Here is a 144,179-nt window from a genome sequence, read left to right as displayed (position 1 = left end):
GGGGCGTGGCCTTGCGTGAATGGGGCGTGGTCGGGCACGGTCACGTGATAGATGGAAGATGGGAGAGAGATAGAGAGAGGGGGGAGAGATAGAGAGAAGGGAGAGAGATAGCGAGGGGGGAGAAAGACAGCAAAAGAGAGGGGGGAGAGAGACAGCAAAAGAGAGGGGGGAGAGAGACAGCAAAAGAGAGAGGGGGAGAGAGACAGCAAAAGAGAGGGGGGAGAGACAGCAAAAGAGAGAGGTGGAGAGAGACAGCAACAGAGAGGGGGGATAGAGACAGCAAAAGAGAGAGGGGGAGAGAGACAGCAAAAGAGAGGGAGAGAGAGACAGTAAAAGAGAGGGGGAGAGAGTGCAAAAGAGAGGGGGGAAGAGCACAAAATAGAGGGGGGAGAGAGAGCGCAAAAGAGAGAGGGGAAGAGCGCAAAAGAGATGGGGAAGAGAGAGCGCAAAAGAGGGGGGAGAGAGAGAGCGCAAAAGAGAGGGGGAAGAGCGCAAAAGAGAGGGGGGAGAGAGCGCAAAAGAGAGGGGGGGGGAGAGACAGCAAAAGAGAGGGGGGAGAGACAGCAAAAGAGAGTGGGGGAGAGAGACAGCAAAAGAGAGGGGGAGAGAGACAGCAAAAGAGAGGGGGAGAGTGCAAAAGAGAGGGGGGAGAGAGAGCGCAAAAAGAGAGGGGGGGAGTGAGAGAGCGCAAAAGAGAGGGGGGAAGAGCGCAAAAGAGAGGGGGGGAAGAGCACAAAAGAGAGGGGGGAGAGAGAGTGCAAAAGAGAGGGTGGAGAGAATGCAAAAGAGAGGGTGGAGAGAGTGCAAAAGAGAGGGGGTAAGAGAGTGCAAAAGAGAGGGGGAGAGAGAGCGCAAAAGAAAGGGTGGAGAGAGAGCGCAAAAGAGAGGGGAGAGAGAGCACAAAAGAGAGGGGGGAGAGAGAGCGCAAAAGAGAGGGGAGAGAGGGGGGAGAAAGCGCAAAAGAGATGGGGGAGAGAGAGAGCACAAAAGAGATGGGGGAGAGAGATAGCGCAAAAGAGAGGGAGAGAGAGAGCGCGCAAAAGAGAGGGGGAGAGAGAGAGAGCGCAAAAGAGAGGGGGAGAGAGAGAGAGCGCAAAAGAGAGGGGGGGAGAGAGAGAGCACAAAAGAGAGGGGGAGAGAGAGAGCGCAAAAGAGAGGCAGAGAGAGAGCGCAAAAGAGAGGGGGAGAGAGCTTAAAAGAGGAGAGGGGGAGAGAGAAAGCAAAAGAGAGGGGGAGAGAGACAGCAAAAGAGAGGGAGAGAGAGCACAAAAGAGAGGGGGGAAGAGAGAGCGCAAAAGAGAGGGGGGAAGAGAGAGCGCAAAATAGGGGGGAGAGAGAGAGCGCAAAAGAGAGGGGGGAATAGCGCAAAAGAGAGGGGGAAGAGCGCAAAAGAGAGGGGGGAGAGAGAGCGTAAAAGAGAGGGTGGAGAGAACGCAAAAGAGAGGGTGGAGAGAGCGCAAAAGAGAGGGGGTGAGAGAGCACAAAAGAGAGGGGGAGAGAGAGCACAAAAGAAAGGGTGGGAGAGAGAGCGCAAAAGAGAGGGGAGAGAGAGCACAAAAGAGAGGGGGGAGAGAGAGCGCAAAAGAGAGGGGAGAGAGAGAGGGGGGAGAAAGCGCAAAAGAGATGGGGGAGAGAGAGAGCACAAAAGAGATGGGGGAGAGAGATAGCGCAAAATAGAGTGGGAGAGAGAGAGCGCAAAAAAAGGGGGAGAGAGAGAGCGCAAAAGAGAGGGGGAGAGAGAGCGCAAAAGAGAGGGGGGAGAGAGCGCAAAAGAGAGGGGGGAGAGAGCGCAAAAGAGAGGGGTAGAGAGAGAGCGCAAAAGAGAGGGGGAGAGAGAGAGCGCAAAAGAGAGGGGGAGAGAGCGCAAAAGAGAGGGGGAGAGAGAGCACAAAAGAGAGGGGGAGAGAGAGAGCGCAAAAGAGAGGGGGAGAGAGAGCGCAAAAGAGAGGAGGGAGAGAGATAGCTCAAAAGAGATGGGGAGAGAGCTCAAAAGAGAGGGGGGAGAGAGAACGCAAAAGAGAGGGGGAGAGAGAGAGCGCAAATGAGAGAGGGAGAGAGAGAGAGCGCAAAAGAGAGGGGGATAGAGAGCGCTTAAAAGAGAGGGGGGAGAGAGAGCGCAAATGAGAGAGGGAGAGAGAGAGAGCGCAAAAGAGAGGGGGATAGAGAGAGCTTAAAAGAGAGGGGGGAGAGAGAAAGCTCAAAAGAGCAAAAGAGAGGGGGAGGGAGAGAGCGCAAGAGGTAGGACCGCTGTACTGCAAAAAATGTCCCGTGTGAACGGGCTTTAGGACTAGTGTGTTAATAATGTGTTTTCAATATAGTACAGGGTGAATTTAATTTTCAAATGACTCTTTTTGTTTGTTTTTTTGCATTTTCCATACTGTCCCAACTTTTTCGGATATTGGGGTTGTAGTATATTAGTTTGTATTAAAAAAATGTTTTATAGTTATATAGGCACATTCTAACCCAATTGCATCCATTAATCCCCCTTGGTATCCTGGTAGGCCAATCCAGCTTTGATTCCAGCATTTATCTCTTGAGAATGTCTCACTGTGCTCAGCTCAACCATGTAAGGTTTATCTAATACAAGATCTTAACTGTTGCTACCAAACATGCAAATTACAGCACAACTGCATGTTTAACATAACTGCTACATAGGCAAAATAGTGTGCACATACACAATACTGACACTTGTTACACATTCACAGCCATATAAAGAGAGAGACTGCTTCACAGTGCACACTGGCCTGTCTCATAAGATCTGTGCTTTCAGATTTTATTACAAGACCAGAGACTCCTATTTTTGCATTCTCTCTTTTTACTACTCAATGCAGCTTTTAAAAGTAACAGAATGACATAAACATATTAAAACAGCATAGAAAACAGATAACCACAATAAGTAGCTAGAGATAGAGCTAACTTATAACTCCAAGAAAAAAGTGACCAATCAGAGAAAGAATAGTGACCATAAACTGTCCAATGAGCATCCAAACTTCCTCTTTCTTTTTGCTGCTCAGCAAGATAAGTATAATAAATTTTATCTCCAATAAAGTTTATAGTTTTATTCAATATATATATATTTTTTCGTTTAGTTATTTAATCCTAACACTCATAGTTTGCATAACCTTGCTCAATTCATTGTTTAGCTTATGCTATATTTAAGAAACGTTTTAATGTCTTTTAAATTTGCCTCCGTTTTTTCGGCTATTTGTTTTTTATATATGTAAATTCATTCCATTTTCCCTCCGGTTTTATCTCTCAGTTAAATAGTACCTCCATTACCTCCGGTTTCTGTTTATCAGTCAGTCTCTCTCCTCCATTTCCCCTCTGTCACTAAATGTTCCGGTCGCCATTTTGTGGGCCGGACTTTACTTCCCGCCCCCTCAGTCTGACGTGTCTTGCCTTTTCCAGTCAGTCTGAGTTAGCTTCACCTCACGACCGGCAACATTTGTTGCCATCTTCCTCACAAACTAAAGCAAATTATTTCTCTAACCATTTCTTTGCCTACATTGCCATCTTGTGGTAATACTTGTATTCACAAGTTACTTTTGCATTATTAAGCGGTTTTTTATATTTGTTAAACATTCTAGTATTATTAATATATAAATTAATGGTAATTAGATATTTTGTTCAAAATATTTCCTAATATATTTAAAATTTTGTGCTTTTTAATTTATTAAGGAACTTTTTAAGTTGTATTTAAATTATAAATTAAAAAATTTTCAGTTTATAAAATGTCTGAAAACCCAGAAAATACTCCTCCTTTAACAGCACAGACTGTTCAAATTATGATTGATTCTTCAATGAACAATCTTTTCAATAAAATGTCTTCATTAATGGGCATTAAAGAAACTAAAAAATCTTTAAAGAGAAAAAATCCCTCAATTTCTGTAATTGCCAGCAAAAAGCTTATAACAAAATCTCGTCAGCTTTTGTCTGACACCACAATTCCTCGCAGCAAGGGAACAAAAACTGCTGCTAAAAGAACCCTAAATCCCAGGGGTGTCCAAATGGGAGATGCTAACACAAGTACAATATTTAAAGAAAATGTAAATAATGTTGAAAAATAATCCTCTGAGGATAACAACTCTGAGGATGGTAGTTATACAGATTTAAACTCAGATTCTTTAGATGTAGAATCTGAAAATTCAGATTATACCCCTGCTACTAAAAGGCATAAGAAAATGCATAAAAAATTAAAAGAATATATTGAGGAGGAGACAGAATTCACAGATTGTCTGGGTATACCAAGATTTAATCTTGATGAACTTCACCATCCCCGCTCTGCGGAATGGTGCCCCAATATAGAGGTGGCAAAATTTATCGACTTTCAGCTCAGGAAACCTTTAAAGAAACAGTCTCGCAATAAGATGAGAGTGGAATGTCCTCGCCCCTTACTCCCAAAAAATGCTTCAATTACCCCTGAGGTTGACCCTAAAATCCTTAAGTTCATTGGTGCCCCAGGTTACAAAGTTAAAAAGGGAATTGATAGATCCTGGAGGATTTGTCAGGACAAATTGTTAGACTCCATAGGCCCCCTGACCAAGTTATTCGAACTTTCAGAACAGGGTGTTGCAGAGAATGCCCCTTTGGACCCATATGTTGTCAGAGAATGGGTCCAACGGCTCCTATGCTTTATAGGCAATACAAATGCTGCCATGACCCTAGAGAGACGACAAAATATATTGCGAAAAATCGATCCAAAAATATCGGATTTCGCTTCCAATGAAATATCCCCGGATGACAATGGGTTGTTATTTGGTGACTCTTATTTGAAAGAGCTCAATCAATATGTGAACACCTTTTCAAATCTCAATAAGGTTAAAACTTCTGTTAAAAAGATTTTTTACCCTAATCAGAGTTTCTCTGACAGGGCCGGGAGAGGCAGAGGCCGCTTTCCCGGCCGTCAACCATTCCTATCCAGGTCTCATTATAACCAGTCCCATCAACCCTATTATTCTACCCAACATCAATATCAATTCAACAGAAGTTTCCAAGAGCCTACAACCTCAACAACTTTCTTCCCAGCAAGGATCCGCCCTTGGAACCAAAGAGGCTTCAGGGGTAGATCAAGAGCAAGACAAGCTCCAGGTAAGATTATTGGTTCCCTCTCAAATTCCTTCTTCCCGAAACAGAATTGGTGGCAGAATCGCTTTGTTTGCCCAAAACTGGGCTTCAATCACTTCCGACCCTTGGGTTCTTCAAGCGGTGTCAGGAATTTTCATAGAATTTATTTCCCTTCCCATTCAAATAAAATTTCCACAACCAATTCATTTTTCCCAAATAGACAAAATTCTGGTTCAAAAAGAAATTGTTTCCCTTTCTTCCAAAAAAGCTATTCTTCCGGTCCATCATCCTCAAGATTGTTATTTAAGCAATCTTTTTCTTGTCAAAAAGAAAAACAACCAATTCAGACCAGTTATAAATCTAAAATCTTTAAATGCTTACGTTGTTTACCATCATTTCAAGATGGAAGGCATTCATTTATTAAGAGAATGCCTAAGGGAAAACGATTGGTTAGTTCGTTTAGATCTCACAGACGCCTATTTAACCGTACCAATCGCGCAAGAGCACTGGAAATTTTTAACCTTCCGTTGGGAAGATCAGTTTTGGAATTTCACCTGTCTTCCTTTCGGCCTATCCTCTGCTCCTTGGATTTTCACAAAATTACTCAAACCTGTAATAGCTTGCTTGAGACTTCGAGGTGTCCGTCTAATTATTTATTTGGACGACATACTTATTATGGACCAGAATTTTCTCTCACTCCAAAACCATCTGTTTTCAACAGTTTCCCTTTTGGAATCTCTAGGTTTCATAGTAAACAAACAGAAATCAGTTCTGATTCCTACCAAATCCTTAATCTTTTTAGGTTTCAAGATAGATACAATCCTTTCCACTTTGAGTCTCCCATTAGACAAAGTGAAGAATATAAAGAAAGAGATTTCCAAAACTTTATCCAAAGATTCAGTCCCCATCAGAACTATAGCCAGGATAGTAGGGTTACTTTCATCCTCTATTCAGGCTATTTTTCCTGCCCCTCTTCATTATCGCGAACTTCAAAGATTGAAAATCCTTCATTTGAGAAAAGGTTTTTCCTACTCTCATTTGATTCCCATATCTCCAGAAGCGAAAGAAGAACTTTCTTGGTGGCTTTCACATTTAGAGGCCTGGAACGGCAGAGCCATTTTTGGCAAAACTCCGGATTTCATCATCGAATCCGATGCCAGCCTTTCAGGCTGGGGAGCTCGTTGCGGTCCTTCCATCACAGGTGGCAAATGGACTCTGGAAGAAAAACGCTTTCATATAAATTGTTTAGAATTATTGGCTGGCTCGTTTGCAGTCAAGAGTTTTGCAAAGTCTTCTTCTCCAGTTTCTATTTTACTGCGCATGGACAATATATCTGCGGTGCAGTATCTCAATCGTTTGGGAGGCACCAAGTCCAGGGATCTGTCCAATATCACCAAAGATTTTATACATCTTTGTTTGGACAGGAACATTTCAGTCAGAGCAGAATATATTCCAGGACAATCGAATACAATGGCGGACTGGGGATCTCGTCATTTGACGGATTTCAGCGATTGGAAATTGGACAGGAGTCTTTTTCTCTCTCTCCAATCTCTCAGGGGTCCCTTTTGTTTGGATCTTTTCGCATCCAGGACCAATTTTCAAATCCTTCCTTATTTCAGCTGGCGCCCAGATCCGGAAGCAGCTGCCATAGATGCTTTTCTCCATCCATGGCCGCGTCTGGGGGTCTACGCGTTTCCTCCATTCTCGATGATTCCGAGGACAATTTCAATTGTCCGCAGGGATCTCCTTCGTCTAATGATTGTTACCCCTCTTTGGCCGACACAGTCATGGTATCCATCCCTTCTGGAAATGTCCATCGATCTCCCGATCCTTCTTCCTTGTCTTCCCCATCTTCTTACGGATCCAGAGGGCAATTATCACGATCTAGTCCTTCAAGGTTCTCTTCTCCTGGTAGCATGGACGATCTCAGGGGACCCTGGGCTCTCCGAGGCCTTTCGGCTGGAGCAAGATCCCTCTTTCAGGAATCTTGGGCCCCGGGCACTCGTAAATGCTACTTTGCCGCTTGGTCTAAATGGTCTAGCTGGTGCTTGCAAAGGAATCTGGATCCCATTTCTTCAGATTTAGCTGACATTATTAATTATTTATCACATCTTTTTGATTTAGGTTTAGCATATAGAACCATCAATGTCCATCGCTCAGCTATCTCTGCTAGACATATTTTGGTTAATAATGTTCTTGTAGGTAAACATCCTTTAGTTTGTAGAATCCTAAAGCGACCTCCAGTTCCTAAACATGAATTTTTCTGGGATGTGGACTTAATTTTTTCCCTTTTTAAGTCCTGGCCACATAATGCCTCATTATCTTTTAAACAACTCACAGCTAAACTCGCCACTCTTCTTTGCCTAATTTCTTTCAGAAGAGTTTCTGATGTTAAAGCCCTAGATTGGAATGCTAAACGCTTCTCTCCGGAGGGTGTTACCTTCTTCATTTCTCGAAGAACAAAAACCCTTTCCACATCTATCTTTTACCCTTACCTTCCTTCTGAACCTTCCCTTTGTGTGGTTGAATGTTTGAAATCTTATGAATCCAGAACTTTACCTTTTAGAAAACCTTCTAATAACCAACTTTTAATTTCCTTTATTCCCCCTCATGCTGCTGTATCCTCTACTTCCATAGCGAGATGGGTTAAATGGGTCATGAAAGAAGCTGGGATCGATATTTCTTTCTCAGCCCATTCAGTTAGAGGTTCTGCTGCTTCTAAAGCCTTTTTGAAGTCTGCTCCGCTTCGGCGGATTTTGGATGCGGCAGATTGGTCTTCAGACTCTACTTTTAAACAGTTCTATTTCAGACCCATTCAACATGCCTCACTTAACTTATTTTCTTAAATGGTTTATGATAGGATTGATGTGCTTTAAACTTGCAAAAATAGGAGTCTCTGGTCTTGTAATAAAATTCAGATTATCCTAATATTTTGAAGGTATAATCTAGATTTTATTAAAGACACAGAGACAAGTATTTTCCCACCTCAATTGTGTTTGATACCCTCCCTTAAGGATTGTTATATTGTTATTATTACTTATTTTTTCTTATTTTGACAGTTTCCATCTGAAAGAAATCCTTTCCTTAAATCGGGATTTGTACCTTCTGTTCAAGAGGATTTTCACCTTGCAAGTACCATTAAATCCAAGTCATCTTCTGCAATCAAGTTCTTATCCCACAAGTTTTTCTTCAATCAAACTTTCAACTGTTATACATATGTTTTGTTCTGTTTAGGACTTTTTGGACTGTTACTAGTTCTAAACATTTTTCCATTGGTGAGCATCAGTCAAGAAAGAGGAAGTTTGGATGCTCATTGGACAGTTTATGGTCACTATTCTTTCTCTGATTGGTCACTTTTTTCTTGGAGTTATAAGTTAGCTCTATCTCTAGCTACTTATTGTGGTTATCTGTTTTCTATGCTGTTTTAATATGTTTATGTCATTCTGTTACTTTTAAAAGCTGCATTGAGTAGTAAAAAGAGAGAATGCAAAAATACTCGTCTCTGTGTCTTTAATAAAATCTAGATTATACCTTCAAAATATTAGGATAATCGGAATTTTACATTAGCTATGGGACTGCTCTGAATATCAACCTGAATCTTTTTTCCAGCTATGGAAGCTTGAGCTGCATGGCAGGGGCAAGGGGGCGTGCATTTTTTGTGATAATAATTTTAAAGGGGAGATATTTAGCACAGGGGGTATAAATATGTAGGAGTCAGACCCAGGTGCAAGTGCTGTGAATGCAAGTTAAAGGGACATAATACTCATATGCTAAATCACTTGAAACTGATGCAGTATAACTGTAAAAAGCTGACAGGAAAATATCACCTGAGCATCTCTATGTAAAAAAGGAAGATATTTTACCTCACAATCTCCTCAGCTCAGCAGAGTAAGTTCTGTGTAAAAAGTTATACTCAACTGCTGCTCAGCTGCAGGTAAAAAAAAAATAAAAAAATGAAGAAATGAACAGCAGCCAATCAGCATCAACAGTGCTGAGGTCATGAACTCTTTTACTGTGATCTCATGAGATTTCACTTAACTCTCATGAGATTTCATTGTAAACTTCCATAGGCTGAATAGGCAAATAAGATGAGTTTGCACGTAAGCTCGCTCCTTCTGCTGTCCCAGGACAGACATACTGATTTGCTGCTTATAAGTCCTTTACAATTGGATGTGGCTACTGAGAAACTTTTGAGGTAAAATATCTTTCTTTTTTACATAGAGATGTTCAGGTGATATTTGCTAGTCAGCTTTTTATAGCTATACTGCTTCACTTTCAAGTGTTTAAATATTTGGGTATTTTGGCCCTTTAAGCAAAAAGCTTGCAGCCATCAGCTTTGCTCCTCTCAGATTTGAAGCAGCAGGACTGTGGACACATTATTTTCGAGTATTGGAAGCTGCTGCTTCCTTGCATTTCACAGAGCTGTACTCCAAATGGCTCAACTTCCTGCAATAAATAAATAAGTTCTACATTCTGCTGGACCAGCCCCAATAAGAAAAAAATAAATAAATACATACATATATAAATAGCTATACAAAATAAAAACCACAATCCAATTCCTGTGCACACTTATAAAAGGCATGTGAACTGAGTTGAAAAGGCACTTACACGCGCACACCTTAGAGAGAACAGTGACTGACATTGAAGGGGTTAATCAGTTAGCTTGTAAGGTTAATGTTTACTGTAGAGCAGAGATTACCCTCTCACCTGGCACCTCCCACCCCCTGATCCCTACCTGATCCCTCCCAAACAGCTTCTTTCCTCCACCCCCCTCCACTGGTCACCACCATCTTATGTACTGGTAGAGAGTCTGCCAGTATGCAGTTTAGGAGGGTTAAAAATAATATTTGTTTCTGCAGTGTAGGGGGTCCTTATTCACCCTTCCCCCTCCCTGATCTCCCCAACACCTCTCTTACCCCTCCCACTATCCACAGCCATGTTTGTTACTGGCAGCCAGCCAGCATGCCGGATTGATGTCCACAGCGCAGCCTCAGAGGCAGTGGACGAGTTAAGGAGATTTAACTCCTGTTTCCGGCAAGCCTGAAGGCTCGCATGGAAACAGTTACATTAGGGACAATACGAGCCTTGTTAAATCGGCCCCCTAATCTCATTAATTATATATTTTGTTCCTAAGTGCAATAATATTACACATTTCAGCCAAAATAATATATGAATTGTAGCTTTAAATGTATAAACTTTTTGAATCTGGGCAATAGGGGACCTACAAAACAGAGGGCCCTGGTGCTAAATTTGTTGGGGCCCAAGAGGTAACTCAGTAGTAAGCAAAAGTAATAATATACATGCGGCTCTGTATAATAATTTTGTGTATACGCTGAGAATAAGATGCACTAATAAAAGTTTCCATTGCATAAGGATTGTTCACATTCTGCACACGTCTATGTATAGACTGGCTGCTATGGGCCCCTCCAGTACTTAGGCCCTGTGCCAATGCACCAGCTGCACCAATGGTAGTTCCGCCCCTGAATCTGAGCAGTAGGTTATGCTACCATCCAATCTCTCCAGCTTGATGGTTTAATTGTATCAGAACGAGTGGTGAGGATGCTTTGCCTTGAGGTGTAACTGGCTCGTGGTATACCGGGTCAAATCCCATTGTAGGTGACTCTTCTCCAAACTAAACTCCCAACATGGCAGACCAGACAAATGTACAACAAAGGTCCTAACACTCTCTGCAGTTAATACACTGAGGGGTTGGTAATTCTTATTTAGAATAATAATATTTATCAGCTTTCACAATATAATCAATCCCATAGTTAGAGTTGCATAATGTTCCAGTTCAGAATAAATCCAAACTCATGAAACCCAAAGGTTGCTTGTTGCCACTTGCTGTCCTCACTCGGTGTGGAACTACACAGCTAGCACATAATGCATATGTCAGAAGCAATATATAGTGCAAACGTCTGGGAATTTTATTGGTAAATTCAAGAATATATAGAATTTAAAACCTAGATATTGACATATTGTTTAAAAGCATAATCATACACATGGGTATCTGCAGTGAGGTCAAATGCCTCCTGTCGCTCCCAGACACTGTGCTCATTATATAAAAGCATAATCGTCCACTTAATCATTACTCTATTAGTAATGAGCCACACTTTGTTTAATGCTTGTGCACAACAAGACACTTTTGTCTGCTGCAGAAAAAGTGAAAATGAAAATTAAAGTGGAAAATTAACCTATCATGATTCGAAAAGAACATGCAATTTTAAACAACTTTCCAATTTACTCTGTTAACAAATTTGCTTCAGTTTCTTGGTATCTTTTGTTTAAGAATAAACCTAGGTTGGCTTATGATCAGCAATGCACTACTGGGAGCTAGCTGACCACATCAAGTGAGCCAGTTGCAAGAGGTATATATGTGCAGTCAACAATCACCAGATAGCTCCCAATAGTACCTGGGTGCTCCTGAGCCTACTTAAGTATGCATTTCAACAAAGGATACCAAGAGAATAAAGCAACTTTGATAATAAATTGGAAAGTTGTTTAAAATTCCATGTTCTGTCTGAATCATACTAGTATAATTTTGACTTTACCATCCCTATAAGCTCAGACAAACCTGCAGTCACATTCATACAACATCCTAGAGCTTTTGCTGTTTTTTTTAAATAAAAATTCCCCATACATTTTGAATATATTTATAGAAACAGACAGCTATAAAATAGCAATAACCCCATACAAAAGAAATGTGTTTTTTTACAGAAACGTTATACAGATATAGTTGAAAAGTAAATGTAAAGTTGAGGAGGGTTAGTTGTTTTCCTATTACTAGCTTTAGGTCTATACAGTTATCTATTAGTTTTATTAACCTACACTTGTTTGCTTAATATTAACACTACCAGCATGAAGCTTATAGTATGCACTGCTTGGTTTGCATGGAACACTTTATATAGACAACTCTGTGAAGCACAATTTCTCTATATACAACTGTTTAAGGCCCTTTTATTACCCATTCATATAAATATTTACATGAAATTGGCTGACACCCTTGTTTGCATTGCAGGTTGTTTGGTTGTGGAGTGGTTCCTCAGTTTATCACTATTTGGCCAAATTCTGTAATTCAGTGTTTCTCAACCCTAGTCCTAAAGTACACCGAGCTGTAACAGGCCAGATTTCATGATTTTATCTTGAGCACAGGTGGAATAATCAGTTGATCATTAACCATGGTTATTAACCTGCTCTCATCCGTCAGCTGATTATTACACATGTGCGCTAGTTAATGTATGATGAAAATCTGGGGAGCTTTAGGACTGGAGTTGAGAAATGCTGCTGTAATTAACTCTCATGTTATGCTTTTAGCCTAGCTGTTTGCATCTGTGTGAGTGCTGGCCATTCTATGCATTGTGATTGTTGCTTGAGTAATTTCTTCTATTAGGCTTTGCCTGAGATTAACAGCTTGTCTGAGATTTACCCCTTAATGACCAGCGACGTACCCTGTACAATGCTTGTCTTTATTTATTTTCCCTAAAGTTACTTTATTTTTTCATTCTTTTTTTTAAGCCGGAACATTTCAACATCTTCTTTGAGATACAATTCATACCCTTATATAATACAGGACATTAGATTTTATATTATTGATAACATCTTATAAAACTCTTAAATAGCAGTGTTGCTTATATCAGTTATATATAGTTTACTTATATAATGTAAGAGGATAATAGCAGATGTTTAAAATAATGTTGTTTGTGTTAAAGATTTCACAACATCATGTATGATATTGATAAATAAACTAACGGCTAGATTACGGGTTTTGCGGTAAGCTGAAAAAGCAGCGTTAACAGGTCCTAACGCTGCTTTTTCACTACCGCTGGTATTACGAGTCTTGCAGGTTCAGGGGCACCGCACACTTTTTTGGTCTTACCGCAAACCGACTTACATAAACTTTGTAAAGTCTTTTTTCGATGGGACTTCCATACCGCCGGTATTACGAGTCTGTCTTGGGAGGCCAAAAAGTGAGCGGTACACTCTCTACTTCCAAGATCCCTAACGCATTTTACAGTCAGTAGTTATGATTTTTGCGCTACAACGCTGTAGCATAAAACTCATAACTAAAGTGCTAAAAAGTACACTAACACCCATAAACTACCAATTAACCCCTAAACTGAGGCCCTCCCGCAAACACTAAAATACAAATTTAAACCCTAATCTCCCACTCCGGACATCGCCGCCACTATAATAAACATATGAACGCCTAAACCGCCGCATTCCTCGCAAACACTAGTTAAATAATATTAACCCCTAATCTGTGGCCCCTAACATCGCCGCCACCTACATTATACTTATTAAACCCTAATCTTCCACTCCGGACATCGCCGCAACCTACATTATATTTATTAACCCCTAATCTGCTGCCCCAACATCGCCACAACCTACCTACATTTATTAACCCCTAATCTGCTGTCCCCAACGTCGCTGCCACTATATTAAATGTATTAACCCCTAAATCTAAGTCTAAACCTAACCCTAACACCCCCTAACTTAAATATAATTTAAATAAATCTAAATAAATATTACTATCATTAACTACATTATTCCTATTTAAAACTAAATACTTACCTGTAAAATAAACCCTAAGCTAGCTACAATATAGCTAATAGTTACATTGTATCTATCTTAGGTTTTATTTTTATTTTACAGGCAAGTTTGTATTTATTTTAACTAGGTAGAATAGTTAGTAAATAGTTATTAACTATTTACTAACTACCTGGCTAAAATAAATACAAATTTACCTGTAAAATAAAACCTAACCTAAGTTACAATAACACCTAACACTACACTATAATTAAATAAATTCCCTACATTAAATACAATTAAATAAATTAAATAAAATTAGCTAAATCACAAAAAAAACCCACTAAATTACAGAAAATAAAAAACAAATTACAAGATATTTAAACTAATTACACCTAATCTAATAGCCCTATCAAAATAAAAAAGCCCCCCCAAAATTAAAAAAAACCCCTAGCCTAACCTAAACTACCAATAGCCCTTAAAAGGGCCTTTTGCGGGGTATTGCCCCAAAGAAATCAGCTCTTTTTCCAGTAAAAACAAAATACAATCACACCCCCAACAGTAAAACCCACCACCCACACAACCAACCCCCCAAATAAAATACTAACTAAAAAAACTAAGCTCCCCATTGCCCTGAAAAGGGCATTTGTATGGGCATTGCCCTTAAAATGGCATTTAGCTCTATTGCAGCCCAAAGTCCCTAATCTAAAAAAATAAACCCACCCAATACACCCTTAAAAAAATCGTAACACTAACCCCCGAAGATTCACTTACCGGGAGAAGTCTTCATTCAAGCGGCAAGATGTCCTCAATGAAGCTGGCAGAAGTGGTCCTCCAGACGGGCAGAAGTCTTCATCCAGACGGCATCTTCTATCTTCATCCTTCCGGTGCGGAGTGGGTCCATCTTCAAGACATCTGACGCGGAGCATCCTCTTTTTCAGATGGCTTCTTCATAAGGAATATCACTTTAAGTGACGTCATCCAAGATGGCGTCCCTTAGATTCCGATTGGCTGATAGAATTCTATCAGCCAATTGGAACTAAGGTAGAAAAAATCCTATTGGCTGATGCAATCAGCCAATAGGATTGAACTTCAATCCTATTGGCTGATCCAATCAGCCAATAGGATTGAACTTCAATTCTATTGGCTGATCCAATCAGCCAATAGGATTGAGCTTGCATTCTATTGGCTGTTTGGAACAGCCAATAGAATGTCAGCTCAATCCTATTGACTGATTGCATCAGCCAATAGGATTTTTTCTACCTTAATTCTGATTGGCTGATAGAATTCTAAGGGACGCCATAAGAGCATGTGAAGCATACTTAATATCTTCCTGTATATGGTACAGTACACAAAAGCCATTAACTCTGTCTCAACTGCTGACAGAGCGCGTTTTTGAGTTAGTATGTCTTGCTCAGGAATATCTATAGAAAGCAAACCTATGTGTATATATGCATGGGCAAACTAGACAACCAAGATCCGCCAACCAAATGTAAGATAATAGAAAGGAAGTCAAGCCGTGTTATGACAGGTAGGAGAGAGAAATCTGTCATGTGTAAGCTTCTACCAGAGGCTTAGACCAAACAGTAGTTATGAATGCTGATCTCCTATTAAATCTGACGTGCAGCATTGTCCATTTTTGGAGTGATTTAAAGGCACAGACATAATAAGTATGGATGATTATGAAACTTGTTAATCATTTCTGCCTATATATATTTACATTCTCACTTTTAATAGGGAGCTAGCCTTGTTGCAGTATTTATCCAACATTCACAGTCATTACATGAGATAAACTGAGCATCGGTAGATAAATAATATATACTGAATATGCAGGAATATGAAGAAGAAGAAAAAAAAAAAAACGTAAATTGCAAGTAGCACATAAATACAAACTAGAGCGATCAGGATGGCAACTCTAGTTGTCTAGAAAGAGGCCCAGATGTCTAAATCACGTACCTAAATTTAACTGCATAAAACAATAGTCAACCGTAGTCTGTTAAGAAAGTGTAACTGGGGTTGTCAGTTTGGACCTAGCTGTCTGAAATTACACAATTTGAATAAGGATGTAAATCTGCAAGAATTTCGCTAAACTATTTACAGAGCTAATACAGTTAATTACATCACAATACTATGACCAGAAGTTTAGATGTTCAATGTTGGTATGACGGGGGGGTTAATAATATAAAACAGTAGTAAGTCTGGGTATAGCTGAGGCAAAGGTCTGGTAAAATAATCAGCCGCCTCTCAGTTGACACAGATAGTTAACCTACCCCGATCTTAATGACCCGAGAGGGGTAGAGTCTAAATTCCAATCGTTTGGAGAAGAGTGTAATGTGAGTTGTAGACACCAAAGGCGAGGAATATGTAAGGTCCCAGCTTCGGTTCTTTTCCTCATTGGACTCCCATAATGGCTTCAGTGTGTACAGGCCCCAATGCAGATCAGCGTGTCTGAAAAGCAGACATTCACAAACCTGCACAACGGAGCGCTGCAAAGAAAACCATCTGGTACAAAATATATGTTGTAACGGCTCTGTTGGAGAGTGGGCGGGATTCGACAATCCCTGGTTCAGTGAAGGACTGCGGCAGCTGATTCCAGCGTGTCTGTTCCACGCGCTATAAGCCAATAAATCCACATAGAGGAAAAAGAAGCGCTCAAAGTCCTTATAGTAAACCTTGAAAAATGTTTATTAGGACAAAATTTAAAAACAAACAATTCGTCCTAAATAGGACATGTTAAAATCCTGGTTGTGATGCAGGTGCACAGAGCAGACATGTTTCGTGCTCAAACAGCACTTGTTCACTGCTTACCTGTGCACCTGCAAAGACCGGCCTTTTAATCAGTAAATCCCTTAAAGAGGTATTACACTCATTTAACAACTAGGAAAAAACACTGTGTTCAACAAATTAAATGTCTTGACTTTATAGTGATCCTATTATTATATCCTAAACATATAAAAAGCACTCTATAATGAAGCAATATAGGTATGTTTAAACTATTAGCAATACTTTAATTACAAATCTATCTGATAATATATTATTGTTACTAATATAGTAGCGTTGAAAGAAAGAATTCCTATCCAAAGAGAACTAGCTTAGATGACATGTATAAACATACTGAATATATTAGTTGTATTTAGATTTTCTAATTGACACTTTACTTGGATATTAATACCTGCATACAGAAAAATTAAACAAATAGATCTAGATCTCACCTTTTATTTATTCCCAAAGGGTAACTGGTTTGTAGGGTAAATATCCAAAAAAAACTTCTCTCTTATCTAGACTCATTTCTCTATTGCCCCTTCTTCTCCATAAAGGGACAAAGTCTATACCTTGCACTGTAAGTGCACTAACATCTGAATTATCCTTGAAGTGCCTTGCTACAGGAGTGTCTGACTCCTCATCCTCAATACTCCGTAAATGTTCTAAAAATCTTTCTTTGAGTTGCCGTTTAGTTTTGCCTGTATACTGCTTAAAGCAAAGTTTACAGGTAAGGAGATATATTACATGAGTAGTTGAACAGTTGACTGAGAAATTGATCTTATGTTGTTTATGTGTTACAGATGAAGTTATTACATCTCATTCCGTCACAAAGTTACATGTTCTACATATTGGTCTTCTACACTTGAAGAAACCTTTCCTTTGCTGTAAGCAACTTTTGTTAGTCATGGGTTTTATGTCTGAGGGCGATAAGTAATTAGAAAGTGTCTTTCCCTTTTTAGATATAAAGTTACATCCTTCCTTCATAATTTCCTTGAGAACAGGATCTGAATACAAAACGGGAATAGAGTCTCGTACTGTATTACAAATTTTATTGTACTCTAAACTATAATTCGTAATGAATTTTAGTTTTTTTACCCCCATTGCTGGTCTTTTTATGGTGTGTGTTTTTCAATAGAAAAACATTGCTGGTCTTTCTATGGGGGTGTGGTTTTCAATAGCGAGGTCTCGCCACAAGCAAGTCTGCAGGAGGGAGGGAGGGTCTAATAGTGCTATTACAGCCAGATAATCCCTTAACGACCAGCGACGTACAGAATACGTTGCAGTCGTTAAGGGGTTAACTGCTTAAATCACTTACAACAAATGCAGCTGCCTGTAAGTGCTAACAGCCAAAGCTGTAAGTTTTTGCCAGGGACCTGGGGTGTGTACCCATATCTTTGTGTTTTGCACTTTAACACATATATCGGGTGCCAAAAATAGCTGCTACCCACTATTTTATTTTGAATTCATTTTGACATACTAATAATCTAATAATGAATTTTGCACATACCTAGAAAATGTTCTACATTAAACATCCTTGATTAGTGATAGGGTTGACTCCATTATTTTCCCAGAAAAAAATATCTTGCCGCTGTGGTTTTGTAATCTTGGACAACAAGTAACATGCGCTCCCTATCGTTCTCCCATGAGAAAAGCTCAATTGGTATAAAATTTGAAATTCTTCTATGATGATAAAATAAAATTGAGATGAAGGAAAACAAAATACATTTAACACCTGATGCTACATATGTGAATATTATAAAGTATAAATGAATATTTATAAAAGAGCATTCATGTTATATTTTTATTTCATTTTAATATTTAATTCTATATATTTTATTCTATATATACTCTAGGAACATTAGAAAGTGGCTGTCACCCTTGTTTGCACTACAGCTAGTTTGGTTGAGAGCTGGCATGCCTGGCTGAATTTTAGGGACACTGTAGAGTGACTTCTGGGCTTATCCTTGTTGCTGGCCATTGTGCGTGTGTATATATATATATATATATATATATATATATATATATATATATATAAATACATATGTATGTATGTATAAATAGTGGATATAAAAAGTCTACACACCCCTGTTAAAATGTCAGGTTTCTGTGATGTAAAAAAATGAGACAAAGATAAATAATTTCAGAACTTTTTCCACCTTTAATGTTACCTATAAACAACTGTACAACTCAATTGAAAAACAAACTGAAATCTTTTAGGTAAAGGGAAATAAAAATAAAAAAATAAAAACATAGTTGCCAACATTTAAAAAAAAAAATCCAGGGACACTTTGCAGCAGAGCAAGCAAGCGGGTTACTGGAGTATTGACGACCTCCTGTTCAACTGCTCCGCCCACTCAGTTCTGCAATCAAAACACACCCATTTGAAAGTAATAGTATAATTTAGACTTATCCATAGTTTATTATACAGATTACAGCACAAAGCTCTTACACCTACCCAGTCTCTGGAAAACATTCTGGGCATATGGTTATTTTTACAACACAGCATCAAAATTAGAAAGACAAATAATATGTGAACCCATTCAATAATAATAACAATATTCCATTAGGAATTAATTATATTGAAATAATACATTATATCTATTTATCATCTATCTATCTGTCCCTGGAAATCAGGGACTGTTGGCAACTATGAAAATAATATGGTTGCATAAGTGTGAATACCCTTAAACTAATACTTTATTGAAGCACCTTTTGATTTTATTACAGCACTCAGTCTTTTTGGGTATGATTTTTTCAGCATGGCACATCTTGGCTTGGCAAGATTTGCCCACTCTGTATATATATATATATATATATATATATATATATATATATATATATATATATGTATGTATGTATGTATAAATAGAAAACAAAACATAAATTACAAGTATATAATAGGAGCCCCTACATGCACATTGAATTTACATAACTATACCCAAAAAACATAATTTATATGAGGATAAGACCTTCTTGTTTTGACTTTAAAGTTTAAAAAACACATAAACACATACACAGACACAATTTTGTTTAAACTTTGTTTATTAATATGTTGACGTTTATTTTTTTTAATGAATGGGGTCTATAGGCCATCAGAAGACCCTTGTTTTAAACCCCAAAAGTCCCTCTTTTAAATAAATTTCCTATATAGCTTTTAGTAGCTAGCTGATCACCATGGTTATAGTGATCACTTGATGTGAATAAATGTGCATTGATTTGAGTAGAGGCTCATGGGAGTCCCCATGTCCACATCAAAGTTATATAACTACACCCAAAGGCCCTTATTTATAACCCCTTCTCACACACACAACTGTTGCCAACCTTGTTTATTTAAGTTAGAATTAAAAAATATATTTTATTTTACACATTTTGTTGTACAGTTTTCGCAAGTCATGATATATACATAAAATAACAGTATAGTTAGCATCTGTTGGGTCTGATGAAAAAAAGCAATATATAATATGTGTTGGTTTTTCACTGAAAAATGGCCTAGTGTAGGACCTAAATGTAAGTAATATCTAAGAATTAACAGCTCAGTACAAAAGAAAAATGGTTAAAGGGATAGCTAAGTCAATATTAATCTTTCATGATTCAGCTAGGGCATGTAATTTTAAACTACTTTCCAATTTACTTTTATCATAAAATTTGCTTTGTTCTCTTGGTATTCTTTGTGGAAAGCTAAACCTAGGTAGGCTCATATGCTAATTTATAAGTCCTTATAAGTCACCTCTTATCTCAGTGCATTTGGATAGTTTTTCACAGCTAAACAGCGCTAGTTCATGTGTGCCATATATATAACGTTGTGCTCACTTCTGTGGATTTACCTAGGAGTCAGCACTGATTGGCTAAAATGCAAGTTTGTCAAAATAACTGGAAAAAAATAATTTATGCTTATCAGATAAATTCCTTTCCTTCCTGGCAGGGAGAGTCCACGACTTCATTCCTTACTGTTGGGAATACAACACCTGGCCACTAGGAGGAGGCAAAGACACCCCAGCCAAAGGCTTAAAATATTCCTTCCACTTCCCCTATCCCCCAGTCATTCTGCCAAGGAAACAAGGAAAAGTAGGAGAAACATCAGGGTATAAACGTGCCAGAAGAAATAATATAAAAAGGGAACCGCCCAACAAAAATAAATTACGGGCAGGGTCGTGGACTCTCCCTGCCAGGAAGGAAAGGAATTTATCTGGTAAGCATAAATTATGTTTTCCTTCCATAAGGCAGGGAGAGTCCACGACTTCATTCCTTACTATTGGGAAAACTATACTGAAGATTCAGAGGACACTGAAGGAATAACGGGAGGGAACAAAAAGGAGGCGGACAACAGCCTGCAAAACTTTTCTCCCAAAAGCTGCTTCAGACAAAGCAAACACATCAAACTTGTAAAATTTAGAAAAAGTGTGTAAGGAGGACCAGGTAGCCGCCTTACAAATCTCATCAATAGAGGCTTCGTTCTTAATAGCCCAGGAGGAAGCCACTGCTCTAGTGGAATGAGCTGTAATCCTCTCAGGAGGCTGTCGTCCCGCTGTCTGATAAGCTAAGTGGATGACACTCCTTAACAAGAAAGATAGGGAAGTTGTAGTAGCCTTCTGCCCCTTACGCTTCCCCGTGTAGATGACAAACAAAGAGTTAGATTGTCTGAATTTCTTAGTAGCCTGAAGATAGAACTTCAAGGCACGAACCACATCTAGGTTATGAAGCAAGCGTTCCTTCGCTGAAGAAGGATTAGGACACAAAGAAGGAACAACAATTTCTTGATTAATGTTATGATTCGACACCACTTTGGGGGGGAACCCTAATGTAGTACCTAAAACTGCCTTACCAGCATGGAAAACAAGATAATTGGGGACACATTGCAAAGCAGAAATCTCAGAAACTCTGCGTGAAGAGGCAATAGCCAACAAAAAAAGAACCTTCCAAGATAACAATTTAATGTCAAAAGTATGCATAGGCTCAAATGGAGCCTGCTGCAAAACACGAAGAACAAGATTGAGGCTTCAAGGCAGATCCCCAGATCTAAACACAGGTCTGATTCTGGTCAGAGCCTTAACAAAGGACTGCACATCCGGAAGCTCAGCCAATCTCTTGTGCAGTAACACCGACAGGGCCGATATCTGTCTCTTCAGGTAACTAGCAGATAGACCCTTCTCCAGTCCATCCTGGAGAAAAGATAAAATTCTGGCAACCTTTACCCTATGCTAGGAAAAGCCACGCTCTTCATACCAGTACAAGTTAATCCTCCACACTTTATGGTAGATACGAGTAACTGGTTTATGACCTTGAATCAGAGTGTCGATAACACTCTCAGAAACCCCTCTCTTGGCTAAGACTAAGCATTCAATGTCCACAAAGTCAGCCTCAGAGAATCTAGATTTTGATGTATGAAGGGACCCTGTATCAGCAGATCTCTGCGACAAGGCAACCTCCACTGAGGAGATGAGGACATCCCCACCAGATCCGCAAACCACATAGTTCGTGGCCACAATGGAGCAATCAGAATTACTGATGCTCGCTCCTGCTTGATGAGAGCCACCACATGAGGGAGAAGCAGTAATGTTGGAAAAAGATATATGAGTCTGAACCTCCATGCTACAGATAGGGCATTTATCAGTTCTGCCTGAGATTCATCTGTGAGTCTCTGCCCATTCAAGTATCTGAGATACTTCTCTCATTGCCAAGGAACTTCTTGTTCCCCCCTGATGGTTGATGTAGGCAACTGAAGTTATATTGTCTGATTGGAATCTGATAAACTGGGACAAACCCAGAAGGGGCCAAGCCTTCAAGGCATTGAAGATTGCCCGGAGTTCCAGTATATTGATCGGAAGGGAGGACTCCTCTTGAGTCCACAGCCCTTGTGCCTTCTTGGCACCCCAAATGGCTCCCCAGCCGGAAAGGCTTGCCTCCGTAGTCACAATCTCCCAGGATGGTCTCAAAAAGCATGTACCTTGGGACAGATGATCTGGACAGAGCCACCAAGAGAGCGAGTCTCTCGAAAGGTTGTCCAGCACAATCTGTTGAGACAGATCTGAATGGTCGCTGTTCCATTGTCTCAGCGTGCATAGTTGTAAGGGTCTGAGATGGAATCTGGCAAAGGGAATGATGTCCATATAGGACACCATGAGTCCAATCACCTCCATACATTGGGCCACTGAGGGTCTCAATAAGGCCTGGAGGGCAAGACATGCAGTAGATAGCTTGCAATGCCTCTGATCTGTGAGAAATATTCTCATGGATATGGAGTCTATTGTTGTCCCCAGGAAATTCATCCTGGTACTTGGAGTAAAAGGACTCTTTTCCAAATTTATCTTCCATCCATGTAATCGAAGAAGACTGAGAAGAGACTCTGAGTGTTCTTCCACTAGACAAAAAGGTCATCCAGGTAAGGCTCTACTGCAATACCTTGTGTTCTGACAATGGCTAGAAGAGCCCCCAGAACCTTTATAAATATCCTTGGACCAGTAGCTTGGCCAAATGGAAGAGCTATGAACTGACAGTGCTAGTCCAGAAAGGCAAACCTCTGGAACTGAAAATGCTCCCTGCGTATCGGAACGTGAAAGTATGCATCCTTCAGGTCTATGGTGGTCATAAACTGTCCTTCCTGAACCAGAGGAAGGATTGACCAATTATATCTCCATCTTGAAAGAGGGAACAATGAGAAACTTGTTTAGGCACTTTAAGTCCAGAATTGGATGAAAGGTTCCCTCCTTTTTTGGAACCACAAAAAGCTTTGAATAAAACCCCAAACCTCTTTCTGCTGTAGATACCGGGACACTTACTCCTAGAGAGAAGGCTCTCTAAAAGAAGAACTATCCTCCAGGGTGATAGTAGTACACTTAGCCAATAGTGATGTCCCGAACTGTTCGCCCGCGAACGGTTCACAGCGAACATAGGTTGTTCGCGTTCGCGTTTGTGGGCGAACACATGGCGATGTTCCATCCGCCCCTATGTGTCATCATTGTGGAAACTTTGACCCTTTATGTCACAGCCGCCTGACACATTAGAGCCAATCAACATCAGACACTCCCTCATAGACACTCCCAGCTACTCGGAATCCGCCATTTTAGACTCATAACGACCTTGCTTTTTTAATGAGAGGACGTGTTGTGTTTTTGCTCCTGACATTAATAGGAAAAACATAGCTAGGCTAGTGTATTTACAGTCCAGAAGGACTCCACTCATCTCTGCTGCAAGCACAGCACCCCAAAAAGCCCTTTTTAGGGCTATATTTCGTGCCGTTTTTTTTTTTTTTGTTCGTTTTTTTTTTATTAGCATTTGCCTGGATTTCAGCTGTGTGTTTAAGGCTCACAGCATATGCTGTGACTACTGTCACCACTGATATCTCCCTAACAACATTAGTTTAAATTTAACTAACCCAAAAATATAATTATTTTTCTAGTGTAATTTGTTTTCATTTTCTATCAGGCCAGTGTCACACAGCATATACTCTGGTTCATTGCTCTGTGCCAGCCAGCAGCCAGCAGTGTTAATATCCGTTTATTTTTTTTTTAATATATTTATTTTGAATCCAGAGCAGTGTACAATCAAATAAATCAAACCTTTTATGCCTCGCAGGGCAAGATAAGGCGCATTGTAAAGCAAAAAAACATAACAAAATACAGGATAAGTATACTTTATCATAGTTGATTAATCAAATCAATGAGGGCAATATTTGTACACATGAGCTGGGTTTTTTTCTATTTTCCTTACATCAAAAGACAGAAAACAACAAAAACAAAAACACAAAACAAGAACAAAAAACTGAGAGAAAAAAAAAAAAAAAAAAAAAAAAAACCCCAACGACCTCCGGGCCCGCAAGGCTCCCTCTTAGGGAAGATAGGTCATAAAGGAAGATAGGTCATAAAGGGAGATAGGTCATGACTTTATGGTATATCTCTGAAATTCCTCATCCATGAACCTGGGAATACTTGAAGCAGAACTAACTCAGCGAAACTAATGGAAGATACAAATGGAGACAAGATCAAATGTTGGATTTGCAATGAATAAGTTTTAATGATTGGTGCCCAATCTGTCAAGAATATCTTAATTTTTTTCTCTGTGGCTTGAGATAGATGAAAAGATTCGTATATAATTTGAGATTGGATCCCTTTAAGAATTATCCCTAAACTAGGGGGCTTCTTAGCAATCCAGGACTTAAAAATGTTATATCTAACAATTAGTATAATAATATTCAAGATCCGAGTTTTAGAATCTATTATGGGATCCCTTATCAAACATATAACCTCTTGCAGAGATAGCAAATAATCCCCATTATAGAGCCTATTAAACCAGTACTGGACTTTCTGCCATACTTGTTTTATTTTAGGGCATCTCCATATCATATGAACAATATCTGCGACACTATAAAAGCATCGCGGGCAATCCGCCTTCTTGAGAGGGTAGAATTTCGCTAGCCTGGCTGGGGGTAGATAAAATTTATTGATTAATTTGATGTGAGATTCTTTCCAGTTTACCGCTATAGGGTACTTAGCTACCAATTTACAACTACCTGTAATCATCTCTTGATCAATTGTGGGGATAAAATTAATCCATGAATTAACCCGTTTATCACTCAGCAAGGTGCCCTGTCTAGCAAGCATTATGTCATAAATTAATGAGATTGACGTATCACCAGCTATAAATTTTTGAATAAAGATTTTGACCTCGGACCACTCAACCCTAATTGAAGAATACCATCTTTGAGAGGTGATATAATGGCGGACCTGAAAATAGGCAAATCGGTTCCCTCTACCTAATGAATAATTTGAAACGATAGTTTCCCATGGGAGAATCTGACTTTGATCGTCCAATAACTGGACAATATCCTTCAGTCCTCTATCCTGCCATTCCAGAAATACTTTTTGATCTGTTCCTGGCAAAAAGCACGGGTTAGCTCTTATAGGTAAGAATTCAGAAAAAAAGGGATTCAGTGCCAAAATGGCACAAAACTTCTGCCATGCACTTATCGGGTTTTTAAAAGATTGTAATAAAGAGACTTCTCGTGGCAGTTCTTTTAGTGGACAATGTAAGAGAGCCTTCAAAGACCAAGGGTGGATCAATCTGGATTCCGGTTCGAATGCAGTAACCCTATTTGTTTGAGCTAACCAATCTATAGCTATTTTAGCCAGGGTTGCAATATTATAATATCTGATGTTCGGGAAGGCTAACCCTGCATTATCAAATTTTTGAGACAGTTTTTCCAATGATATACGTGGTTTTTTGGCTTTCCAAATAAATTTGGAAAGCCACGAATTCAATCTATTTAAGTCTTTATTTGTAAGGATTAATGGTAGATTTTGCAAAGGATATAGAATCCGCGGAAAAATTATAGTTTTGATCAAGTTAATAGAAGCAGAAATAGATAAAGGGAGAGCCCTCCATAACTCAAGATCTTCTTTGATCTTCCGGAGAAGTGGATCAATATTGGCGGAGTACCAGTATTTGGGATTTTTATGAATCTCCAAACCCAAGTATTTTATAGCAGACACTGTGCGAAACATTGGATTAGTTTGTCGATTCGCCTCCTTGCCTAGCCACATGAACTCACTTTTATCCAAATTAGACTTATATCCCGCGAAGGAGCTGAACTCCTCCAGTATGTTTACAACCTTGGGAATTGTGTCTCTGGTGTTCTGTAAACATATTAAAATGTCGTCCGCATAAAGTAGCACTTTTAAGCTTGGGTCTAAATCTGGTATACCCGGCAAGCTATCTCTCAGTCTGATTGCCAGCGGCTCCAGAGCAATGTTGAACAAAAGGGGCGAGAGAGGACAACCCTGTCTCGTCCCTCTTTCCAATATTATCCTAGGGGAGAGCATCCGATTGACCAGTAAGTAAGATTCTGGTTTCCAGTGGATTTTCTGAATGAAGTATAAGAACTTGTCTGCAAAGCCGAATTTCTCTAAGGTTTTAAATAGATGGGTCCAGGCTATACTATCAAAAGCCTTTACTGCGTCTAAAGTAAGGACTGCCTTATCATTTAATCTATTTCTGCCTTTAGACTGATCACAGTTCCAGCTAGAATCAACCAAGGTAATTAATCTCCTAATATTTTTGGTAGAATTTCGTTCGGACATAAATCCGACCTGATCGGGATGTATAAGTTTATCCAAACACCCTGTAAGTCTAGCGGCAACAATGGACATTAAGATCTTATAATCCGCATTAAGAACGGAAATTGGCCTATAAGAGGCTGGATCTTCTGGGTTCTTCCCTTTTTTCAAAATTAATGATATATTTGCCGCTGTAAACCGGGCAGAAATTGGTTGATTTGAAATATAATAACAGTTAAACAGTTTCTCTAAGACTGGAGTTACTTCAGCCACTAGACATCTGTAGTACTCCGCAGGAAACCCGTCAGGGCCTGCGGCTTTATTCAATTTCGATGTACTAATAGCTTTTACTATTTCTTCAGAAGTAATTGGGGCATTCAAAGATTCTAAGTCTTCTTGCTGGAGCTGGGGGAGGATGACCTTGTCCCAAAAATTAGTTTGAATAATGGAGTTACTTTCTTGTTTAGCATATAATCGTGTGTAGTACTTAAAAAAAACTTCGCATATCTCTTCTGTGTTAGTATATCTTTTGTCGTTTTCCCTGATATAAGGAATCAAATTCTTCTTTTTCCTTATTTTAACTAATCTAGCTAAATTTTTAGCAGAACTACCATGAGGGCTTCTAAAATATAAATTAGTTTTCGTCTCGTCTTCTAGAAGTTTTTGCGTAACAGATATATCCCTTTCCTTTCTTAACGCTGTATAATTATCCCAATTCTTGGTCGATCGATTTCCGTGGTATTTTTTATAGGCATTTTGGACCTGCTTAGTGATTAGTAAATCTCGAGCACGTTGCTTCTTGTTTTTGATGTCTAGAAATGACATAATTTCCCCCCGTAATACCGCTTTTGAAGCCTCCCAAAAGGTTTCAATCTTGTGCAAATAAGAGATATTGCGAGTACTATAGTCCTTCCAAGCCTGTTTTAACCAATGAGTATATCTAGGATTATTATAGAGATAACATGGATAGAAAAAAGCCCTAGGCATTTTATTTTTATTATTATCATGGGATTTCAAAGTTAAAGATATAATTGAGTGGTCCGAGGTCACAATCTCACCAATTCCAGCCTCCAATTTACAGATTGAAAGTGATTCAGAGATTAAAAAAAAATCTATCCTGGCAAATGTCCTATGTGCCTTAGATTCACATGTAAAACTTATTAAGTCCGGGTTGAGAGATCGCCAAATATCAGTAAGGTGTAATTTATAACAGAATTTGGTGAAGTATTTAGAGCTTCTCCTATTCTCCGGAAAATTTTTCCCTGAGAATCTATCAATTTCCGGACAGATAACCAAGTTAAAATCTCCGGCTATTATAAGGTTCTCCTTTATAAAAGGGAATAATTTAAGTTTAACACTCTCCCAGAAGTCTCTGCGAAATTTATTCGGGCCGTAGACATTACAGAGCACATATTTAGTTTTATCAATAATAATTTGAATTAGTATAAGCCTTGCAGCTGTATCTGTCTCCACCTGTATAACCTTATATTCCAGAGCTTTATTAATCAAAATGGCTACTCCACATTTTCTCCTGCTTGAAGAAGAAGCAAATACCTCTCCCACCCATTGTATCTTAAGTTTGGCAACTTCCTGCTCCGTGAGGTGAGTCTCCTGAATAAAAGCAATATCTGGTTTTTGTTTAGCCAATAATTTAATAATCAACTTGCGTTTCATAGGAGAGACAATCCCCCCTACATTCCATGATAAAAATTTAATATCCATTACCGAGCCTTAACTGCTCAACCGATAGAGATTCCCCCTGCGGGCCCGAAGGGGAAGAAAGAACAGAAGAAAAAGGGAGGGAGAGGAGAAAAAAAAAAAAAAGAAAAAAAAAAAAAAAAAAAAACCCCACGTCTAAAAATAAAAATCAAAAAAGCCTGATTTTTTTTCAATAATACATTCAAAAAAAGAAGATTGAGAACTTTAACCCCTAATAAACTCTCCATTTATAGGGGACCAGGTAACAGTATGAAATAAGTAAGTAGTATGTTATTGTTCATTTAAAAAAATTTTAATCTCTCCTTTCTCTCGAAAGATTTTCCTTGCACCATCCTGTTCAACAATTATACTGGCTGGATATACCATCCATGCATTAAAGCCTTTATCAATGAGTTGCGAGCAGAATGGTGCCATTATCTTTCTTTTTAGAGAGGTTTCTGCCGAGTAATCTTGAAATAATAGAATTTTGTTATTTCCAAATATAAGTGGTTCAGATCTTTTTTTAAATAATCTAAGGATTTCAACTTTGTCTTGATAGTTCAAGATTCTGAAAATACACATCCTATTAGAACGAGATCCCTCAAGCTGGGATTTTTTTATGCCTGTTCTATGGGCTCTTTCTATAATAATAGGAAGCCTCTGTTGTGGAATACCTAGAGCCTGAGGCAGCGTAAAAGATGTAAACTGATATAAATCTTGAAATTCTGGAATCTCAGGTAAGCCAATGATTCGAATATTATTTCGTCTGGAACGATCTTCCAGGTCGTCCATACGCGATTGTAAATTAGCAATTTTAGAGCTCTGTTTGGATATAGTATCGGTTTGGCCACTAGCTTGATCTTCTAGCTCAGACACTCTGTTCTCCATCTCTAACATTCTATTAGAAAATTGTTTCACTTCAGAGGATAGATTAGAAATATCTGATGAAATTGTACCTAACTCGGCCTTTATTATTTCAAATTGTGGAGAGAATAAGTCAGTTAAATGAGAGATTAACATCTGCGTATCATTTATGTTAGAAAGAGTCTCACTTGAGCTATTTAGACTCGGGTCGCCCTGTTTAGTTTTTTTATCTTTGACTTTGGGCGGCATCCTAGGCGAAGATGCTTTAACTTGGGTTACAAATTTTTCCATAAAAGAATGGAGAGAGGGGAAGGGGGGAGAAGGGAAGAAAAGGGAGAAAAAAAACAGTGAGAAAGTGAAAATGAACTACTTTGTATTGTGAAGAGTGAGGATATCGTAGGGGAGAAAGAGAAAAAAAAAAAAAAAAAAAAATATCCGTTTATAACATTATTTTTAATTTAAAAAAAAAACACAAAAAAATATTTTTCTAGTGTAATCTAATTACATTTACTATCATGCCTGTGTCTGTCAGGCTCACTCAGCATTAATATACCTCTTTTTTTTCAGTCTTTTGGTTAATTGGTCTGTGCCAGGCAGCCACTCAGCACTCATATCTATTTTTCTTTCACCTTAATTTTAATATAAAAAAAAAAAAGTTTAAATTTGTTTGCTAGTGTAATCAAATCTAATTTTCTATCCGGCCTGCGTGTTTTGCTGACATAGAGAGCCTACTTTGTTTACTTGCTGACCTCCCTAGTCTATGAGCCACGACTCATATGTGTTTAACCTTTTTTTTAATTTCCCCCCAAAAAAAATAATTTCAATCATTTTTCTAGTGTAATCTAATAGTATTTTCTATCAGGCGTGTGTGTATCCGACATACATAGCCTACTGTTTTTAATAGCTGCCCTTCCAAGGCTATCAGCCACGACTCATATGTATGTGCTTAACCTTTTTCTTAAAATTTCCAAAAAAAAGTCTTTAAATCATTATGCTAGTGTAATCTAATTGTATTTTCTATCAGGCCTGTGTCCAACTGTCTATCTGACTTACACAGCATACTGTTGTTATAATTGCTGCCCTACGTAGCAGCCAGCCAGTGCGACCACTCATAGAGTCATATGTGCATTGCACTTCTTAACATAATTTTAATATTAAAATCTAAAATTTTAAAATATTTTGCTAGTGTAATGTAACTTAATTTTCTATCAGTCCTGTGTTTTTGTCACTTACACAGCATACTGTGTTAAATTACTGCCCTACCTACCATCCACGACTCATATCTGCCAGCCTGTCTGCCAGGCCCAAGTAGCCAATTAGTGGCACCAATCACAATTCTTGTAACAGTAATAAAAAAATAAAAAAAACATAATTTTTTGGACTGCAAATATTCAGTCTCCTAGGGCCATTGAATTTCATTTACCTCCTGCCTGCCACTGCCAGCCTTTTGTGCCAGGCCGTCTAGCCAACTATTTACACCAATCATAATTGTTGTCACAGTCAGACAGTATAGTTATTAATTTAAATAAAAAATTTTTTTAGTGTTGATCTTAACCCTCAGTTTGCTCGTGCCTTTGAATTGCACTTTTCTACAGCCTTCCAAGCCTGTGTGCCAGGCCTACTTCAAAAATATTTACACCAATCATATTTGTTGTGACAGTATTCTAATAATTAAAAATTAAAATTTTTGGTAATAGTTGCTGTGATTTGAATCGTCAGTTTGCTGGTGCCATTGAAACGCACTTTCCTCCTGCCTTGCAGCCTGCTGTGAGCCAGGCCCCCACCTAGCCAATTGTTGTCAGCAATCATATTTCTGTTAACAGTATTGCAAAAATTGTCAATCATCACTGTTTAGACTGTCAGTAATCAGTCTCCTAGTGTCCTTGAATTGCATCTCCCTCCTGCCTGCCATCCTTTTGTGCCAGGCCGTCTTGCCAACTATTTACACCAATCCTAATTTTTTGTCACAGTATAGTTACTAATTAAAATTAAAAAAAATCTTTATTGTTGATGATCTTAACCCTCAGTTTGCTCGTGCCTTTGAATTGCACTTTTCTACAGCCTTCCAAGCCTGTGTGCCAGGCCTACTTCAAAAATATTTACACCAATCATATTTGTTGTGACAGTATTCTAATAATTAAAAATTAACATTTTTGGTAATAGTTGCTGTGATTTGAATCGTCAGTTTGCTGGTGTCATTGAAACGCACTTTCCTCCTGCCTTGCAGCCTGCTGTGAGCCAGGCCCCCACCTAGCCAATTGTTGTCAGCAATCATATTTCTGTTAACAATATTGCAAAAATTGTCAATCATCACTGTTTAGACTGTCAGTAATCAGTCTCCTAGTGTCCTTGAATTGCATCTCCCTCCTGCCTGCCATCCTTTTGTGCCAGGCCGTCTTGCCAACTATTTACACCAATCCTAATTTTTTGTCACAGTATAGTTACTAATTAAAATTAAAAAAAATCTTTATTGTTGATGATCTTAACCCTCAGTTTGCTCGTGCCTTTGAATTGCACTTTTCTACAGCCTTCCAAGCCTGTGTGCCAGGCCTACTTAAAAAATATTTACACCAATCATATTTTTTGTGACAGTATTCTAATAATTAAAAATTAATTTTTTTGTTAATAGTTGCTGTGATTTTAATCGTCAGTTTGCTGGTGCCATTGAAACGCACTTTCCTCCTGCCTTGCAGCCTGCTGTGAGCCAGGCCCCCACCTAGCCAATTGTTGTCAGCAATCATATTTCTGTTAACAGTATTGCAAAAATTGTCAATCATCACTGTTTGGACTGTCAGTAATCAGTCTCCTAGTGTCCTTGAATTGCATCTACCTCCTGCCTGCCATCCTTTTGTGCCAGGCCGTCTTGCCAACTATTTACACCAATCCTAATTTTTTGTCACAGTATAGTTACTAATTAAAATTAAAAAAATCTTTATTGTTGATGATCTTAACCCTCAGTTTGCTCGTGCCTTTGAATTGCAGTTTTCTACAGCCTTCCAAGCCTGTGTGCCAGGCCTACTTCAAAAATATTTACACCAATCATATTTGTTGTGACAGTATTCTAATAATTAAAAATTAAAATTTTTGGTAATAGTTGCTGTGATTTGAATCGTCAGTTTGCTGGTGCCATTGAAACGCACTTTCCTCCTGCCTTGCAGCCTGCTGTGAGCCAAGCCCCCACCTAGCCAATTGTTGTCAGCAATCATATTTCTGTTAACAGTATTGCAAAAATTGTCAATCATCACTGTTTAGACTGTCAGTAATCAGTCTCCTAGTGTCCTTGAATTGCATCTCCCTCCTGCCTGCCATCCTTTTGTGCCAGGCCATCTTGCCAACTATTTACACCAATCCTAATTTTTTGTCACAGTATAGTTACTAATTATAATTAAAAAAATCTTTATTGTTGATGATCTTAACCCTCAGTTTTCTCGTGCCTTTGAATTGCACTTTTCTACAGCCTTCCAAGCCTGTGTGCCAGGCCTACTTCAAAAATATTTACACCAATCATATTTGTTGTGACAGTATTCTAATAATTAAAAATTAAAATGTTTGGTAATAGTTGCTGTGATTTGAAACCTCGGTTTGCTGGTGCCATTGAAACGCACTTTCCTCCTGCCTTGCAGCCTGCTGTGAGCCAGGTCCACCTAGCCAATTGTTGTCAGCAATCATATTTCTTTTAACAGTATTGCAAAAATTGTCAATCATCACTGTTTTGACTGTCATTAATCAGTCTCCTAGTGTCCTTGAATTGCATCTCCCTCCTGCCTGCCATCCTTTTGTGCCAGGCCGTCTTGCCAACTATTTACACCAATCCTAATTGTTGTCACAGTATAGTTACTAATTTAAATAAAAAAAATCTTGATGGTTGATCTTAATCCTCATTTTGCTTGTGCCATTGAATTGCACTTTTCTACTGCCTGCCAGCCTGTGTGCCAGGCCCAACTATCCAATTAGTGCTAGCAATCATATTTCTTTTAACAGTATTGCAAAATTTGTCAATCAACACTGTTTTGACTGTCAATCTGCAGTCTACTCGTGCCCTTGAATTGCATTTTCCTCCTGCCTGCCTGACTGTGTGCCAGTCCCAACTAGCCAATTAGTGCCACCACTCATATTTATTGTAACAGGATTGGAATTTTTGTTAATCATAACTGTTTTGACTGTGATTCTTCAGTCTCCTAGTGCCATTGAATTGCAGTTTCCTTTCTCCCAGCGTGTGTGCCAGACAGGCTTATTTGCCAAATAGTGCCAAACAATCATATTTGTTGCCACAGTACTAGTAATATTTAAAAAAATTAACAATTTGTGATTTTTAAAACATCTGTCTTTTTTGTTGTTGTCAGTCTCACAGCGTATACTGTGCCCACTTTCACAGTGCCACCACTCAGTTGGTGTAATAGTATTGTTAGTGTCCATTTAAAAAAAAATGACAGGCAGAGGCAGGCCACCCCGCAGGTTCCGTGGTCGTGGTCGTGGTGCTGTGATTCCTTTAGACCCTACAAATATGCACATTGTTCAGACGCCGGGTGCCAGGGGGGTTGCAAAAACTTCTGAGGAGGACCTAGTTGAATGGCTAACACAGGAAACCCAATCTTCTTCAGCTTCCGCTGCTAGTCCTCCTAACCTTGACGCACCATCTAAGTCCAGCTGTGCTTTGGGCAGGTCTCAAGTGACCAGTGACACTCCGCCGCCTGTCGCCACCACCAACACTAGCACCACAGCCGCTTCACTTGATCTGTCACAGGAGTTATTGACACATCATTTTGAAGAAATGAGTGATGCGCAACCATCATTGACAGAGGATGTAGATAATAGTGATCAGTCTCAGTCAGGCAGCATTACCGACATGGAGGTACGGTGTGATGATGATGGTGATGTTGTACCCGCTGCTGCTTCCTTTCTTGATGTTTCAGATACAAGTGAAGCGGTTGATGATGATGTGTCGGTGGATGTCACGTGGGTGCCTGCTAGAAGAGAAGAAGAAGAGGGGGAAAGTTCAGATGGGGAGACAGAGAGGAGGAGGAGGAGGAGACAATTTGGAAGCACGGGGAGGTCGTCTCAAGGAGCTAGTGACACAGTCAGACAGCATGCATCGTCACCAGGGGTCAGCCAGACAGCCCGCCGACGCCCATCAACGCATGCTGTTGCCACCACCAGAATGCCGTCATCGCAGAGCTCAGCAGTGTGGCATTTTTTTTTGTGTGTCTGCCTCTGACAACAGCGATGCCATTTGCAACCTGTGCCAAAAGAAACTGAGTCGTGGGAAGTCCAACAGCCACCTAGGTACAACTGCTTTGCGAAGGCACATGGTCTCCCATCACAAAGGCCGATGGGAAGAACACATGAGTAGAAGCAGCACACAAAGTGAAAGCCACCCTCCTCCTCCTGCTCCAGCATCTTCAGCCACGTCAACCAGTGCTGTCCTCCTTGCCCCCTCTCAACCATCCTCCACTCAGTCTCTCTTACGTAGCAGTTCCTGGTCATCTGCCCACAGTCAGGTGTCTGTCAAGGACATGTTTGAGCGTAAGAAGCCAATTTCTCAAAGTCACCCCCTTGCCCGGGCGTCTGACAGCTGGCTTGTCTGAACTCTTAGCCCGCCAGCTTTTACCATACAAGCTGGTGGAGTCTGATGCTTTCAAAAAATTTGTATCTATTGGGACACCGCAGTGGAAGGTACCTGGCAGAAATTTCTTTTCACAAAAGGCAATCCCAAACCTGTACTCTGTTGTGAGAAAGGAAGTTATGGCATGTCTGGCACACAGCGTTGGGGCAAGGGTCCATATGACCACGGATAGCTGGTCTGCAAAGCATGGTCAGGGCAGGTATATCACCTACACTGCGCATTGGGTAAACCTGCTGACTTCTGACAAGCATGGAATGCGTGGCTCTGCAGAAGAGTTGGTGACACCGCCACGACTTGCAGGCAGGCCTGCTGCTTCCTCCTCTACTCCTCCTACTCCATCCTCTTCCATAACCTCTTCCTCGGCTGAGTCCTCTTCAACTTCTGCGTCTTGCTCCACATCTATGGCACCCCCCAGCTCCCCAGGTACTATGCTACATCCCGGGTACGGCAGTGTCACGCCGTCTTGGGGTTGACTTGCCTGAAAGCGGAGAGTCACACCGCACCAGCACTCCTGACCGCCCTGAACGCACAGGTGGATCAGTGGCTGACTTTGCACCAACTGGAGATTGGCAATGGAAGTAATTTAGTGGCGGCATTGAAATTGGGCAAGTTGACACATGTGCTGTGCATGGCACATGTGTGTAATCTGATTGTACAACGATTTGTCCATAAGTACCCAGGCTTACAGGACGTCCTGAAGCAGGCCAGGAAGGTGTGTGGCAATTTCAGGCGTTCCTACACGGCCATGGCGCACTTGTCTGATATCCAGCGTCGAAACAACCTGCCATTGAGGCGCTTGATTTGCGACAGCCCGACACGGTGGAATTCAACACTCCTAATGTTTGACCGCCTGCTGCAACAAGAAAAAGCTGTTAATGAGTATTTGTATGACCGGGGTGCTAGGACAGCCTCTGGGGAGCTGGGGATATTTTTGCCAAATTACTGGATGCTCATGCGCAATGCCTGTAGGCTCATGCGTCCTTTTGAGGAGGTGACAAACCTTGTCAGTCGCACCGAAGGCACCATCAGCGACATCATACCATTTGTTTTCTTCCTGGAGCGTGCCCTGCGAAGAGTGCTGGATCAGGCAGTAGATGAGCGTGAAGAGGAAGAGGAAGAGTTGTGGTGTCCATCACCCCCACAAACAGCCGAATCAGCATTGCTTGCTGGACCTGCGGCAACGCAGGAAGAGGATTGTGAGGAAGAGGAGTCAGAGGAGGAATGTGGCTTTGGGGAGGATGAGGAGGAGGAAGACCGAGCACAACAGTCATCCCAGGGTGCTAGTTTTTCTCACCTTTCTGGTACCCGTGGTGTTGTACGTGGCTGGGGGGAAGAAGATACCATCAGTGAGATCAGTGAGGAGGAGGAACGCGACATGATTAGCTCAGCATCCAACCTTGTTCAAATGGGTTCTTTCATGCTGTCGTGCCTGTTGAGGGACCCTCGTATAAAAAAGCTGAAGGAGAACGACCTGTACTGGGTGTCCACGCTCCTCGACCCCCGGTATAAGCATAAAGTGCCTGAAATGTTACCAAATTCCCGCAAGTCGGAAAGGATGGAGCATTTTCATAATAAATTAAAAACTATGCTATGAGCTATCCCAATTTGCAATGGAACTTCTGGCCTGCCCCGCTTCAAGTGTCCTGTCCGAAAGGACTTTTAGTGCAGCAGGAGGTTTTGTCACTGAGAAGAGAAGTCGCCTAGGTCAAAAAAGCCTTGACTATCTCACTTTTATAAAAATGAATGAGGGCTAGATCCCGAAGGGACTGACATTGGGCGATACATTTGAATAAAAAACTACTGATGATGATATGAGCTGCCTTGGGCTACAACTGGTACACAGGCTGGCCTTTTTTTTTTGGTTATAAAGACGGAGGACTTGCTTGACTTATCTGCCAACAACTAGTGTTCAAGCCACAAGCTTTTAGGGCACTTTATAAATGTTTTACAAACATCGATTTTTCTGGCCGCTGCTACAGCAGTTGCTCCAACAATACCCCAATGTTTCAGTCATTTGTGCATTCCTAATTTTTCTGGCCTCTGCTGCATCTCTGTGGGTACAAAACTCAAATAAAAAAAATAAGGCACATAACACTAGTGATTAAACTGTTACGAATTGTACAACTTTACACACCACTCATATCCGGTGGACCATTCAATTGAAAGCAAAATGCAACAAATTTGAAAGAGTAGGACCGACCAAGCATCTTTATCCGTCTCTTGGTTGATCTAAATTATCTCCGTGTTCCATCTATGACATACCTGTACTCTATTGTGCAAAAGGGTGGCATATGTTTTGTTTCATGCTGTTGTGCCTGTTGCGGGTCGTGGCCCATGATATAAAAAGGCTGAAGGAGAACGACCTGTAGTAATGGTTGCCCCATCCAGTTTTTATAAAAATGTTCCTGGTTCCTCTCAATTATCTTTGGGTTTCTAAAATGGATGTCATACCTGTACTCGCTTGTGCAAAAGGATGGCATATGTGGTGGTGTTTCCTGCAGTTGTTTCTGTTGAGGGTGCTGGACCCTCTTATAAAAAGCTGAAGGTGAACGACCTGGAGTGGGAGTCCAAGCATGGTTTTTGGTGCTATTTCACTTTTACAAACAATTATCTGTCGTTTTCACAAATCAATGCCGTACCAGTACTCTATTGTTCCAAAGTATGCCATATGTTCTCTTTCCTGCTGGTATTTTGTTTGAGGGTCCTGGACACTCTTATAAAAAGGCCTAAGGTGAAAGAGGTGTACTGGGTGTCCACTCATTTTTATTTTCTATTTCTCATTTGACCAAAATTATCTCTGGTTTTGTAAAATCAATGCCATACCTGTACTCTATTGTTCAAAAGGATGCCATACGTCCTCTTTCCTGCTGGTGTTTTTTTTGAGTGTCCAGGACCATCTTATAAAAAGGCCTAAGGAGAAAGAGGTGTACTGGTTGGCCACTCATTTTTATTTTTCTATTGAACAATTGACCAAAATGATCTCTGGGTTTGTAAAATCAATGCTGTACCTGTACTCTATTGTTCAAAAGAATGCCATACATCCTCTTTCCTGCTGGTTTTTTTTTGAGGGTCCAGGACCCTCTTATAAAAAGGCCTAAGGAGAAAGAGGTGTACTGGCTGTCCATCGAATCATTTTTTTTATTCAAATTTACATTTTAAAAAAAATTCTATGGGTTTCTAAAATCTATGCCTTTCCTGTACTCTATTGTTCAAAAGTATGCCATATGTCCTCTTTCCTGCTGGTTTTTTGTTTGAGGGTCCTGGACCCTCTTATAAAAAGGCATTATGGATAAAGAATTGTACCTGGTGTCCATCCAATCATTTTTTTTAATTCAAATTCACGGTTGCAACAAATTATCCCCGGGTTTCTAAAATCAATGCCTTTCCTATAATCTTTTTTTCACAAAGGATGCCATATGTCCTCTTTCCTACTGCTGGTTTTGTTGAGTGTCGTGGAGCCTCTGCTAAAAAGGCCAAAGGATAAAGAAGTGTACTGGGTGTCTATTCAATGTTTTTTTAGATTTCACAGTTGTAACTTAGCACAAGCTAGTTGGGTCCAAGAACGCATGTTTGATTATTAGAATTTATTAGGGTAATTATATATCTAACAAATATATCTATTTCTCTTCTATCGATTCTATCTAACTATCAATCTATGTATATCTATCTATCCTATCTATCACTATCAATCTATCTTCTGTCCGGGATGTTTTGAGACAGCCACTTTGGGAATGTTAGTTGATTTAGACCCATTATGGCTTAAAAGCAGACTCTGCATCAACTATGTAATTTTCCATGGGAGTTTTGCCATGGATCCCCCTCCAGCATGCAACAGTCCAGGTGTTAGGACCCTTGAAACAACTTTTCCATCACTATTGTGGCCAGAAAGAGTCCTTGTAGGTTTTAAAGTTCGCCTGCCTATTGAATTCAATAATACCGGAAGTTCGAGTCCGCGGTTCGCGAACCGAAAATTTTAGGTTCGCGACATCACTATTAGCCAATGTAGAAATAGCGCCATCCACCTTATGGATGGAGCCCCAAAAATCCAATTGAGAGTCAGGGACCGGTAATCATTTTTGGAAAGTAGACAAGAGGGGGAACAAGAAGTTCCCATTCTTTCCCATTCGTTACTAATAATGTTCGCCATCTTAACTGGCACAGGAAAAGTCAGAGGGACATTCCTGTCTTCATAAACCATGTCTAATTTATGGATCTTAGCCTTTGGAACCTCTAGCGTAGACAGAACCCCCTTTAATAAAAAATGCAGATGCTCAATTTTAAATCTAAAAGGAGGGTTCCTCCACTGAAGGAGGTTTAGAAACTGAAGTCTCCAACTCAGAAAGTTCACCCTCTGAAGCTACAGAGGTTAACTCATCCTCAGATAGCTGAGACATAGTAGCTAAATCCAACAAAGATTTAGATGACTCTAGGTCAGAAGAACTACAGTATGTTTAAATTTTCACTTACGTTTGCTAGAGGGAGGTAAGGCACTCAGGGCTGCAGACACCAACGATTGTAATTGTGTGGTAAAGTTGGCAGGAAAAAAGCCCCCTCCAGATGGAGGAACAGTTGAGTTGTGGGGAACTGCATGTGAAGCGGGTAGTGTAGAAAGGGTAGTAATCACTTGAGACACAGATTCCTGAGAGGTAGACGGCTCATAGGGTCTAATAGCACTAGGAGTATTAGCAGGCTTGTCTCCCTTCTTAGACGTTAGAAAAGTGCTTAGGCAAATGGAACAAAAAATGAGCAGGCGGGCAAATCATGGCCTTCTCACAATATAAACAGGAATTATTAATCAGTACAGAAGGAGCGGAACCTTCTAATGTAGTATCAGAGTCCTCCATAGCTAAGATATATCCACAAAAGGACAGACAAAAAAGAAAAGTCTTTTATTCAAAAAACCGCACCTTTATAATCCTAATGATTGGGCACTCACCACCTCCTAGACCCAGAAAGCTAACAGTGAAAATGCTCTCCTTAGGAGTGATATCAGTAGGATCGTAGGAAAATGAAAAGACCGCACTTGGTCACATGGTGCGTAGGGCAGGACTGTGCAACATTTAAAAACAAAAGTGAAACCTGTTTGTTCCAAGCCAAAAGCACACAGTCTATGAGCCCAAAAAACTCACATTAAAGCCGTTATAAATAACCCCTAGCTGTTCAAATAATCTCCCTGAAGGAGATATTAACTCTTGATCCTATTGAGGCATTAAAGAGCCACACTGTGACCCTATATAGCAAAAGTGTATATATAAAATGGTCTTACCCTCCAGGATCCATGCTGTGGAACAGGCACAGCCTCTTAAGTGTAACAGTCTTGCAGCGACGCTCCTGACATGGACTTGAGTGTGTAACAGCAAGCAGTGAAACTCATCAACACTGATTGCTCAGGAGCTGTTAGGCGACAGTCTGGATGGGTTTGCAGAAAAACTTTCCCTGCATCTCCAGACTCTAACTTTCATCAATACTCTCACTGACAGGTTGACATGATTACGTAAATCTCCAGTCCTTTCTTGAAGGGAACATACCCATTACAGGACTATCCAAATCTTCTGACACTTCTCTGCCACCTCTTATAGTGACGAAAGGCAAAGAATGACTGGGGGATAGGGGAAGTGGGAGGGATATTTAAGCCTTTGGCTGGGGTGTCTTTGCCTCCTCCTGGTGGCCAGGTGTTGTATTCCCAACAGTAAAGAATGAAGTCGTTGACTCTCCCTGTCTTATGGAAGGAAAAGGGGGCAGTCTGCAGAAGCTTAGATACAAGGTAATCAGAGGTAAAAAGTGTATTATTATAACTGTTGGTTATGCAAAACTGGGGAATAGTTAATAAGGGGAATAACAATTTGGGAGTAGAATGTCCTTTTAAAGCAACCGTTTATAGATTACATAAAGATAAAAAAATATCTGTCATGCTTACTTTGGCATTCATATATATATATTCATTGTGATTAAAATGCATGCACTGCAATACTTGGCACAAACAATGGTATAAAGTTCATTTGCTCTCTGCCCCCCCCCCCCCCTTCTTGTGCTCTTATAGAGTTCTGTGGATGCAGTAAAACAATCATTTGACCGTTCTTTCTCTTTTGTAGGTGACAAGACAAAATGGCAGAGGACAAAACATTTAAGCAAGAGTTACTGAATATATTTGAAAATGCTAAAGATACACCACCTGACAAACTAGTGTTCACTTACAATGGTGTGTTATATCCCACTGCAACTTGCAACATTGATACATTTCAAGCATTGGAAAGTTTTGAAGCCAGATATGATGACATCATGTTAGCTGCTTATCCAAAATGTGGTAAGTTTTTTTTTCCACACATTCAATAATGTTTACTAATATATGTCTAATGGTATTTCAGATATACTGTATATTGTCTACAAAGTTTAGAGGATATATAGAAGATGTTGCAAAAAAGGTGTGAGATTTTGATGGATAAACATTCCTTTAAAAGCTATTTTAAATATTTTTTTTTTTGCATGGTTTTAGTAAAAGTTATAAGATGTTCAGTGGCATACGCACATATAGTGTGTGGACCTGTGCACCAGTATTCCAAATGACTCTGAGAAGGTGTAGTAGTGTATGAATACTGGTGCACGGACACTCACAGCATATGTGTGTATGCCACTGAAAACCAGTAATCATTTTTGCTAATTGAAGAATAATAATAATAATTGAAGTATAATGCAAAAATGCTTCTATTTAAAATGGAATCCCTTTAAGGGCCAGATTACAAGTGGTGTGCTAACAGTTACGCTGTTCAAGTTTATCACGGCTGTTTATGCATGTCGGATGTAGCGATCATATTACAAGTTGAAAGTAAACATGATTGCTCTGGTTAACTACATCATTAAAAAAAGGGTCACAAAGCACATCAAAAATACATTACAAAGTACAGTGACACCATTTAATACAAATAAGTAAAAAAATAAAATAATATATAAATATTGCACAAAAAAGTTATTAAGGCTCAAAGATATGAGGTTTCAGGTATTAAAAAAAGGCAGGCAAAGGGCTTTAACACAGAGATAAATACCATAGTTGCCAACATTTAAAAAAATATTCCAGGGACACTTTGCAGCAGAGCAAGCAGGTTGCTGGAGTATTGATGATCTACTGTTCCACTGCTCCGCCCACTCAGTTATGTGATCAAAACACACCCATTTGATAGTCATAGTATAATTTAGAGTTATCCATAACTTGTTATACAGATTACAGCACCAAGCTCTTACACCTACCCCATAATATTGACAATGTCCGTCTCTGGAACACATTATGGGCATATGGTTATTGTTACAACACAGCATTAAAATTAGGCAGACAAATAATGTGTGAACTCATTCAATAATAAGAACAATATTCCAGTAAGAGTTAATTATTTTTAAATAGTACACCATCTATATGTATATAATAATGTACAAATTATATATATATATATATATATATATATATATATATATATATATATATGCAGGGCTTTTTTGTGGGTGTACTTACCTCTGCAAACTCATAACAGGTAATATTTGTAATTATCAATTAAATACTCTAGTTTTCATAAAAGGTGGCTGCAAAAAAATACATCTAACATTGTAAATAATGTTGTCCCTTTGCTTTTCTCAGAGTTTATCAATTAATGAGTACCGGCACATTTTCTTTTACAAAAAAAAGCACTGTTTATGTATAAATATATATTATTATCTAAAACATCAAGCGCACAAAAGCACATCTCATAGTGCAATAAATTTTAATACAATTAAATTCACAAAAGATAAATCTCCCATACAAATGGGTACTCACAAAAGAGCCCTCAATCAAATGAGGTAAGATGCAGGCACAGGTTTATAAGTTAAAGATGCATTCCTTCTGGCTTGTTATAATCCAAAGCTCTTTTCCCTCAGGCTTGCAACATATATTGTTGTCATTACTGATTAGTAGCAATTAAAATCGTCAATACCAATTTTGGTGGCAGAGAAATAAATGGTCAAATACCTAGGCTTGCCAGAGTCACCACACATGACGTAACGCAAGATGGCCGTGGCCTAAAGAAAAAGCCTCTGACGAAGCGGATCCTCGATGAAACGCGTTAGGCCATGCCCACCTTACGTCACGTCGATACTCGACATCTGCCAGTTTTTATAAACATTTGTTTGCTCAGCAATCTGGTAAATATACCGATTAGGCAAATCTGGAGACACATTAAATGATTAGTGAATGTGTGGTATTTGACCATTTATTTCTTTGCCACCAAAATTGGTATTGACGATTTTAATTGCTACTAATCAGTAGTGACAACAATATATGTTGCAAGCCTGAGGGAAAAGAGCTTTGGATTATAACAAGCCAGAAGGAATGCATCTGTAACTTATACACCTGTGCCTGCATCTTGCCTCATTTGATTGAGGGCTCTTTTGTGAGTACCCATTTGTATTGGAGATTTATCGTTTGTGAACTTTTAATTGTATTAAAATTGATTGCACTAAGAGAAGTGCTTTTGTGCCCTTGATTTTTTAGATAATAATTACTACTGGACTTGGATTCAAACCTGAGGGGTTCTCTGTCAAGCAGCCAGTACTTCTCGTGGATCACCAGTTTTAACAAGAGGAAGAGACTCTATGATATTTTTGATTATTACAGATAAGTTAATTATCTTATATAGATTTTTTAATTTTTCAATCATTATTTTGTGTGTGCGCAGCTATTATCAGTAAGGAGCTCAGTTCTTAAACTGTGTTATTTTTATATAGATAGATAGATAGATAGATAGATAGATAGATAGATAGATAGATAGATAATCCTTCAAAATAAATCACACTCTCTTGGTTTATGCACAGCAAACTGGTTTATTCCATGACGTTTTGGGGCATTCACCCCTTCCTCAGACAACTCCCTGAAACGTCATGGAATAAACCAGTTTGCTTTGCTTAAACCCAGAGAGTGTGATTTATTTTGAAGGATTATATGATTGTTTTCTGCACCCTGCTATTTTTGACTATTGCTTATGCACTAAAAGGTACTTTGCTATATATACGGGCAGCTATTGATAAAGGGAGGAGCGACCAACCCATTGCTAGACATTTCATGGAACAAGGACATACAGTGAAGGACCTTAGATTCATACTCATTGACCACGTACCCCTGCTAAGTAGGGGCGATGACAGACATAAACTTTTACTACAAAAGGAAGTTAAATGGATCTATAAACTGGACACCATTCACCCTAAAGGATTGAATATGGGCAATTACTGTCTCTTTTTTCTTTGAATGTGTTGGTCTTTATGTCTGCACACACACACCCATCTGGGGTACCAGAACTATACATTGATAGCGTTTAGAATGAGTTTCTTGTGCGTTGTATCTATTTCACACTAGTATGTTATTTGATCAGTATTTGTCATACTTTGCAAGGGAGCAGGTTCAGGAGTAAGGAGCTGTTGTGCAGAGGTGTCAGGTTTTGGGGTTAATGTTGTGTTTTGTCTGCGTGAGTCTTTCCTTTTAGGCATAATTAAACAGGTACAAGGTTTTAGGAAATAAAGGAGATGGTTTTATTTATAGGATAAAGCAATGTAGAGATATGCAATTAGATATGACAAAGTCTATAGGTTGTTGTATTAGGCAGGAATACAGTTCTTTGTAATAACAGGCAGGATACTTGCATATGCTATAGACTGGAACAGTGAAATAACAGGCAGGAATGCAGAGCTTTGTAATAACAAGCAGGATACTTGCATATGCTGTAGAACTGTATAATAACAGGCAGGAATGCAGAGCTTTGTGTAACAGACAGGATATTTGCATATGCTGAAGACTGGAACTGTGTAATAACACGCAGGAAAGCAGGGCTTTGTAATAACAAGCAGGATACTTGCATATGCTGTAGATCTGGAACTGTGTAGTATCAGGCAGGAAAGCAGTGCTTGTATAACAGACAGGATACTTGCATATGCTGAAGACTGGACACAGTTGTAACACACTGGAAACTTGCATAAACTGCAAATTGGTACTTTAAGGAAACTTGCATAAACTTCAAACTGGTACTTTGTAGAAACAAACAGGAAACTTGCATAAACTGCAAATTGGAACTTTGTAGAAACAAACAGGACAAAAAACTAATAAAATAACTTGCTCAAAAATGAGACAAGATATTTAAAACCTACAGCGCTGCATAAAAATGCTGCTAAAATCTGTGTTTAGAAAATTGGATAAAATGTGATATAACTTATGCTATATAAAAAAATTATTATCTTATAGACAATTTTTGAAAATCTTTGGTCTTAATTGTAACACATACACACGTATGTAAATTGTACAAAGAATAAATTTATTAGACATAAAAATGAAAAAAATAATAAATAAATAAAATTGCTGATCAGCAAATGCAAACAAATAAATACAAAACAAATTTGTGTAGTATCAATAAAATAAAATAAATTGAACCAAAACAAAAAGATGCACAATACAAATTGATCCAAGACAGTTCATAGGCCTTCAAGGGTTAATATTGTGAGTTTAGTCCAGAGCGGAATTAATTCGGAATCTCCTCCAACAGCTGAGATGTTAGACGCCAAATTGTAGCTGGAGAGGAGCTGATATGAGAATGAATCCAAATCAAAAGAAAAGCAGAGAACCAAAATTAAGGTGCTCACTTTTACTTACACCGTGTTTTTGTCTCTGCAGCAGCGCTAGATCCCTTTAGAGAACAGCAGTGGAACCGGGTATTTCTTCGATGCAGAAGCCGGTATCAAATAGCCACTTCACAACGTCAAAGCCGGTCTGTATCAGCTGTGTCACGTAACGTCAAAGTGGGCGGAAACAAACAGGATACTTGCATAAACTGCAAATTGAAACTTTGTAGAAACAAACAGGAAATTTGCATAAACTGCAATTTGGAACTTCGTAGAAACAAACAGGATACTTGCATAGACTGCAATTTGGAACTTTGTAGAAACAAACAGGATACTTGCATAGACTGCAAATTGGAAGTTTGTAGTATCTGGAAACAAGCAAGCAAAAGTACCTGAGTCAGTCCTTAGGAAAGAAAGTTTTAGGCAAGAGCAATTGCCAGGAAATCAGTCCAAAAATGAAACACAGTGCCAAGGGATTATCCAGAAGAGTAGTCAGTAATTGTAGCAGAAATCAGGAACCAGTAAATCCAACAAATCTGTATTTCACACAGGATACAGGAGCAGAGAGTGTTTCAGAGTATAACTCTCAATGTCAAGGCCCAAAATTTCAAACAAACATCCCAGATAAAGCAGGCTGCTGATTTGTTTCAGCTGGCAGGCAGGTGGAGCCAGAGAGCCAAAGTTGCAGCAAACAGAAAAACACAATATTCTTATCCTGTGATGAAGCCATCTGGTGGCATATTGGTAAAACAACAGGCTGGGAAAGAACAGCAGCAGAAATATAAACAGGTCTCAGGTTCAATTCCAGGCTGGATCCTGACAGTATTAGTATCTAAATGTATTTACTTGCTTATTTTATTTATTCTGTTTACAACTATGTAGTTGTTAGCTCTCTCCAGTGTTTGCAACTATGTGCTTAAACATGCACACTGACATAGAGCCTCTGTTTCGCTTTTTGCAACGTACCCCCTTGACGGACTCCCCTGGTCTGTAATTAGGGCCCCTTTGACAGTAGGTATTGGCCTGGTGCATACATTTATCGTACATTAGATAGCTTGGTGTATTATTCACCTCTGCAGTGTGTCCCTTCCCATTATCCAGGCACTCTATATAGTGCTCACATGCCCTATTTATCTATAGATTGGTCACATGCATTATTTTCTATGTTATACTTTTATATTTGACCGGGAGTATCCTATTAATGTGTCTACTCCTTTCAATACCGGTCATACTATACCTATTAGACATTTGGCACTGGTGGACTTGCCCCTTTTCCCCTGTGCCTGATTACTGTATTCCATGTAGTTCTGTTTACCCACCAGTGCACTCTGTTCATTCTGTGGGTACATTACCCCTAGTATTATGTCTACATAGAGGCGCGCCCCTCCCACCCTATCAGACGTCTTAGGAGCTGTGACTGACACTTTCTGACTTGCTGAGACTATGTGTACATAGAGGTGCGCCACCCCCCCCCCCCCCCTATCAGATGCTTTTTGCGCTGTGACTGACATTTTCTTACTGACTAGTTCTACCCCTCCCACTCTTGCGCTCTGGTTGGCTGCTCATGGGGTCTATGCTTGCACTGTTATAGGCACTCATGACTACTGATACGGATTTTGACACTGCACGGCACACTTACAACTAGTGAACCTGGTTTCAGTTGTTACTGGTAGGAGCAAGGTACATCTAGTACTGTGTTTATTTTGGCACTGACTTGTCTATGTATTTGGCAATGACTTGTGAGTTAGATGCAATATTTAATATATATAAGCGCATTGTATCACAGGTTGGGCCACTGCTACCGTATGCATTTAAGTTGATCATGCTGCATGTTTTGCATACTAGTATATACCTGACTGGTTGTTCCCTGATCCCTATTTTTGATTTTGCGATTTCACACTTCAAGTGGGCCTGTATACAGGGGTCATCATGCTGTGTATGCAATATATGTAACATATACATTACACCCTGTGCTTGCAGTCCTGTTGTCCTTTTTGTCCTGTTGTCTGTTTGTATTATTGCCTTTTATGTGTGTACCTATGAATTTTATACGTATATGTTCACCTTGATTGATCTGTGGTTTCACGTATGCTACTCTATACAGTATATAAGGCATTAACTAACTGGTATCTGTATTTGTATATACAGTACTTTGGTGTAACAGTAGATGGTTGCCTTGACAACCATTTTGGCGCAATTTCTGCTCACTGTGGGAGGGTCTTAGAGGGTATAAATGTTTGCTTGTCACATTACATTGTTGGTCTGATGAAGGGGAGCTGTCCCCGACACGTCACGTAAAATAAAAGCTACTATTGCTATTCTTTAAGTCCAGTGAGTGCTGTCTTCTATTATCTATATATATATGGTCTATGATTAAGGCAGGAAGCTGAAACGCGTAAGACAGAAGATCCGCCTGTAGTCTTACTGTTTACATTTTTTGGCTAGTAGTGCTGCTAAGCCTATAGGAGTATGAAGATGTGTTTTAAACTGTCACTATTTGTGAAATAATTAAAGCATTTGGACTTTGAGCCGCCTTGTTACCTTGGATTAATTTTACACACATATATATATATATATATATATATATATATATATATGTATTTACAGACATATATACACACAAATAAACACATAAATACATATGTATACATATATAGACATATACAAGTGCATTGGAGCCCTTTTCAGCCAAGTAAATGAAAACATGAAAAAACATATTTATGCAATATTCATACTTAAAGGGACAGTTAAGTCCAAAAAGTCCTTTCACAATTCAAATAGGGCATGTAATTTTAAACAACTTTCCAATTTACTTTTATCACCAATTTTGCTTTGTTCTCTTGGTATTCTTAGTTGAAAGCTAAACCTAGGAGGTTCATATGCTAATTTCTTAGACCTTGAAGGCTGCCTATAATCTAAATGCATTTTGATAGTTTTTCACCACTAGGGGGCATTAGTTTGTGTGTTTCATATAGATAACATTGAGCTCATGCACGTGAATTTACCATGGAGACAGCTCTGATTGGCTAAAATGCAAGTCTGTCAAAATAACTGAAATAAGGGGGCAGTCTGCTGAGGCTTAGATACAAGGTAATTACAGAGGTAAAACGTGTATAATTATAACTGTGCTGGTTATGCAAAACTGGGGAATTGGTAAATAATCTATCGTTTAAAACAACAAAAAGTCTGGTGTTAACTGTCCCTTTAATTAAGTGCTATAGTGTGTATTTAAATATTTCACATTTCAATGTTCTTCACATAGCAGAATATGTTCTAAGTAGTTTTAAATAGATATTCCTATATATATATATCTGTATATATCTATACCTGCGGTATATATAATCACACATATATATATATATATATATATTGTAGCAAAATACCACCAGATATATGGAGAAATATGTATTTAATAATAAATAAAACATATTCTGCTATGTGAAGAACCCTGGAATGTGAAATATTTATATTTTTATATTGGGTTAGTGCACTTGAGAATATGCGCTCGGGTTTGCGCGTGAGTAGGCTGCTCCATTGATCTCTATGGGGAATACGTTAATGCAGTCACAATATTCTAAGTTCAGCTTTTTGCGTGCATCAGGTTAACGCACAAGCAAAAACTTTTTACTTTCAACTTGTAATACAAGCGTTACCCGACGCGAGCAAAAAGCTTATTTCTAGCGGAGTTAGCATGCGAGCGGGAGCATTAAATACCATTCCGATCGTAATCTGGCCCTTAATTGGTTATTTGTAGGCTTTAACCAGCTCCAGTTATACAGAAGATAAGCCAGGACATAGTATAGGAAAAGCATCACTGTGGTCCCAATTTAGGACTGTCCCGTAGAATATGAAACAATTTGGGGAATTTATAAAAGTCTGTAATGTTTCTCAAAGTTTTCAAATTTTCTAGAAATCTTCATTAGTATCTGAGCAGCATTATTTTAAGAAATACATCTAATTTAGTAACGCTCCCTTCACATGATGCTATACGGTATAAATATACATGCTGGTGTTTCACATTAACCCTCTGCTACTAGTGCACCACCCACAATAACTTATTAACACCTTACTGCAGGAACCCATCCAATGAAATAGCTTGCTAAGTTTTCTAGCTCCCCACTCACACAACTGTTCCTAAAAAAGGAAACCCTGCAACCCATTATTCAGTTTGGACATTGCTTTCCCCAAGGTCCCTGCACCCACCACAAGAAAATCTCTATCCTTAAAGGAACATGAAACCCAAAATGTGTCTTTCATGAATCATACAATTTTAAACAACTCTCTACTTCTAATTACTACTATCTAATTTGCTTCATTTTCTTGGTATCCTTTGTTGAAGGAGCAGCAATTCACTAATGAGAGCTACCTGAGCACCTCTGGTGAGCTAATAACAGGAGGCATATATATGCAGCCACCAATCAGAAGCTAACTCCCGGTAGTACATTGCTGCTACTGAGTCTACCTAGGTATGCTTTTCAACAAAGGATACCAAAAGAACAAAGCAAATTGCAAAATAGAAGTACTTTGGAAAGTTGTTGAAATTGCATGCTCTATGTAAATCACTGAGGGGGGAAGATGTGTTTTATGAAAAATTGTCACACAAGACTCATCCTACCATAACCTCTCTCTACATTAAAGTACAATTGCACATCATACAATATATCTTCATTCTAAGCGACCCTCACCCAAATCTATTTTCCACTCAGTAGCCCACCATCCTAGGGTTACCCCTAACTTAAAGTGTTACCCCTAACCACAAAGTATCACACAGCACTTGCAATAATAAATTAGAAACCACAACTTATTCTACGCATAACTAAAGTAACACTTCCCCTTTACACTGAAATAGGAGTACCTTGGTGGAAGGTTACTCTATGTCCCTTTTGGTAAGTGAGGTGTTTGAAGGGGGTTTGTTAGCAGTCTTAAGGCAACAACTGCAGTTGGGAAAATTTAACACATAGAAACATAGATATTGACGGCAGATAAGAGCCATTGGGGCCCATTTATCAAGCTCCGAATGGAGCTTGAGGGTCCTTGTTTCTGGCGAGCCTGCAGACCGCTGCTCCATAACCTGTCCGCCTGCTCTGAGCAGGCGGACAGACATCGTCGCAATTCAACCCGATCGAGTACGATCGGGTTGATTGACTCCCCCTGCTGGCGGCAGATTGGCCGCAAATCGGAAGGGGGCGGTGGTGAAGTGCTGAATATGGAGAGCGTATTGCTCTCCGCATTCAGCCAGGTCTGTCGGACCTGATCCGTACTGTCGGATCAGGTCCGACAGACCTTTGTTAAATAGGGGCCATAGGCTCAGCAAGTCTGCCCAATATTTCCTAAAAATATAAACTTATCTAGTTTGTAGGATAGCCCTATGCTTGCCCCAGGCATTCTTAAAGCCCCCAACAGTGTTTGTCATTACCACCTCTTGTGCAAGTTTATTCCATGAATCAATCACCCTTTCTGTAAGAAGTGCTTCCTCAAATTACTTCTGAATCTACTACCCTTCAGCTTGAGATCATGACCCCTTGTTCTTGAATTTTCCTTTTTATGTAAAATACTCACTGGCTCAGTTTTACTAAGCCCTTTAATATACTATCATATCACCTCTTTCCCTTCTCTCCTCTAAGCTTTATATTTAGGTCATTGAGCCTCTTCTAGTAGGTTATATTTTTTAGACCATGTACCATTTTAGTAGCCCTCCTTTGCACAGATTCCTATTTGTTTATATCCTTCTGGAGATATGGCCTCCAGAACTGCACACAATACCCAAGATGAGGCCTAACTAATGATTTGTAAAGTGGCATAAGAACCTTACTATTTCTGCTGCAAATACCTCTACCAATACATCCAAGCATTCTGCTGGCCTTACTCGCTGCAGTACTGCATTGTTTACTAAATTTAAAATTATGTGAAATAATAATCTTATATGTTAATATTAAAATAAGATTAATTTTCCTTTTTTTTTTTTTTGTATATTCTAGGAAGTAACTGGACTATGCGATTACTCAGTGACATGATAAAAGTTGCCTATTCTAGAAATGCACTAGCAAACATTCCAATTCTAGAATTTGCTGCTCCTGATAAATTTGAGGTTTGTATACAATAATGAAACACAAATAAAAGCAACTCTAAAAATACTAGATAAAAAAAAGTTTCTTTTATATTTTAAATATTTGCTCCAACAGTTCTGTATATTAATATAGTAGATTAGGTTGAAAGAAGACAGAAGAACATCGAGTTTACCCTATCAGGGCCGGTGCTAGGATTTTTGGCAACACAGGCAAAAACACATGTTCAGTCACTGCGCATGCGCTCCACCACGTCAACATATTTCAATCGCTGCAGGTCACTGTGTTGTTAATCAGACATATATACACTGCACTGCAATTCCCCCATCTTCACTATCTTTTTTGCCTCTGAGGATCGACAAGGTGGCCTCCTTTCCCCAGATGGAGGCAAAAAAGATAGTGAACCTGGGGTAATTATAGTGCAGAGTTTATATGCCTGATTAACAATGAATACAATGGAAGCAGCAGATCAGTTCCGTTGTCAAGATTTGCTACCTGCCGGGGGAGCGTATGCGCATTGAGTGAATTTGTGGTGAGACAGCTGATTCCATGTCACCGGAAGTGATTGGCTAATCTGATGAATTGGCTGATTTGACAGAACACAAGCACTGGCCATACACAGCACAGTGGTGTTCCAAGCTGTTTGACGACTACCCTGCCCTTCTCTCTCTACAGAAGCCTGCATGCAGCATATAGTTACAGCCTGCATGCAGGTAATAAAATTTTGAAATAAACACACATGTTTAGTTTTAAAAAGTAAAAAATAAAACACTTGTTGCACTATGCTGCTGCAACACCTGCCTCCTCTAAGTTTGCGCCCCCCTGCTGGTGCGCCGCTGTTCTATCAGAATTTGATCCTTTGTCAGAATCTGCTACCTCTGACTGTGCGTGCTCTGTATTACGTACATAAAGGGACAATAAAGGGACAATCAAGTCCAAATACAAATTTAATGATTCAAATACGGCATGTAATTTTAAACAACTTTCCAATTTACTTTTATCACCAATTTTGCTTTGTTCTCTTGGTATTCTTAGTTGAAAGCTAAACCTAGGAGGTTTATATGCTAATTTCTTAGACCTTGAAGGCCGCCTCTAATCTAAATGCATTTTGATAGTTTTTCACCGCTAGAGGGCAGTAGTTCAGGTGTTTCATATAGCTAACATTGAGCTCATGCACGTGAATTTACCATGGAGTCAGCTCTAATTGGCTAAAATGCAAGTCTGTCAAAAGAACTGAAATAAGGGGGCAGTCTGCAGAGGCTTAGACACACGGTAATTACAGAGGTAAAATGTGTATAATTATAACTGTGTTGGTTATGCAAAACTGGGGAATTGGTAATTAATGGATTATCTATCTTTAAAAACAACAAATTCTGGTGTTGACTGTCCCTTTAACCCCTTAATAACCACAGCACTTTTCCATTTTCTGTCCGTTTGGGACCAAGGATATTTTTACATTTTTGCAGTCTTTGTGTTTAGCTGTAATTTTCCTCTTACTCATTTACTGTACCCACACATATTATATACTGTTTTTCTCGCCATTAAATGGACTTTCTAAAGATACCATTATTTTCATCATATCTTAAAATTCACTATAAATTTTTTTTATAAAATATGAGGAAAAAATGGAAAAAAACACACTTTTTTTTAACTTTGACCCCCAAAATCTGTTACACATCTACAACCACCAAAAAAAAACATGCTAAATAGTTTCTAAATTTTGTCCTGAGTTTAGAAATACCCAATGTTTACATGTTCTTTGCTTTTTTTGCAAGTTATAGGGCAATAAATACAAGTAGCACTTTGCTATTTCCAAACCACTTTTTTTCAAAATTAGCGCTAGTTACATTGGAACACTAATATCTTTCAGGAATCCCTGAATATCCATTGACATGAATATATTTTTTTTTAGAAGACATCCCAAAGTATTGATCTAGGCCCATTTTGGTATATTTCATGAAACCATTTCACCGCCAAATGCGATCAAATAAAAAAAAATGTTCACTTTTTCACAAATTTTTTCCCAAACTTTAGGTTTCTCACTGAAATTATTTACAAACAACTTATGCAATTATATCATAAATGGTTGTAAATGCTTCTCTGGGATCTCCTTTGTTTAGAAATAGCAGACATATATGGCTTTGGCTTTGCTTTTTGGTAATTAGAAGGCTGCTAAATGCCACTGCGCACAACACGTGTATTATGCCCAGCAGTGAAGGGGTTAATTAGGGAGCATGTAGGGAGCTTCTAGGGTTAATTTTAGCTTTAGTGTAGTAGACAACCCCAAGTATTGATCTAGGCCCATTTTGGTATATTTCATGCCACCATTTCACCGCCAAATGCGATCAAATTAAAAAAAAATTAAAATTTTTCACAATTTTAGGTTTCTCACTGAAATTATTTACAAACAGCTTGTGCAATTATGGCACAAATGGTTGTAAATGCTTCTCTGGGATTCCCTTTGTTCAGAAATAGCAGACATATATGGCTTTGGCTTTGCTTTTTGGTAATTAGAAGGCTGCTAAATGCCACTGCGCACCACACGTGTATTATGCCCAGCAGTGAAGGGGTTAATTAGGAAGCATGTAGGGAGCTTCTAGGGTTAATTTTAGCTTTAGTGTAGTGTAGTAGACAACCCCAAGTATTGATCTAGGCCCATTTTGGTATATTTCATGCCACCATTTAACCGCCAAATGCGATCAAATTAAACAAAAAAGTTAAATTTTTCACAATTTTAGGTTTCTCACTGAAATTATTTACAAACAGCTTGTGCAATTATGGCACAAATGGTTGTAAATGCTTCTCTGGGATCCCCTTTCTTCAGAAATAGCAGACATATATGACTTTGGCGTTGCTTTTTGGTAATTAGAAAGTCGCTAAATGCTGCTGCACATCACACGTGTATTATGGCTAGCAGTGAAGGGGTTAATTAGGTAGTTTGTAGGGCGCTTGCAGGGTTAATTTTAGCTTTAGTGTAGAGATCAGCCACCCACCTGACACATCCCACCCCCTGATCCCTCCCAAACAGCTCCCTTCCCTTCCCCACAACACAATTGTCCCCGCCATCTTAAGTACTGGCAGAAAGTCTGCCAGTACTAAAATAAAAGGTTTTTTTAAAAATAAATAAATAAATAAAAAAAAAGCATATTTACATATGCTGCTGTGTAGGATCCCCCTTAGCCCCCAACCTCCCTGATCCCCCCAAAACAGCTCTCTAACCCTCCCCCTCTGCCTTATTGGGGGCCATCTTGGGTACTGGCAGCTGTCTGCCAGTACCCAGTTTGCAAAAAAAAAATATTTTTTTTTTAATTTTTTTTTCTGTAGTGTAGCTTCCCCCAGACCAACCCCCACCACCTAACAGATTGTTTTTTTAACATTTTTTGCCCCACTTTTATTTCATTTTGGGACACATTTTTTCTGTAGTGTATCGGTTCCCACCAGCTCCCTCCTCGTGCACGCGCCCGCCACGCGCCCGCCCCGCGCCCGCCCCGCGCCCCCGGACATCCCCGCCCACGATCCCGCCCCCCTCCACATGACCAGGGCCATCGATGGCCGCCACCCGCCTCTCACACAGGCTCCCACCCACCAACGAGGAAAGCCACCGATCTCCGGTGCAGAGAGGGCCACAGAGTGGCTCTCTCTGCACCAGATGGCTACCAAAGGTTATTGCAGGATGCCTCCATATCGAGGCATCACTGCAATAACCGGAAAGCAGTTGGAAGCCAGCAGGATCGCTTCCAGCTGCTTTCCACACCGAGGACGTGCAGGGTACGTCCTCACTCCTCAGGCGTTAACTGCCTTTTTTTTGAGGACGTACCCTGCACGTCCTCGGTCGTTAAGGGGTTAACATATGTTAAAAAGGAATGTGTGGAATGCAGTTATATAAATCAGCAGCATGCACACTGAGAGGTAGCAGATTCTGACAAGAAAGTTGTCCTGTCAGACTTTGCTATGGCCAGAACATTTGTATATGAATAAAAATTAAATATAAAAATTGTATATATATACACACACACACAGGACACGCTTTCATTGTCCCCTTTATCATCACCGTGATAAGTGATTGAACTTGATATATATATATATATATATAAAAGTTTTATTTCTTGAATTTCAACTGCGCATGCGGCCGTAGCAAAATCCGACAGGACAGGGTCGGCTCCAAGGGGGGACTTTGGGGGGCAATGCCCACCCAAATGGAATACTGTGCCCCCTCAAAACACAGGATTTTTTAAAATTATTATTTAAAAAAAATTTTACTTAAATTTTTTTATTTTTTTGCCCCGCAACTTTTCTGGGGGCGGGGCCCTTGTGCGCGCTTAAATGTGCACTCAGTGCAGTGGAAGGCTGGGGTATGAGAGAGAGCATCTGCGTCAGTCAGGAAGTGGAAGGAAGAACTTGAAGGTAAGGTGCATTTACCTCTGCAGTAATTTGAGTTAGTGGAGGTTTGATGCGTGAGGGGATTTTCTTGGCACCAAACTATTCCCCGCTCAGCAGATTTGTGCTTAGCTCAGCAGATTTGTGCTTAGCTCAGCAAAAAGCAGGAAAACAAAGGATCACACCAGAAATGTGAGAGAGAGAAAAAAATAGTTTGGTGCCAAGAAAACCGCCTCACGTATCAAACTTCCACTAAATCTCTCAACATTTACACCGGTTTTTTTAATATATCTTAAATTTTGAAATAAATATAAAATATTGAAAACATTAAAACATAACTTTGGTGTGGTTTAGGGATAGGAGACTTTTGAATCGGACAAATCCTAAATGTTGCTGCTTTGTAATTAGTTCTACGGTGCTTTAAGTGTAAATTGGAGCAATAAGGCACTTCTTGTGGGTGGGTGAAGTTCTACAAAAGCTTTTGTTTTATTGGGTGTTGGTTTAAACAAAAGCACAGAGGAAGGTAGTTTATTCACTTGGGCGCTAGTACTGAAGCTCACAACTAAATTGTTGATTTAATTTAGTTATTTTTTGCACCTGAAATTGTTAGATGAGGGTTGTGAAGTTGCCATGTTGTTGGCTCAATATTACCCAAGTGTTGCTGAGCAACTTGTAGGGAGGAGGAAAAAAAGAAGGGAGAGGGACAGATAAGGAGGGAACAGAGCTGCCTTTCAAAGTTTGCAGTCTTTGTTTGGCTGCTTTGTGCTGTTCAGCACTGCCATGCTGGCTTTGCTCCCTCTCTCCCTTTTATTTATTTTATAGTACCAATGTGCAAATAAAGCAGGAAGCCCCCCCCCCCCACCTCTCTCTCTTACATTGTGTATTGTTGGCAGCAAACACATCTGTGGCGATTTAACTCCTTCAGTGTCAGTGGCGTCACTAGGGTTGGTGTCACCCGGTGCGGTAAGTCATGGTGTCACACCCCCCCCCCCCCCCCCAGAAAGCAGACACACACAAAAACACAGGCAAACACACATACAAACACTCAGACACACTTAAAAACATACTCAGATGCACACACAAACACTCGGAAACACACTCAGACACACACACAAAAACACACACACAAAAACACTGAGACACACAAAAACTCAGACACACACATACTAAATATGTAAACTGCACTGCATTAATTATGAAGCTCATGCCTAGAGCTGCTCCCTGGCTCAGCAGAACATCAAATGAAAGATAAACAGAGCACTCTAAAGTAAATCACTGAAGAAAAGTTTTAGGCGCACAAACTATGAAAATTCTGCTCTCTGACTCTGTTCCAAGTCTGTCAGTGCACAGCCCTGGGCCGCATGTCACTGAGCAGTGAGCACAGATAGGCAGGCAGGTTTAGGCTAGCAGCGCAACTTTGCAAGCCCCACGGCACACCCACAACATTCATAGTGAAATTGGGCAGGGGAGAAGCAAAGTACAAACAAGCAAAAGCAGCCGGGAAAACTATTTGTTGAAATTGCAGCACTGGCAAAAAAATTGTGTGTCTACAACTTCCCCAGTCCCACTAATGTTCACAAATGCCAGCCTCTAATAAAATAATCTATGCATCTCAACATTGTATTTCTTTGAATTTCAATAAATTAAAAAAAATAAAAAATAAAAAATAAAAAATTTTTTTATTTTTTTTGGGTGTCACCCCCTGGAGGGTGTCACCCGGGTGCGGCCCGCCCCCCCCCCCCCCCCCCTAGTGACGCCACTGTTCAGTGTTGTGTGTGTGTGTGTGTGTTTTTAAATCACTGCATCTGGGCCTGTGAATACTAGCTGCAAAGTGAGATTACTTTTTGGGCTATTTCTATAATCTGCAAAGTGAAGAGGAATCCAAATAAAGTTCACTTCATTTTACTATTAATTAAAATCAACAAAGAAAAAGTTGTAGATTGTCAATGTGTTACAAAAAATGTTGTGAAAATGTATCAATAAAATAAATTATTTAGATCATTCAGATGTGTGAATTTTCATGAAACATTTAAAAAATGGAGAAATACCATAAATTACATTGTGAAAGTTAAGTATTAGTAACAATTCAATTATTCTTATATTGAATGGATGAATTGAAATAATAATCATACTAAAAACTGAAGCTGTATTATGAATTGGAAATATGAGGAATTTATTTTATTTATTTAAGTGATATTTTGTGTGTGTGTGTATATATATGTGTGTATATATAAATATATATATATATATGTGTGTGTGTGTGTATGTGTATATATATATATATATATATATATATATATATATATATATATATATATATATATATATATATATATATATATAAAAAGTAAGAAAAGAGGCAGATGAGTTAATCCAGCACAAACTAAATTGCAAACCAAATCCAATGATAGAATAAGTCTATAAAGAATCACAGGAAGCTGCCAATTCAAACCAGATAGAGCAATTTTATTGGTTAATAACTACCTCTGTATATCACATCAATCAAATTATAATGTATATAGAACAAAATAAAATGTATTAAGAAATCCAAAGTCCCTAGGAAAAATCAGGCCTGATATAACCTAAATATACCGGTATATATACTAAAAGAGTAACTGTATTCAAGGCCTAGACCATAGTTCACCTCTATATAAAAGCTAGTATGCAGCAAAAATATATTATAGAGCAAGTTTACGACACGGTATCAAAACACAGTAACAAGGTATCTACAAGATCTCAAAATGCAACATATTGCAGCAACAGTAAATTGTAATCAAAAGCCCAGCAACATGTATATGCAGATATGACGTAACTAAGATGAGATGTTAAAGCACATAGTCACTGTAGCTTAATGGTTAGTGCTATAACAAGCCGTTTTGAAGTGCTGAAAAATTTGTGTGCCTAACATCTGCTTTTGCCATAATATACCGCTTTGATATTCTGCCGATATTCTGCTTAAATGACTATGCACCATTTGCTACCACTGTTATGACAAGCTGCCTTTGAAGTGAAGACAAGTTTTACTTTGGCTACAAACAAACTGCTTTAACTAACCATTAAGCTACAGTGACTATGTGCTTTAACATCTCATCTTAGTTACGTCATATCTGCATATACATGTTGCTGGGCTTTTGATTACAATTTACTGTTGCTGCAATATGTTGCATTTTGAGATCTTGTTGATACCTTGTTACTGTGTTTTGATACCGTGTCGTAAACTTGCTCTATAATATATTTTTACTGCATACTAGCTTTTATATAGAGGTGAACTATGGTCTACCGGTTATATCAGGCCTGATTTTTCCTAGGGACTTTGGATTTCTTAATACATTTTATTTTGTTCTATATACATTATAATTTGATTGATGTGATATACAGAGGTAGTTATTATCCAATAAAATTGCTCTATCTGGTTTGAATTGGCAGCTTCCTGTGATTCTTTATAGACTTATTCTATCATTGGATTTGGTTTGCAATTTAGTTTGTGCTGGATTAACTCATCTGCCTCTTTTCTTACTTTTTCTATATTATTAGCTTTATGAGTTCCGTGCACTGGTTCATCTGCAAATACTTTGTAAGTCAGGTGTCCCATTACTAATTACCAGAATATCCTTTTGAGCGGGTTCTATTTCTACATATATATATATATATATATATATATATATATATATTTATATATATATATATATATATATATATATATACACACACACACACACACAACATAATTTGTGGTGTGTACCATTATATTAAAAAATAAAAAATAAAAGCACAACTAAAGTACACTTATGTACAAGTGTGTGTGTGTGTGTATATATATATATATATATATATATATATATACACACACACTTTAAAAATAATAAATAAAATAATGAATTTTTATGTAATGCTGCATACTGGGGGCAGAGTTAGCTGCCGAACTGTGAGGTTGCATCACGCATCTGCAAGGAGCTCCGTGTCTTAACCTCTTATTTGGAATTGGAAATTAATTAGAGACTTTTTGGACTTGTCTTAACCCTATTAATTTTACCTATACATTGTGAGTTGCTAATTTTTTTTAAACAATAGTCCATGATAAGAATATGATTGTATCATATAAATATAAGTCTGTAAATGGCTACCGGCTTTTATCGACGCCTCAAAAGTGCACTGTGCCAGGCCTAAGATCACAGTGCACTTTTGAGGCATCGATAGAAGCCGGTAGATATTTATAGACTTGTTTTTAAGGAGCTATTGCACTGGGGGTCTCAAGTTAATGGCTCTGTTTTAGTGCACTGCATAGGATTTAGACTTAATAATTTTACCTAGTGATTTAGCACAAATTCTCCAAATGTTAATAGTGGGGGATAAGCCAGCCAGAAGCTACACTTTTTTCATGCAGAATATGTAGGTCTGCTCTTATTTTGACTCTCATACATGCTTTGTAAATGCGTGCCCCTCGTGAAAAAAAAATGCCCCCCCCATTTAATTTGTTCTGGAGCCAACCCTGCGACAGGACAACTTGATTGTCAGAATCTGCTACCTCTCAGTGCACATTCTGCTGATTTACATAATTGCATTCCGCACATTCCTTTTTAACATATGTGGAGTGCGATTACGTAATACAGAGCATGCGCAGGCAGAGGTAGCAGTTTCTGATAGACATGTGCACAGCAAAAAAAATTGTTTTGTTTCATTTTCATTAGTTAAATAAATAATTTTGTTTTGGCAAATTAGTTAACTTAAAAAAATAATTTTGTTTCGGCAAAATAGTTATGTTAAGTTAAATTGTTATAACCTCTAAACCGCCTTCCCCCTACATCGCCAACACAAAATAAACCTATTAACCTCTAAACCGCCATCTCCCCTCATCCTCAAAACTAACTAAACTTATTAACCTCTAAACCGCCATCTCCCCACATCGCCAACACTAACTAAACTTATTAATCTCTAAACCACCGTCTCCCCACATCGCCAACACTAAGAAAACCCAACTAAACTCATTCTATTGGCTGATTCATCATCCAATAGAATTAGAGCTGCTTAAATCCTATCTCCCCTCATCCTCAAAACTAACTAAACTTATTAACCTCTAAACCGCCATCTCCCCACATCGCCAACACTAACTAAACTTATTAATCTCTAAACCACCGTCTCCCCACATCGCCAACACTAAGAAAACCCAACTAAACTCATTCTATTGGCTGATTCATCATCCAATAGAATTAGAGCTGCTTAAATCCTATTGGCTGATTTGAACAGCCAATAGGATTTTAGCAGCTCTAATTCCTATTGGCTGATTCAAACCTTTCAGCCAATAGGAATGCAAGGGGCATCATTTTGAATTGTATACCTTGCATTGAAGATTCAGTATACGGCCGTATGAAGAGGATGCTCTGCGCCAGATGTCTTCAGCATGGACCCGCTCCGTGCCACCGGGATCAAGATAGAAGATGCCGCCTGGATGAAGATTGAAGAGGCCGCCTGGATGAAGACCTCTCGCTGCCTGGATGGGGACTTCTCTGCCGGGATGAAGATCATTCAAGCAGGACTTCAAAAACTGTAAGTGGATTGTCGGGGGTTAGTGTTAGGTTTTTAAGGGTTTTTTTGGTGGGTTTTATTTTTAGATTAGGGTTTGGGTAATAAAAGAGCTATATGCCCTTTTAAGGGCAATGCCCATACAAATGCCCTTTTCAGGGCAATGGATAGCTTAGGTTTTTTTAGATAGTTTTTTTTATTTTGTGGGTTTGGGGAGTGAGGGTTTATAATGTTAGTGGGTATTTGTATTTTGGATTTTTTACAACAAAAGAGCTGATATCTTTAGGGCAATGCCCTACAAATGTCCCTTTTAAGGGCCAATGGTAGTTTATTCTAGATTAGGATTTTATTTTGGGGTGGGTTTTTTTTAATGGGTATTAGAATAGGAATAATTTTTATTATTTTTGATAATTTGTTATTTTGTGAAATGTATCTTTTAAGGGGGGGTTTGTTTTTCTTTTTAGGAAAATAGCTATTATCTTTAGGGCAATGCCCTACAAAAGGCCCTTTTAAGGGCCCCCAAAAGGCCCTTTTAAGGGCCCTTGGTAGTTTGGGGGGTGGGTGTTTGTATACTGTTATGGGGTGTTTGTTTTTTGTAGCAAAAGAGCTGTTTAACTTAGGGCAATGCCCTACAAAAGGCCCTTTTAAGGGCCCCCATAAGGCCCTTTTAAGGGACCTCAGTAGTTTATTTTAGATTAGGGTTTTTTATTTTGGGGTGAGTTTTTTTTTTTTTTAAAGGGTATTAGAATAGAAATCATTTTTTATTTTTTGGGATAATTTCGTTTTTTTTGTAATGGTAGGTTTTTTTGTTGTAATTTTAGGTTTTAGTGTAAGGTAGCTTAGGTTTTATTTCACAGGTAACTTTGTATTTATTTTTAACTAGGTAGTTAATAAATAGTTAACTATTTACTAACTAGTCTACCTAGTTAAAATAAATACAAACTTACCTGTGAAAAAAAAATAAAACCTAAGATAGCTACAATATAACTATTAGTTATTTTGTAGATAGCTTAGGTTTTATTTTACAGGTAAGTATTTAGTTTTAAATAGGTATAATTTAGTTAATAAATTTAAGTTTAATTTAGCTCTGTTGTAATTATGTTAATGTTAGGGGGTGTTAAGGTTAGGGTTGCGTTAGGGTTATGTTACGATTAGGGTTAGGTTTACGGGTTAATATAGTTTAATTTAGGTTGTTGCGATGTGGGTGGCTGGCGGTTTAGGGGTTAATAGGTTTATTTAGTTAATAATTGTAAGTTTAATTTAGCTTTATTTTAATTATGTTAAAGTTAGGGGGTATTAGGGTTATGTTAAGGTTAGGGTTACGTTAGGGTTAGGGGTTAATAATTTAATTTAGGTTGTTGCGATGTGGGGGGCTGACGGTTTAGGGGTTAATAGGTTTATTTAGTGGTAGTGATGTGGGAGGCCAGAGGTTTAGGGGTTAATAGCTTTATTTAGTTGCAGCGATGTCGGGGAGTGGCGGAATAGGGGTTAATAGATTTATTATAGTGTGGGCGATGTTGGGATCCAGGGGAATAGGGGTTAATAACTTTAGTATAGTGGCAGCGATATCGGGAGCAGCAGATTAGGGGTTAATAGTTTTATTTAGGCGGCAGCAATATCGCGAGCGGCAGGTTAGGGGTTAATAACTATAGGCAGGCGACGGCGATGTTGAGGGCAGCAGATTAGGGGTGTTTAGACGTGGGGTTTATGTTAGGGTGTTAGGTTTAAACTGTATTTGCTTTTTCCCCATAGACATCAATGGGTCTGCGTTATGGAGCTTTTCTTTCCACGATCGCAGGTGTTAGACTTTTTTCTGACCTGCTCTCCCTATTGATGTCTATGGGGAAAGCGTGCACGAGCACGTCAAATCAGCGCTTGTTTTTGGTGTGGTATGGAGCTTAAAAGCACAATATTGCACGCACAAGCCTGGTTTTTTAAAACTTGTAATGGCAGCGCTATAGGGATTAAATAATGCTACTTTTGTTGCGTTAATTAATTTCCCTATAGCGCTCAAAACTCGTAATCAAGAGGTTAATAGGTTTATTTAGTGTTGGCAATGTGGGGGACGGCGGTTTAAGGGTTAATAGGTTTATTTAGTGTTGGCGATGTGAGGGGAAGGTGGTTAAGAGGTTAATAGGTTTATTTAGTGTTGGCAATGTGAGGGGACAGCGGTTTAGAGGTTAATAGGTTTAGTTAGTGTTGGAAATGTGAGGGGACAGCGGTTTAGAGGTTAATAGGTTTAGTTAGTGTTTGTGATGTGAGGGGAAGGTGGTTAAGAGGTTAATAGATTTAGTTAGTGTTGGTGATGTGAGGGGACGGCGGTTTAGCGCTTAATAGGTTTAGTTAGTGTTAGCGATGTGAGGGGACGGCGGTTTAGGGGTTAATAGCTTTATTTAGTGTTGGCATTGTGGGGGGAAGGCAGCTTAGGGGTTAATAGGTTTATTTAGTGTTTTATTTAGTGTTGGCAATATGGGGGGACGGTGGTTTAGGAGTTAATAGTTTTATTTAGTGTTGGCAAAGTGCGGCGGTTTAGATTAGAACAATGAAAAATTCTGAATATGAATAAAGAATGGATCCGAAAATTTGGAAAAAAATTTATTTGTTTTCGGAATTTTTAGTTATAGTGACGATTTGGAAATTCAGATTCATCCGAATCTCCGAATCGGCCAAAAACTAAATTCGGCCAAAACGAATTCCACATGTCTAGTTTCTGACAGGGTAGCAAATTCTGATAGAACACCAGCCCTGCACCATATACAGTTCCTGCTTGATTTACATTAAAGAAACTCCATTAAACAGCTGATCCATATTAATAAACATTGTTACACAGGTTTTTCACTAAAACGATTACGAAGATTTTTCCCCCCGCTGATTTAGAACTTTTTTAAAAACTCATTTTAGATTAGACTTTGTTAATAAGCATCACCAAAAGTTTTAATTACATTTTTGTTTTTTAATAGCAGCACTTTCTTGTTTTTCACATCTTGATAGCCAGGCCCTGGAGAAACCTCTAATTGAAGGGGATAAAAACGGAAGCCAGGAGAAAGCAAAAAATGCCTAAATTAATAGGAGAACCCGGGAAATATGGGATGGTTGGCAACTCTTAATATATACTGTGTATATATATATATATATATATATATATATATATATATATATATATATATATATATATATATATCTGCTTATCATTATATCATATTAGGAAAAGCAAGTAATGCTACACATTAAAAGTGTTCAAATTAAAAAAATCTTAATATACTTCCATTATCAAATCATGCCCACTTTCTGAGGCGCCAGCTCCTAATTAGCAAGTGCAAAAGTACACAGTATATAAGTATATTCATTTTGTGATTGGCTGATTGCTGTCACATGATACAAGGGGAGGGGAAATTGAATTAACTTTGAAATTTGACAGAAAATATACTACTGCTCATTTCAAATTCAAAGTAAGTTTTATAGCTTTGTCTTTTTATTATGTCAACTATTCAATTGTACTGTATTTAGTGGTCATTTAATGTGTAGAATAAAAACAGCTATTATATAATTCTACACAGAGACAAAATAAGAAAACATACTCCCTTAATAAACATGTGTGCATCTCATGAGCTTGCCAAACTTTTGCTAACCAGGAAAATAAATAGCAAGGAAGAAAAACACAGTTGCAAGTGAAAGAAAGCCAAGAAATACAGTTTGCATGGTAGTGATTTATGTATGGAAAATAAAAAAAAACTTGTGTATACAATGTCACGTTATTGCTTCATCAGGGTCTTATTCTAGGGTGGTTTTAGACTTTAAACTTTGGGGGTGCTACAAAGCTACATACCAAGGGTGGAGGAACGTCATCATTTTCTAATATGTTAATCAACTTTTTTATACACATACCATATAACAATATACCTCTCATTTTCCTGGGCGTAGGACATGAAAAAATGAGAATGACTCTGGTGAGGCTACAAGAATTACTGGGCAACCTCTTAGAAATACAACTATTCTTAGTGCAAAGCCATTGGTTGTTCTACAAAGGTGCCAAAGCCCCCCCCCCCCCCCCCATATTTTAGGCTGAACCTTATTAAAGGGCTAGTGGCAAAAAAAAATCCCTCTCCTTGCCACTTTACCTCCCTTCCTAACCATGCCATTGGCCTAATCACACCTCAAACTGTCTAGTCATGCACCAGGCAACCCATGACACACCTAGCTCCACCCACTGAACACCAGTGATATCCACACCCACAACTCTTCACCTAGGTCTTCCATAGCTTATGCTCTAGATCAGCCAATCACAGACTAGTATACGTCTACCCTGTGAGCTTGTGCACATGATCAGTAGGATCTTGTTCCCCAGAAAGTGTGAATATAAAAAGACTGTGCAAAATTTGATAATGGAAGTAAATTGGAAAGTGTCTTAAAACTGCTGCTCTTTCTGTATCATAAAAGTTTATTTTGACTTGAGTGTCCCTTTAAGCTATGGAATGCACTATTCCTATTTATTTCATTAGGTGCAGAAACAACTATAATTTTAAGCCCATGATGTTATTGTTACATTGAGAAAAATAGATAACAAAGAAAAAAAAAAAATAGAAAAATGTCCTCCAGAATTAACAACTAGAAGAGAAATTAAAGTTAGAAAAAAAGTAGTTTTAAAGAAAAATTAAGATATTTATAGCAAGAGGGCATATCTCTTGAGACATGATTATTGTATGGTATTGTATGTTATTTTGTTATTTGTATGTTTACAATTCCTATATATATATATATATATATATATATATATATATATATATATATATATATATATATATATATATATATATATATAAAATAAGATATTTAATTACATTATCAAAGTGAAATATACCACATTTCTTAATTGAATGTGGATAATGTTAACAATATTAAAATTGTGGATGAACGAATGTTTCTAAAAATTCTAAATTTAAAACTAATTTCCATACGTCCGTTCGAAACAAAAGTTTTGAACGTTTATATAACATTCTAACATAATTTTCGAATTTTCCTTTTTGAATATTTCAATAACATATTAACATTGAATAACATTCAATAACGAAAATATTCAATAAAAGAATGTTTCTCTATGAATTTTATATCACATTCAGTTTCGAAATATAATATTCAAATTCAATTTAAATTTCGAAATAGTATTTCTAATCTACAACTGTGTTTTATAAATCTAATATTCAAATTCGAAATAGTATTTCTATTCTACAACTGTTTTTATAAATGTAATATTCGAATTCAAATGTTCATAATATATTGAATCTACACATTTATCTTTGAATGTGTATATTCGATCTCTTATGAACATTCGAAAGTGACATTCGAAATCGAAAGTGACATTCAAAAACTGTAAATAACATTTGATTATATAATTTTTAAGAATATTCATTCTTATCAACATTTCATTAAGTAAATTGAATATCTACAATAACATTTGAATTTGAATATAAACACATTCGCCCATCCCTAATTAAAATACAGATAATTAATATTGTTTATTTGTATAGTGCTGCCAAATTCTGCAGTGCTGGGTACAATCAGTAGGGTTTTGCTATGATAATGATTATTAATAAAGGAGGAGGAGCTTCCTGCTATGAAGAGCTTACAGTCTACAGGTTGAGGGTGGGTAGCTCATCAGGGGGATTGTTGTCACAGTAGTGAGACAAGGTTGTTATAGATTTATTTCAGTATAACAGGAGAGATGGAAAGCATCCCTAAATAGGTTTTCATAGAACTTCTGAAACTTTATAATGTTATAGACAGTCTGATGGAGCAGGGTAAAGAGTTCCAGAGGAACAGCACATGGAAGGGGGATAGAAAGGGTAATAACAGGAGTGGAGAGACTTAGTTTAGAAGCTGATTGAAGAGGGTGGGTTGGGGAGTATTAGGAGATTAGTAAAAGAATTATCAGGTGTAAAGTGTCTGTGAGATGGGGTAATAAGAAGCAGCTCAGTTTCTGAGATTGAGTAGAACAAAATAAATGTCTGCAATTTTTACTTTCCATACACTTTAATACTTTGTCTTTATTTTCAGAAACTAAAACAAGAATACTCTCCCAGACTCCTGTCAACACATCTGCACTATGATGCTATTCCCAAAACTATTTTTGAGAAAGGAGTAAAGGTACTGATTAAAGTTTGATACAAAAAAATTATAACTTTTAATTTCCAGAAAGACATAAACATTACATGAGAACAGTGCTTCTATCATCATCACCAAATATACAATAAAGTAAGGATTTACAATAGTTTTTTCATTTTCCATGTCATGGGTACTGTATCCTTCCTTCCCCTCTCTCAGAGCCAACCAGCCTCCCAAAAGTACCAACTCTTTTTTATCCACTACAAACACACACACACACACACATTCCTGCACACACACATATACACACATACATTCCTGCACACACACACACACATACACACATTCCTATACACACATACATTCCTGCACACACACACACACACATACACACATTCCTGCACACACATACATTCCTGCACACACACATACACACACACACACACACACACACATTCCTATACACACACATTCCTATACACACACATTCCTGCACACACACACACATACATTCCTGCACACACACATATACACACACACACACCCGTGCGTAACTCATAGCTGTCCAGATTAACATGGCCGAAGTGGCTATTTAAGGCTCGATTAGAAGTGGGGCACAAACTTTTGCGTGCAAGCGATATTTTTTTTTTCCCCCTCACTTAATATTGTAACCCGTTGCAGTGTGTCAAAAAGCTGACACTAACTGTTCTGTGAATTGAACAGCACATGTTTCCATGTGGCATTTTAAATCTGCTCTTTAACTCCATTCAGCAGCCATCCTAATTCATTACTTCCTCCATTCTCTTCTTCTTCATCTGTTGCCCCCTCACATTTCCTACGCCCTGCCCTTTTCCATCCCCCACATATAGAACCTACCCCTCTATCCCCATTATCCACTCATCATCAGCTGCCTCCGTCAACCCCTCACACCTCTCTACATCACCCTCTCACATTCATGCTTGTATCATCTACATTCTTCCAGTCTCCATTACCCCTCACACCAACTTACACCTTTTCTTCCTCACTACATCAGCCCCTCACATCTTCTACATCCTCTAATCCTCCCTTAATTACTCCTCATATCTTCTACACCCTTCATTCTCCATTAGCCTGTTAGTATATACTATTTTACAATATAATTCACTATTGTCTCATCAGTAACCTCCCATATATTTGTATTATTTTACAGTAGTTCTGATCAGGGGTTATCTTTTTAAACAAAGCAAATAATAATTGTGGAGTAAAGAGGATTAAGTTTGGAGTCTTTTTGCTCAGATGTAGGGGTAGACTGTGTCTGGGTTGGCCCCTAAGCCAGCAGGCATCTCATTATTTAACATATGAGTGTGGCCCATAGGTTTGTAAATCTATTCACAATAATTTCTAGACAATGAGACTCCATATGTGTTTCTCTTTTGTGTTTACAAACAGCAGGCATTCTTCCTGGCAGAAGTCTTGTTACCTTCTCTTGGACAAATGTTTAACTTTCTCAAATCGTGTCTATAAGATAAAGTCTTAAAAACAAATGGTGTAGCTTGATTCAATTTAGAGACTGGATGCATCAAATGTTTTAACAATGGTGGGGGCTGAAGACGAAGTCTTTTGAAAACAGGTTTCACACCTCGAACAAACTTTTATAGGACAGTTTGCAATTTTAAAATATAGAGGCCCATTTATCAAGCTCTCGAATGGAGCTTGAAGGGTCGTGTTTCTGGCGAGTCTGGTGCAATGCTGAATACGGAGAGCATATTGCTCTCCGCATTCAGCAAGGTCTTGCGGACCTGATCCGCACTGTTGGATCAGGTTTGCAAGACCTTTGTTAAATTGGCCTCATAGTGTTTCTGTTATAAGTAATGCAATATTTTTCCCTGTGCCTATGATTATAAGAAATGCAATATTTTTCCCTGTGCCTATGACTCAACATATCCCCCTTTCCAATTTCTCTATATGTAGGATGTATATGGAGGGATTGGCCTGAATCCTTTGATAGTTTGTGCCGGGAAAATATAGTTGTTGTTGCAACAGATGATCTTAGGTTCTTGCTTTTAGATCCTTGAAAGCAAACATGCAGGCTCGGTATACTCGTCGTCTGGTATCTTCCGTCAGCAACCCCTCTCCAATTCCTGGCCGCCCTTCACCATCAGGGGAGAGGAATCTCCGGCTGAGATACTAGACAGGTTTGGAAATTTTTTAGTGGAGCTGACAGTAGGATGTAAAATAATAAGTGTGATCAACCTGTTATCGGATCCTGATAGAACAACACATTCAAAAACCCTTGTATTGAGTCTTTTCACTTCAACAGATCATGCGACGTATAGGTCAAATAACTGCCTGTCAAGCTGAGGATTTCAGTTCACCTCCAAGCTTGATGGTGGCACTCCATTGTGCATTTGGTGCAGGAAGTGTAATCCTATAATAACCCCCTTTGAGTTTGGTAAATTTTTATGCCATTCCAAGGCACTCCTTTAATCATTGTGTCCTTTGGAAGCATGTTGACTTTCTCTTGGGGTTTATCAGAATGCCTTAAAACATTGTGGCATTTGTCAATCTTCAGTCCTGTAGACTCTTTAGGGGGTGGTATCCCCTTCCTCCTGGAGTTCGGTCACTGGCAGGACCTCAATTGTCATCTGGTGTTCTTCTGGTCCTCTCTGGTGGGATCACTGCTGTCATCTGGTGGGATCACTGCTGTCATCTGGTGGGATCCTGCTGTCATCTGGTGGGATCCTGCTGTCATCTGGTGGGATTACTGCTGTCACCTGGGCTGTCTTCCTGTAGATTTCTTGATTGAAGCATAGTCCTCATCTGTGCTCACAAGGTAGCCATTTAATCTGGGCTCACAACGTCTGTTCCTCCTCAGCCGGCATCATTCTCATCATCATCAGGTCTGGATCGGATCATGTTCTTACTAGGAAGAGACAACTGAGGAATCCAGATAGGGAGGAGCTAAGCAGATCGTGCTAGCTCGGCTCTCATGGTTTGGGAGTATGCCGATTCCCTAACACTGATGTGTCAGACCCTTGGCTGAATAGCAGTATCCACAGCCGGGACACTGCCCCAAGCATCGGGCCCATTGTGCACAGCGGATCCAATCATTTGCCGACAGACCCAAATTGGCAGGGTCACATTTTCCCTGTGATGTTCAGGCAGATACCTGCAAGACACTATCAGCGTGCCTGGCAGATCTGGATTGGAGGGAGGTCAGGAGTCAGATGCCGCATGGAGTCAGCGCAGGAGAAGGAGATCTCGTAAGCGCTCCCAGAACCTTTACCGAGATTGGCAGTTGCAGAGTGTAACGGTCGGTAAGCAAGATCTTGAAGAAGGGTAGGGGTGGAATCAAAGAGGCAGGAGAGTGTGGTTCGTATGCTAAAAAGATAAGTAGCATGGTCAGTTACCCTGCTCAGTGGCTGTAAGGACTGTGTTACTCATAACCAATTGAAGGGGTTAATTGGTGAGATACGAAAGGAGGTTAACATCACGAAGCAGTAATGGCCAATTATAAGCGGCTGCATAGCTATAAGTTGCAGGGATCATACAAGGTATCGAGCTGCATTATATACTCTGCTATGCTGGGATAACTATAAATGTGCAGTACTAGGAATCTAGAGAGGAGGAAAGAAAAAATTCTATATTGACTCTAGGACTGCATTAAAGAAGCCCGAGCTGTGCTTTATAAAGCTGGGGAGGAAGAGACTTAATACTGGCAAGAAAGGGATTTCCCCGGTAGTAGGAGTTTTGCACACTATGGGGCAGTGAATACTGCTGTGCACGCTACTAATTAAAGAGAGGCCAATACTAGTAGCAATTCATGGGGAAAACTGCTGAAGGCCTGAATACAGCCTGACTGCTGTAAATATCATATGTCCGTTTTTTCTTGTGGTTAAAAATAAAGCCAAATATAGCCTGTTCCAAGGCAGATATAGTCGAGAGGTTGCTAGACATAACTTTATTGGGGGCGATGTGGCTAGAGGAATAGTACCTGATGATCTTGTGTTTTTGCATTGAAAGGAACATTGACTTTTAACAAATTTCCTGGGTGGTTATTGCACTGCACTATTTTGATGTACACAATTTGGTTTATAGCAGCATTATACTGTGTTGTTAGTTTTTTTTAGTTTTTAGTTTTGTTTTTGTTTCCTTTTTAGGGTTTTGTAATTGGACGAGTTACACGTTTTCATTTCACTTTTGTTTAAAATGGTTTACTCGTACACCACTGTGTCTTAGTCTTAGGCACTTACTTTACACAAAGATAAGGGAAAGGCAAAGGGGGAAAAAGGAAAGGGGGAAAAAAAAGGGGAGGATTTCTTTCCCTCACTTATCACATGAATGGTCAAATATATGCACCACACTCAAAACAAATCACCAGGGATGGCTTATAAAGCAAGGGACAGGAGAGGGGAAAATTCCGCACAACCCGAATTAGGAGAGACAGTATTTACACAATTAGCTAATCAAACAAGTGAGTCACAAACATTACTTAGTCAAATTACAGAGATAATAACTCCGCAATTTGAGGCACAGGAAAGAGATGGCCATTATCTCAACAGACATTAGACAGTTTACCGTTAGAGTTGAAGAAGCGGAAAACAGAATTTCAGATCTGGAGGATCTGACAAATACTCAGGAAAAAATAATTAAGGATCAAGGAGTTAAGATCAGGGCTGGCTAAAGACATTGTGCTGCCTGGGTCCGAGATCAAAATGACCCCCCCCCCCCCCCGCGCCACTTGGTTCCATGATTGAGCCGGCCCTGCCTATAAGTGGCAATCAAGGTGTCCCTTCCATTCGTCATCACATACTGGGACATAGTGCAGAGTATAAGCTTTAAAACAAACTATCTGCCAGGAAAATCCGAGCATTAAGCACAGATACACACTGCTGAATGTAAGGGTGAAAATTGAGTTATTTTAGGAGGTGGTGTAAAGTTCCAATACTTAAGTATAGGCTATAGAAATGATGTGTAAACACAGCCAGCAGAAGAAATTACACTCTCTGTGGGGGTTAGGAGAGCTAAGTAATAAACGGTTAATTTTCAATTGTTCTCTATAAGTATTGACTTTGGTTTACAGACAGAGATAATATAAAGAAGCAGTTGTGTGTACAGAAAGTGGTAAAATAAAGTGATCTGATTTCCCTGCAAGCTTAGCCCATTTTGATGAGTTATGGTTTCAAAGAACAAAACCAGCTATTTAACATACAAAAATAAACCTAATGAAGCAATATTTCATACATTTTATACTCTGCTGCTGGTATAACAAGTAATTGGAAACACATTAAAGGGCCATAATACCCAAATGTTTAAACACTTGAAAGTGATGCAGCATAGCTGTAAAAAGCTGACTAGAAAATATCTCCTGAACATCTCTATGTAAAAAAGAAAGATATTTTACCTCAAAAGTTCCTCAGTAGCCACATCCCATTGTAAATGATTTCTAAGCAGCATTTTAGTGTGTCTGTCCTGGGACATCTTAGGGGATGAGCATTGTGAACTCTCATATTATTTCACCAATCAGGTAAAGGAAGTTTACTATGAAATCTCATGAGAGATAAGTCAAATCTCATGAGATCACAGTAAGAGTTCATGACCTCAGCACTGCTGATGCTGATTGGCTGCTGTTCATTTCTTCATTTTTTTTAAATTTTTACCTGCAGCTGGGAGCAGGTGAAGTATAACTTTTTACACAGAACTTACTCTGCTGAGCTGAGGAGATTGTGAGGTAAAATATCTTCCTTTTTTACACAGAGATGCTCAGGTGATATTTTCCTGTCAGCTTTTTACAGTTATACTGCATCAGTTTCAAGTGATTTAGCATATGAGTATTATGTCCCTTTAAGTGAAAAAAAGCATGTTTACTGTACAGTGTCCCTTTAAGCAAATGTCAAAGGGGAAACAAACTGGTACTCACGTCTGTACTTTTGTGATAACTATTTTTTTTGCACATTTATAAATGTGGAATAATATTTTTTTTAATTTTTTTTTATTTTTATTTTTAGTATGCTTGCTTTTTGACATAGATGTTGACAGCTTTAACCAGCAGTATAAAAGCTGCCAATTAAAGCCATCAATGTTTTTGTTATAGATTTTCATTAAAAAAACACACAACAAACACAGACTCATACACACAGATATACACACACACACACACACTCATACACACAGATACACACACACACACACACTCTCATACACACAGATATACACACACACACACTCATACACACATATATACACACACACACACACACACACACACTCATACACACAGATATACACTGATACACACACACACAGATATACACTGATACACACACACACACACACAGATATACACTGATACACACACACTCCCACACACATTTTAATAAACACACAGATCTACACAGAAGATGGACAAAATGCAGATAATAACCTATTGTAAGAGGCAATGTGACTGCACTACAGAGTATAAACAGAAGGTGATGTAACACAACTTTATACACAAAGGCTTATCTTCTTTAGGAAACATTTGATTATATATATATATATATATATAATATGACCTTATATAAAGGTGTCAGGGATTGTGATTTTCAGAATATAGGCATAAAGTGAATATCGTCCACATGAAATATTTGCTGGAGAGTCAGCCACCCTACCTTGTTTTTGCTAGTGCTGCAAGGGACTAGCCTGAGTCTTCTCAATCTGTACGTAGTCACCATGGGGAGGGGAGGGGCGGAGCATGGAGCTAAACAAGCGTGGTGCTGTATACTATAATAAATTGCAGAACTCAGTTGCCAGAGCATGACCCCTTCCTCTCCTCAATGATCCACCTGACCGTAACTTGCAGTGATAAAAAACAGACACCAGAGGAGTAGAGGGAGGGGTTGATGGAATGTAAATTTGTCACAAACTCAGAGAATGCAAACAAACAGTAAAACAGCTGCAGCATTCTGCAGAGCTGCTATCTTCTTACAATGAATTGAAGTCAGGAGGACAGGAGCGGTCTGCCTAGTTCTCACAATAACATCTCAGGCACTGACATGCCGCCCCTGTCAATTGCCGCCTGGGTCCGTTGGACCCACTTTGTCCCATGATTGAGCCGGCCCTGGTTAAGATTAATGTTTTGCAAAAAAGGATGGAGGAGATTGAGGATAGAGCACGCAGGAGCAACATTAGGGTAATAGGATTACCTGAAGTAGTAGAATATCATGATTTAGTACAATTTGCGGCAGTAACTCTCCCCAGATTACTTGGCATACAGAATACGCCCATAACAGTTGAAAGAGCTCATAGGATCGGCCCAAGTAGGGAACAAGATACTACATATAAGAAAAATAGGACAGTGATAATTAAATATCTTACCGCTAGATTTAGAGTTCTGCGTTAGACGTCAAAACCAGCGTTAGGGGCTCCTAACGCTGGTTTTGGCCGCCCGCTGGTATTTACAGTCAGTCAGGAAAGGGTCTAACGCTCACTTTGCAGCCGCGACTTTTCCATACCGCAGATCGCCCTACGCCATTAGCGTATCCTATCTTTTCAATGGGATCTTTCTAACGCTGGTATTTAGAGTCTTGGCTGAAGTGAGCGTTAGAAATATATCTATTTTCCTACCTTAATTCCGATTGGCTGATAGAATCCTATCAGCCAATCGGAATTCGAGGGACGCCATCTTGGATGACGTCATTTAAAGGAACCGTCATTCGTCGGGAAGTCGTCAGCCAGGATGGATGTTCCGCGTCGGCGGGATGAAGATGGATCCGGAAGAAAGAAGATTGAAGATGCCGTTTGATAGAAGACTTCAGCCGGATGATGGACCTCTTCAGCCCGATGATGGACCTCTTCAGCCCGATGATGGACCTCTTCAGCCCGATGATGGACCTCTTCAGCCCCCGCTTGGGCTTGGATGAAGATTTCGGAGCCTCTTCTGGACGGATCGGTGATACCCGGCGGGGTGAAGACAAGGTAGGGAGATCTTCAGGGGCTTAGTGTTAGGTTTATTTAAGGGGGGTTTGGGTTAGATTAGGGGTATGTGGGTGGTGGGTTGTAATGTTGGGGGGGGTATTGTATGTTTTTTTTTACAGGCAAAAGAGCAGAATTCTTTGGGGCATGCCCTGCAAAAGGCCCTTTTAAGGGCTGGTAAGGTAAAAGAGCTTTTCTATTTTTATTTTAGAATAGGGTAGGGCATTTTTTTATTTTGGGGGGCTTTGAGTAGGTGTAATTAGCTTAAAATTGTTGTAATATTTTTATAATGTTTGTAAATGATTTTTTTATTTTTTGTAACTTAGCTTTTTTTATTTTTTGTACTTTAGTTAGTTTATTTAATTGTATTTATTTGTAGGTATTTGTATGTAATTAATTTATTGATAGTGTAGTGTTAGGTTTAATTGTAGATAATTGCAGGTATTTTATTTAATTAATTTATTGATAGTGTAGTGTTAGGTTTATTTGTAACTTAGGTTAGGATTTATTTTACAGGTAATTTTGTAATTATTTTAACTAGGTAACTATTAAATAGTTATTAACTATTTAATAGCTATTGTACCTGGTTAAAATAAATACAAAGTTGCCTGTAAAATAAATATAAATCCTAAAATAGCTACAATATAATTATAATTTATATTGTAGCTATATTAGGGTTTATTTTACAGGTAAGTATTTAGCTTTAAATAGGAATAATGTATTTAATAAGAAATCATTTATTTCGTTAGATAAAAATTATATTTAACTTAGGGGGGTGTTAGTGTTAGGGTTAGACTTAGCTTTAGGGGTTAATAAATTTATTAGAGTAGCGGCGAGGTCCGGTCGGCAGATTAGGGGTTAATACTTGACGTTAGGTGTCGGTGATGTTAGGGAGGGCAGATTAGGGGTTAATACTATTTATTATAGGGTTATTGAGGCGGAAGTGAGGCGGATTAGGGGTTAATAACTTTATTATAGTAGCGGTGAGGTCCGGTCGGCAGATTAGGGGTTAATAATTGTAGTTAGGTGGTGGCGACGTTGGGGGGGGGGGGCAGATTAGGGGTTAATAAATATTATGTAGGGGTCGGCGGTGTTAGGGGCAGCAGATTAGTGGTACATAGGGATAATGTAGGTTGCGGCGGTGTACGGAGCGGCAGATTAGGGGTTAATAGTATAATGCAGGTGTCAGCGATAGCGGGGGCGGCAGATTAGGGGTTAATAAGTGTAAGGTTAGGGGTGTTTAGACTCGGGGTTCATGTTAGGGTGTTAGGTGCAGACTTAGGAAGTGTTTCCCCATAGGAAACAATGGGGCTGCGTTAGGAGCTGAATGCTGCTTTTTTGCAGGTGTTAGACTTTTTTTCAGCTCAAACGGCCCCATTGTTTCCTATGGGGAAATCGTGCACAAGCACGTTTTTTAAGCTGGCCGCGTCCATAAGCACCGCTGGTATTTAGAGTTGCAGTGGCGGTAAATATGCCTCTACGCTCCCTTTTTGGAGCCTAACGCAGCCCTTCTGTGAACTTTAAATACCAGCGGTATTTAAAAGGTGCGGGGGGAAAAAAGCATGCGTAGCTAACGCACCACTTTGGCCGCAGAACTCTAAATCTAGCGATTAATTTTCAAGACAAAGTACACATCATGAGTCAGTACAAAAAAATATTCCCACTGAAGATAGATCAGAATCCTTTATTAATCTTTCAAGATTCCTCACTGGAGCCTTCCGAAATGAGAAGGGAAATTAAGCCCTTATGTACATCACTGATTAAAAAGGGAATTCAAGCTACTGTCCTCTATTCGGCGAAACTTAGAATATATTACAAAACAGAAGTTTTAACATTTGATAACAAAGTGGAGGCGAATAAATTAATTGAAAATATGGAGAAAGAATAGTGTGTGATATTATAGTATAGCACAGATTCAGTTCTGGGCAGGGGGAAATATGAGGTTTCCTGCTGTTAGGTAGAAAGTAAGAATTGGATAGATAGAAATTTCAAGAGCGCCATAGAGGTCAATGGAAATAGATATTATGGGCCAGAAAATGCAAGTGGGTAATGCTTTCGAGAGGTTTTGGTTTTACAATGAAGGATGAATACCTTTTATACTATGATGTATTTGTTATTTTTATTGCTTGTTTTATTTGGGAATCAGTTATGGTGGCCTATGCCTAGCCTGGGTTATGGTTTTTAAAAATTATTTGTAGTTTAAGATGTCTTTTGCCTTTTTTTTTTCCTTTCTTTTTTTGGTACGGTGTCACCGCTCCCCCCTTACCAGCTTCATATCAATATTTGGGTAAGGGGATTTAAAAAATGATCATGGCAATTGAGTTTAGCCTGAAATGACTAAAAAAACTTTAAATTTTATTTCCTGGAATGTAAGTGGAATTACCTCCCCCATTAAAAGGAATAGAATAATTTCTTATTTACAATGTTTCCAACCAGATATTGTTTTTATACAGGAGATTCACCTGAATGCACAGGAATTAAATAAACTAAAAGTTAAATGGGTGGGAGAAGTCTTCGTCACACCATGCGTGGGTAGAAAGAAAGAGGTGGCATTTCTAATTAATAAGAGGCTAGAATACAAGAATGTGTATCTAGAATTGGATAAAGAGGCTAGATTTATGATTTTAAAAATCCAAATAGATAAAGATATACAGTATATACGCTATGTAACGTATATGGACCCAATCAAACAGATAAAGAGTTTTGGAAAAAGTTACAGATTGGACTAATCCCACACTTAGACACTAAACTTATATTGGCCGGGGATCTTAATAAGATGATGCATCCAAAATTAGATTGATTAAGTACAAGGCCCTCAAGGGTATACACTATGGAAGCAAGGATGTTGTTTGAGTTTTGCAAAAATCTGAAACTCAAGGATATCTGGAGGTCGCAGCATCCGGATCAGAGAGCCTTCACTTACGAATCCAAAACATATAGGACCTTCTCATGGATAGACTTTTTTTTAATCCGTTAAAAATTTATGAATTTGGAGTTGAATTCAGAAATAAATGAAATATATTTATCAGATCATGCCAGTGTATCATTAAAAATACATTATAATATACAGGATCAGTATGGAAGGAATAATTTTTTCTTCCCTAAACATTTATTGCATAATACACAGTTTGAACACTGGTTAAGGGGGAAAAGGGGGGAGTTTGTGGCAAAAAATAAAGCATATACCAATAAGCCCGACATTTTCTGGGAATCGGCTAAAGCATTTTTAAAAGGTGAAATTAAAGCATGGTTACAACAATTATCTAACATCTTAAGGAATAGTTATAGGAGATATATCGATTATCCTGGGAGAAAAACATGGGATAATTATCAAAAAGCCAAATCAGACAGAGACCTGTTTATCAATAAAAAAACGTATGCAGAAAGATATTAAAAAATCTGCAGCATATTTGAATTTTAATGGTCGCACTTTGAGATGGCTGTCTATTTTACTTTCCGTGCGTAAAAGCTCTAATCAAATTGCACCCATTAGACGTACAAATATAAGATATACAAATAATAAGGATATTAAGGAAATAGTTTTTGGATATTTCCAAAAACTTTACTCAAAGGGTGAGATAGATCTGAATAAGAAACGAGAATTCTGGGAAGGCATACAAGTTCCAAATGTAGAGGCTGAGAAATTGGCAGAATTTAATGCTCCAATAACATTAGAAGAAGTAATTAAGGTTATTGATACATTGAAAATAAATAAAGCCCCAGGGCCAGATCAGTTGCCGGCTGAATTTTATATAATACTCAAAGATCAGATTGCGCCTGCTTTATTAGCATTGTTTAATTCTTATTACACTGACAGTCAAACAAAATCACCATATTTTTCTGCCTCTATTGTTAATTTAATTTTGAAAAAGGATAAAGATCCAGAGTTAGTAACGTCATATTGTAATATGCAACCTCTGCAGTTTGGCTGAATAATAAGACTAAAAGTACTAGTTCAAACAAACCCACTTCCTATGTAAATTTATAGTGTGACACGGAATATTTATATAACGAATACACTTTAAATGTTATCTTACAATTCAGTGTATTATTTATTTTAGTAGTTATGATTTGGGAGATGAGTATTTAAATACCTCTTTAAGATACTCTATTTCTTGTAGACAATCTATTTGTGCAGACATCAATGAGATTAGGGAAGTATAAAGCAAACTATTTGCAGAGCAACAATGCAGGAAATAAATCCAGGAAGAAGGTAATATAGCCTGACGTCTGGAGGACTAGAGTACACAGGTTTAGAATAAGGTCATATAACTTGCGCTAGCACAAAAGTACATTAGGCTCTTACTGAGTAGTTTGAAATAGAATAAGTCATTGCCAATATAACACCTTAGATGAAGCAACATAAAGTTGAAAACACTTAAAGACTTACTTGATTGAAGGGACAGAAGTCTGTGGCGAGGCTGCAGCTCCGGTGCTAACCCTCAGAGTGAAAGAACAGACAGAGCGTGCGGATGTCTCTGCTTGTAGCGTGTGACGTCAATCACAGCAGCGTTTGTTGAGAGATGCCGAAGAAATAGAAAACAGAAATATTTCAGCAGACAATTGTAAGTAGCTTAAATGAGAGTATTTTACCTCGGACCTCCTGAGGAGTGAAGTAGTTATTGAATACCAGTTCCAATACATAAGTTTGATGAGGCAGAAAGTAATCCTAAGTTGACGTCCAAATAGGTAGGAATTATACCACAACGTTAGCAATGAAGTAGTCCTTCTCTGCAAGCAGTACTCAGATAAATATGTAGGCAAAAGAGGTACAGGTTAAAGTTATATCCGTTGGACAATAGATAGAGGCTCAGAAATAGCTCCAATAGTGGAAACAAAATACTAAGCAATGATTGCTAGTGGATCAGATGTTTAAATAGGGTCAGCTGGTGTCTCATTGGAGGAATGGTAATTAGAGGCAGAACCTGCAGCACAACCCTGACACATATAGACCAATATCGCTACTTAATAGCGATTATAAAATACTTACCTCTTTACTGGCTAATAGATTAAAGGCGATATTGAATACACTTATACATGAGGACCAAGCAGGGTCAATGTATGGAAGAAATCCGTTAAGAAATATGCGTAGAGTAATAATGCTAATAGAACACTACAGGTTGAAGAACCAAAGTCATAAACAAAAAGATGAGGCTGCGCTAATCGCCATAGATGCAGAAATGGGACCATCTGTTTCAATCATTAGAGAAATTTGGCTTTATAGGCCATTTTCAGGACTTTATTAAATTGATATATAGAAACCCGAGCTCTTCGATTTTAGTCAATGGGGAATTATTGCCAAATGTATATCTGGCACAAGGAATGAGGCAAGGATGCTCAATTTCCCCATTCCTGTTCAATATCTCGCTAGAATCACTGGCAATAAGTTTACGTAAAGATCTGGAAGGTCTAACTTTAAGGAGAAGGAGAGTGGTGCTTTCATTGTATGCGGATGACTTATTGATTTTCATGGGCAATACAAAGAAAAATATTCTGATTTTGCTGAACATTATTAAGAAATACAGTTCATTCACCGGTTATAAAATAAATATTGCGAAATCAGATATTATGGCTATCTAAAAATAATGAAAGTTTTAGGGAAACGCCTTTCCGAGAAGCACCTTCTCAGATAAAATATTTGGGCATTAGTTTGTCTAGGAATCCCCGGGAATTGTATGATATTAACTACAAACATCTTTGGACGTCTCTATTTCAAAAAATAAAGAGGTGGGAACATTTTATGTTGTCGATTTCTGCAAAAATTCAATTAATTAAAATCATACTTTTACCTAAAGTTTTGTTTTTATGTCAGAACCTCCCTTTGTTTATTCCTGAGAAAGATCTTAAGAATTGGGGAAGAAAAAGGTTAGAATTGCAATTAAGAGATTAATGCTTTAAAAGGAAATGGGGGGATTGGGCTTCCCTAATTTAAAATATTATAACTGGGCAGCTATGGCAAAGATAGCAGCTGATTGGCTAACCGATGCCAATAGATTGGTACATACACAGTTAGAAGCAGGTTTAGTACATCCATTTTCCCTGTCAGGATTGCTGCATATGCAGAGTAAAGAAATCCGTTGTGCATTAAAAAAAGGAAGACAATTTTTAATATCATATTGGGCTGGCAGAAGTGTGCCAGAGTACTACAAATTGATATCTCTTGGTGGTAATGTGGGATTCACTCCGAGTGCTGTGACAAGTACTTTTAACTCCTGGAAGCATAAAGGTTTGATTTACTTATACCAATTAGAAGATATAGACTTGGGGACAATTAAAGCCTTTGCGGCTCTTAGAAGGGAATTTGAACTACCACGCTCGGATTTCTTTGCTTATCTGCAAATAAGACATTTTTACTTTAAGATGACAGCAGATAGTGACGGAGTCTGGTCATTAAAAGAGTTAGAGGCACAATAAGTGCTGGGTAAAGTATGTACTAGACACAATGTGCATATTACTTGTCTCTGGAATTAAATCTAATTTATAAGTATCACCCCTCCCCCCCCCCTTATTTCTAGAGCCCACACTAGGGTTCCACCTTGGTGAATTATTTTCACCACATATTCCTGCAATTTACTTATGATATATCAATGTTTGAACAGCTATTGCAATCGGACCTGCGTGTCCGATCCTTTTGTTTGTGGATGTTTGAACAGGGGTCCTGTGTCCCCCCAAGTGTTACCTTTCCCTGCAATTTATCTACGATATATCAATGTTTGAACAGCTATTGCAACCGGACCTGCGTGTCCGATCCTTTTGTTTGTGTATGTTAGATCAGGGGTCCTGCGTGTCCCCAAATGTTACCTCTTATTCTAAAACCGAATAAAAATTCATAAAAAAAAAAATAAAAAAAAAGTTAGAGGATGGGATAAGACTGTTCAAGGCAGGGATGACAGAAATCTCAGTTTGGTATAATATTTTACTTAAAAAACAGGGGTAACAGAATTTAAACAAATGTCAGGTATTCTGGGGAAAGTATTTTCCGGAGATTACAACGGAAGACATAAACAAGAATTATAAAATTTTAGTGAAAACTGTCAAGTCACAGGCTTGGAGAGAATCGCATATGCGACTTTTAAACAACACCTATATTACTCCTGCAGAATTATTGAAGTGGTCCCCAAGAGCAAATATATGCTGCTCTAGATGCTCCCTCCCAAAAGCAGATATAATACATTATATGTGGTCTTGTCCTAAGATTAGAGACTTCTGGAAAAAAAGGTCATTTTTGGTTAAAGAAATTTGTTCATACAGAATTAGTTCTGGAAGCCAAGTATATTATATTTCTAAGTTTTGATGGAAGGAGTAATATGGACTTAACAAACACAGCGATTTTATTGGGAAGGAATATGATTTTGAGATCCTGGAAAGATAGGGCCAGTATAAAAGAATTTACTAACAGAATACTTACTCAAATAAATATTGAATCATATGACTCGGCATTATCTCAGGAGAAGAGGATTAAAGGTTTTTTGACACAATGAGGTAGAGTCATTTTGACACTTCCAATAGGTAGTCAGAAACAGCTAGTTGCACAATTTCAAAAATCTGATTATCTGTCAATGGCGGTTTTAACAGGGATTTTCCTGAACTATTGGATTGAGTAGAAGGACAGAGAGGGGAAGTAGAGGGAAGGGAAGGAAAGGGAGAGGAGGAGAAAAGGAAGGAGAGGAAAAGAAAAAAAAAGAGATTTTTTTTGTTTTGTTTGTCTTCTTATATATATATATGTGTGGGGTCATGGCATGTGCAAAGAACCGAAAAGGTGGTTATGTTGCCAATCAAGTAAGGTATGAAGGTATGACATGGAAAATATTGTCATGGCTGTACAATGTAATTTATAGCTGCATGTAAATATAATTCTAATAAATAGATAAAAAAGGGACAACTGAGACGAGTATCTGGAATTCATCCTTCAAACATATTATCAAGAATTTAAATTCTTTACCCACTGAGCTAGATAATTTATTTCTACATGATCTTCTACACTTCACTACTGTGGTACAGGTATATCATTTAATTCCCCTTCTATGACTTGTAATTAGGACCTAGGATGGCACGCTCACAACTGATTAATATGGACCCATTTATCTATAAAACTATCAGTTTTGGAGATCCTTATTTTATAGGCAACTGGAGATATTTTCTCAGTAATGACAAAAGGACCCTTCCATGATGGAAGAAACTTCTTCTCCTTAACCTGATCTCTTCCAAAATTATTAAGGTAGACTTTATCATTCATTTCATATTCCTTTTTGGAAGTTTTAAGATCATAATAAGTTTTAGCAGCAGTTGCGGCCTTCTCTATGTTCCTTTGAGCAAATGCAAAAGCATATTGCAGCTGTTTTCTTAAGTTTTCTACATACTGATGCGTAGTGGCAGCATTTATTAAATTCTGGTCTGATGTACAGTACAGTAAATGCTGAGGTAGAATTATTCTTCTACCAGTCATCAATTCAAAAGGTAACATCTTAGTAGCACTACTTGGGGTTGCTCTCAATGCCATTAGGACCAGAGGCAATTTTACATCCCACTCCTTACCTGTTTCACTCAAAAACTTTTTGAGGATTTTCACAATGGGCTGGTTATAACGCTCTATACCACCACTAGAGGCTGCTCTATATGCTATGTGGAGCTTTCTTTTAACCCCTAGTATTTTCCACATCTTGGTCATTACTTTGATAGTGAAGTGGGTCCCCCGATCAGATTTGATTCGCTGGGGTAAACCAAATCTGGAGAACACGTGGTTGATGAGCAATGCTGTGCATGTTTCAGTACTATTATTAGGTGCACTGATGCACTCTACCCATTTAGTGAACAGGCATGTTACTGTCAACATGTATCTGTTACCTCTTGATGACCTAATTACTGGAACAATAAAATCAATTTGTATATCTGACCATGGCAGAATCCCCCTTTTCTGCAATGGTGCTCTATGCGTTGGCGCTTGTGGGTTGGAATTGTGGAGAGATTAAACAACCTTGACAGTAAGTTTGAGCATCCTTCAACATATGCGGCCAAAAGGCATAGTCACACAATATTTCATATGTTAATTTGGCATTACGATGGCCAGATGTGGGAGCATCATGGGCATGTTGAAGCATGAGACCTCTGAACTGGTTAGGTACCACCCATTGTTGGATACCTGCTTTGGAGGTTCTAATTAACAAACCATCCTGTAACTTGAATTGTGATTTTGATTTCATTAAGATTCTAAGATCTTCCTTACCAATACAATCATCTTTTGAGATGGGGTTGTTTTCAGGATTTTCTATGTGTTTATAGAAAATACCTATAATGGGGTCTTCTCTTCGACTAGTGATCAGATCATCACTAGGAAAATCCTGACTCCATTGTACCAGGTTAGGCTCATTTCGTTGTTTGGTCTGGTTTCTCGTAATGGCCTCTTCCTGAATTGCACCCATTAAGTGGTCAATATTAAGGAACTCTCCAGTTATGGCTCCTTGTTTGGCTAATGAATCTGCAAGATCATTGCCTTCCTTATCAGGACCTTGAATTCTAGAATGACCATTTGCCTTTTTCCAGTGTAAGGTTAACCCATTTGAAACCACTAGATTATCAATCTCGCAGAACAACTTGCCATGTTTGACTGGTTTGTTGTTAGTTTCTGCATGCATTTCTTTTCCAAGTTGGCAGGTATTCAACAAAACTGTCACGCACATAATTTGAGTCAGTAATGATCACAAATTCATGAATACTTTGTTCAATAGCTATCTCAATGGTTTTTAGAGTTCTGTAACTTGACTCGATCTTGGTCCAATGTTGAAACCTACAGAAAATTTGGGGAATCCATTTGCCCAAGTTATACCAATGTCAGCGACTAATCTGCGCTCATTTTCAATAGTGGCACGGTAATATTAACCATCAATATATACCCAAGGTAATGTTTGACAATGGTCCTCATTGAATATTTTATATGGGAAAGCAATTGTTCCTCCAGGAAATCATCTTCTAATATCTCTTCCCCATGATCCTTAGCAGTACAGTCATGGAGCTCAGCAAGCACCAGTGCGACTGAATTCTTTTATTTTGTTTATAGCGAATTTCTAAAGGCCAGCCTTGTAAGGAAAGAGTCCAAGCTGTTATGCGACTATTGGACAGGTTGCCATCTCTTATTCTCTCACTTTGCAGATATAGCAAAGGCTGGTAGGCCGTTTCTACAATAATTTTGTATATAGCTGCAGAAATTTTGAAGAGCCCATACAGTAGATAAGAGGGCTTTTTTGCAAAAACAAAATTGTTTTTCTACTGGGGAAAAAGTTTTGCTCGCATAACAATGACTTTGCTTAAATTATCATGCTTTTGGTATAAAACAGCACTCATTCTTATATGTGTGTAACCTGTCTCTAAGTAGAAAGGTTTACCACCTTTATGGTACGCTAGTGCTTGAGTGAGATTTCTCTTCAGCTCTCTTATGGCTGTCTCTTGAGCTTCACCTCAGAGCAATTTAACATCCTTCTTTAGAAGATGTAGCAGTGGTTTAGCTAATTCTGCATAATTATCAATACATTTCCTAGAATAATTTGTCATACCCAGGAATGATCTTAATTCCTTTAAGTTAGTTGGGTTCTTAGAATTTATTATAGCTTCCACCTTTTTCTTCTGAGGATTTAACCCTTCAGAAGTGACTTCATGTCCCAAGAAGTTCACATGGTTACGGCACCATTGAGATTTTTGTAGGGATAGTTTGACACCTGCCCTTTTAAGTTGGCTGAGGTGTTTAAGTTCTACAATGTGTTTTTCAAAGTCTGTGCTTTTGATTAACACATCATCAACATAAGACAAAGTCCCCCTTTCCAGTGCATCAGGCATAGCCTTATTCATGAATACAGCAAATTTGTGTCCTGAATTTATTTATCTAAACGGAAGTCTTTGGAATGCATATTGGACCTTTTGGAAGGAGAATGCAAGCTTATACTTGTCTTCCTCATGTACCTTTATGGTCCAGTATCCCTGCACGCAGTCAATGACAGTGAATATTTTAGATCGTGGAGACAGGAAAGAGAGAGCGCCTAATAGTGCAATATCGTACTAGCGAATCAGGAACAAAACAATGACAGTAACATTGGAAAGGTACTCACAAAAGAGTTGGCACTCACAAGTAGTGCATACGGGCCGCTGACCTTTGACAGCAGTCAGTACGCTGGGGGATCTATCCTATACAAGATCCACCTCAGATGGGTATCGTGAATGCTGAAGTGACGAGGATTTCTTTGCACACAGGATGTGTGTATTGTAGGTACGTCGGCGGTCCCAATCGAATGCTGCAGTAAAAGGAATTCCTCTGCACACAGAATGTGTGTGTTGAAGATACATCTGCAGTCCCAATTGGTCAGCTTGGTAGGTGTTACGAATCTTTAAACACACAGTGTGTGTGAAACGGTTCGGTGTTTTAACAACAAACAGTCTATGTGACTTTTTATGTTTATCTCCCTGGTTGAAATACTAAGGTAGGCTCAGGAGCGTGCAGGTGTCTTGAGTACTATTTGCACTGTTACTGTTTACAAATATACTAAAAAACAAATATATTTTAGATCCCTGCATCTGCGCTAGGCACTGGTCAATGTATGGTACAGGCCATTGTCCATTGGGCTTAAGAATACCTAGAATAGTATTATTATAAGAGCTATGCACCTGTCTGATGATACCCCTTTCTTCCAAGTTCCTTACGATTTCTGCAAGAGCATCATAGGAAGCTAAAGGTCTGTATTGTTTAACAAATACAGGTGATGCATTGGGATCAGTTTGGGTTCTTGCAATGTGCAGGTCTGTAGTCCCACAGTCTTAAGAATCCCTTGCAAAAATGTCCTGGTATTCCATCAGGAGTTGTCGTAGCTGTTGGCATTCTCCATCACTGGAACAGTCATTAGCTAAGGAGATTTGCTCTTCGACTATTTGCTGAAATCCTGGAAAGATTTCAGGCTGTCCTATCTCATAGGCTTCTTTCAACCTAGAGGTGAGATCCCCTTGATTATAATTTACATTGCCCCCATAATTCTGAGCATTGGGGTATTCTTGTTCTTTGATCAGCTGATCAAATACTAGGGAGGTTTCTTCAATTTTACAGATGCCTTCTTCTGAGCTAAAGGGATAAATAGACTGAATTGTAAACAATCCCTCTGGCATAGATGCAAAGAATTGTTCTATTAACTGTTCTTCAATTAAATATCCTTCAGGTATTACCCCAATTATATTATTCTGGAATCCAAAAGTGTAATAACTCGATTCCACCTCATATCCTATGGTAGTTCCATTGGATAAGGTGATATCCTGTGGGGTCATGTTATGCACAATAACATGTATTGGAATATTTCCAATATTTACCATGGGAGTATGGGTCATTGTGATATCCAGATTTTGCATTATATGGGAGATGCATATTAGCGTTTCAGAAGTTTTTTATTTCTGACCCCTTTTTACCTGTAAGGGTAAGATAGATTTATCAGCCCCAGCAGGGATTACAATATCATTAGACACCTGCATATTCACAGCATATGGCAATTGCTGATTTGATTTCAGGGCTGCATTTTCATCCAATATATATCTGACTACGGGGATTATTTAAAGCTAAAAACAGGTGCTTCACTGATTTATTAACTATGGAGATAGATAATAAACATTTAGCTGTGACATTATAGCTTTCAGACTTGTCATCCAGTTCATGGACCCAGTGATTTTGGGGAGAAAGATGTTTAATTACTTTAGGTTCAGCTATCTGTGCCAATAAGCCTTCACTTATATAGATAGCTTCCTGTTTTAAGCTTAATTTAGCATACTTGGTTTTTCCAAGGTCATGCACTTGCAAAGGGATAAATAGATCATCTCTGACTTTCTCAATTTCTGCGAGGAATTGCGAGTGATCTCCCGCTTTAGGGGACTTAGGGTCCCCTTTATGGAGAGATATGGTTAATACATTGCCATCTAGGGAAATATTGGATATCTTTCCAGGCGGAATTTTAAAGTATGATCATCAGAGCCACTTAGGGAAGTCTGATCATCTATCTGCAGGATAGTTACTTCAGATACAGAGTTATTCCTGAAATTAATCTGTACAGCATCTGGCTTCTCTTCCACCACGTGACAGTTATGTCTGGTGTGAGGTATGCTGGACCGCTCATAATTAATAGGTCTTTTGACTTGTGACCAGATTATATTATTTATGCAATCAATTATGGTACTTAGTCGCTTAAGAAGATCAATATCTATTGACAAACGATCAGTTGGCAGATCCACTATAATGACAGGGTGTCTTATTACCCTGTTCCCCTGCTTTAGCTTTAAACATGCAATACCCCAGACTTTGAGAGAGTCACCCCCAACACCTATAAGTGAACCATCAAATTCCCTGAGTTTAGGTTTGTGGGGCGTTAACTCTGTTAGCTTTCTATAGTACATTCAGCAGAGATTTGAGCTATCATTGTTACCAGATTACCATTTTCTGGGAGTTTAAATATTATATTCAAATTTGGATTTTGTTAAAAATAGAGTCACCTACTATTCAGGAATTATTCTGGCCGTGAGATTTTCATTTTTTCCAACTCATTTCCTTAAGCCATTCAAGTAGGCATATGCTAATTTTAATAATTACCTACGTACCCTCTGTTTTTAACTCATAAATTAAAATTTAAGTTTTATTTCTTTCATTCTTTACTTCAATATTAATTATTTTTCTACTAAACGTTGTGAGTGCTACATTTGTACTCTTTTTTTAAGTTCTTTACTGATTTGTTTTGAAATATTGATCAGTACAAGCACTATCCTCTGTGAGATAATTACTACTCAGTAGCCACATATACGGGAAAGTTTATTTAATCATAAGTAGTGCCAATGGTATTTCCTTGAAACTTTCTATAGTACCTGTAAGACAAAATAGTTGCTTGAGATCCAGTATCAATTAATCCCATTATACGGTTGCTGAATCCTGGATCTAAGTCACCACATAATACCTCCCTTCAGATTCAGACATAAAGTTATCATATTTAGACACTTGTGGACTTCGCCATGGTTTACTTTAATTTTTTACATCACCTGACGCGGCACAATCCTTATTGAGTGCCTCCTCTGTAATAGGGATAATGAGTTTCCTGCGTACTGCAGTTATGCAGTTACTGCAGTTACGGGATACTTCCTCCTGTAGGGATTGTTCTACGCGTCCATCTGTGGGAATAATACTTAGGGACAACTGAAAAATAGGAAAGTCATTAATACTTCCAGACTCGGTACACCTGTCATCACATTCAAGCCTTCTGTTGCTGGGCTGTAGGGAGAGAATTCGATTAGTATCATTTTTAACAATCATTATCCTATTCGGTATTTTTCTCCCCTTAGATAATATCTGAGTATTTATGACTGTGTATGTGGCCCACTGTTGACCACTGGCTGTACCCCTAAAAAAGTATTATTCGGTTGCTGAGCTGTAAACGCTTGACTCATATTAGCGAATTGTTCGCTCAACCTATTTAACTGGGTACTAAGCTGATCTACTTGATTGTACAAGTTACCTCCGCCACTGGGCCTATCTCTTGATGCCCCATAGTAGTGATTCCTGGACCATTGGGTCCCCTCAGAATCAGGGCCGCTGTTTCTATCCTGACGTGGTTGCCCCTGGGGCTCAGCTTGTCATGTGTTACTTTCTTGGGGTGCACTATTTAACTGGGGTGACTGGTTATAGCACTGCGGAATCTGTTGGCGCTCTACAAATAACCGATAATAATAATAATCCTGAGAATATCTGTGCCACTTATTGTATCTACCTCTATGGGGATACCTGTTACCTTGTGGGTATTCTTCTCTTTGGGGATACCTATTTATCTGGTCATGCCCCCCATTTTGGATATATTCCCTCTGCGCCTCAGCCCTTGGTGGGGGAGGGGCAGACTCAAAACTTTGTGGGCTAGGCCTGTTTTCTCTGGCCACTTCTGCATAAGTCTTCTTTTTGGACTCTAAATTGAGGGGGCTAGGTGACACCCTAGTTTTAGCCACTACTTTAGGGTTGGGCTTTTTCTCTCTTTTAACCCCATGGTCATTGGCTTGCTGTATGGCATATAATTTTGTACTTTCCCTAATCAGCCAATCTAATGAACAGTTTTCATCAAAGTCTCTAGCCAAATTTACTTTGATATGAGGGGGTAAGGCTTAATAAAATAAATTAACAAATTCTGAGCTCTCAAATTTGGGATAATTTTCAGCCATACTGTAAGCTCCTTTTAGTGCAGAAAGGAAATCGATTGGACTTTGATTTGCACCACATTTCAAATTGTATACAGCTGCCTTAGCAGCTGCTACAGTGCGATATGGCCCGAACTCCTTTTTGCACTGTTGCTTTATTTCACTCCAAGAATTAATATATTCATGTCTTTGAGTGAAGCAAAGTATTTATGGTGCTTAGACTCAAATACCTATGGCAGAAATTCAATTTTAGATTGCCCATCATTTTATATTTAATACAGCTAAAACATTTTCATAAGCCTCTAAATGATAAATTATGGAAGTGGTCCCCCTTTTGGAAAATGGGTATACTGCTTTACTTAGGAACTTAATTATTATAGGGGTGTCATACACTTTATTAAGTACATTACCGGATTTCATTGGGACCTTATTGTTTGGGTTAGAGCACCTTCTATCTGTCCTATCTTTACTATACTAGGCTATAATTTGTTTTGTTTTTTGTTTATCCTCCTGTCTTATATTTTAAAACTCACTTATGACCCAGTCTTAATTGAGTTAATAATTTCAGCGTTAGTGTTATTATTTGAAGGCTCCTTATTGCTGCTGATTTGTCTTTCTAATTCATTTATTTCCTGTTCATGTTCTTTTTCAGCCCTAAGATATCTTGTTATTAAGGTGCTAAAAATAAATACACAGAGCGCCTCCTAAAAGGCTAAGACACTAGTAGTGACAAGATTATTTAAATAAAATATGTTGAAATTCTATAGGGGTATATAAAATATTTTATAAGCTACTTATAGCTAAAATATACAAACAAGATACAAAAGTGGATCCACTTAAAATTAACAATAAAATATGCATATATCTATATAAAAAATAATACAATTGTGGTTAAAAACCACAACAAAACTTAATCACAAAATAAATTACAATAAAACAGCTGTTAACTGATAAGCTGGTTGATGGTTGGATAAAAAATCTAAATATATAAAAACATCAATTTACTGAGTGGGTGTCCATAAATATGTAGGTCCCAAACTTTAAATTCTTTCCATAGAGTGAATGTCCAATATGAAGATTCTATTTTAAAACAATTATCCTTATATATCCCTCGATAAACGGTGAAATGATGAAGTGAGTAAAAAAAGAAAAAACGTAGTGGTTTTCAAATCAAATTTCAAAAATTATTGTGAGTATCCAAAAAATCCTGAAAAGATGATGTGATGAAGTGGACGTGAATAATCAAAAATGTGTGTACACAAAAAAGAAAAAAGAAAAAATCTGAAGAAATAATCCAAATGAATATTTAGGATGTTTTAAAGTGAATAACACACTTATAAAGTGACCCTTATGTGAATACAAGATATGAAGAGATGCTCCTAAAAAGTTATTCCTGTGTGTAAACGATGAAAAAATACAGAAATGGATCCTATGTCTCAGGGATCAATTCATTCAAAGATATACCATATATGTCAACGCGTTTCGGCCCTAAGAACTGGGCTTTTATCAAGACTAAGTTTTATTTTCGTTTTGGCCCTTTTCATAATCTTCTTCTAAAGCATTTAATTTAGGCACTAATTTCTGATTATATTCATTTAGGGTAGAAATCTTTTTATTAACTTCTAGACTCTCTAACTTTCTGTCAATAAAGTCTTCTTCAAATTCTCGCAATGAATAATTTTCACCCCTCAGCTGTTCCAATTGTACGTTCTGTCCTGCAATTTGGCTTGACATCTCACGGCTCAAATACATTAGGATCGGCCAAGTTTTGAAAATTATTTACTCACGCCCTTTTAATTCTTTGCATTTACTAAGCTTCAGTAAAACTTGGTATCATTTTTCCTTCTTCAACCCACATATCTTTAACTAAACCTTTGGCCTTATCCTTAAACCCCTTGATATAAGTGTATATATCATCCCCAATATCAAGCCTGTTCCTGAGGTGGTCATGGCCTCTATTTTAAGAGTCCCTGCCTGAACCATTTCATGAACAGAGGATCTTGGGGAGGGCACATTTTCATCATGTACAGATGCGCTAGAGTTGCTTTTTGTTGAAGACATAGCTACTTTAGTATGGTATTTAATAAGATAAAACTGGTTGTACTTTTACTAACTGGCCACAAGATGGCGATTGTGAGTTGTGCCATAGAAGTGAACTATTTCTTACATTTTATCTTTCTTAGAATTTTATATATATATATATATATTCATTTATCTAATCTGTGAGCTATACTTCATAAATTGAATATTAATGTTGTATCTCACAGCGCTCAAATAATGTTCCTACTGGCTCCTGGGTAAAAATGGTACCTAGCTAGCCCTTAGATTGGAGTAATATTTATGTTAGAAGACCTAGGAGCGCCTATCAGAGGCCGAGGAAATAAAATCAACAATATATAGCTAAGTATAAACCCTGTTGGTCATAAATATCTGATAAAAATATATAAAAAAATCGCTCTGTGACGGATCGAAAAACTCTATTGGCTTAACCAAGGTTAATACAAATTTAATAAATGACAGATTGTGTTAAAATCATGGATCCATGGTACAATATATTCACAAATAGCATAAAACAATGTCACAAAATACATAAAGAAATATCATAAAATATAAAATATATTAGCTATGAGTAGGTATGGTTGGGAAATGGTACTCCCTGCGAACAATGTGAAATGTCCAAAAAAACACTGAGAAAAAATGTGAAATCCCTAAAAAGTCAAATCGATGTGACAGTGATCCAAAAAAATGATCGAATGAGTGATCAGAAAAGTGATCAAAATAAATGTTCAAAGCGAAAAATAGAAAAAAAATGAGTGAAACGTGGAAAAGTTAGTGAATAAATAATTCCAATATAAAAAATCAAAGAATAAAATAAGGTTTGTGTCTATTATTTAATCCTCCTTATGTGTGTCCTCATAAAGTCGATACAGGTGTTTATGTGATAGGTGAGGGGATGTCCGGTAAACCCTGGGTTCAATCCCTTAATCCAACCTGTAAAAGAAATATGAAATAGTGCAATAATGCTAACAAATAAACAAGTAGTTAAGAAAAGTGCTCACCAATTTCTGCCAACGCGTTTCAGCCCTTATCTGGGCCTTTTCAAGACTATAAAATGGTGTATAATGGTGGCTCTATTTAAGACTGTTGTTATCCAATCAAAATTATCGGTATTTTGGCGCCAATTCTCCTATTGTTCTATTGTGACCCGGAAGGGAATATATGTATCTTAGTTTATTTCCTGTTCATGTTCTTTTTCAGCCCTAAGATATCTTGTTATTAAGGTGCTAAAAATAAATACACAGAGCGCCTCCTAAAAGGCTAAGACACTAGTAGTGACAAGATTATTTAAATAAAATATGTTGAAATTCTATAGGGGTATATAAAATATTTTATAAGCTACTTATAGCTAAAATATACAAACAAGATACAAAAGTGGATCCACTTAAAATTAACAATAAAATATGCATATATCTATATAAAAAATAATACAATTGTGGTTAAAAACCACAACAAAACTTAATCACAAAATAAATTACAATAAAACAGCTGTTAACTGATAAGCTGGTTGATGGTTGGATAAAAAATCTAAATATATAAAAACATCAATTTACTGAGTGGGTGTCCATAAATATGTAGGTCCCAAACTTTAAATTCTTTCCATAGAGTGAATGTCCAATATGAAGATTCTATTTTAAAACAATTATCCTTATATATCCCTCGATAAACGGTGAAATGATGAAGTGAGTAAAAAAAGAAAAAAAGGTAGTGGTTTTCAAATCAAATTTCAAAAATTATTGTGAGTATCCAAAAAATCCTGAAAAGATGATGTGATGAAGTGGACGTGAATAATCAAAAATGTGTGTACACAAAAAAGAAAAAATCTGAAGAAATAATCCAAATGAATATTTAGGATGTTTTAAAGTGAATAACACACTTATAAAGTGACCCTTATGTGAATACAAGATATGAAGAGATGCTCCTAAAAAGTTATTCCTGTGTGTAAACGATGAAAAAATACAGAAATGGATCCTATGTCTCAGGGATCAATTCATTCAAAGATATACCATATATGTCAACGCGTTTCGGCCCTAAGAACTGGGCTTTTATCAAGACTAAGTTTTATTTTCGTTTTGGCCCTTTTCATAATCTTCTTCTAAAGCATTTAATTTAGCCACTAATTTCTGATTATATTCATTTAGGGTAGAAATCTTTTTATTAACTTCTAGACTCTCTAACTTTCTGTCAATAAAGTCTTCTTCAAATTCTCGCAATGAATAATTTCACCCCTCAGCTGTTCCAATTGTACGTTCTGTCCTGCAATTTGGCTTGACATCTCACGGCTCAAATACATTAGGATCGGCCAAGTTTTGAAAATTATTTACTCACGCCCTTTTAATTCTTTGCATTTACTAAGCTTCAGTAAAACTTGGTATCATTAGTTCCCAATGTAAACAAAGTTTTTAAGGCTAACGCCAAACTCGTGATCAAGCCGTGTGTTTTTACAATTTTACATAATATACACCTATCACCTTGTTTACATCAAACTTTATATATGGATACATATGCCAACATTGGTTTCTGGTAGCGCCAATAATAGCCAACTGTCATATATATATATATATATATATATATATATATATATATATATATATATATATATATATATATATATATGTTATTGCATATACTTAATTCCATATTTAACTTATCTATACATTCAAACATGTGGTTATTATATACACTGGTTATCAGTAGTGATGTCGCGAACAGTTCGCCGGAGAACAGTTCCCGGCGAACATAGCTTGTTTGTGTTCGCAGCGGCGGCCGAACATACGCGATGTTCGATCCACCCCCTATTCGTCATCATTGCCTAAACTTTGACCCTGTATCTCACAGTCAGCAGGCACATTCCAGCCAATCAGCAGCAGACCCTCCCTCCCAGACCCTTATACCTCATGGACAGCAGCCATTTTAGATTCATTCGGAAGTTGCATTGCTAGTGAGAGGAGGGACAGTGTAGCTGCTGCTAATTTAATAGGGAAATCGATAGCTAGGCTAGTGTATTCAGTGTCCCCTACAGTCCTGAAGGACTCATCTGATCTCTGCTGTAAAGACAGCACCACAAAAAGCCCTTTTTAGGGCTACATCAGTCGTTTTTTGTTTTGTTTTTTTTCTTTGTAATCTAATAGCAGTTGCCTGCCTGCTACTGCCAGCCTGTGTGTCAGGCTCACAGCATATACTGTGCCTACTTGCTCAGTGTCACCACTCATATCTGGTGTAACATTAGTGTAAATTTTAAAACAAAACTTTTACATCAGTCTGCTAGTGTAATCTAATTTCAGTTGCCAGGCCAGCCTGCCACTGCCAGCCTGTGTGTCAGGCTCACAGCATATCCTGTGCCTACTTGCTCAGTGCCACCACTCATATCTGGTGTAACAGTAGTGTAAATTTAAAAAAAAAAAACCTTTTACATCAGTTTGCTAGTGTAATCTAATAGCAGTTGCCTGCCTGCCACTGCCAGCCTGTGTGTCAGGCTCACAGCATATACTGTGCCTACTTGCTCAGTGCCACCACTCATATCTGGTGTAACATTAGTGTAAATTTAAAAAAAAAAAACCTTTTACATCAGTTTGCTAGTGTAATCTAATAGCAGTTGCCTGCCTGCCACTGCCAGCCTGTGTGTCAGGCTCACAGCATATACTGTGCCTACTTGCTCAGTGCCACCACTCATATCTGGTGTAACATTATTGTAAATTTAAAAATAAAACCTTTTACATCAGTCTGCTAGTGTAATCTAATTTCAGTTGCCAGGCCAGCCTGCCACTGCCAGCCTGTGTGTCAGGCTCACAGCATATACTGTGCCTACTTGTTCAGTGCCACCACCAGTCATATCTGGTGTAACATTAGTGTAAATTTTAAAACAAAACTTTTACATCAGTCTGCTAGTGTAATCTAATTTCAGTTGCCAGGCCAGCCTGCCACTGCCAGCCTGTGTGTCAGGCTCACAGCATATACTGTGCCTACTTGCTCAGTGCCACCACTCATATCTGGTGTAACATTAGTGTAAATTTTAAAAAAAAAAACCTTTTACATCAGTTTGCTAGTGTAATCTAATAGCAGTTGCCTGCCTGCCACTGCCAGCCTGTGTGTCAGGCTCACAGCATATACTGTGCCTACTTGCTCAGTGCCACCACTCATATCTGGTGTAACATTATTGTAAATTTAAAAATAAAACCTTTTACATCAGTCTGCTAGTGTAATCTAATTTCAGTTGCCAGGCCAGCCTGCCACTGCCAGCCTGTGTGTCAGGCTCACAGCATATACTGTGCCTACTTGTTCAGTGCCACCACCAGTCATATCTGGTGTAACAGTAGTGTAAATTTAAAAAAAAAAACTTTTACATCAGTTTGCTAGTGTAATCTTATAGCAGTTGCCTGCCTGCCTGCCGCTGCCAGCCTGTGTGTCAGGCTTACAGCATATACTGTGCCTACTTGTTCAGTGCCACCACCAGTCATATCTGGTGTAACAGTAGTGTAAATTTAAAAAAAAATTTTTTTACATCAGTTTGCTAGTGTAATCTAATAGCAGTTGCCTGCCTGCCTGCCACTGCCAGCCTGTGTGTCAGGCTCACAGCATATACTGTGCCTACTTGCTCAGTGCCACCACTGGTGTCCCCTGTGCTCTCTGGCCAGGGAGCAGGACACACAGATACAGGCAGCATCCTCAGTGCAGTAATATAATAGGAGCATCTTGTGGGTGGAGCATTTTCTGTTACCCCAGGAAGTGATTGCACGCGCAGTGACATCAGTGAGGACAAGGAACGGGACATGGCTAGCTTGGTATCCAACCTTGTGCAAATGGGGAGTTTGCGGTTGTGCAAATGGAATGTTTGCTGTTGTTTTCGGTGCGTTAAATGGGGAGTTTGGTCTGTCACTGTGAAGCAGGCGTAACCCTTACAGTACCTGAACGATACAACATCATACCTGATGTTTTAAAGCACGTTATTCCAAACAATTTAGGAATTTTAGGTGATTTATGCCCTTTATGGATTAAAAACAGACTCTGCATCAACTATGTAATTTTCCATGGGAGTTTTGCCATGGATCCCCCTCCGGCATGCCACAGTCCAGGTGTTAGTCCCCTTGAAACAACTTTTCCATCACTTTTGTGGCCAGAAAGAGTCCCTGTGGGTTTTAAAATTCGCCTGCCTATTGAAGTCAATGGCGGTTCGCCCATTCGCGAACTTTTGCGGAAGTTCGCGACATCACTAGTTATCAGTTAATTATTTGTACAGCAATTTGATGTAACATTTTTCTTATACATTTTAAAATTTCTTTCCTGAAAGAGCTTAGGAATTTCATGTCTTTTTGCTCAGATGTGGGGGTAGACTGTGTCTGAGTTGGCCCCTAAGCCAGCAGGCATCTCATTAACATATGAGTGTGGCCCATAGGTTTGTAAATCTATTCACAATAGTTTCTAGACAATGGGACTCCACCTGTTTCTCTTTTATGTTTACAAACAGCAGGGGTTCTTCCTGGCAGAAGTCTTGTTACCTTCTCTTGGACAAATGTTTAATTTTCTCAAATCGTGTCTATAAGGTAAAGTCCTAAAAACAAATGGTGTAGCTTGAGACTGGATGCATCAAAAGTTTTAACAATCGGGGGGGGGGGGGGGGGCTGAAGAGGAAGTCTTTTGAAAACAGGTTTCACACCTTGAAAAAACTTTTGCAATTTTAAAATATAGTGTTTCTGTTATAAGAAATGCAATATTTTTCCCTGTGTCTATGACTCCACAAGCCCCTTATACATCCAGCATTACTTACTTTCTCCATTACAACTCAACTCATTTATACTTTCATACCCACCCTCTCTACCAACCCCTCAAACTTATTACACCTGCAAGTTCTCACCCTCCTTCATGCACATCATACACCCATAATAATTTACTTGTACAACTCCTAAATGCTCACTCTTTCTGTATCACCTCTGATGCCTTTCTTTTTCTAACCTTCATACACCCCCTCATCACTTTCAGGATTTTTTGTTTACCCCTCCATACCACAGTTACCCTCATCTGCCCAGTGCCACTCTATCCTTCCCCTGCTGTTTCTCTCATCTCAAACTGGAGGATTTCTTACTCATGATCTGGTCTCTGATCAGAACCCCTGATGTTAAATCCATTGCTCACACGTTCCTTTTATATAGAGCACTTACTGCTGCCGCTGCATGTTATACTCTAAAACTTATCCTCCTTACGTGGGGTTGAAGCTACAAGCCCCTCAGAGTCACTGTCAGTAGCAGATCCAAGAGCAGCATGTATAATTGAGCTCCTACAGATTACATTAGCTGTTTTTGCTTGCTTCTAATATTGTGCTAACTAGAAGAAGGCTAGAAGTATTATGGTTGGTTCACAGTCGCAGATGGTCAATAGGAGTTGTCAGCACTTTGCTTTGGAATAAGTTGGGCACATATCATTACTTACAATTAAGATCTGGATGCTAATGCTGCAGTTGAAATGGGCATTTGAGCAAAGGATACTTATCAGGGTTGGAGTGAACTGTTTGCAGGTAAAGAATTGCCCAGAGATGTGATCCCTAAAGTAGGTGTCATGTATACAAAGGCCTGGATTGATGCTTGGCTGAAGAGTTTGTGGGAATGGCATGTAATGACCTGGTCTGTTTTGATCCTACCTTTAGCCATTGTGAGTAGTGTCTCTATGGGAATGTCAGCACAGCTTATATTTTTACTGCCAACTACACATGATGCACTCAGATCACTCTGTGAGTAGTCCTGGCTGACTCCTATGGCGCAGTCTAAATTATGTTGCCTAGTGCCTACGGACTGGAGTGACTCAATGTCAGTGTCAGCCTCAGGCTTCTTGTCATTCATAGGTGGAGCCCACCCTTGGCGGGCCCCCCTAAGTGCCAGACTGCTTGGCCCTTGCTGGCCCAGGGCTGAATTGCCCGAGTTGTCAGAGTCACAGAATGATCTAAGTGCATCATGTGTGTGTGGTTGGCAATAAAAATATATGCTGTGCTGACACAGACACTACTAAAAATTGCATGTTGCATGCTGCAATAATACTCGTTAAGCTCTCATGGATGTGGACAGTGGATGAGAGTACTTACCGTCAGCTGGCAATCAACAATGGCAAGGTTTCTTGTTGAGTCGTCGGTCCGGGTCTCAGCCTCTCTCTTACTCATGGTGCGACTGCATGCACTTCTAGTTTTTTCTGTTAGTTGAGTTCCCAGCTTCTCCTCCCACCTAGGCAGTGAGCAGCTGCTCTGCCTCTTCCTGTACTGTGCAGCTGCGCATTGGGCAACTGCAGTCATGTTCTCCTGGTTCTGTCAATTACCAGGAACGTGACCAGCACTGATTGGCTCCCTCCCAAAGAGGCTGTTATGAGAGCTGCCTCAACTGGAGGCTTATAGCATGTGCAGAGCTTGCAACCACCAGTGGGTGGTGCTGGTGCTCACGGCTCATAGCCAAAACAGTGAGCATATTGTGCAATGGTGAGAAGCAGACCTGCTCACTGCCTCTCTCCATAGCTTAACTTTGTACAAAAAATATTTTTATCTTTTATTTTAAAATTATTATTAAACACCCAATAAAAGCCTCCTCGGACTGCACATCCCTGATGCCATGTTATTTTATTATTATTATCAGTTATTTATAGAGCTCCAACAGGCTCCACAGCACTAAAGACATGGATCTATTATGCAAGGTGACAGTTATGGGAGACAAAGGGATAGAGGGCCCTGCCAAGAGTTTCACTGTCATAAATCATCTCTCATGAAGGTGAGCTAGGCTCGTAGGCTTACATGCTAAGGGGGTTCAAGGGGATAGCTAAAGGAGGATGGGGACTAAGATAGAAAAATGTTAGTGTATATTATATGCATCCCTAAACAGTAGAGTCTTTATATAAAACAATGGGAGCTGACATGTAGGTTACTTTCTCTGCTCAGGCCAATTAGGGACAGTTATAAATAGGTCACTAGAGTGTGCAGCCAATGGCTGTGTGGAATATAACAGTGTTCTGCACTTCCATTTCTAACAAGAACTAACATTTTTCATTTTATATTACCATCTCAAAGTGTTTAATGTCGCTTAAAATTCCAGATACATGTAAGGATAAAAGTTGTGCAGTTATTTTAAAGGTTAAATATTGTTTGGTGAACACTTAAACAAAATATAAGCCACTATATAAATAAAAATAATAATATATATTACTTATATGTATTTTTTGGCAGATCGTGGTGGTAATTCGAAATCCAAAGGATACAGCTGTGTCATTTTTCCATTTTTATAACAATAGCCCACTGTATCCCTCCTACAATTCCTGGGATACCTTTTTTCAAGACTTCGTAAGCGGAAAAGGTATTTTAGCAGTTTTATCTTTTTGTTGAAAAATAATAAGTTTTGTTTACTTTTAACATTTCATTGTAGGGAATCCTCAGTATTATTGATTTGTCTTACTTTTACTTTAAATGCTTATAGTTTTAACCTTTGTTTAAAGGGGGTTAAACACATAGTAAAAGTACAGCTCTGGAGCAGCGGAGAACTGATATCCCTCTCCTGAAAATATTGTTCTTACTGCATATGATTGACATCATCCCTTGTAAGCGCATTACTAATAAGTTGTCATTCCCAGTTTTGGACACAAAGTTTTTACTTAGATTTGTACTATAATACATCCTTGCAGTTAATCTATCCTGAATTTTAACTAATCTTTTAAATCTGGTTATTTTAGTTGCTTGGGGATCCTACTTTGATCAAATGGTTGCTTGGAACAAACACATTGATGATGACTCTGTATATATAGTAACATATGAAGAGATGAAACAGGTAAGTTTTCTGTCTCACTAAATATACAAGTGCTCACTCAATCTCACTATGGTTCAGTGAAGCCTCTCTCTCTTTTCTCCTTGTCTCAGACTAAATTAATGGAGTTAGTACAGTATAGCAGAAGTAAAATTCCCCAGAATGCTTTTCAACTTTAATTGGTGTAGTAACAGTATAAACCGTGAGGTTCTAATGTTATTTTATAGATCACCCAATGCAGTCCAGAGATACTGGGACAACAATAAATCAATTATAAACTGTTGATATAGGTCCACTAACATTTAAGTGTCAATGCAGTGCCTGCTTCTTGTGAACCTATAACCACTGAAGGAACATTCAATGTACAGCAGCATTCTCGGCTCCCTCAAATTAGATTCTGATGAAGGGCATCTGTAAGGGAGCTTGTTGGGAAGAAAAAAAGAAATTGGATAAATAACCATAGAATCCTGACTTTATAAAACAAACAATAGCCTTGTACGATGAATCTATCTTCACAAATCACTACATGTGCTTAGTATCCTGCTCAGAAACCTTTGCTTGAATATAGTTGATATATACAGGTAGTGCAGAATTATTAGGCAAGTTGTATTTTTGAGGATTAATTTTATTATTGAACAACAACCATGTTCTCAATTAACCCAAAAAACTCATTAATATCAAAGCTGAATATTTTTGGAAGTAGTTTTTAGTTTGTTTTTAGTTTTAGCTATTTTAGGGGGATATCTGTGTGTGCAGGTGACTATTACTGTGCATAATTATTAGGCAACTTAACAAAAAACAAATATATACCCATTTCAAATTTTTTTTTTACCAGTGAAACCAATATAACATCTCAACATTCACAAATATACATTTCTGACATTCAAAAGCAAAACAAAAACAAATCAGTGACCAATATAGCCACCTTTCTTTGCAAGGACACTCAAAAGCCTGCCATCCATGGATTCTGTCAGTGTTTTGATCTGTTCACCATCAACATTGCGTGCAGCAGCAACCACAGCCTCCCAGACACTGTTCAGAGAGGTGTACTGTTTTCCCTCCTTGTAAATCTCACATTTGATGATGAACCACAGGTTCTCAATGGGGTTCAGATCAGGTAAACAAGGAGGCCATGTCATTAGATTTTCTTCTTTTATACCCTTTCTTGCCAGCCACGCTGTGGAGTACTTGGACACGTGTGATGGAGCATTGTCCTGCATGAAAATCATGTTTTTCTTGAAGGATGCAGACTTCTTCCTGTACCACTGCTTGAAGAAGGTGTCTTCCAGAAACTGGCAGTAGGACTGGGAGTTGAGCTTGACTCCATCCTCAACCCGAAAAGGCCCCACAAGCTCATCTTTGATGATACCAGCCCAAACCAGTACTCCACCTCCACCTTGCTGGCGTCTGAGTCGGACTGAAGCTCTCTGCCCTTTACCAATCCAGCCACGGGCCCATCCATCTAGCCCATCAAGACTCACTCTCATTTCATCAGTCCATAAAACCTTAGAAAAATCAGTCTTGAGATATTTCTTGGCCCAGTCTTGACGTTTTAGCTTGTGTGCCTTGTTCAGTGGTGGTCGTCTTTCAGCCTTTCTTACCTTGGCCATGTCCCTGAGTATTGCACACCTTGTGCTTTTGGGCACTCCAGTGATGTTGCAGCTCTGAAATATGGCCAAACTGGTGGCAAGTGGCATCTTGGCAGCTGCACGCTTGACTTTTCTCAGTTCATAGGCAGTTATTTTGCGCCTTGGTTTTTCCACACGCTTCTTGCGACCCTGTTGACTATTTTGAATGAAACGCTTGATTGTTCGATGATCACGCTTCAGAAGCTTTGCAATTTTTAGAGTGCTGCATCCCTCTGCAAGATATCTCACTATTTTTGACTTTTCTGAGCCTGTCAAGTCCTTCTTTTGACCCATTTTGCCAAAGGAAAGGAAGTTGCCTAATAATTATGCACACCTGATATAGGGTGTTGATGTCATTAGACCACACCCCTTCTCATTACAGAGATGGGCATCACCTAATATGCTTAATTGGTAGTAGGCTTTCGAGCCTATACAGCTTGGAGTAAGACAACATGCATAAAGAGGATGATGTGGTCAAAATACTCATTTGCCTAATAATTCTGCACTCACTGTACAGTAGTGGTATCACTCCACCTGCATCATGCCCTGTCCTTCTTTGTAAACCCCTACAAACCATGCTCACAGTTTCAAGAAAGTACATAGATTTCCATTTACAATATAGTAACAGGGGTTCCAAGATGGCCACCATATTTCTACTGTTAGGCTGCGCATATCATCTAGCACGACTTCCCCAAAGGGGAAGGATTATTAGAAATGCTGGTCATCTTTCACCTATATGGTTGCTGGTTCAGTTTCTTCTGATTGCATGTGATGATTAAGTAGGGGGCCCTGCTACAGCCTTTGCCCTGAGGCCAAGCACTGTTTAGTATCACCCCTGTCATCACTGACTTTCATGAAAAAATTATAATTTTTAAACATTGTTGCTAATGGAAGTATATTGCAAAAATACTATTCAAGGCAGAAATTCACATGTGCATCTCAGTTTTGGCTGGAATGTCCCTTCAATCATCAGCATGTTAATTGTATGTTTATCCTCTCATGTCATGCATTTATTTAAAAGGCCATAATAGCCGAAAAAGGACTTGCTCTAATTTGTTGCAGCATGTAATTTTTAGATATTGACCCTACACTACTGTGTTTAACCACCACAAAGGGAGAGATCACTGCTGGTCCCAAGCAGAACCTGCCAGTGATCCAATCAACAGCACTATGTCACGCTTGCCGCTCGGTCCTTCCGGCGTGTCTGCATTGCCTAGCAACGTCACACACAGTGAGCCGATTCCTCTGATGACATCAGGCGCCTTCTTATTCCGGCGCTCCGTTCTCCTGGTGCCCGTTTGTTCTCTTTGTGGCTTGAAGTGAGTACTCAATTACTGTTTCTTCTGTGCCTGTTATCCTGTTGCCGAACCTAGCTACTCTGACTATTCTACTGCTAAACCCTGAACTGCCTGAATACCTGTTGCCAAACCTTGCTGTACTGACTACGCTATTGCTTAACCCTGAACTGCCTCAATACAAGTTACCAAACCTTACTGCACTAACTACGCTATTGCTTAACCCTGAACTGCCTGAATACAAGTTGCCAAACCTTGCTGCACTGACTACGCTATTGCTTAACCCTGAACTGCCTGAATACAAGTTGCCAAACCTTGCTGCACTGTCTACGCTATTGCTTAACCCTGAACTGCCTGAATACAAGTTGCCAAACCTTGCTGCACCGACTACGCTATTGCTTAACCCTGAACTGCCTGAATACAAGTTGCCAAACCTTGCTGCACTGTCTACGCTATTGCTTAACCCTGAACTGCCTGAATACAAGTTACCAAACCTTGCTGCACTGACTACGCTATTGCTTAACCCTGAACTGCCTGAATACAAGTTGCCAAACCTTGCTGCACTGACTACGCTATTGCTTAACCCTGAACTGCCTGAATACAAGTTGCCAAACCTTGATGCACTGACTACGTTATTGCTTAACCCTGAACTGCCTGAATTCAAGTTGCCAATCTCTGCTTCTCTGACTACGTACTTGCTTAACCCTGTATTGCCTGATTTCAAGTTGCTGATCCCTGCTTCATGGATTACTCTTTTGTCTAAATCCCAAACTGCCTGATCTCCTGTTGCCGACTACTGCTGGTCTGACTACGCCCTGGCCTGACCCCACACTACCTACCATCAAGATTCCGGGTACCCTTTTCTGAACTACTTGATTCCTTACTTCCTTTGTGAGTACTTTGTTTTATAGAAGTTGTCGTGGGGTCACGTCCTGGGTTTTACTCAGTGTGCTAGTGTGTTATTTAAGTTCACTCTAGCATTTGGGTCTGATTCCGGACTTCACCTAACCTGACATTACAAACGGGCCATAAATTATGGACCCTGTTGAGTTATCCACGGCCGTGACCCTCCAGGGACAACTTCTTGGAACACATGCTGCACACCTGCAGTCTCTCGATGCTAAACTTGATCAGATTTCGGCTCTTCTGCATAATCTCTCTACTCCTCCTCAGTCTTCTTCTGCCGCTGCAGCTGCCAGTTCTACTACGCCTTATAATCCGCCACAGCCAGTAGGTCACTTGATTCCTAGAATCCCACTAACTGATAAATACGACGGCAATCCTGAAGAGTGCCGTGGATTTCTAAACTTCAGAAACAACCCTCAGGTGTTCTTCAATTCCTCTTCAAAGATTACCTTTTTGATTTCCCTCCTGAAGGGTAAGGCTTTGGCTTGGGTATCACCCTTTTTGGAAAAGAATGACCCCTTGCTTCATGATGTGGATCCTTTTTTATTCGCTTTTTCTTCTGTTTTTGATAAACCAGGTAGGGCCGCAGCAGTTGAGGCTGGGTTGTTGGACTTAAGACAGGGTTCCCTTTATGTAGCCCAATATGCTAATGAATTTTGGACTTTAGCCACTTAAAAAGCATGGAACCATGGGGCTCTGCGAGCAGCTTTTTGCAAAGGGCTTGGTGAACGATTGAAAGATGAGCTAGTATATCGTGATCTACCAGAATCTTTAGAAGATCTTATCAACTTATGTATTAAACTAGACACCAGATACTCTGAACGTTTACAGGAAAGAGACCAGAATAGAAGACTGTTTTCTAGACCGACTTTCCGACCACCGTCTCGTACCCCCAGTATGTCCTCCCCTAATTCTACTTCGTCTGATTTGGTAGAACCCATGGAAGTAGGAGCAATTAAGTTGTCCGAAGCCAAACGCCTTAGAAGGCGCACCTTAGGACTGTGTTTGTACTGTGGTACCAAAGGGCATTTGTTAAGAGACTGTCCCACCAGGCCAGTAAAAGCCAAGACTTAACTACTGATCGAGGGACAGAGTTAAGCCAGAAACCATTGTCCACCCTCAATCCCAAACTATTTGTTCCTGTTACTCTCACATTTGGGTGCACCAAGTTTCAGACTCAAGCTCTCATCGACTCTGGAGCCGCTGGAATGTTTATGGACTCTAGTTTTGTTGACTCCCTTAGAATTCCTCTCCTTACCAAGAACCAATTAATTAGGGGAACCTCAATCAGTGGCCAACCCTTGGGCACAGGACATATTCAATGTTCCACAATACCTCTTCACATGTCTGTGGGAGTTCTCCACTCAGAAAGCATCAGTTTTGATGTCACCACTTCTCCCCAATTTCCGCTGATTTTAGGATTACCATGGTTGCAGCTTCATGATCCTGTTTTTTCTTGGTCCAAAGGAAAACTTGTAGCTTGGGGTACTACGTGTTTCAAACGTTGTCTGCAATGTCCCTCCAAATCTTCCAATTCTGTTGTGGCACTTGTAGACATCCCAGTTGCACTACCAAAGCAGTATCATGACTTTTCTGACATCTTTTCCAAGAAAGAGGCAGAAACTTTGCCTCCTCATCAGACTTTTGATTGTCCTATTGACCTTTTACCTGGAGCTCCTCTACCAAGAGGTAAAACCTATCCCTTTTCTCGTCAGGAAAACATCTCTCTGGAAGAATACATTAAGGATAACTTAGCCAGAGGATTTATTTGTCCTTCTTCTTCACCTGTAGGTGCAGGATTTTTCTTCATCGGTAAGAAAGATGAAGGTCTCCGGCCCTGCATTGACTATCGTGCATTAAACCAAATCACGGTAAAGAACAGTTATCCCCTTCCGCTCATCCCTGAGCTATTTGATCGTCTTCAAGGAGCTTCTATTTTCTCCAAATTGGATCTACGAGGGGCCTATATTTTGGTTAGGATACGTCAAGGGGACGAATGGAAAACAGCATTCAACACTAGATTCAGCCATTATGAATATTTAGTTATGCCATTTGGATTATGCAATGCACCAGCTGTATTTCAACACTTCGTAAACAAAATCTTCAGAGACTATTTAACCCACTTTGTTATTGTTTATCTTGATGATATACTGATTTATTCCAAAGACCTACAAGAACATTTTCACCACATCAGATTAGTACTCCAAAGGCTACGTGTGAATTCTCTCTTCGCCAAACTGGAGAAATGCTCTTTCCACCAATCCTCCATTCCCTTCTTGGGTTATACCATATCTAGTTCCGGATTCGACATGGATCCTGAAAAACTTTCAGCAATTAAAGACTGGCCAAGACCTACCACCCTCAAATCACTACAGAGGTTTCTTGACTTTGCCAACTACTATCTGAAGTTTATAAAAGACTTTGCTAAACTTACTTCTCCTCTTACTTCCCTTACTAAGAAGGGTCAAAAACTGCAGGGATTGGCCTAGTTCAGCAATTCTGGCTTTTGAGAATTTGAAATCTGCCTTCTCGTCAGCATCAATCCTATGTCATCCCGATCCTGAACTCCAATTCATTCTGGAGGTAGATGCTTCCTCGGTAGCTGCTGGAGCAGTACTCTTTCAACGTAACCCAATCACCAGCAAGATACAGCGGTGGGTTTATTTTAAAAAAAATTCAATCCAGCAGAACTAAATTATGACGTAGGCAATAAGGAGTTGCTGGCCATAAAACTGGCTTTGGATGAATGGAGACATTGGCTTGAGGGTATTTGTCAACCATTTTTAATCTTAACCGACCATAAGAATCTTCTGTACCTCTATACGGCTAAACGCCTCAACTCTCGTCAAGCTTGATGGGCTTTGTTCTTTTCTAGATTTAATTTCATACTGTCCTATGTTCCTAGTACCAAGAATTCTAAAGCTGACACTCTGTCCAGGCAATACCAAGCTACTCATTCTATAACACCGGAATCTGATCCTATATTACGTCCAGTTAGTGTTCTAGCTCAAGTATCATCTTTTCCTTTAAAAGCTCTTCATTCTGCTCAAAACCAAGTACCGTCTACCTATGTGCTTCCCCCTGGGATTCTGCTTGTACCATGTGAACTTCGTTCTAAACTTCTGCAATGGGCTCATGATTGTCTACTGGCTGGTCATCCTGGAATGATCAATACCCTGTGGAAACTCAAACAACATGTTTGGTGGCCCTCCATGAGTAAAGACTTAAAGGATTACGTTGCCGCTTGTAACTCTTGTGCCTCCAATAAACACTCTTCTCGATTGCCTATGGGATTGTTACAACCTCTTCCAGTACCACATTACCCTTGGTCCCACTTATCCATGGACTTTATTACTGATCTACCTGTTTCTGCTGGAAATAAAACCATATGTGTAGTGGTCGACAGGTATTCCAAGTCAGTACATTTTATTCCCCTACCTGGACTGCTTTCCGCTCAGTGTCTCTCTAAACTGTTCATTTTTCATATCACTGGATTACACGGATTTCCTGTAGACATAGTCTCAGATCGAGGTGTCCAATTCGTCTCAAGGTTTTAGAGGTCTCTTTGCAAACATTTCAGTATCAACATCTCTCTTTCTACTGCTCACCATCCTCAGTCCAATGGACAAACCGAACGTTTGAATCAGTCTCTAGAATCCTTTCTCAGGCACTATGTAAACCATCAACACTCCAACTGGTCTCAACTTCTTCCTTTAGCAAAATTGGCCCACAACTCTCACTTCAATTCATCATTACAGACTTCTCCCTTCAAGGCGGCCAATGGGTTCGAACCAAGAACCTTTCCCATGGCTCCTAGTGCTTCTACAGTGCCTGGGGCGGATCATACAGTAAAAGACCTCTGTAAGCACTGGCATCGTATCCGTCAGATTTTACTCTCTACTTCCAGAAGATACAAGAAATTTGCTGATCGTAGACGAGTCAGAGCTATTTCATATCACACCGGAGACAAGGTGTGGCTGTCCACTAGATTCATTCGTCTGAAACAGCCCTGTACAAAATTGGGTCTTCAGCATATCGGCTGGCCTTACCCAAGTCCCTTAAGATCCATCCAGTATATCATGTCACTCTTCTCAAACCGGTAGTAAAGAACCGTTTCTCCATCAAACTCAAACCTCCTCCTCCACTCCTGGTGGAAGGTACTCCTGAATTCGAGGTTAGTCAGATCCTGGACTCCAAGTATCGTGGCAGCCGATTGTACTATCTTGTTCATTGGAAGGGTTATCCCATCACAGAACGATCCTGGGAATCTGCCTCTCAGGTTCATGCTCCTGCTCTTGTCAAGTAATTTCATCTGAAGCATCCTGCCAAGCCTGGTCGGGTCCCCCGGAGGGGTCCTTGAGAAGGGGGCATTGTCACGCTCGCTGCTCGGTCCTTCTGGCGTGTCTGCGTTGCCTAGCAACGTCACGCACAGTGAGCCGCTTCATTTGATGACGTCAGGCGCCTTCTTATTCCGGCGCTTCGTTCTCCTGGTGCCCGTTTGTTCTCTTTGTGGCTTGAAGTGAGTACTCAATTACTGTTTCTTCTGTGCCTGTTTTCCTGTTGCCGAACCTAGCTACTCTGACTATTCTACTGCTAAACCCTGAACTGCCTGAATACCTGTTGCCAAATCTTGCTGTACTGACTACTCTTCAAGTTGCTGATCCCTGCTTCACGGATTACTCTTTTGTCTAAATCCCAAACTGCCTGATCTCCTGTTGCCAACTACTGCTGGTCTGACTATGCCCTGGCCTGACCCCACACTACCTACCATCAAGATTCCGGGTACCCTTTTCTGAACCACTTGATTCCTTACTTCCTTTGTGAGTACTTTGTTTTATAGAAGTTGTCGTGGGGTCACGTCCTGGGTTTTACTCAGTGTGCTAGTGTGTTATTTAAGTTCACTCTAGCATTTGGGTCTGATTCCGGACATCACCTAACCTGACACACTAGTTGTACGACACTCAGATGTGTAGCTAGAACTGCTGATTGAATCAGTGTCAGTTTCCGCTCAGCACCAGCAGTGTTCTATGGGTCTCGAGCAGAGCTTTTACTTTGCAGGGATTAAACATACAGTAGTGCAGGGTCTAATGTGATTTTTTATCTATTATTGCCCTTTAAAATCATTATTGGGGGCGTGTCCGGGCCAGGTCTGAAGATGGCCGCAGAAAATGGTAGCTCTGACTGATCCATTTACATTCCGCCGTGTATCTATCTGATGCTAAGCCATCCAGCTTGAATTTTTACACTAACAAATAGAGGGCATCTTACTGGATTAGGCAATACTTTTCTCTGTTTGCTACGGAACCAACCATACCAGACCGTTGAGGAACTATGGCGGCCCTGTGTAAGGGATAGGCCTCAACACCTCCCCCCCCCCCCCGGGAACCAGGTACACAGTTGATAATCCCACTCCCACTAAACCATCGTGGAGCAGTTATACCTTGTTATCAAAGCTCTAATGGAGGAACGTGAAGAGCACATTTGTGGGAGAATTGATAGGATACTTTTGCAGCAGCCCGCATCACCTTCTGGGAGCAGCGCAACTATATTCAGTGAAACGTCACAGAAAGATGTGCAACTTACTTCTTTCCAAGGATTAAGCCTAACAGATTGCCCGGCTCGGAAGAATAGTGTGGAACTGGCGCGGGGCTGGTCCGCTGCTGACCTCTCTACCACGGCCCCAGTAAAGCACGATATGGAGCTGTCTGAACATGTAGGGATAATTTGCAGCCCGGCTGATACTCACTGGCAACATCCAGCTGAGCATGATGCATGGAGCTCCTTGTCAGACAAGCGATTGTGGAGACCCGGCCTGGGATTGACTCTAATGACTGCCTGGGGGTGTGTGGCCGGCCTCTCCAGGTCAAAGATGGGGACTCCTGGCCAGAGTCTTTCTAAAGTTAGTAGCAGCTCAGCCCGGGGGAGGGACCGCCAGCCTGCTAGCAGGAACTGCTGTGTGGAGAGCTCTCCCTACCTTTTCAGCTGCTTTAATTCTTCAGAGTCTGGGGGTTTCACTCTCTTCCCACAATATCATGGACCCTTCGATGCAAGGTCTTGGGAGATCTACCGCTGGGGCTATTGTCTTCTGATACTGCCCTGCAGGGTAGGAGTGGGATAGATACGCAAGGGTCCTGTTCACATGCTCTAACAACTCACTACTGGGACATCTATTTACTTGTCTCTGTATTTTTGTGGTTATTAAATTGTCTCTTTTATTGCGTTTTATAAGTTACAGGGCAGAAGTGAGATGAGCATATGATGGTCCTGCTGGTATGCCCCAGCAGCCTACTACAGGGACATTTTTTGTTTTTATTAATATATTATTGTTATTGAGTTCTATGAGTAACCTGCTTCTGTTTTATAGCCATTTGAGTGGGTATGTTAAGTTCTGACATAGTTCATAAGTCTCTTTCTTAATTTTCTATGCCAGTCTAAGACCATTGATGCCCCAGGTTCCTTGCTTATATGCAATCGTCAATTGTTAATCAATGTTATATATTTTAACATGCACCTAATTTCAATATGTATATGTTATTTAATATGGAAACATCCTTTATCCTTTGCTCACTTATGTAGTATTTTGTACTATTATTTAGCTGCAGTCCAGTATTACATATTTTGGCTTGCACCTAAGTTCAATGTGTATATGTTGTTTATTGTGGAAAAGCCCTTTATCCATTGCTTATTTATGTAGTATTTCAAACCATAAATTAATGACCCTAATGTGACAACAAGTCTCAATGGTCCAAAAGTGTCTATGCACCTCCAATTAATGGTACAGACCTACAATTATCCCATAACCTTTGGATACTATAGCCTATATAGAGTTTTATCCAGTTACTTGATGTCATATATGAAGGGTTCAAAAGAGGCTCTACAGTTTGTTGTCAAATAATATAATCTTTACACAGGTTTATCTCTCAGCTTGATATCATGGGCCAAGGGCTCAAAAGTGACCCTACAGTTTGTTCAATGCTATAGATCTATGGTTTCCATGTTCTTATTTAAACGCAGTGTGTGTTCAGGTCCAAAAGGGGCCTATGCTTCTTAAAAAAAACCTCGGATTAGACAGAAGAGTCAATTAAGGCCCAAAAGAGGTCTATAGTGTAGAAGAGGGTGATAAAGATAGTTAATATAGTCTTTAAAGAGTCTTATCTTTTATTCTGATATCATGCACCTAGGGTTCAAAAGTGCAGCATCTATAACTAGGAGTTGAAGGTCAGTCCCAAAAGAGGCCTGTGCTATTTAAAAAATACTTAGACTAGATAATAGAGCCAATTGATGCCTAAAAGAGGCCTATAGTGCAGAGGAAGGCAATAAAGTTTGCTATTACAGGGTTTTTTTTTTGGGGTTTTTTAGGGAATTCTGCCTCCTAGTTTGACATCACGTATTCAGGGTCCAAAAGTGGCCCTATGGTTTTTTTATAATGTTTATACCTTACCTTAAGTCTACTATTTACTGCAGTAACATATATAAAAAGACTTATATTAGTAAGTCTTATAGTTTTTAGAGATCCTAAAGGGGTCTATACATTCTAAAAGCGTTATTACTTAACTCATTGCGGTCAGGGGTGACCTGTAACCCTCCACAATCTTAGGCAGAGTTAGGGAGTCTCTGCCCATCCCAGGATGCTAGATGCCTCCTCTCTCCCTTCTCCAATCATTTTTGTTCCCTCACTCATCCTTCCTCTTTGCTAACGTCTTGGACACAAACATACAGTATTGTTTGGAAAGAAATCTGGTTATGTATGCGTTCTATAATCTAAAGTGGTTTTTTTTTATTGCTCAATATATTTCTAAACCTTTTTCACTTGTTATACAATTATGACATACATAAGTTTCTTTTTTGTATGTTTAATACCTTATACTCTAAAAGTGTCCACAAGGTGTGGTCCTAATTGCAAAACGTAAGCTACATTAGACTTGTGACAGGTCCTAGTGCTCTACTGGACCATGCATGGACACTTCATAATGACGAATCCTGGTAAAGGGAAAGACACAATGTATATTATTAGAAAAAATATAAGGTGTTGTATTAAGTGTTGCATTTCTCCTGTGTATGCAAACCATTACTCAGGCTCCAGCTTTGTTGTATCTAAAGAAATGTTTTGTTGGAGACATTCATGATGTTTGTACGTACTTGTGTACTGAATATTTTATTTCCTATGTATATATGTAATGTTTGCCTAAACACCTTAATAAAAAGTATTTAAAAAAAATAATAATTATTATTATTATTATACTTTATTTATAAAATGCCAACATATACTGCAGCGCTGTCCATGGGTACAATTCATTTAAATCACTGGTTTTCAAACCTGTCCGCAGGCCTCCCTAACAGGCGAGATTTTAAGGATATCTGAACTAGAGCATAGGTGAAATAATCAGCTGATTAGTAAACATCTTTATTTTACCTGCTCTCACCCAAGGTAATCTTGAAAATCTAGCCTGATTTAGCCACCAATCAGCAAGGTGCTGAACCAAAAATGGGCCGGCCTCCTAAGCTTACATTGCTGCTTTTCAAAGATACCAAGAGAACAAAGAAAAATTGATAATAGAAGTAAATTAGAAAGTTGCTTAAAATTGCATGCTCTATCTATTTCTCAACCGTGGGCCTCAAGTACCCCCAACAGGCCAGGTTTTCATTATAGCTAAACCAGTGCCCAGGTGAAATAATCAGCTGATGGGTGAGAGCAAGTTAGTAACCATAGTGTTTCTGATTAGCTGATTATTTCACCTGTGCACTAGTTCAGCTATAATGAAAACCTGGCCTGTTGGGGGTACTTGAGGACCACGGTTTAGAAACACTGCTCTATCTGAATCATGAAAGAAAAAAACGTGGGTTTCATATCCCTTTAAATAAAATAATAACACAACTTTTAAGAGACAAGACAACATTTTATAAACAAATACAAGAGTAATTGAGGGCGTATTCTTGTGGGAACTCACAATCTAGAAACTCGTGTTGTAAAGTGCTAGGAAAATGTTAGTACATTTTTATATAACAAAGGTTCATAATCATTTTTGCCCCAATTCGTGTACAGGACTTGAAGGCAGCAGTAAAGAAGATGGCAGGTTTCTTTGGGATTTCTCTGAATGAAGAACAAGTACAGCAAATTGCTGATGATGGAACATTCAAGTTTATGAAAGAGAAAGCCAAAGAATCATATGGAGATTTTGTGCCAGTGTTCTTTAGAAAAGGTAACAAATGAATGCAAATGTATTGATTTATTTATTAATCTGGGGCTTTAAAAGTAAAGCATTACAGCAACTCAGCACAACATGGTCATCAATTGGGGGCTGCTAATACGACTGCCTCTCCTGCTTGCTTCACTGTAAGTTTCATGCCTGAAAGATGCAATGCTTGCAGCTCCCTGTAGGACTTTTTTTTAAAGTATTTATGTTGTGTTTGGAGCACATTTATGTTTAACCCTTACACTTTACGAGTAATCTTCAGTCTCATTAACCCAATCAGCCGAAACACGTAAGCCTGCTAAAACTTGGCATGCTTTGTTAACTTATGTGAGTCTACTAAAAGGATTTTCTATTTTGCGTTTAAATGGAACTAATAAAAGTATATTTCTTTCTTAAAGGGACAGTCTACACCAGGATTTTTTTATTGTTTAAAAAGATAGATAATCCCTTTATAATTAGCATATAAACCTCCTAGGTTTAGCTTTCAACTAAGAATACCAAAATAATAAAGCAAAATTGGTGATAAAAGTAAATTGGAAAATTGTTTAAGATTACATTCTCTATCTGAATCATGAAAGTTTATTTTGGACTAGACTGTCCCTTTAAGGTGGGGAGAGTACACTATTCCTTACTGTTGTGAATTCATCACCTAGCCACCAGGAGGAGGCCAAGACACCCTACACCAGGGCTTTAAGTATCCCTCCTACTTCCCTTACCCTCCTAGTATTTAGTTTCATCGTTTAGGGGCCGGCAAAGATAGAGGTGCTCAGGATTTAAAAAAAAAAAACTTCTAGGATATTAATCCCATCCTGCCCTCATAAGGTAAAACTTGGAAGAAAGGGACTTAGGAGAGTACTGGCTATGCAATCTCCTTACTGGAGTTGTGGTCAGCATTAGTTCTTGTGTGCCATATAGATAACATTGTACTTATGCCGGTGGAGTTATTTAAAGGGATATGAAACCCAAATGTAGCCACCAACCAGCAAGCGCTACCCAGGTTCTGAACTGCCTGATGAAAGGGTGCCAGCAGCACCTTGAAACGCGTACCAGACTGTGTGTATTTATTTTCATTCACATTTAATTTTTTCCCCATTTTTTTTAATTGAGATTCAATAAGGATATACAAACATATATGTCCATGAATGTTACATAAAAATAAATAGAAACACGAAAAACAATTGTTATGTATCCAATTATCACAAAGCATGAAGATCAGACATCAGCAAGGTAAATATGTATAGTATATATCCTTCAAACTATATGCCATCTAGGGGAAAAAACTATCAGTCCACTCTTGGACCCCAAAGTGTCATAAAAGAAAATAAAACAGTATAGAAGGCAATCAGGATCAAGTAGAGACCACTTTTGGATCTTAGATTATGAATCAACAGTTTCTCATTTTTTGACTATAAAGCAAGCTCTTGTATCCGCTATAACTGTGACGAGGAAAATGGAATGGTAGATTAATAAGAGGATACTATGTCACGTGAAATTATATAAAAGAATAATAATATATATAACAATTAGATGAATAATAATATATATAAAAATAGTATATGTAGTAACAGATGGGATTGCTATAGGACTTATTTTCCTATGCTCACGTCGTGAGCCCATTGGAGTGTATGGGGGGGAGGGAGGAAAATGATCAAATTTAAACGTTGTGGAGGTTGAATTACTAAAAGCTAGATCCAACAAAGTACATATCTCTGACATCATGAAAGGGATAAAATGTTTTATCCTAGGAGGCCTAGGGGGTATATTCAATAGCCTCACCTCTAAGATCAGCAATAATCTGTTACAAAATCAACACATAGAAGATGTAGCCTCGTGTTGTCAGTTAATTTCAGCATAGCTAGATGATCTATTAATATCTGCTATATGTGGAATGTTACTGATCCCTAACTGCCTACTAGTGGAGAGAGTTGGTGCGATAGACAAGCACTTCCGTAGGGGTAACAGCTATTTCCGTATGAAGATGTCTGACTAAACATTGACTGATATCATCTCTGATTGCATTGTTATAAGCCATATGTTGAATATCTAAAGCATGATATATAGTGTAGAAGTCAACATAACCTACTTTGATGTGTGCGAGTATAATACAGTAGCCATCTGCCAAACTAGGAGCTCAGCGGGAATTAGGAACTCAATTTTGCATCGCTGTCATGAGGTAGACTATCAGACATATGAGGTTCTCCTCCCCTGCGGGCACGGGCCCTATGCCCCACAGCAAGGGAAACCACCAGTTTAGGGCTATATAGTGAGTACCCCAGACAATGAAAATAGTTACAAAGAATATGGAACCATAATGTAGTAATATGGTAGCCGTAAAGGCAAACCACTTTGCATCTATATGGCGAAAACTGAGTACATTTGGCGAATCTTAACTAACATATAAGTATCATTCTTATATAGGTAGGTCTATTGGGTAGCAAAGTAATTATCACAGTTAAATAGCTCTAACTTCATAAATATATTTATAAGTAGCACTTGTCTTCTATATATTCTAAAATATATAGTATTACTAGATCTAAGAGGGTGGTGTCTAGGGACCAACTAACATGTTAGATAAGTGGGAGCAGTTCATAACTATCATATAAAAACCTAGACAATATAGTATTCTACAGTCTCCACACTGCGACTAAAGAAATTTTGACAAAATGTCTCAGACCTCCTAGAGAGATATCCAGCCTAGAATAAGATATACCATCTCTGCCTTACGTGTCACAACTACATGTATTGAAATGAAGCTTATTGGTAGAATTTTCCTAAGCATCTCAGATGGAATTTAGTACATTTGTAGAATAACCTGCTATATGCCACAATACGAGTATGATCCCAGACATACAGTTGCTGACTTAAAAATACAACAAATTAGCACACAAATATTTTAATAGTCTGACACTAGCTAGAGTTGTATAGCTTAGGGTTGAATAGCTGACCTCAAGTAAAGTATATTCACATATTCATATTAGTCCTAAATATAAAAACCTGGCGTAACAAAATAATGACAATAGGAACATATGAAAAACGGAATGGAAAGTTCAAAGTCAAAAAAACAAAGCCTATAATGACATCTTCTTTTCATGGCCAATAGGCAAGTTAACCTATTCCAAGCTTGTAAGCCGAGAGACTAATGTTATTCTTTATCCCCAGTTTGGGAGCAGAAAAACTGGCCTTATACTTCTTCTCGGCGGGCTGCCAGAGGGGCCGCGGAGCAATTGCAGCATAAACGGTAGGGCTTTTCATGTCCACCTTCCCCCGCACATGGGAGAGTCTCCGTGACTCTGGCCTAGTAATCTCCTCATGTGCCAGCATAGTGTTAGGGCTCTTCGTTTCCAGATTCCTCCCCACACAGAGAGGTAGCGATCCGGTCTCCAAACTACCGCTCCTGTCAGCCAAGATACACCTCAGTTGAGCCAAAGCAATTGCAACCTGGTCCACGGGGTCGGCCGCATTCCACATGGACCAGGTCTGACCCACATGGTGAAAATGCTGCTCCCCATTCTCTCTCCAGCTGTCCACAGGTAAAGACACCAGAGAGTTCAAAGAAGTAAGAGGCACAAGAAAGGGGGTCTTTACCTTCTCAGCCGTGTATGGTGTGTGCCAGCTCTCCAGATCTCTGAGTATAGCCCTTTCAAAATCTAAGAAAAGGGCCCGTATGGTCTTTAGAGTGTCCTCCATAGTGAAAGATAGCTGAGCAAGTCACTGACGCCACACATCCATAAGTACCTGTAATCTGTGGCAGTCGCTCTTCCTCAGATGTCGCAGGTGTAATAGGCTATCCGTGCCGATCGTACTTCTGTTGGCTGGTATCTCCGGTCAAAGTTTAAGGGGTACGCAGCCGGTTTATCGCTGTTGCAGTAGATTACCCCGTGGTTGAAAAGATGGCCGTTCACACGCAGTCTGTGAACCAGGTTTTCTAATGCCTCAAGAATCTGTTATGAATCAAACTTCTCTGAGCTCAAAAGCAGACGGTAGAAACCACAAAAGTTAGTATAATGTCTGGAGTGAATTATAGCTGAAACAAATGGTCGAAAAGGCAGTTTAATGTACTATTTCAGCAGAGCTGAAGTAATATGCAACCGATCCGTTTCTTAGCTTGCTCCGCCACCCCCCCCCCCCCTATTTTCATTCACTTTTAATAAATTATATCCCATGTCTAGGGATATTAACTTTTAATGATTTGTGAGCTTTTTTGAGAGATTTATTCCTTCTGTGGACCCAATTTTCGCATATATCTTGGTTCCTGTTCACTGGAGTGAGCCAGCTGGTGGGCTCAGATCTACCAGCCTGTATTACTTGCACTGCATTATAGTTCGCATCGTATGTGAGTATCAATCTTAGTGGGGGCGTCATATTGGGAATACTGTTCCTTTAAAAGTGACCATCTGAACTATTGGAGTATCTTTCCCTCCCCCCAATTTTCTTTCACAACTAGCTGAGGGTTCTTTGGATCCTATGTGAGTCATCTGGTGGGCTCTGACCAATCCAGCCTGTTGGAATAGCACTGCATTATAGTGCGGCTTCCTTCTGAGTACCTGTTTACAGGGAGGGTATTTCTGGGGATTTTTGAACCATTCTGTTGTAACTTGCTGCACCATTGGAGCGCCTTCTTCTTTTTGTTTTTATGTCTGAACAAAAAATGGGCCGGCTCCTAAGCTTACATTCCTGCTTTTTAAAATAAAGATACAAATAGAACAAAGAAAAATTGATAATAGGAGTAAATTAGAAAGTTTCTTAAAATTGGATGCTCTATCTGAATCATAAAAGAAAAAATATTTGGCTTCATATCTCTTTAAGAGTCAGCACTAATTGCCTGAAATGCAAGTCTGTCAAAAGATCTGAGATAAGGAGGCTGTCTGCAGAAGCTTAGATACAAGGTAATCACAGAGGTAAAAGTATATTAATATAAAAGTGTTGGTTATGCAAAACTGGGGAATGGTAAATAAAGGGATTATCAATATTTTTTTAAAAATGTTGGTGTTTACTGTCCCTTTAATATTTCACATTAAAATGTTTTTCACATAGCAGAATATGTTCTATTAATTCTTAAATACATATTTCTATATATACTGTATATCTGATGTTTTTTTGTAAAATATATATCTATACATATATATATATAGGTATGTATGTATATATATATATATATATATATATATATATATATATATATATATATATATATACACATACAGATATATATAGGAATATCTATTAAAAAATACTTAGAACATATTCCCTTAAGTGAAGAACATTGAAATGTGAAATATATACAGTAAGTCCATAGTTAAACAATTTATTAAATAGGAATATTGCATAAATATGATTTTCATGTTATCAGTTACTTGACTGCAAAGGGCTTCAACACACACACACACACACACACACACACACACACACACACATATATATATATATATATATATATATATATATATATATATATATATATATATATACATATATATATATATATACTGTATATGTTTATATATAGGGTGACCATATTGCAGCTTTAAAAAGGGACACATATGAAAAATACATGTCAGGGTTCTTATACAAAACATTTCTTTAAACAGTCCTAAAAAATAGCCCTGACATATGTATTTTTCATATGTGTCCCTTTTTTTAAAGCAGCAATATGGTCACCCTATTTATATAGGTATATATAGTAGATGAGGCTGGAAAAAGACAGAAGTCCATTGAATTCAACATATACAAATTTTAATTTATCTACAATAAAAGCTCCAGTTGATCTTAAACTAATCTCATTAAAAAGGTGACCCGTTTAAAACCAACATTCATATCCCTAAATTTTATTTCTAGCCAGAAAACAAACCAGTTTTAAATGTATCTAAGGTATTAGAATTGACTAACTCCTTAGGTAATGACTTCCACAATGTAATTATTCTTACAGTAAAAAAAACATTTATTTTGCTTTTGATTAAATCTCCTTTCCTAAATTATGACCTCGTGTCACAAACAATTTTCTTGGAATAAACAGAGTGTCCGCCATCTCTGTATATGGGCCTTGAATATATGTATATAAAGTAATTATGCCAACTCTCAAGGACCTTTTTTTGTAGAGAAAACAGACCCAGTCTAGTTCCATTTAAATAATAGGTTGCCTGCTTTTTTACTTCCAAAATTTAGAACCTTACATTTTCCATATGTAATTATTTGTTTATATGTGTATATATTTCTGTAAATTCATATATACACATATAAATACATAAATACATATGTACACACATAAATATATATATATATATATATATATAAACACACATACATATTTAGATAACTGTTGCATGCAAGTGATAAGGGGTTTATTGCGGCTCTTTGCTCGTGTTGAAATTAGCACATGTATTACAAGTTCAAAGTAAACACGTTCACTTGAGCGCAATTGAATTAAATGTGCACAGGATATTGTGACTTCCGAGCACTGGTTAACTTTTACGCTTGACAAAAAAAGTTGCACAAAACACATCAAAACTTAATTTAAAGGTACAGTTACACTCAAATTAACACTATATAATAAAGTTATTAAAAAAATATATTGCATAAAAAAGTAAGAAGGTATGAAAGATATGAGATCTCAGGTGTTAGCAAAAAAAGGCAGACAAAGGGCTTTAACATAGAGATACATACATATGTATTTAGAGACTTTATGCACATATAAACCCATAAATACATATGTATACATATATACAGGCCCATTTATCAAGCTCCCTACAGAGCTTGAAGGGCCGTGTTGCTGGCGAGTCTTCAGACTCGCCAGAAACACAACTTATGAAGCAGCGGTCACAAAGACCGCTGCTCCATAACCCTGTCCGCCTGCTCTGAGCAGGCGGACAGGAATCGCCGGAAATCAACCTGATCGAATACGATCGGGTTGATTGACACCTCCCTGCTGGCGGTCGATTGGCCGCGAGTCAGCAGGGTCGGTGTTGCACCAGCAGCTCTTGTGAGCTGCTGGTGCAATGTTAAATGCGGAGAGCGTATTGCTCTCCGCATTTAGCGAGGTCTTGCGGACCTGATCCGCAGTGTCGGATCATTTCCGCAAGCCCTTTGATAAATGGGCCTGATAGACATACAGTGTATATATATATATATATATATATATATATATATATATATATATATATGTGTGTGTGCATTGGAGCCCTTTGCAGTCAAGTAGCTGAAAACATGTAAACTCATATTAATGCAATATTTATATTTAATAATGTTTTTAACTGTGTTTGTACAGTTATTTGTAAATATTTTACTTTCCAAATGTTCTTCACACAGGGCAATATATTCTAAGGGGCCGATTTACTAAAGTGCGGATGGACATGATAAGATGTAGTGTATCATGTCCTGCACACATCGCTAAATGCCGACAGCATAAGCTGTAAGCATTTATCATTGCACAAGTAATTTTGGTGAACTGCTTGTGCAATGCCACCCCGCTAGCAGGGGGTGTCAATCGTTTAGGATTGGGCGGATTGAAGACCGCAGCCTCAGAGGCAGCGGACAAGTTATGGAGCAACAGTCTTTAGACCGCTGCTTCATAACTTCTGTTTCCGGCGAGCCTGAAGGCTCGTTCGGAAACAGGGGCAACAAGCTCCATTCGGAGCTTGCTAATTCAGTCCCTTTGTATTTTTAAATAGATATTCTTATATATATATATATATATATATATATATATATATATATATACATATATATAATCATATCATAGGCATGCACACAGGGTGTGCCAGGTGGGCCTGGACACACCCTAATCACTCCTTTGCACAAAAGCAATACCAAATGGCAGGCGGAAAAAGATCTCCCTAGCACAGTGCTGGGCCCTGATTTGGACCCCCAAGATATGCATGTGTGCCCCCCTACTTTCCACCACTTGTATCTGCCTGTTTCTTGGCCTGCACCTAATAATTATATATATATATGTTACAGGTAAAGTAAGAAATCTGGGTAATCCTAGGGTTACCCATGTAAAACGGACATTACTCAAGTGGCTGTGGGTAATGCCCAATGTACTGTAATTCCCCCATCTACACAACATTATTTTACCTCCACCTAGAGGGTTGAAGGGGGGCACCCTGACAATCCTCTGGCATTATCTCTTGAACCCCCCAGGCGGAGGCAAACAAGATAGTGAACATGGGGGAATTACAGTGCCACGTATATATGTTTGATGAGGTGACTCGATCAGTCTGAAGGGATTTATGATCTTACATTGGGCTTCACCCACAGCCGCTTGGGTAATGTCTATTTCACCCTGGTAATTCTAGAATTACCCAATATTTGACTTTACCCATAACACACATATATATATATATATATATATATATATATATATATATATATATATATATATACAGTATATTACCAAAATACCATAAGATATATATATATAAATATTTATTTAAGAATAAATAGAACATATTCTTCTATGTAAAGAACATTGAAATGTGAAATATTCATATTTGATGTTGGGTTAGCGCACTTGGTTAAATGCTGTGGGGAATGGGTTTAGCCAAACTCTAATAGCAGCTAACAAATATAAGTAAAACAATTTTCAGTGAGTCCAGCCCCTGAAGATTTCTTTGAGCTGCTATTAGAGTGTGGCTAGTCATTTCCCACAGCTAGGTTTTTGGTTCTCTCCTAAATTACTGGGCATAGCCCTTCCCCTTCTCACCGATGCAGAATGATATCTTTGTCAGTCACACACAAAGCGCTACTGCTTACACTTGCTAATTACTCCTCCGGAACTCTATTCACTTACCACAGAAGCCTGGCGCATGCTGTATCTGTGTCGTGAAAATCATAAACATTTAAAGCCAAATGTTAAAAAAAAATAAAAAAATGTAAGGAATGTGATGCCCCTGTTTCAGTGACGCCCCTATTTTTGTGAGGCCTTAAGCGACCGCCTATTTTGCCTAAAACTAGGGTCTCCTCTGCTCACACAACAGAAAGCAGAAGCTTTACGTATTTCCATTTTTTTTCTAAAAGTTTAAAAGTTTCATTACAAATATAAAAAAAGCCCTCAGGAATAATATAGAGACAGAAAGCCACTGCAAAACTGTACAGCTCTCACTCGGTATTGTGCACAGTAATGCTTGTCAAGAAGACAATAATATCACAGATCTGTGAATGCAGACTGCTTCTGTCACAGTGTGCATGAATATTCAGAAAAACATGTAGCTGTATGTGTGGGCAGTATTCAACAGTTGTAAACAAGTGGGGTAGTGTATATTGCTATACACAACAGAGCGCTGTTACTTCTAAAAAAATATTAAATAAAATATATCACCATGAATCTACATCAATCACAAAGGAACAATTGCATTCAAGGGTTAAAATAAAATTATAATGTCCATGCACATTAGTAAAGTAATGTCCAGTATAATAGTGTACTCACTAATAAGAAGTCCAAATATAAAAATAGAACGATAGATCAAGGCCTATGTATATGGTCACGCTGCTCCTCCAAAAAAGGATGACTCCAGAAATCCCAAGAAGATACACTACAAAATATAAAAGGAGAGAAGCGCGGACTCAAGTGCAGGAATAAATTTTAATTATAACATGTATGCGATACTAAAAACTCACAAGACGATATTAAAATATAAGTCGACATCCAGAGATCCCAATTCCACAAATCGGTAAATACAAATCTGTAAAACCTCCGGTTTTTCTCCTTTGGAAGTCTGCTGAAACAACACCATGGATGTGTGTCTCGTCCGGGCACTAGAGCTACATAGATCCCTCCAGCGATAGTCAAACAAACCCGCTCTGCAGTAGCGAGGCGATGACGCTCGATGAAGTTCTTTCACATTTCCACTGGGTCCATAGCCCTCTAGCACATGTTAGGACCGAGTGGCAACGTGAAAGAACGTCATCGAGCGTCATCGCCTCGCTACTGCAGAGCGGGTTTGTTTGACTATCGCTGGAGGGATCTATGTAGCTCTAGTGCCCGGACGAGACACACATCCACGGTGTCGTTTCAGCAGACTTCCAAAGGAGAAAAACCGGAGGTTTTACAGATTTGTATTTACCGATTTGTGGAATTGAGATCTCTGGATGTCGACTTTGCTGGGCATATATTTTAATATCGTCTTGTGAGTTTTTAGTATCGCATACATGTTATAATTAAAATTTATTCCTGCACTTGAGTCCGCGCTTCTCTCCTTTTATATTTTGTAGAGTATTCAACAGTTCCTAACCTCTTAAGCACCGCTAGAACATCCCTTCAAAACTTCGAAAACCAAAAGAGACTTCTTTTAACATATATACACAAAAAGTCAAATACTGCTGCAAGGCCTTTTCCAAAGTTTACTTGTGAATAGTGTCCCATGTATATGCAATTGAATCCAATAATGTGGACAGACACTGACCTCTTATAGGAAAATCCAGAGTCATATGCGTGTGCAAGTATAACATTTATTTCAAGTTCAAGGTAAAAAGTCACAGACCTGGATGAGGCAGTTTGTCATAGAGTGAAAGCGATATACCTCCGACCCCCTCTCGTGTTTCGTCAAGGCTTTACCAAAGGTGACATGCCTCTGAACTTTCCTCCGGTCATGTCACCATGATCATCTATCATGTCACAACCGGAAGTGATGTGTCAGAGGAAAATTGAGCCAATCTCTATTTTCAATTCAGTATTACAATTCTGTTGCCAGGTAAAATAGACATCCTATTCTTAATCAGCCTATTTATTTTCTCACGCTCAAGATTGTCACAAGTTATTATGTTCCAATACTTTGTAACATACTGTGTGATTATTTGTTACATTATTGCATTTGTTGTTATACTCGCATGCTTGATAGTACATTGTGCACTTGGCTATCAAATTCCCATAATCTCGCTAACATATTTATTTTGCTTATATTGGGAATTGGGCGTGACTATAGTTATTGTGCATATTTATAAACAATGATCTAACTCAAAAGGCAGGATGGTATACTGGTATACTCCACTCATACAGCGGTTTAGGGACCGGAGCACCGCTGTAAAGTGAAAACCGCCTTAAAGTGAAACAAGGCAGTTTTAGCTTTCTTTTCACTTGCCAGTGTGTTTAAAAAACATGTTTGAACTAACATATATTAGGAATGCAATAGCACTACGTTTAGTTTAACACCAGCACAGCACAGTATTCAATGAATACTGTACCTGTAAAATAGTGACAATTACTGTAGTAAAATGTGCCAGACTATAACACTGAGACACAGATTTCACTGTAATGCTGTAAACAGAGTAAACTGTGCATAACAAAATGGTGCCAGTCACTTTTCTCCCAATCTCACAATGATTACAGCACTGTTTTAAAATCCTTGGAGGTTGAACTTCAGCTTCACAAAGCGCTGTATTAGCGAAGCGCTGTAAAGTGAGGTATACCTGTATGGCAATCCGTGTACAGGTTATCTCTAGTAGAGGCTAAATGCCATTTCTAAAACATTCTATAAGAATACACACTATGTACAAATTATTAAAAAAAAAACTATAGCCCATATATATATTTACAAGAAGAAAGGAAATGAAGATGAAGAATTGACATTTGGACAGATGATTTACAGATTTAGAACAATGCATAGATGGAACCACTTCTTAGAGACTATATTATGTTATTCTATATTCCCTGTATTGACATTATTAATTACAGGATGGATCTAAATATTCTGCCAACCATTCATAGAAAAAGACTACTCCAATATACGATTCACATACTTATTCATTAGAAATGATCTTGGTATTTTAGTTACATTTCTATTGATTTTTATTACATCATAATGTTTTTTGTGTAGTTTTATTTCATTATCTATTTTTTTTTTTTTATTAGTTTTTTACTTTTTTACCCTGGGAATAGATCGAAGTCCCATCTAGCATTTATTCCCTTGGGTTCTTTGGTTTGTAAAATGAAGATCCATTTGATTTCCCTGAACAATAACTTTTTGAACCTATCACCTCCTCTTATTTTTCTACCCTTGTTTTTGGTGAATCACAATATAATTTAGGTGCTCCCTTGTTCTAGCTTTTACCATATGACTCGAACACCCCACATACTGTTGCTGCCTGGCATATAGTGCATGTAATCATATATATAATATATCTGGAGGTACAGTCCAGATGGTACTTTATTCAGTATACTTTTGCCATTGTGGTGGAATAAAAAGAGTGCCCTGTCCTTATGTATGTACATGTTAGGCATGGGTGATGTCCGCATTTATAACATCCCTTCTTACTTAGCCAACTTCAATTGTTATTGATGCTTTACTTTGGTAAACATATTCTACCAGTTTATCTCCAATTGTTGGCGATCTTTTTGATATATATCTACAACCTTTGGATAAGATGTCGTTTAGGGGGGGGGGGGATCAGTTTGAAGGATGTTTAAATTGCTTTTTCTAATGTCTACTACCTGATTATATTGTCCGCTGTATGTAGTGATAAAATGTATCTTTTGTTTGCCTGTGGTGGTTCTTTTGGATCTTTTTTCTTTTTCGATTTATTTTTGAGTAGTAAGTTTCTATCTAGGACCCTTATTTCTTGTCTAAGAGATTCCAGTTTGCTATAATCATAGCCTTTTTGTATAAGTCTGTTCACCAGTTGTATGGAGTGTTTATCATAACTCTCAAGTGTAGTGCAATTACGTCTTATATGTATAAATTGCCCCTTAGGTATTCCTCTTTATAGGTGTGGCGGGTGGCATGAATCAGAGCGTAAAATTGTATTTCCAGTGATTTCCTTCCTATATAATTCTACTTCTATCTTCTGAGTGTAAGTGTTACCCTTAAGGCTTACATCCAAAAATTGGATATTATTGACATCATAATTCCAAGTGAATCGTAAATTGAAATCATTGTTTATATAGGATACAAAATCTTAGGCTAAGTCTTGGCTTCCATCCCATATAATCAACAGATTGTCGATGTATCTAGTGTATTTAACATTATTAGCTGAAAAGGCATTTCTTTCTGAAAAAATATAGTGCGCTTCAAACCATGCATGAAATATATTCACATAGGAGGGGCAAATTGGCCCCCATTGCAGTACCACACTTTTACAGGTAGAACACACCATCAAATTGAAAAAAAAATTGTGTGATAACAGAAAATTCAATACTTCCAAAATGTATTCTATTAGTTCTAGATAAGTAGTGTACATGTTTAGAATGTATCTGACCACCTTGATACCTAGTATGTGTGGAATGCATGAATTTAGTGAGCTTACATCTATTGTCAGTCATGCCCATGTAGACTCCCATTGCATGCTGTCAATTTTGTTAAGTAGATGTGTAGTATCCCTCAGGTATCCTGGCAATTGAATTACACAAGGTTGTAGAAGATTATCCACCCATTCTCTCAGATGGTGGTGCCCTGTGAAAAGATGCAGAGTTTCACTAACCAATACTTGTAAAGAGTTAATATAAGAGAACAGCTTTGAAGAGAGGTGCAGGCACAAGAGGAAAAATAATAGTATGATGAGTAGTAACCAAAGTAAAGTAGTTGTGCCCAGCATTTTAATGTCCCTTTAACGGCAGTGCCAAGTCCAACCTAATTGCAAAACATTCAACTGATTTATCTATGAAAATCACCAAAGACTTTAATATTGATTTTCTGGAGATCCCTTTCCAGGAGTTAAAAGGACATGATACCCAAATTTTGAAGCATGTGAAAGTGATGCAGCATAGCTGTTAAAAGCTGGTTAGAAAATATCACCTGAACATCTCTATGTAAAAGAAGGTATTTACCTCAAAATGTCACAAGTATTCACACCCCATTGTAAAGGGACTTTAAGCAGCCAATCAGAATACTAGTCCCAGGACTTGCAAGCGAGTGTGCATCTGGAATGTGCAGGCCCAGTCATGTTATGTTATTTCCCAATTCAGTTTAAGGAAGTTTACTATGAAATCTCACAAGATTTTAGTGAAATTTCATGAGATCACAGCAAAGCATAGCATGACCCCAGCACTGCGGATGCTGATTGGCTATTGTAGTTTTTTTTTTTCAACTTGCAGCTGGACAGTAGCTGAAGTATTTCTGTTACCAGAACATTTACTTCTTCCATTTTTAAATCAATATGATCAGGTGATATTTTCTAGTACATTTTTTACAGTTATGTTGCATTACTTTCAAGTGATTTAGTATATGAGTATTATGTCCCTTTAACAGTTAATAAAATGATCTAACACATTGGCCTCTATCAACCGCACATACGCTGGAATTCTGCAGCGTATTTGTGGCGAGCCTGATTGCCCGTAGTTATCAAAACCTACAGACCGGCAAAAGTAGAATATAGTGATGTAACATACGATCCGCCAGACTCGATGGTTACGTCACTACAGATGTTCCGAACGCAAGTTCGGCACAATCTGACTACTTTTGGAAGTTATCAAAAAACTAGCAGGTACGCTCGCCACTATTCCGGCCCAGCGTACCTGGTTTTCAATCTGCCGCCCTGGAGGCAGCAGATGCCATAGTAATCAATGGGAGTCTGACAGCAGCGAAAGCTCATGTTCGCTGCTGCCCGATATCCCATTGATTCCTATTGGAACGTCTACACCTAACACCCTAACATGTCCCCCGAGTCTAAACACCCTAATCTGCCCCCCCTACACCACCGCCACCTACATTATACATATTAACCCCTAATCTGCCCCCCCTACACCTCCGCCACCTACATTATACTTATTAACCCCTAAACCGCCGAACCCTGAGCCCGTCGCAACAAAATAAACTGTTTAACCCCGAAACTGCCGCTCACGGACCCGCCGCAACTATAATAAATGAATTAACCCCTAAACCGCCGCGCACGGAGCCCACCGCCACCTACATTATACCTATTAACCCCTAATCTGCCGTCCCCTATACCGCCGCCACCTACATAAAGTTATTAACCCCTATCCTGCCGATCTAAACTAAATTGTTTAACCCCTAAACTGCCACTCCCGGAGCCCACCGCCACCTACAGTATATTTATTAACCCCTAATCTGCCCCCCCTACACCGCCGCCACTATAATAAACATATTAACCCCTAAATCTAAGTCTAACCCTAACACCCCCTAACAAATATAATTTAAATAAATTTAAATAAATATTCCTATCATTAACTAAATAATTCCTATTTAAAACTAAATACTTACCTATAAAATAAAACATAAGATAGCTACAATATAACTAATAGTTACATTGTAGCTAGCTTAGGGTTTATTATTATTTTACAGGCAAGTTTGTATTTATTTTAACTAGGTACAATAGTTATTAAATAGTTATTAACTATTTAATAACTACCTAGTTAAAATAAAGACAAATTTACTTGTAAAATAAATCCTAACCTAAGTTACAATTACACCTAACACTACACTATAATTAAATAAATTAACTACAATGAAATACAATTAATTAAAATTAAATAAAATTAACTAAAGTACAAAAAAAATTACAGAAAATAAAAAAATCATTACAAGAATTTTAAACTAATTAGACCTAATCTAATCCCCCTAATAAAATAAAAAAGCCCCCCAAAATAATAAAAATCCCTACCCTATACTAAATTACAAATAGCCCTTAAAAGGGCTTTTGCGGGGCATTGCCCCAAAGTAATCAGCTCTATTACCTGTAAAAAAACATAACAATCCCCCCCCCAACATTACAACCCACCACCCACACAACCAACCCTACTCTAAAACCCCCCAATCCCCCCTTATAAAACCTAACACTAACCTCTTGAAGATCACCCTACCTTGAGACTTCTTCACCCAACCGGGCCTAAGTCCTCAACGAAGCCGGGCGAAGTCTTCATCCAACCGGGCAGAAGAGGTCCTCCAGACGGGCAGAAGTCTTCATCCAGGCGGCATCTTCTATCTTCATCCATCCGACAAAGAGCGGCTCCATCTTGAAGACATTCAACGCGGAGCATCCTTCCAGACCGACGACTACCCGACGAATGACGGTTCCTTTAAATGACGTCATCCAAAATGGCGTCCCTTGAATTAAGGTAGGAAAAATCCTATTGGCTGATGCAATCAGCCAATAGGATTGAAGTTCAATCCTATTGGCTGATGCAATCAGCCAATAGGATTGAGCTCGCATTCTATTGGCTGATTGGAACAGCCAATAGAATGCAAGCTCAATCCTTTTGGCTGATTGCATCAGCCAATAGGATTTTTCCTACCTTAATTCAAGGGACGCCATTTTGGATGACGTCATTTAAAGGAATATTCATTCGTCGGGTAGTCGTCGGCCTAGAAGGATGCTCCAAGTCGGATGTCTTGAAGATGGACCCGCTCTGCTCCGGATGGATGAAGATAGAAGATGCCGTCTGGATGAAGACTTCTGCCCGTCTGGAGGTCCTCTTCTGCCCGGATAGGATGAAGACTTCGGACCATCTGGAGGACCACTTCTGCCCGGTTCGGTGAAGACGTCTCAAGGTAGGGTGATCTTCAGGGGGGTAGTGTTAGGTTTTATAAGGGGGGATTGGGTGGGTTTTAGAGTAGGGTTGGGTGTGTGGGTGGTGGGTTGTAATGTTGGGGGGTATTGCCTTTTTTTTTACAGGTAAAAGAGCTGATTACTTTGGGGCAATGCCCCGCAAAAGGCCTTTTTAAGGGCTATTTGTAATTTAGTATAGGGTAGGGATTTTTATTATTTTGGGGGGCTTTTTTATTTTTTTAGGGGGATTAGATTAGGTGTATTTAGTTTAAAATTCTTGTAATTATTTCATTATTTTCTGTAATTTAGTGGGGGGGGTTTTGTACTTTAGTTAATTTTATTTAATTGTAATTAATTTATTTTAATTTAGGGAATTAATTTAATTACAGTGTAGTGTTAGGTGTAATTGTAACTTAGGTTAGGTTTTATTTTACAGGTACTTTTGTATTTATTTTAACTAGATAGTTATTAAATAGTTAATAAATATTTAATAACTATTCTACCTAGTTAAAATAAATACAAAGTTGCCTGTAAAATAAAAATAAACCCTAAGCTAGCTACAATGTAACTATTAGTTATATTGTAGCTAGCTTAGGGTTTATTTTATTCTTAAATAGGTATAATTTATTTCATGATAGGAATATTTATTTAGATTAATTTAAATTATATTTAAGTTAGGGGGTGTTAGGGTTAGGGTTAGACTTATGTTTAGGGGTTAATACATTTAATATAGTGGCGGCGACGTTGGGGGTGGGAGATTAGGGGTTAATAAATTTAATGTAGGTGGCAGGGGTGTAGGGGGGTCAGATTAGGGGTTAATAAATTTAATGTAGGTGGCGGGGTCCGTGAGCAGAGGTTTAGGGGTTAAACACTTTATTAGAGTTGCGGTGGGCTCCGGGAGCGGTGGTTTAGGGGTTAAACCCTTTATTAGAGTTGTGTTGGGCTCTGGGAGCGGCGGTTTAGGGGTTAATAACTTTAGGTGCGGTGGGCTCCGGGAGCGGCGGTATAGGGGGTAAAACAGTATAGTATAGTGTGGGTGCTTAGTGACAGGGTGCCAGGAAAGCTGCGAATAAGCCAAAGAGCAGCGAGATCGATGACTGTTAGTTAACAACAGTCCGCTGCTCATCACTCCGTACTTGGTGGGCGGCTTTTTGACAGCTTTCTCGATAATTTTGGTGAACGTATTCAGGTCTGCGACAGCGATGTTAGGCGATCTTAGGCTAGCGTATTGGTGCCGTCGAATGCAAGTAAGTTGACAGCTTGATAAATAGAGGCCATAGAATGTCCCTTTAAAATAATGATTTATATGGAAAATGTATCTAATGATGTATATTGTCTTTTTATTGCAGGGGAAGTTGGTGACTGGAAAGATTATTTTACAGAAGCTCAAAACCAAGAAATTGATGCAAAATTTGAAGAGTGCTTGGCGGGAACGAAACTGGGAGAAATGATGAATTATAATGTATACTGTAAATAATGAATGTTTGATGGGATATAAACATCCAATCAGTGGCCTAATCTAATCAAAACACATTGTCGTATGAAAACCTCTGACTTTAAACAGCATTATTTAAATTAGCAAAGAAAACAAAAACTAACTTTTGTGTAGGAAAAAACAGGAAAATCTTGTTACAACGAGCAAAACAAAACCGTAAACAACAGGATTTTCACAGCATTCACAGAAACAAAATATATGTGATCAATTTGACAAATAATTAATTCAGTATTGGTGTTTACAGCTAAATGTATTGGATTGCAGGTTTTTTTCCTTATAAATATAAATTCATAACAAGTTTGATTTGAGCTATATTTTAATATTTTATATGTTTTTTAAAGCTGGAAAACATTTGTGTTTATAAACGTGAATTGAGAAGGCATAAAAACGTTAGGACCATTATATACAGTAGAATTGCATAATCAAGAAATATTTAACAAAACACATTGCAATTACACTAACTTTAAATTTTAAATGAGCAGTAGATTATTTTGATTAAGTAATGATGTTTATACATCTGTTGCTTATATATAAATATTCTGTTTATGTATATACTAATAATGTGTTATTTAGATTTCTGGCTATAGCACATGACAAACAAAATCTATAAATATAAGACGAAACTGCTGCTTATATCTGGCAAAACAATGGCATATATCTCAATACACTATGGGCTAGATTATGAGTGAAGCGCAAATGAACACTCCCGCTTGAGCGTTAATTGCGCTAGAAGTAAGATTTTTGAGCTAGTCGGGTTGAGCTTGTATTATGAGTTGAAAGTAAACTGTTTTCACTCTAGCAATAACCCGACTAGCGCAAAAATAATAAATTATGCTTACCAGATCATTTCCTTTCCTTCTGTATGAGGAGAGTCCACAGCTTCATTCCTTACTTGGGGGAAATACAAAACCTGGCCACCAGGAGGAGGCAAAGACACCCCAGCCAAATGCTTAAATACCTCCCCCACTTCCCTCATCCCCCAGTCATTCTGCCGAGGGAACAAGGAACAGTAGGAGAAATATCAGGGTATAAATGGTGCCAGAAGAACAAAATCAAAGTAAAGTACGCCCAACGGACAATTTGGGTGCGGGCCGTGGATTCTCCTCATACAGAAGGAAAGGAAAGCTGGTATCTGGTAAGCATAATTTATGTTTTCCTTCTTAATATAAGGAGTGCCCACGGCTTCATTCCTTACTTGTAGGAAACATATACCCACACTCTAGAGGACACTGAATGAAAAACGGGAGGGTAAAAAGAGAGGCGGACCCTGTTCTGAGGGCACCACAGCCTGCAAAACCCTTTCTCCCAAAAGCTGCTTCTGCCGAAGCAAAAATGTAAAATCTTGAAAAAGTATGTAAGGAAGACCAGGTAGTCACCCTACAATCTAATCCATAGAGGCCTCATGCTCAAAAACCCAAGAGGAAACCACAGCTCTAGTTGAATGAGCCTTCATCCTCTGAGGAGGCTTGTGTCCCGCTGACTCATAAGCTAAGCGAGTAATGTTTCGCAACCAAAAAACAAAGAAGCGGACGAGGCTTCCTGCCCCTTACGCTTCCCAGAATAGACACAAACAAGGAAAAAGTCTGACGAAACACCCTTGTAGTCTAAAGATAGAACTTCAAGGCCCGAACCACATCCAAGTTATGAAATAACCGCTCCTTCGAAGAGAAGGGTTAGGACACAAGGAAGGAACCACAATCTCCGATTGATGTTATCTGAAACAACCATAGGAAGAAAACCTAACCCAGTACGAAGAACAGCCTTAGCTGCATGAAAAACTCGGTAAGGAAACTCACAATACAAGGCAGCCATCTCAGAAACTCTGTGCGCCGAAGCAATAGTCAGTAGAAGAACCTTCCAAGACAGAAAATTTTAATGTCAACACCATGCATAAGCCAAAACGAAGCTTTCTGCAAAACTTAGAACAAGATGTAAACTCCAAAGAGGAGCACTAGATCTAAACACAGACCTGATCTAGTCAAAGCCTGAACCAAAGACTGGACCCCTGGAAGCTCTGGGAGCCTCTCGAGTAGTAAAATAGATAGAGACGAAATCTGTTCCCTAAGGGAGCCAACAGAAAAGGCCCTTCTCAAGAGCATCCTGGAGAAAGGAAGGATCCTGGAAAACCTGACCTTATGCCAGGGGAATCCCTGCTCTTCATACCAGAAAAAGAAGGTCCTGCACCCCTTATGATAGATCCAACAATACCCGGCTTATTAGCTAAGATGAGAGTATCAACAATCCTTTCCGAAAAACCTCTCATGGCTAAGACTAAGGGCTCTATTTAACAAGCTCCGTATGGAGCTTGATGGCCCCTGTTTCTGGCGAGCCTGCAGGCTCGCCAGAAACAGAAGTTATGAAGCAGAGGTCACAAAGACCGCTGCTCCATAACCTGTCCGCCTGCTCTGAGCAAGCGGACAGACATCGCCACAATACAACCCGATTGGGTTGATTGACACCCCCCTGCTGGCGGCCCATTGGCCGCGAGTTTGCAGGGGGCGGCATTGCACCAGCAGCTCTTGTGAGCTGCTGGTGCAATGCTGAATACGGCGAGCGTATTGCTCGCCGTATTCAGCGAGGTCTGGCGGACCTGATCCGCAGTGTCGGATCAGGTCCGACCAGACATTGATAAATATGCCCCTAAGCGTTCAATTCCATGCAGTCAGTCTTAGAGAATCCAGATTGTGATGAACACAAGGACCCTGCTCCAGCAAATCCCTGTAACAAGGTCCATGGAGGCGAAGCCCCTAAACTGCGAAACAACTCGTAGATATAAACGGAGCACACCGTCTCACTGACGCCTGCTCCTCCTAGGATCGAACCATTCACAACAAAGCGTAAACATGGCCAAAAGAGAAGAAAGTTAAAAAGAAACCTCTAAGGAATGCTAGATGTCTAGCATATTCTAGCTGAAAAGGCCGGCGCCCCACCTGGGTTCAAACCCACCTTCTGCTACAGAAGCGGTGGAGCTAACACTGATGCCTCAAAATCTTGATCGGCTTCCCCATCATCCAATCCTGAAAAGTACGCTCATAGAGAGGGTCGCCGGCAATGAGCGGAAGTGGACCTCCGCCAACCATCAAACACGAGACACCCCCACCCTGTTTAGCAGGAGGAACTCTCCTTTTCCAAAAGAAAATCTCCAAAAGAAGATCTCCCCACTGAGAGGTCCCAACGGATATGAACCCAGAAGACCAAATCCTCCAAGCAGAATGCTCGCTGAGGAACCAAAGGAATAATTGGAAGGAAACTCCCAACCCACGGACTTTCCTAGGACACTCTCTCCCCATGGACAAGGAAGCAACAAAGTCAAAACCGCCCCAGAAGAGTTTAAGAGAAAAATTTCTCAGAACAGGGAGATCTGAATAGAACATTGATTTCCCCAATCAGTATTCCATGTAAGTCTGTTAAGACAGATACACCAACTCCATGCCAAAGACTCGGCCATGGCTGTGTATATCACTCCACCCCCACGTCAACGAAGTCCAGACAAGGGACTGGAGGGCATAACCCGATGTGTAAATTTCGCAAGATTTCAGGAAAAATTCCTGTCCATAAGACAAAACAGCATCATAGATCCACCCTGGCGTCTACACCAGTAACTCCAGTCTAGATCCAACTCTGAGGATCAAAAAGACACAAGAAAAACCCAAAAAGGTCTATTAGCAGGCGAAGGTAAGAAGAAGCCGAGACCCCAGAACTACTGTAAAAGCGGTAAGCAGGATACTGCCACCTTAACCCCCAGATCCCAAGAAGGAAACCTAGGATCAGAATGAGGTTTACTGTAAGATACGGTTCTAAGAACCGGACTTGCTCAAAAAGGATGAACCAGGAAAAACATCGTTCTTTCTAACAAAAGGAAGGGAGAACCGTAAAATTCTCCAATGAAAAGCTAATAAGCTCTGCTTAAAAATCATAGAACCCAATTAGGACGGAAAGACAATTCCCCTATTAGGGCATGCACCAACAGTGGAGGAAAATATTCCCACAGTGCGATAGATACCGGGACAATGACTCCAAAGGTCACTTGAAAAACTTCCCTTTCTCTGAGAAGACAATTGCCCAGAAAGAAACCTTGTTCCGGCCTCTAGGACCCCTAGATCCATATGATCCAGTATCAAGCACCCACCCCAGATAATAGCTAAACAGGTCCAGTCTGTTAACTAGGATAGATGGGCCTGCTGTACCTGGAGCGGAAATCTACAAAAAAACTCCTTCTCTTGTATAGAAAGAAGGAGCAAACCCAACTAGTATCCACAACAGGTCCTGCCTGTCATCTAGGATACAATATATCTGCCTGAACAATCAAAGGCAAAACTGAAACCCTTAAGTTCCAGCAAAGCTAGAACAACTTAATAATCAAATAAAGAAAATAAGCTCTGAGGCTTAAAAACTTTCTCGAAATCTTCGGGGGAACTATCACCCCAAACAGAAAACCATAAGCTTCCACCGGAAGACTCCAACGACCTCAACCATCAAATTCGATAGTACCAAAAATCCCATGTGATCCCAGTTTCTATAACAACCCAGAGCTCTAAAAAACTAAAAAACTATCCAAAACGGAATAGCAAAGTAAAAGAAAACAGGTAAACGCCCTGAAAAAGGAGTGTGCAAACAAACACAGGTCCTGCCTGTCATAAGACACAATCCCCCATAGAGCTCAGAACTGGTTTTTTAAATAAACAATAAAACAAAACGTAAAACAAGGCGACAAGGAATAGGATCCCATTCTCGTCTAGTTAAGATCATTATCAGATTTAGAGGACTGAGATTCAACTGACGGATCAGTACTGGGAACCTCTAATATCGCCAAAACCTCTCTCAGGAGTAAACGCAGGCGTGCCAATCTAAATATAAATGCTAAGCCCTCTGCAGTCAGAGGACCCAAGTCAGCAGACTCTGACCCTGGAAGTTTTCCCTCTGAAGCCTCAGAGGGAACCGCATACCCAGAGGACTGATCAGACACAATCGTTATTTTACACGAATGCCCTTGGGCAGGAGAGCCTGGATTACCCCTTCGCTTACACGTAGCAGGAATAGGTAACATCACTAAGGCCATAGAGATGGCCATGCGGAACTGCGTAGTAACCTCTGGTGGAAAAAAACCCTTACAGGCGAAGAAGGATCGGAACTCAGGAAAACTGCATATGTAGGAACAGAATCTAGGGAACACACCTCACTGGACGAAGAATCCTCAGAGGTGGATGGCTCAGTGGTCTCTAACATCTCAACATTGGTTGATGAGAACACCCTATTGCGGCATACAGAACATAATTGAGAGGGCTGGATTACCCAGACCTCCTCACAATATACACAGGTATCAAATTCTGTATCGGAGGGATCCCCCTCTAAAATATCAGAATCCTCCATAACTCTTCTATATCAAATTATAGAAAAGGAAAAAGCAACTGGCACTTTATACCCCCAATACCGTTTTTGTTCCTTTCGACAAAATAAGGAACAGAAACCTAATCCTTCCCCCAAGGAATCTGTTTCCAATTGGAAACCTTCTTCAAATTGGAATAAATCCAAGCCTTTTAAGAAATCAAAGCCAGCCCCCAAGTCCGCATGAAGGTGTGGCCCTCATTCCAGCTCAGCTTCAGACCTGGAGTTTTCAGGTGTAATCATGCCAGTTCCGTTTCAGGAACAGGGTCTGTTAGCAGGCGAAGGTAAGAAGAAGCCGAGACCCCAGAACTACTGTAAAAGCGGTAAGCAGGATACTGCCACCTTAACCCCCAGATCCCAAGAAGGAAACCTAGGATCAGAATGAGGTTTACTGTAAGATACGGTTCTAAGAACCGGACTTGCTCAAAAAGGATGAACCAGGAAAAACATCGTTCTTTCTAACAAAAGGAAGGGAGAACCGTAAAATTCTCCAATGAAAAGCTAATAAGCTCTGCTTAAAAATCATAGAACCCAATTAGGACGGAAAGACAATTCCCCTATTAGGGCATGCACCAACAGTGGAGGAAAATATTCCCACAGTGCGATAGATACCGGGACAATGACTCCAAAGGTCACTTGAAAAACTTCCCTTTCTCTGAGAAGACAATTGCCCAGAAAGAAACCTTGTTCCGGCCTCTAGGACCCCTAGATCCATATGATCCAGTATCAAGCACCCACCCCAGATAATAGCTAAACAGGTCCAGTCTGTTAACTAGGATAGATGGGCCTGCTGTACCTGGAGCGGAAATCTACAAAAAAACTCCTTCTCTTGTATAGAAAGAAGGAGCAAACCCAACTAGTATCCACAACAGGTCCTGCCTGTCATCTAGGATACAATATATCTGCCTGAACAATCAAAGGCAAAACTGAAACCCTTAAGTTCCAGCAAAGCTAGAACAACTTAATAATCAAATAAAGAAAATAAGCTCTGAGGCTTAAAAACTTTCTCGAAATCTTCGGGGGAACTATCACCCCGAACAGAAAACCATAAGCTTCCACCGGAAGACTCCAACGACCTCAACCATCAAATTCGATAGTACCAAAAATCCCATGTGATCCCAGTTTCTATAACAACCCAGAGCTCTAAAAAACTAAAAAACTATCCAAAACGGAATAGCAAAGTAAAAGAAAACAGGTAAACGCCCTGAAAAAGGAGTGTGCAAACAAACACAGGTCCTGCCTGTCATAAGACACAATCCCCCATAGAGCTCAGAACTGGTTTTTTAAATAAACAATAAAACAAAACGTAAAACAAGGCGACAAGGAATAGGATCCCATTCTCGTCTAGTTAAGATCATTATCAGATTTAGAGGACTGAGATTCAACTGACGGATCAGTACTGGGAACCTCTAATATCGCCAAAACCTCTCTCAGGAGTAAACGCAGGCGTGCCAATCTAAATATAAATGCTAAGCTCTCTGCAGTCAGAGGACCCAAGTCAGCAGACTCTGACCCTGGAAGTTTTCCCTCTGAAGCCTCAGAGGGAACCGCATACCCAGAGGACTGATCAGACACAATCGTTATTTTACACGAATGCCCTTGGGCAGGAGAGCCTGGATTACCCCTTCGCTTACACGTAGCAGGAATAGGTAACATCACTAAGGCCATAGAGATGGCCATGCGGAACTGCGTAGTAACCTCTGGTGGAAAAAAACCCTTACAGGCGAAGAAGGATCGGAACTCAGGAAAACTGCATATGTAGGAACAGAATCTAGGGAACACACCTCACTGGACGAAGAATCCTCAGAGGTGGATGGCTCAGTGGTCTCTAACATCTCAACATTGGTTGATGAGAACACCCTATTGCGGCATACAGAACATAATTGAGAGGGCTGGATTACCCAGACCTCCTCACAATATACACAGGTATCAAATTCTGTATCGGAGGGATCCCCCTCTAAAATATCAGAATCCTCCATAACTCTTCTATATCAAATTATAGAAAAGGAAAAAACAACTGGCACTTTATACCCCCAATACCGTTTTTGTTCCTTTCGACAAAATAAGGAACAGAAACCTAATCCTTCCCCCAAGGAATCTGTTTCCAATTGGAAACCTTCTTCAAATTGGAATAAATCCAAGCCTTTTAAGAAATCAAAGCCAGCCCCCAAGTCCGCATGAAGGTGTGGCCCTCATTCCAGCTCAGCTTCAGACCTGGAGTTTTCAGGTGTAATCATGCCAGTTCCGTTTCAGGAACAGGGTCTGGGGTTTTATTCAAATCTTTTCATTGTCCCAAAGAAAGAAAATTCATTCAGACCAGTTCTGGATTTGAACATTTTGAAGCGTTATGTAAGAGTAGCAACTTTCAAAATGGTGACTATAAGGACTATTCTGCCTTTTGTTCAGCAAAGGCATTATATGTCCACAATAGACTTACAGAATGCATATCTTCATATTCCGATTCATCCAGATCATTATCAGTTTCTGAGATTCTCTTTTCTAGACAAGCATTACCAATTTGTCGCTCTTCCTTTTGGCCTAGCGACAGCTCCAAGAATCTTTTCAAAGGTTCTCGATGCCCTACTCTCTGTAATCAGAGAGCAGGGTATTGGGGTGTTTCCTTATTTGGACGATATCTTGGTACTAGCTCAGTCTTTACATTCTGCAGAATCTTACACAAATCAACTAGTGTTGTTTCTTCGGTTGGAGGATCAATTTACCAAAAAGTTCTTTGATTCCTCAGACAAGGGTCATCTTTTTAGGTTTCCAGATAGATTCAGTGTCCATGACTTTGTCTCTAACAGACAAGAGATGTTTAAAATTGGTTTCAGTCTGTCGGAACCTTCAGTCTGTCATTTCCTTCAGTAGCTATGTGCATGGAAGTTTTAGGTCTCATGACTGCAGCATCAGACGCGATCCCCTTTGCTCATTTTCATATGAGACCTCTTCAGCTTTGTATGCTGAACCAATGGTGCAGGGATTATACAAGGATATCACAATTAATATCCTTAAATCCCAATGTTCGACTATCTCTGACTTGGTGGTTAAATCACCATCATATAGTTCTGGGGGCCTCTTTTGTTCGTCCAACCTGGATTGTGATCACAACAGATACAAGTCTTTAAGGTTGGGGAGTTGTTTGGGGATCTCTGATAGTACAAGGAGTTTGGAAATCTCAAGAGGCGAGATTACCAATCAATATTTTGGAACTCCGTGCGATTTTCAGGGCTCTTCCTATTTGGCCTCTGTTGAAGAGAGAACCATTCATTTGTTTTCAGACAATATCACAACTGTGGCATATGTCAATCATCAGGGTGGGACTCACAGTCCCCAAGCTATGAAAGAAGTATCCTGGATACTTGCTTGGGTCGAATCCAGCTCCTGTCTAATTTCTGCGGTTCATATCCCAGGTATAGACAATTCGGAAGCGGATTATCTTAGTCGTCAGACTTTACATCCGGGGAGTGGTCCCTCCATCCAAATGTGTTTTCACAGATTGTTCAGATGTGGGGTCTTCCAGAAATAGATCTGATAGCTTCCCTTCTAAACAAGAAACTTCCCAGGTACCTGTCCAGGTCCAGGGATCCTCAGGCGGAAACAATGGATGCATTGACACTTCCTTGGTGTTACCAACCTGCTTATATTTTCCCACCTCTAGTTATTCTTCCAAGAGTGATCTCCAAAATCATCATGGAGCAATCGTTTGTGTTGCTGGTGGCTCCAACATGGCCTCACAGGTTTTGGTATGCGGATCTTGTTCGGATGTCCAGTTGCCAACCTTGGCCACTTCCATTAGGGCCAGACCTTCTGTCTCAAGGTCCATTTTTCCATCAGGATCTCAAATCATTAAATTTGAAGGTATGGAAATTGAACGCCTAGTGCTAAGTCATAGAGGTTTCTCTGACTCAGTGATTAATACTATGTTACAGGCTCGTAAATCTGTTTCTAATCTAATTCTTTTAGAATTCCTAGAATTCTACAATTTCTTCATGATGGTTTGGATAGAGGCTTGTTTGCAAGTTCCTTGAAGGGACACATCTCTGCTCTTTCTGTTTTATTTCACAGAACAATTGCTAAGCTTCCTGATATTCATTGTTTTGTACAGAATTTGGTTTGTATCAAGCCTGTCATTAAATCAATCTCTCCTCCTTGGAGTCTTAATTTGGTTTTGAAGGTTTCTCCATTTGAGCCTATGCATTCTTTGGACATTAAACTACTTTCTTGGAAAGTGTTGTTTCTTTTGGCCATCTCTTCTGCTAGAAGAGTTTCTGAATTATCCGCTCTTTCTTGTGAATCTACTTTTCTGATTTTTCATCAGGATAAGGCAGTTTTGCGGACTTCATTTAAATTCTTGCCTAAGGTTGTGAATTCTAACAACATTAATAGAGAAATTTTTGTCCCTTCCTTGTGTCCTAATCCTAAGAATTCTTTGGAAAGATCCTTACATTCGTTGGATGTGGTAAGAGCTTTGAAATATTATGTTAAAGCTACTAAAGATTTCAGGAAGACTTCTAGTCTATTTGTTATCTTTTCTGGTTTTAGGAAAGGTCAAAAGGCTTCTGTCGTTTCCTTGGCATCGTGGTTAAAGCTTTTGATTCATCAAACTTATTTGGAGTTGGGTCAAGCCCCGCCTCAGAGAATTACAGCTCATTCTACTAGATCAGTCTCCACTTCATGGGCCTTTAAGAATGAAGCTTCAGTTGATCAGATTTGCAAAGTGGCAACTTGGTCTTCTTTGCATACATTTACTAAATTCTACCATTTTGATGTATTTGCTTCTTCCGAAGCAGTTTTTGGTAGAAAAGTTCTTCAGGCAGCTGTTTCAGTTTGAGTCTTCTGCTCATGTTTTAAGTTTTTCTTTTCAATTATGAAAATAAACTTATATTTGGGTTGTGGATTAATTTTTCTTAGGGGGAAATGGCTGTTTTTATTTTATCCCTCCCTCTTTAGTGACTCTTGCGTGGAGTTCCTGTCAGGGTTTTTTCCCTGTTGTGTTTGCCATGTACTGCTGGCAGGCATTTTACTCACCTCTCTTCCTGACTATGGTGCATTGTGGGGGATGCTGCTCATTTCCTGCACTTCCTTTTATGGCCAGACTGGTGTGCATCATCCATGTGAGACAGGTTGCAGTCTCAGAATTGTGATGTCATCACTTATTATTTAAAGGGCTTCTGTTCAGTATGCTTTGCCTTTGCGTTATCTAAGACCTGTTTGTGAGAGTTCCTGTGTATTACCTGGCTTGTTCCTGACTCTGCTGTTGTCCTTGTTCCCGATTCCGGCTCGTCTGACTATTCGCTTTGGCTCCTGACTCGGCTCGTCTGACTTTCAGCTCTGGTTTTGATTCCTGGCTTGTTATTTGACTTGTGGACTTTTTATTATTTTTTGCTATTAATAAAGGTGTGATTATTTTTGCACTTCTCGTCTCAGTCTGATTCCTGGCACCCTGACATTACGCAAAGGCCATGAATCCTGATGGTGCTAATAATCCACCTTTACCTGCCATAATTTCCAGGATGGATGTACAGGATCATCGCTTGGATCAATTTGCACTAGACCTGCAAACCCTGCTGACTCGCACTGCACATTTTGACCAAAGTGTCCCGCAGGTTATGGCTGCTCCTGTTTCCGCTGCTGCACCTATGCCTACCAGGAGCATGTCCTGTTCTGCACCTCTACCTCAGCGATATGGAGGCGATCCTATTTAGTGCAGAGGGTTTTTGAACCAGGTGGGCATTTACTTTGAGATGTTACCTCAGGTGTTTCCCTCTGACAGAGCTAAGGTGGGATTTCTCATCTTGTTACTCTCTGACACAGCTCTTACCTGGGCTAATCCCTTGTGGGAGACTAATAAACCTGTGATTTCAAATTACCCTGAATTTGTGGCCTCCTTTTGAAGGGTATCTGATGTTCCGGCTCGCTCCTCCTCTGCTGCTAAATGACTCATGTCCATTCAGCAAGGTACAAGATCTGTTGCTCAGTATGCTATTGAGTTCCGTACGCTTGCCGCAGAGGTAGGTTGGAACAATGAAGCCCTTGTTGCCGCCTTCTTTCATGGGCTCTCTGATGTGATTAAAGACGAAGTTGCTGCCAGAGATTTACCAGAGGATCCCGAGGCATTGGTGTCTTTTTTGATCCTAATTGACATCAGACTCAGAGAGAGGCCCTCTTTCAAGGAGCGCTTGCGGAAGCCTCCTGTTCCGTTGTCTCCTACGTGTTCGTTCCCACCCATGCCTCCCTCTCCTCCCGTGCCTCCTGGTCCCGAGTCACCAGGTACTGCTGAGCCAATGCAGCTGGGATTCACACGTCTCTCCGCGGTGGAGAGGGCCTTTAGGAGGAGGGAGGGGCTCTGCCTCTATTGTGGGTTACAGGGCCACCTTTTGAAGTCTTGTTCTACACGTCCGGGAAACACTCACACCTAAGGTCCTGTCGGGGGCAGACCTTGGGTGGTTTATCCTTGTCCCCAGAACGGCTTAAGGAGAAACCTATGGTCACGGTTGTCCTTTCCTGGGTGGACTCCTCCATAGTCACCCAGGCTCTTGTTGACTCCGGTGCTGTGGGCTATTTCATTGACAGTGCTTTTGTATCAAAGCACTCCATTCCTGTTTTGCCTCGGTCCATTCCGCTTGCTATTGAGGC

At 39.2% G+C, this 144,179-nt stretch overlaps 1 protein-coding gene across 1 annotated transcript; it reads left to right on the top strand.

The window, feature by feature from the left end:
- The first annotated feature begins 40,651 nt into the window (after nucleotides 1-40,651).
- LOC128655681 (sulfotransferase 6B1) lies at nucleotides 40,652-132,407 on the top strand. Its single transcript, XM_053709264.1, has 7 exons — nucleotides 40,652-40,891; nucleotides 51,192-51,301; nucleotides 67,227-67,316; nucleotides 100,639-100,765; nucleotides 101,139-101,233; nucleotides 114,082-114,238; nucleotides 132,013-132,407. The coding sequence occupies exons 1-7, from the start codon at nucleotides 40,693-40,695 to the stop codon at nucleotides 132,138-132,140; spliced, it is 906 nt and encodes a 301-aa protein (XP_053565239.1). The 5' UTR covers nucleotides 40,652-40,692; the 3' UTR covers nucleotides 132,141-132,407.
- Nucleotides 132,408-144,179: the final 11,772 nt, after the last annotated feature.

The sequence above is a fragment of the Bombina bombina genome, chromosome 4 (genome assembly GCF_027579735.1).
Source record: "Bombina bombina isolate aBomBom1 chromosome 4, aBomBom1.pri, whole genome shotgun sequence".
Lineage (NCBI taxonomy): Eukaryota > Metazoa > Chordata > Amphibia > Anura > Bombinatoridae > Bombina > Bombina bombina.
Note: the sequence above shows the minus strand (reverse complement) of the source record. Positions and strands in the feature narration are given on the sequence as shown.

What these genes read in the sequence shown, in the direction of transcription:
- LOC128655681 (XM_053709264.1), top strand. Translation starts at nt 40,693, where the DNA reads ATGGCAGAGGACAAAACATTTAAGCAAGAGTTACTGAATATATTTGAA. An exon ending in AGCTGCTTATCCAAAATGTG is followed by an intron (nt 40,892 to 51,191) that starts GTAAGTTTTTTT and finishes TGTATATTCTAG; the next exon opens with GAAGTAACTGGACTATGCGA. An exon ending in GCCAGTGTTCTTTAGAAAAG is followed by an intron (nt 114,239 to 132,012) that starts GTAACAAATGAA and finishes TTTTTATTGCAG; the next exon opens with GGGAAGTTGGTGACTGGAAA.